Genomic DNA, 144,179 nt, shown 5'->3' with positions numbered 1-144,179 from the left:
CAGGTGAGTGCCCTAGCCACTGAGCTATGGGATATTATGATGTAGGGGTCCTTCAGTCTCTCCTGTTGAAGTTGGTCAGGACATTCACCTGAGAAGCAACAGATTCCTCTTCAAATCCCTTCTCCCCCTCAGGCAGAGTGGGACATGAGGGTCTCCCACATCCTGGATGAGTACCTTAACCACTAGGCTAAAGATCATAAGACAGGGTCTCTTCCCCAGTTTCATGTGAACTTGCCCAAGGAGCCTGATCTGGAAGGCAGCCTCTGTGCATGCCTGCCGGAGTAGGCCGCTGCATGTGAATTAGACAGCTGAATACCTATCTTTCCCAGTTTGTGAGTCACCGAGAGACTTAGGCAGGAGATAGGCACCTGGACGCCTATTGTGAGGCAGCAGTGCTCATGATCAGATGGGAAATAGCTGCCCAGGTACCTAGAGGTAGGTAGCAGTGTACTTGCCCAGAGACAAAAAACATAGGCGCCAAGTAAGTTTAGGCACCTACAGATTTAAACTACAGCCAGACAGGAGTTTTGTGGATTGTAGAGGTGCCTAAAAACAGAACTTTGGTACCTAAGTATCTCTGCGAATGATACCATGTGTTATTTTAAGTCCTGGTCTCACCACCCCATAATGCCTACACTGCAATTAAGACACCAGCGGCTGTCCCCTGATCGCTGACTCAGGCTCACGGAGTTCAGGTGGCAGGGCTGTTTAATTGCAGTGTAGACATCTGGGCTTGGGCTGGAGACTGTGCTCTAGGACCCTGGGAAGTGGGACGGTCCCAGAGCTCAGGCTGCAGCCTGAGCCAGCACATCTACACCACTTTACACCACTTTCGTACAGCGGACTGTTATGGTTAGGATTTTTTTTAAAAAAGATTTAAATAATAAAAAGACACTTATATGAAGCCCTCAGTGCTCTAACACTCAACACAACAAAAATCACAGCAGCATTACTAAAACTGAGATTTTTTTTTGAAAGCTGGAGACAATCCAAATTAGATTTAAGATCATGTTTTCAAAAGCCAATGAATGGGACTTAGGCTCCTAAATCATCTGGGCGTTTTTGAAATTTTTACCCTTAATCATAGTGATTAGGTGGATGATTCTGCAGGAGACCTCACTATGGGACTGGTTCTCCTCAGACACTGGTGTAACACCCGTGATTTCAGTGGAGTTGCTTCTGATTTAGACGGGTGTGAGTGAGAACAAAATCAAGGCCTTCATTATTATTATTGCACTGGTCATTCTCAGGGAGTTTTGCCTGTTGCAGCCTGTCAGGAAGCGGAGGGTGTGTACTTTAAAGCCTGCCCTATAAATAAGCTTGTTTTTGACTATACTCTATTGTTTTCAGTTCACAGATAAAAGCTATCAGTTATCTTGGAATCTGACTGGCATGGTACAATGTGGGAAATAAGAGCAATTATGAAGAAGCTTTACTGTTCCATGATCGAAAACTTTGCTTCATTATTTCTAGATGTTGAACTTGGACAGACTTGGGAGAGTGAATAGACTTTTCCAACAGGTAATTGACTTCATGAGAGTGCCTGGGATAATATTAGCTGGCTGCTATGCTGAGAATGACTTTACTTCCATTAATTAATCACTTAGGGAAGGGTTTTTCAGAGTGAACCAACCTATTAGTTTTAAACATATGACATTTAGCTCTGTAAATAAGCTGTAGAATTATTATTATTTAAAATGTGTGCTCCCTGCAAGCAGGACGTGCCAGGGGTAAAGCAGGCTCCTCTGCATTTCTCTGAGATACTTTATCGTTTGATCTCAAAGACATGGGGGTGGTGACATGAAACTTCTTGTGATTTCATCCATTCATTATGATTTATTATTTGTATTCCCATTGTACCCGAAGACCCCATTTAGGATCCCATTGTGCTAGGCACTGTATACACACACATGGGAAGACACAGTCCTTGCCCCAAAGAGCTTATGATCAAATATGCAAGAAGTGAGAGCTTGTCCCCACCAGTGCAACGGTGAATATAGGTAAGGCCAGAGTGTGACAAAAGAGAGGGGAGGATGAGAGTCAATGCTAGGAGCATGTGTGCACACAGGTTAATCATACACACAACTTCAGGATTCTGAATCATTTAAATACAATTACTTATGCGCAATTCCAATGGCTCCACTCCATTGTTAGTTGGTGATTCTCTTTAAATGTCATGGTAGAAGTGGGTTTGACAAGGAGTTTGAAGTCTGATATGATTAAAAACTCCACGTTCTATCTTCCCCTCTCGCCCAGGTGTCCACCCGCTCTTCCCTTTCACTTTTTTTGCTTCATTAATAATATTAAAAGACAAACGTTGGATGGTTATCTGTGATTTATACTTGAAGACGAGCAACTTCCACCTGAGAGAGAGCCAGCTACCCACCACTTTATGCAAGGGCCAGCCATAGCACTTTTCCCCACCAATCCCCCGCAATAATGTAAAGTGACTGAATGTTGTTCCCCGGGCTCACACCTCACTCTTCATTAATGTTCCTCTGCAGCACCCGCTTCTGCTGCAATGCCTACAAGAAATCAGGCTACTAATAAGAGTTTGGTTGAGAGTCAGTGTGGGCCAGTGCTAGATGTACGGGGGAAAACACACTATGCAATTTATCCCTCTCCCTCACCTCATATTTGTTGATTGTCTTCTTACATTGTAATTCTGGGGGGCAGGAATTGTGTCTTCCAGCTTGAGGGATAAAGCTTAGTGCATTGTAGGTGCTACTACAATAAAAATAATACATTCGTTTCTTATTTAAATTAGGGCAGTGCCTAGTGGCCTCAACTGAGATCAGGGCCTCATTGTGCTAGGCACTGTACAAAGACAAAGTAAGAGGCAGTCCCTGCACCCCAAAACGTACAGTCCAAAGGGCGGAAAAAGACCTACTGTTACCCCCATGTAACAGAGGGAGAACTGAGGCACAGAGGGGTTAAGGGGCTTGGCAATGTCACACAGAATCTCTTCGGTGGAGTTGGGTATAGAATCCATGTCTCCTGAGTCACAGTTCAGGGCCTTAGCCACAAGAGCACCCTTCCTCTCGAAAATCAGATGGCAGGTCACTGGGCTTTTATTTTTGTTTGTTTCTCTTTCTCTCACCCCCTCCCTCCCTTCCACCAGACAGGCTTCTGATACAAAGAGGAAACCTTATGTAGAAACACTCTCCCTTGTGCTAACTCCTGCGTGCCTGCACAGATGTCACAGATTACATTTATACTACACACCCCAAGACATTACAGACATTATTAAAATCAAAGACATGCTGCTCCAAACCCCAGTCCCTAACACTTGAGCTGAAGGAAAATTTCTATTACCTCTAGTAATATTAAGGCTTATATCTTATATATGGGCTGCAGCCATTAAAGAACAAGATAAGCACAAACACTTTCTGTGGCCTGCCATTCTAGCCAACAGAGGTTGGTAGTACATACATACACACAGGCCAGCACATGACACAGCACTGCATGTACTAGTAGATGTAGGGAGTCACTTGAATCACTGTCAGTGAGTGTGGGATATGCTGTCAGTAAAGGCCAAACCTGTCCTTGTCCTCCCAAACCCCATAAACATTTGATGCTTCAGAATGTCCCATCCTTACCAGCATTAATAGTATTTTTTAAAGCGGCATCTCAAAGCCGTGTTTTGCTGGCAACATTGCCTTGACATCTCTTTCACGTTCAGCTACACAAGTGGTATTACTCTGGAGCTCTGCAAAAAATAATAATCTAGCCAGCCAGACTGGGAGTCCTACCAGTCAGCCCCCATCAGTTCCTATAAGCCTGTAGAGAAAGGGGATTCTCAAACTTTTTCTTTCTGAGGCCCCCCAACATGCTATAAAAACTCCATGGCCCACATGCCACAACAACTGTTTTTCTCCATATAAAAGCCAGGGCTGGCATTAAGAAGTAACAAGCAGGGCAGATGCCCGGGGCACCATGCTACAGGGGGCACTGTGAAGCTAAGTTGCTCAGGCTTCAGCTTCAGCCCCAGGTTTTGGCTCCGGGCTGCATCCTAAGCCGTGGGGCTTCGGCTTTCTGCCCTAGGCCCTAGTGAGTTTAATGCTGGCCATGCTTGGCGGACTCCCTGAAACCTGCTTGCGGCCCCCCAGGGGGCCCTGGACCCCTGGCTGAGAACCACTGCTGTAGGGGAAGACAGGGGCAGCTGTAGCTTTGGCTGAACTTCACTCAGAACGTGTGCATTCATGATTCCAAAACATCAAGTGTTTCACTGGCCTTATTAATGCATTAACTGCAATTTTTCATTTAACTTTCTTCAGTCGCTAGGAAGGTCTGGCCTGCATGACGACTGCACAAGAAATACCTGTAACAAAACTAGCTAAGCGACTTAACTAGGCGGGTCTTTTCGTACAAGACTTCAGAACTTTCTTATGTGAGTTATCAATCAAACTGAAGCCAAAATTACAGCTTAATGATCAGGTGTGCTTGTTTTACCAAGCATACCTGCAGGCACTGCAGATTAGTTTTACTTACAGTGGTGAGGAAAGTAGAGTGAAAACTAGAATAAGGAAGGTAGGAAAAATTAAGCCCAAATTTGACTCATACTTCTGAAGTTTTAGCTGACATTGGCAATATTTTTGTATGGTGCTTGCATTCTTTTAATCCCATTCAAATGGTCCATCAGACAGGACTGTTAAGGGATATATAGTTCATAGAACAGATTTAAAAAAAATGAGGCAAAGTGAGCTAGTAAAGTGTAAAGAAAACCAGAGAAATCTCACAAATAACTGAGATGATTTCCAAATGCAGAACAATCTCAAGCAAGGTGAGCCCACTTGACCAGGTGTTCCTTAAACGTTATCCTCTCCTCAGCTGAGGCCTGATCCAAAGCCCATTGGATTCTATAGGAGCCTTTCTAATTGACTCCAACAGGCTTTAAATTAGGCCCATAGACTGCTGTCAATTTATTTATTACAAAACCTACATTAACCATAAATCATAGAATCATAGAAGATTAGGGTTGGAAGAGACCTCAGCAGGTCATCTAGTCCAACCCCCTGCTCAAAGCAGGACCAACCCCAATAAATCATCCCAGGCAGAGCTTTGCCAAGCCGGGTCTTAAAAACCTCTCAGGATGGAGATTCCACCACCTCTCTAGGTACCCCATTCCAGTGCTTCATAGAATCAATCATAGAATCATAGAATATCAGGGTTGGAAGGGACCTCAGGAGGTCATCTAGTCCAACGCCCTGCTCAAAGCAGGACCAATCACCAATTAAATCATCCCAGCCAGGGCTTTGTCAAGCCTGACCTTAAAAACTTCTAAGGAAGGAGATTCTACCACCTCCCTAGGTAACGCATTCCAGTGTTTCACCACCCTCCTAGTGAAAAAGTTTTTCCTAATATCCAACCTAAACCTCCCCCACTGCAACTTGAGACCATTACTCCTTGTCCTGTCCTCTTCTACCACTGAGAATAGTCTAGAACCATCCTCTCTGGAACCACCTCTCAGGTAGTTGAAAGCAGCTATCAAATCCCCCCTCACTCTTCTCTTCTGCAGACTAAACAATCCCAGTTCCCTCAGCCTCTCCTCATAAGTCATGTGTTCCAGACCCCTAATCATTTTTGTTGCCCTTCGCTGGACTCTCTCCAATTTATCCACATCCTTCTTGTAGTGTGGGGCCCAAAACTGGGCACAGTACTCCAGATGAGGCCTCACCAATGTCGAATAGAGGGGGACGATCACGTCCCTCGATCTGTTCGCTATGCCCCTACTTATACATCCCAAAATGCCATTGGCCTTCTTGGCAACAAGGGCACACTGCTGACTCATATCCAGCTTCTCGTCCACTGTCACCCCTAGGTCCTTTTCCGCAGAGCTGCTGCCTAGCCATTCAGTCCCTAGTCTGTAGCTGTGCATTGGGTTCTTCCGTCCTAAGTGCAGGACCCTGCACTTATCCTTATTGAACCTCATCAGATTTCTTTTGGCCCAATCCTCCAATTTGTCTAGGTCCCTCTGTATCCTATCCCTGCCCTCCAGCGTATCTACCACTCCTCCCAGTTTAGTATCATCCGCAAATTTTCTGAGTGCAATCCACACCATCCTCCAGATCATTTATGAAGATATTAAACAAAACTGGCCCCTGGACTGACCCCTGGGGTACTCCACTTGACACCGGCTGCCAACGAGACATGGAGCCATTGATCACTACCCGTTGAGCCCGACAATCTAGCCAACTTTCTACCCACCTTATAGTGCATTCATCCAGCCCATACTTCTTTAACTTGCTGACAAGAATACTGTGGGAGACCGTGTCAAAAGCTTTGCTAAAGTCAAAGTTCCTCCTAGTGAAATAGTTTCCCCTAACATCCAATCTAGACCACCCCCACTGCAACTTGAGACCATTGCTCCTTGTTCTGTCATCTGCCACCACTGAGAAAAGCCTAGCGTATCTACACCTACCCCGAGTTTAGTGTCATCCATGAACTTGCTGAGGGTGCAATCCATCCCATCATCCAGATCATTAATGAACATGTTGAACAAAACTGGCCCCAGGACCGACCCCTGAGACACTCCACTTGATACCGGCTGCCAATTAGACATCGAGACACTGATCACTAGCCATTGGGTCAGATGATCTAGCCAGCTTTCTATCCATATTATAGTCCATTTATCTAATCCATACTACTTTAACTTGCTGACAAGAAGAATGTGGGAGACCATATCGAAAGCTTTGCTAAAGTCAAGGTATATCATGTCCATCACTTTCCCGATATTCACAAAGCCAGTTATCTCATCATAGAACGGAATCAGGTTGGTCAGACATGACTTGCCCTTGGTGAATCTATGTTGATTGTTCCTGATCAACTTCCTCTCCTCAAGTGCTTCAAAATGGATTCCTTGAGGACCTGCTCCATGATTTTTCCAGGGACAAAGGAAAATGTTATTTTTGTGTTCTCACAAATCTCTGAGAATGTGGTTTTTCACTGGGTTTGCTGGAGATTCGATTTTTTTCTCCTCCTACTCCTTCTATAATTTGCATTATTTCTTCAAAAATTGTATCCAGTAGCCAACTGAAGAGGGAAAGGAAACCAGTCAGTGGTGAAGACTTGACTTTCCAGCACTGGAGAGGATTTTAAACAAACATCTTTTCTGTGTTACCTTCAGACACATCCAGGGTCTGACTCATTAGTGCCTTCATGCATCATCACGATGATTTGGTTAGTCTTTCAGTTTTAAAAAAAACAGTCTGATTTGTTTTTCTGCCTGTTTCAGGGAGTTTATAGCGTATTTTTCACACTGCCTCCAGTCCTGTGAAATAGTTGTTGGAAGCAGTGTTCATGGCTGGAAGATAGAAAGAGAACTTCATGCAAACATGTCCCTTACACATCCAGGGTCAAAAGGTCATTAAAGGAGATGGTTGAGAGTGTCAATAATAGCAATTTTGATGACATTTTTTCTTGAAATATCAAATTTCAAGGAAAAAAACGGTCAAAATTTTGTAAAAAATTAGGTCTGATTTTTCAAACCGCTCTAGTCTCTAAACATGGATGGATCATATCTGGCACTAGAATTCTGCTAAAGCTATTCTCCAGTAAGTGTGGGACATGACTGTCCACCAGTACCACAATGCAATGGAAAAAAGGACAGAAGGAACAGGGGATATGTTTTTAGGGATGGTGTGATGGTGCAAGACTCATCATTGCAGCATCTCCTGTTGGCTGTCCAGGGAATTAGTGCTGCTCCCTCTTCTGGTGGTGTCTCACCTGCTGTCACCTCTGTTCTTGGACCCACATCACTCCCAGGACTGTGGCATCCTCTTCAGTGACACTGACCTCTGGCAGTGCCACACTCTATGTTCCTCCCCTTCCGGGGGGACCTGCAGTCTACTGTCCAGCTACTCCCTTCAGTGGCAAACTGCAGTCCATTATTTAGCCACTTCCCACGTGGCTCCAGCACCCTCTTTGCCCTTATGTCAGGGCCTCAGTCTTCAGATCCCTGCAGCGTGCCAGGAGCTGCCTTTAGCTGCCCGCGTCTCTGCCTGCAGCACTGCTCTGCCCAGGGTGCTTGCTGCCTTCCACCTGCAAGGCATCCAGTCCTCCTTCCTTCTCAAGCTCCAGGGAGTGACTGACCCTGCTTTGTTCTGCAGCCCTTCTTATATGGGTCTGCCTGGCCCTGATGGGCTGCTCCTCATAACCCTCACCAATTGGCTGCTTGCTGCACAGCCTCCCTGGGTTCTATTAACTCTTTATGGGCTAGTGTGGGGCAGACACCCCATCACAAATGGACACACAGGAGATCCAACTTGTAGGCCAGCAAGGTATGAGAGTAATGCAAAGCAATGTGTTCAGACCCTCACAGAGGACTCAGGAGATTGATTAAGGGTGGACTTGGCCAGAAAGATAATTGTTGAGAGCCAAAGAGATTCTGGCCATAACTGGTCAGTGGAGACTTCCAGAGCCGAAGGGAATCTCACACCAATGGTGTATGTCAGAGCAGGCCCTCTTCCAGAGGCACCCAGTGGGGAAATAGCACAGGTGGAGGGAGAGTCAGAGATAGAGATTGGCAGGAAGACATGAAAGGGGAACCTGAGAGCTAAGCAAAGAGCATGGGTTGGAATTGAAGGTTGTAAACGTGCTCCACCTCTCCAGTCTACCCCAAACTCTGCCTGTAAAATCTTACAGTCCTTTGCTGAGCTTGTGACCTCAATAATATCACGTGGCAGTAAGTCCCACATGTTAATGAAGCATTGTTTACAACAGAAAACAATTCTTTTCTTTCACTGTTAGGTTGGTGCCTTTCACTGCCACTGAATGGGGACAAAGCTAGAGGGACACCCAGAGGGGTCAGAGGAAGGGACAAGAGGCCCAGGATTTGGAATGATGTCATAAGCAAAGAGGGGGATACAAAGAAAGAGGCAAAGGTTGGATGCAGACTTGTGACGGGTGGGAGAAGACTAAGGAGGAGGGTAGTGGGAGGAGACAGAGTTAATGGGAGTAGGTGAAAAGAGTGAGGAGGAAAGGAATAGGTGGGGACATCTTATAGAAGTTACAAGGTCAACCTATGGGAGGAGTGTTAGAGAGCTTATTCCTTCACTCTCCCACTTCCCTGGTTCTTCTCGCATGAACAGAGAGCAACAATACCCGAAGTCCGAAGGTGCAAACAATTCGATGTTTATTGGGGTGAACTTCCAGCAAGCTAAATACAAGTTCCTTTTTCCTTATTTTCGAATCCCAACTTACTTCCTGTTTGCCCCTAATTTATATAGTAATATTCTTAGCTATACCTTAACCAATCATTCTACTAAAATTTAACTAACCAATCCTAACATGGATTAGCTAACCAATTATATCCCACCACCTTAGTTAGTTTACACCCAGCAAAATTAATTATACAGCAGACAGAAGCAATCACGGAACCAGACAGAGACCATGCCAATAAACAATAGCAAAGTGGGAACTATAATGACAAAACAATACAGAAGTGAGGATTTCACAACTACATCTGTAAAGACATAAGAGTTTCCCAGCTGTGTCTATTGATAAGTGAGTTCTTACCAGACAGAAAACTATCAACCTCAATTTCCTTTTACAGCTTCTAGGCACTTCCCTTTCTCTGGAGGTGATAGGCACTATAAGGACAGGATTAAATTCCTAACAGCCCAATAGCACCTTATTTCAATGTGACTAGTTTGGGATGTGAGGAGGTGACCATTCACTTCCCAGCTTATGGCTGCCTCTGTCGCTTAGCCAAAGGCCTTAGCCTAAGAACAGGGCCTCAGACTGTCACAGTAAGAGAAGGCCCTTACACTGGCAGACAGTGATTTTGATTCTTTCTTTTATACCTCTAACTAGCCAAGTGATAGGAATACACCTAAATTCTTAGAGTATAGGCCTTTACAGACAGGCCTGAATATCTATATCCTAACAAGGAGCCCTTAGGATTCATGGACATGCCCACTGCTGGGGTGCCCAGCAGGGAGTTGCTGAGAGCTCTGCACTATGGAAGTGCCTTGAACCAGGATCTGCCCCAAAGTTTTGGAGCTGGGTTGGCTTGAGCACACAATGACCACGGAGAAAGAGAAACTCTCCAAAGTCTGGTTCCACTGGTGCAAAGCACAGGGAAGTTGAATTTGGATTTGTTTTCTGGATGAATTAAGCCCATAATGGTGGTTGTTGTAGGGAGCTCTGTAAGCTAAGCCACTCCAGCTGCAGAGTTTAGGATTAATTCCTTTCTACATCCGCATATTTATCAATTTTGGAAATTAAAAAAGATGAAGGAAACAACCAGTGCATTCCCTTCCCCACTGGGTCTTCTGGCTTAATGTGGAATATCACCACTGCCATCTGTAATGAAGGTGAAAGAGAAAAGCTGGACAGCTGCTGCTTCTTCTCCATCCACTCGAACTTGTGCCTACTAAGAAGATTTCCAGAACAGCACACTTGTAATAGCAGCACTGCTGTAAATGCACTTTTACAATAACAAACTCTGCCCTCGTAAGAGAAAGACACAAAGCTAGATTCAGACCTGTGGCAAACCCACTGATATCAAATTTTGTTACACTAGGTCCTTTGATTTATAGCGTCATGTAGTTATCAAAGGATCTCACAGCAGTGTAAATCAGGAGTAACTCCACTGAAGTCAGTAGAGTTTCACTGGTGTAAATCTAACCTCATCTACATCAGTATCGGGTTTCAGTATCTTATTGGAAATTAAATTGTCCCTCAGATACTAAACTACAACAAAGCAACATTCTTCTTTCTCTCTGTGCTCAACACAAGTAAACAAGAAAGGTTCCTGCTCAATGATGTATATTTATCTAGGATCTTACGATTAGAATTTATTCTGGAGGATGTTTAAGTATCCACAGTGCAATCTATTTCTTTCACATCATAGGCAAGACTAATAGCACTGCCTATTAATAAGGTTGCCCCAATGTTCCTTCTTTCTGTTGCTCATAATCTCGCCAAACATTAACTGTCTGGGCTGAAATTTTCCTTGCCAGTTCTCTGCCTCAGGTTGATTTATTTATTAATTTATTTTTAATGTTTCAGCCAAAACCGTTCAGCATTTCCAAGAATGATGGCAAGGGAAAAAATGCTGGTTTGTTGGGGTTTTCCATGTGGGAACAGGAAACCAATCAGAGCCTTCTGAGCGACCAGCTCAGGAACCTGCAATATCCAGGAAGCACAAACCTCAGCACCTTACCAGCAATGTGCAAACTCTACTTCTTTGACCCAGCTGCTCCTCAACACCACCACCCAAAGTGAACAAGCCGACATAAAAACCCCCACACGATTAACAGAGTCCAGTTCCTACTGATAGGAGTCAAGAAGAGGAAGAAATGTATCTGAATGTGTATGCATTAGAATTTTGGGAGTCACTCATATAGGACAGCAAAGAGGGCAATAGTTATCCCAAACATTGATGGTCTGTATACAAAGGCTGTAGAGACAGAAATTTCTCAGCAGGATATTGGTAAAAGCGTGCCCAGTTATGCTATGAAGAACAATTCTTTTTAAGTCTTGAAATGTAACCTCTCTCTCTCTCTCAGATGATTTCCTCCTTATTTAATTCTTTTTTTCTTAACATGGAGTATTTCAGTCTCCTGCAGTAAGCCATCTATATTCTATACTTACTCCCTCTAGTTAAGTACTTAAAGAAGAGATGGCAACCCACACAGACTGTACAGGGCAAGGGACAGTATCATGCAGTGTAAAATGAAGCTGAGTCTCTGAACATGTCATCATCCATCTGCAGAGTTGTAACTGTCTTGATGTTATACCTATGAAAGAAATGCATCAGATACACCATGGCTTTTATAAACAGACATGTGGCCAACATCAATCAATGAAAAATTAGCATTTAACTATCAGCAATTACCCAATGCACTTCTAATGATACAGCACTGAAATGGAATAGAATAATCTGAGTTGAGTGAAAACAGTGATCAATCACAGAGACACAAAACAATAATTTGGAAATAGTATTGGAGGAAAAAGAAAAGAACTTAGTAACAGAACTCAGCACTTCGGCAGCACCTCAGATTTTTCAAATTTACAGACATTAACTAACGACATTAACTTGAAGGCGAATTCTAGACTATGACAGTATCAGTAAAAAAAAAGTAAAAAAAAAAAAAAGGTATTGTTTCATATTCTCTGTGTGTATATAAAGTCTGCTGCAGTTTCCACGGTAAACATCTGATGAAGTGAGCTGTAGCTCACGAAAGCTCATGCTCAAATAAATTCGTTAGTCTCTAAGGTGCCACAAGTACTCCTTTTCTTTTTGCGAATACAGACTAACACGGCTGTTCCTCTGAAACCAGTAAAAAAATGAGTATTTGTAAAATTTGGGCCAGCAAAGGAAGAAAGGAATGTTCTCTGGAAAGAGACTCAATTAAGTCTGAAGGGTAACCGAACTTCGATGCTTTAAACAGACAGTTCTACATGTCTGCTCGGAAGAGTAATATAGAATAGGAGGAAGTAGTGGCAAGATGTCAAACTGCTCCACTGATTGTGGAGCTCTCTAATTTCACATTCTGCTATTAAAGTAAGTGAAAAGCCCTGGACAAGCAGATTTTGGGATACAGGAATTGCCATCCTGGGACAGAACAATGGCCAATCTAGTCTGCTACCCTGGCAATATCTGTTCTGAATTTATACCTCTGTGTTAAGGGACTTCGCCATCATTAATCCTGGATTGCCCTTTAAAAATAAAACATGTTTCTGCAACTGCATAAGTAGAGCTCTTGACCTGGGTGGTGCAAAAAGAGTGGAAAACCTCGCTTTCCTGGAATCTCCATTATGAGCAGAGACTCTGTATACAAATCCCCAACAACATTCCTTCTCTCAGTAAAAATAAACCCCCCAAAACAACCACCTCCTGCAGGCTAAATAACTGTTAGGCAATACGTCAGCAGGGACTGAAGCGTTGCTCTACAATATACAGCTTATCAAGGACTGCATTCACAGGGAGGAAGGACAAGGGGGGATGAATTGTACTGATGGACTGACAAACCCACCACAAGCTTCACAGCAGAGGAGGAAGGTGTGGTCTTTTAACAACAGGAAATGCAGTACACATGGAACTGGGTGCAGGGTTTCAGCTTTGCTGTAGGAGAGGATCTCCAGCTTTCCTCCTCAGACCTTGTTTCCACAGCCTCATGGCTGAAAGGCTACCGAGGTGCCTGCTTACCTTAAAAGGCACAATATCTTTATTTCGTGTCAGTTTTATTATGGACATAATCAGGGCCAGATTAACACTCTTGAGGGCCCAGGGCTACTAGATTTTTTGGGGCCCCTGGGGGTTTGGAGTGTGAGAGTGGGCTCAGGGCTGGGGCAGGGGACTGGGGTGCAGGAGGAGGTACTGCTCCAGCTGGGGTGGAGTGGGCTCTGGGGTGGGGCCAACGATGGGACAGGGAGTTGGGGTGAAGTAGGAGGTTCAGGGTGCAGGCTCTGGGTGAGATTTTACATGCAGGAGGAGGCTCAGGGCTGGGACAGGGGGTTGGGGTACAGGTGGGGGTGCAAGGTCTGGGAGGGAATTTGGGTGGAGGAGGAGGCTTGGGGCTGGGGTAGGGGTGCAGGAGGAGGTGTGGGGTGCAGGCTCCAGCCGGGAGGTGCTTACCTCAGGCAGCTCTGCGGGGCTAAGGAAAGGATCCCTGCCTGCTCTCACTCCATGTAGCTCTGCTCCCCAAGGTGGCCGGCATGTCCAGCCCCTAGGCGGAGGGGCCAGGCCACTCTGTGTGCGGCCCATGGTCGCAGACAATGCAGGCACTGCCCATACAGCTCCCATTGGCCGCGGTTCCTGGCCAATGGGAGATTTGGCAGTGGGGGCAGGGGGCCAAATCCACAAAAACTAAGCAGGAATTGGGCTTGTTTTAGGCTGAGTTGGCTCGTGCGTTGCATGTTGGGTAGCTTTTTGGCTTTCAGGGCTTTTACAGGAGCTTGTAGGTTTTACAGTGTCTTGTTTTTTGATTGGCTCCTGCCCCTGGCCTGCCTCTGGTCCCAGCCATTCAGAATGAAAGCTTGAAGCGGGTGATTTTGGCTCCAGTCCAGCTATAATGTGTGTGTGCCTCCCCCGGCATGCCTGACTGTGCGTGGCAACATGCTGAGCGCGTGTGTGCGTATCCTCGCCTAGGGGCCTGTCAAGGCTGAATCCCCACTCTGGCACTTCGAGTACAAAAGGGGGGAGCCCGCAAGCATTTTAAAAATTAATACTGGCCATTCGAGGCTTGTATTAAACTTCCAAGGTTACAGCTTCTCTCTGACCTTGGCTTGGTAAATGCTGCCACCACCCAAATGCAAAAAATAAAACAAAACAAAACAAACTTGAACCCAGGAAGGAGCTCTTGGGAATTCCTCCCTGTTGGGTACACTCAAGCCCTTTCACCCCCTTCTGGGGAAGAGCTGAGAAAGAAAACAAAGGAAATTAGCTGTTGCCACCACTTAATTAAACAGCATATGCACAAATCTCTTAGGACACCAAAAATCCAATCCTGTTCTTAAAATAGGTAAATTTTATTAAAGACAAAAAGGAAGAAAATACATCCGGAACTTAGACTTTTGCTAGATTTTAAAAGAGCAATTCCAAAAATTAAGCACTCAAAATAGCTTTCTTGGAGGTTCAGCTTAAAGGTTACAAGCAAACAAAAGCATCTGGGGTTAGCACAGAGGAGATCCACAAGCCAAAATAAAGAAATAAATCTGATTACATCTATCTAAACATTCTGATCTACTTACACATTTGGAGTTTCAGATAAGTAGGGTTGAGGTACATTTTGATGTTTTTTCATACCTGGTTTTAAAGCTGCTTACAGCATTGCTGCTCTGCGTCTCTGCTCTTTTCCAGAGAAGTGCAACACACAGACAAAGGGAAGTTTTTTTCCCCCTTTTTAAAAAGTTCTAGCCCTCCCATTGGCTCTTTTGGTCAGGTGCCCATTCCTTTTCCTTTACCTGGGGGACTTTTTTAAACCTTTACAGGTAAAGCAAGCAGAGAACAGCCACCAAGAGGGACTTTATAGCTAACTGACTGGCTGGATGTCTACAAAAGGGAGCTACCCTCCCCCCCCATTTATCACAGGGCCGAAGGGTCATGTCAGCAAGCCGGTGTTCACAGTTCCAGCCCCACGGGGGGCAGGGGGAGGTGGGAAGGCGCACCGTGGCTCAGGTACCTGCGGCGGTGAGACTTGCCATGGGCCAGATGAAAAGAAGCAGCAGGCCCCATCCAGCCCATGGGCCTGTGGGGCCCCTCTTAGCCCAAAGCCCTGGGCTGCAGCCCCTATAGCCCCTGCATTAATCAGGCCCTGGACATAATAGAGGGTGGGGAGGGAATGCAAAATCCACAGAACAGTCTGGTAGGAAAGGTGAAGTTTACATGAGGATTAATAGGCCTCTCTGCCCATCAGAGTGTCACAAAGAGCTTTTAAAGCATGAATTAAGCTTTACCGTATCTTTCTCAAGTAGGTGTTCTCCCCACTTAACAGATAGAAATACTGAGATGCATAGGTGGCATGTGAACCCCCCTTCAGGGAGGCTAGATCACTGGCCCCACCCCTTCCACTCAAGGCCCTGCCCCTACCCCACCCCTTCTGTCCCCACTTCGCACCTCGGAGTCCCTAGTCCCCATCCCTCCCCATTGCAGCCAGAGAAGCCCTAGCTGACCCACCCCGAGCATGAGCCTGCCTGCCCTCCTGAGCTGTCCCAAGCCCTGGGCTGCTTGCCAGCCTGCAGCAGCCACCCCAACCCCTGGACCGCCAGCCGGCCCAAGATCTGGCCTGACCCCCAGGTTGCCAGCTGGATGAGCCACCCCAGGCTGCCAGCCAGCCCAAGCCCCAGGATCCAGGCCACCAGACTGAGCTGAGCCCCCACTAGCTTCGGGGGAGCAAGGGTGGGGCCTTGTGGCAGAGTATGGCTGGGGCCACAGCCTGGCATAGGAGAGGCTTTGCCTCCTCTGGCCTATTATACCCACCGCCCATGCTGAGGCCCAGAGAGATTAAATGACTTGCCCAGGGTTATCCAGTGCCTCTGTGTGTGTCTACCCCAGGGATCGGCAAAGTTTGGCAAGCGGCCCTCCAGGGTAAGCCCCCTGGCAGGCCGGGCCAGTTTGTTTACCTGCTGCGTCCACAGGTTCGACTGATCGCGGCTCCCACTGGCCGCAGTTTGCCTCTCCAGGCCAATGGGGGCTGCGGGAAGCTGCAGCCAGCACATCCCTTGGCCCGCGTAGCTTCCCGCAGCCCCCATTGGCCTGGAGTGGCAAACCGCGGCCAGTGGGAGCCGCGATCGGCCGAACCTGTGGACGCAGCAGGTAAACAAACCAGCCCCGCCTTCCAGAGGGCTTACCCTGGTGGGCTGCGTGCCAAACATTGCCGATCCCTGGTCTACCCTGTAATCAGAGGTGTGATATGCAATTCATGTAGACATACCTGCACTAGCGTTCATCTAGCTAACTCACCAAAAATAGTATTGAGGATATGTAGGTGTTCATCAGGACTATGTTATAGCAACCAGGCAAGGTACTAACAACTTCAACAGGACTTTATTTTTAAAGTGGAAACCTCTTTACCAAGCTGCTGCTGCACCCTCGGTAGCTCTCACTCAGCTTCCTCAACTTCCCCCACCCCCTTCCTGTTTCCTGTCCTTTCGGACTCTCACCAGCCAGTGCTCCCAGTTCTAATAATTACAAGAAGCATCTAAACACCACATTCCCTCCTCTCTTAAGAAACTCTCCCAATTAAAATAAACATTGTTGTTCTAATCACAGGAACAAATATGAAACAAGGCACTATACTATTGTCAGAAATATTACACTGAAACACTGTAGATACTACATAACATAGTCTCTAGTCCAGACAGGTAGTCATCTGGGTCTGACAGGCCGTCTCCAAAGCCCTGGTTCCAGTGCAATATCTTGTTTTGTTGATACTACAGCAAAGTCATCCAATGCAGACTGGGTGTTGGCATAATCTCCTCTTGGTGCATAGGCAGGTGCAAGATAAGAAGCATTCCATACCCACCTGTCAGAAAGTCAATAGGTGTAAGGTCCCTTCTTCTCTATGATTTTAAGAGGAGCTGTGAATTTATGGTCCCCTTTGCATAAAATTCCACATTTTCATATTCTAACAAAGGAACCACACTCAAAATTTGGTTCCTTAGTACCCTGCCGCTTGTCTGTGAAAGCCTTATACTTTGCTTGGTTCTGTTCAACTGTTTTTCTCACATCATCCTCAGTTGGGGCCTCAGGTCGTGCCTTTAACAATCCAGCAATGTTCAGTTTAGTATTCATCTGTTTCCCATGCAGTAACTCTGCGGGTGATCTTTGAGTTGTGGCATGTCGTGTAGCCTGGTATGCTTGCAAGAAATCAGTAGTGCAGGTTATCCACAATAGCCCTTCCAGTTTAGCCATTTGCAAACTCTCTTTCAAACTTCTGTTAAACTGTTCGATTTCCCCATTGGTTTGAGGGTAATATAGGGATGACCTTCTGTGTAAAATGTTCCTCTCTGCTAGAAAAGTTTCAAACTCCAGGGAAGTAAATTGACTACCATTATCTGAAACCAGTTCTTTGGCGTTACCTTCCCTGCTAAACACTGAAGAGAGGAACTTAATTACTGTAGCACTTAATTGCGACATAAATGCTACCTCAGGCCATTTACTGAAATAGTCTATTAAAGTGATGGCATAATGGCAGTCACTTGGAGCAGTATCAAAGGGTCCTACAGTGTCAATTGCCACTTTTTCCCATGCAGATTCAGGAAGAGGAACTGGCGGTAATGGAGTGGTACATGTCACTGCTGTCTTATCATGCATTTGGCAAGTGACACAGGATTTTATGAGTGCTTCAGTTTGAGAGACCATCCCCGGCCACCAATACAGATCCTTTAGTCGTTGTTTGGTTCTGACAATTCCTTGATGAGTATCGTGTACCAGGTGTATGAGTTTTGACTGTAATTCTTCTGGCACAAGTAGCTGGTGTGTACCTTGTAGCACACAGCCATCAAGCAAAGAAAGTTCATCCCAAACTCTAAAGTAAGGAAGCAAAACTGGGTCAAGGTTTTTAGGGTTACTGGGCCATCTTTTTGTCAGAAATTCCCATAGTTTTTGTTGAATTGGACACGCTGAACAAGCAGCTTGAAATTGTTCTTTTGTAACTGCAGTAAGAGTGCTTGTAATAAGCGCAACTACTACATCCTCATCCTCCGGTGAAACATCTGGTGAAGGCAAAGGCAGGCGAGAAAGGCAATCAGCTACCACATTTTGGTTTCCAGGTTTATATTCCAGTTCACAATTGAAAGAGAGTAGTCTTGCAGACCATCTAGCAATACGATATCCTGCTCTTCCCAGTCCTTTCGTGGTAAGCAACATTGTCGAAGGGCTGTGGTCTGTGCACAACTTGAACATGCGGCCCCACAGGTAAGTTCTCCATTTTTCAGTATCCCAGACACAAGCAAATGCTTCTTTTTCAACTGTAGAATATTTCCTCTCAGCATTACTTAGTGTCCTTGAAGCAAATGCAACAGTCCTCTGTGTGTTGTCCTCATGAAGTTTTGTGAGGACAGCCCCAAGTCCATAATCAGAAGCATCAGTAGTTACAACTGTGGGCAATGCAGGAGTGAATAGTGCAAGTAGTGGACTATGTACAAGAAAGTCTTTCACCGGTTCGAAACTAGTTTGTGCATCCATTGTCCACACTAAGGTTGAACTTTTCCATAGTAATTCTCGTAATGGTTCAATGACAGAAGCATAATTGGGAATGAATTTCGCATACCAGGAGGTAAGACCCAAGAAGGAACATAAGATTTGCAAATCTGTTGGAGGAGGAGCATTTGAAATTGCCAGGATATGATCTGGATCAGGTTTTAGTCCAGCCTGTGAAATTGTATGCCCCAGAAAGGAGAGTTCAGTTTGTCTAAATTTGCATTTGGACCTACTGAGCTTGAGGCCTGCTTTGCTGATGCAGTTTAGTACAGACTGCAGGTTCTTGTCATGCTCCTCAGAAGTATTTCCAAACACAATAATATCATCCAGATAGCACTGAGCTCTATGTTGATTCTTCAGAATCAATGACATCATTTTTTGGAAGGCACTTGGGGCAGATGTGAGACCGTATGGAACACGTTTAAAACAAAAAAGTCTCTCATGTGTAATAAATGCTGTGAGGTCTCTGCTATCTTCATGCAACATAACCTGGTAGTATGCGCTCTGTAAATCAAGAGTAGAAAACATCTTTGCTACACGGAGTTCTGAAAATAGTTCTTCTATGTGAGGAAGAGGATGGCTGTCAATCACAATAGCTTTATTTGGCTCCCTTAAGTCCACACAAAGGCGAATGCCTCCACCCTTCTTCTGTGTCACTACTATAGGTGAACCCCATTCTGAGGAGTCAATCTCTTCAATAATGTCCTTTTGAACAAGTTTTCTAAGTTCCTCTGAAACAGCTTCCTTGACTGAAAAGGGTAAGCGCTGTAACTTCGGTCATACAGGCATCACATTATTCCACATTTTAACTTTATGCAGAAACCCATAAGCACAGCCGAGTTTCTCCTCAACCTGGTGTTGGGTCCCAGCTGAAACTGGTGTGTGTACTGCAAGAGTGCTTTGCTGTGGAAGATCAATTCGTCCATTAACTACCCTGAGATTTAAAGCAGCCAGTAAATCTCTGCCAAGGATAGGAGTGCCTTTGTGGACAATGTAGAACTCTGCAGTTACACAGCAATCACCAAAAGTAACTATTGCTGGCAGGCAGCCACATACTGGAATATGGTTTTTCAAATACCACACCAAGTGAAGTTTGGGTTCAGTAAGAGGCATATCTTTAAAGTAATGCAAATAGATGGAATCAGGTAGTTTAGATACTGCTGAGCCAGTGTCCAACATTAGCTGAATAGAGTGTGATTTACCTGAGGGTATGGCAGAAATGTTTACAGTGCACTTTTTTTTTTCTGGAATATGTGCAGTAGTGATTTTGTCCACGCTCAGCACAGTAACATCTGGTATTGTAACTGCATGCACCTGTTGATTGAACTGGCTGCTGCAACATACTTTAGCAAAATGCCCAACCTTTTTGCAATGATTGCACTGAGCTACTTTTGCTGGACATCCTGTGTAGCTTGCAAGGTGTTGTGGGGATCCACAGCAAAAGCATGCTTTTACTGTATTTTGAATTTGCTGATTCAGTGGTTTTTCATTAGTTTTTCTCTTGTAATTGTTTGTCTGCTGCGATTGTGAACTTTTCTGCAAAGGAGTCACAGCCTGGACTGTGCCTCCTGTATCCATGCTCAGCTGTAGCTGATTCAATCTGAGTAGCAATGGTTATTGCTTTTTCTAGTGTAAGTTGTGGTTCTAGAAGTAAGCATTCTCTTACATGAAGTATGGTTGTTTTCTCAATGAGCTGGTCTCTAATCATCTCATCTGTCATATTCCCAAAGTCACAAGTTACAATCAGACTCCTCAGGAAAGCAATATTCTGCATTATAGTCTCCCTGTTTTCTGCTCACGCTGGTGAAATCCATAGCGATTAGCTACTACATACTCTTTTGGCACAAAAAAGTTCTTTAATGCAGTGAATGCAGTCTCATATTTACCATCTGCAAGGGGAAAAGTGTAAAATATACGCTGCCCTTCTGCTCCAAGGCAGTGGATAGCAGAGCACACTTTCTTACTTCAGAAATCTCTGTAGCACTGATTGCAAGCAGATAAGTCTCAAACTTATGGATCCAGGCAGTAAAAGCAATTGGAGGCTCACCTGGTCTTTGCAGAAAGGGTGCAGGTGGGTTCAGAGGCAGAAGATCCATCCTCATCGCCAAAATGTTGTAGCAACCAGGCAAGGTACTAACAAACTTCAACAGGACTTTATTTTTAAAGTGGAAACCTCTTTACCAAGCTACTGCTGTACCCTCGGTAGCTCTCACTCAGCCGCCTCAACTTCCCCACATCCTTCCTGTTTCCTGTCCTTTCAGACTCCCAACAGCCAGTGCTCCCAGTTCTAATAATTACAAGCAGCATCTAAACACCACAGACTAGAACCCAGAAGTCTGGAATCCCAGCCTTTACTAGACCAAGCTGCCACTCAGTCAGTTTCCAGTCTAATAGATTTGCAAAGAATTCATTTGGGACCATAGTTAGGATTAAGATAAATACTATTTTAAACATTTATTCAGCAATTACATTTTGACTTGTCAAGAACTGACAACAGATTCAAGCTGTGTTCCAGCAATCTTTTGTCATGTGTTTTGTGAAAACTTCTAGCCTGGCAATCCTAATAACATCAGCATAAGGATGGTTTGTCCTGCCAAGAGTTACATTAAAAAGAAAACCTGGGCATGTCTACGACCCCTAAACATATGTAGACGATTTAGGCATGTATATGTTTTTGCAATGTTTTTAATTATGGTACTGTGGGAGATCTGTGCAAATATCACATTTAACATCATGAAATACTTAACTGCTTAGCAAGTCCACACAGCAATCATGATGACAAGTGCCTGTCATGTTCTAGCCACATAAAGAAGCCAAAAGGTAAATAGCCATTGCATTGTTAACTAGCCTGTTACCTTCTCCTTTGGAGCTTGATATTGGTACAAGCAAACAAGATGGAATCTTTTGTACTGTACAGAAAACAGCTGAAAGGAACAGTTTTGCTTTACTAATTGTAATAATTTGCACCTATATAGCACCTTTCATCTAAAGAGTCCAAACCACTTTGAAAGCATTAGTAAATTAAACTTCAGAACAACCCAGTGAGATAGGTACAGTAAGTATTATTCTCCTCAGTTTTAGAAATAAGCAAACTAGAAACAGAGAGGGCCAAACATCAGTTTCTGCCAGCTGAGGATCTGCCCTCGGAGAGGGCAAGTGACTTGCCTAAGTCATACAATGAAGCAGCGACAGAGCTGGGAATGCATTCCATGGTTCCTGGCTCACAGTCCCCAGTTCTCAGCACTTGAAAACACTGACACACTCTTGATATAATTTGGCTTTAGCTATTGGATATATGTTCTCAGAGAGGGGTTCTGTTCTGTTACATGTGTTGCCTCCATCAGAATGGGCATTTCTGTGAAAAGATTAGAGCTGGGAGGATGCCGTTAACATTTCTGTTAACATTTGCCTGCATGTTTAAATTAATTTGCTACAGCCATGTTCACACGCCTTTAAAATTTACTTTCCATGTACATTCACACAGTGGAGGTCTACGGCACAGGCATTCATAAAAAGTGAATTTCAAAGCCACTGTCACAGTTTCAGGGTTAACTGCACCTTTGATTCCCCCATTTAAGGTTTGAGGATCCCAGGTGTCACCTCTCTGGGATGGAAATTAGCGTCTCTCTCTCTCTCTCTCCAGACTGGGTGTAGGCTTGCAATCCATGCACACCTCACTATGATTTCCCCAGCAGGTCTGACCAGGTCCAGCCATGCAGTTAACCTGCTCCAGGAGCTGTAACAGTGTATACCTGTTACCAGCCAGCCCCCACAAAGCAAAATACATTTATTCTTAGGGTAAAAGCATTACCAAGAAAACATATAACAAACAATAAAAGTGCCTATACACCTGCTAAAAGCTTACCAGAGGTCACCTGTAAGTTTTATGTTACTCTAATAGGCCTAAGCCCTTCCACGCTTGAACAGAGGGTCCTGCCTATTTGCTGAATCAAAAGAAGACCCAGTTTAAACCCAAACTTTTATACCAAAAGCCCATTCTTTATTTCTTGGGGTATGTCTACACTACAAAATTAGGTTGAATTTATAGAAGTTGGTTTTTTAGAAATCGTTTTTATATAGTCGATTGTGTGTGTCCCCACACAAAATGCTCTAAGTGCATTAAGTGCATTAACTCGGCGGAGTGCTTCCACAGTACTGAGGCTAGTGCCGACTTCCGGAGTGTTGCACTGTGGGTAGCTATCCCACAGTTCCCTCAGTCTCTGCTGCCCATTGGAATTCTGGGTTGAGATCCCAATGCCTGATGGGGCAAAAAAAAAAGTCACTGGTGGTTCTGGGTACATGTCATGAGGCCCTCCCTCTCTCTGTGAAAGCAACGGCAGACAATCGTTTCACGCCTTTTTTACTGAGATACCTGTGCAGACGCCATACCACGGCAAGCATGGAGCCCGCTCAGCTCACTGTCACTGTATGTCTCCTGGGTGCTGGCAGACGCGGTACTGCATTGCTACACAGCAGCAGCAACCCATTGCCTTGTGGCAGCAGACTGTGCAATAGGCCAGAAAACCATCCTCATCGTGTCCGAGGTGCTCCTGGCCACCTAGGTAAGGTCATTCAGGAGCACCTGGGCAGACATGGGTGCAGGGACTAAATTAGGAGTGACTCAGCCAGGTCATTCTCTTTAGTCCTGCAGGCAGTCCTATTGCACCATCTTATGGTGAGCAGGCAGGAGATGAGGATGGCTAGCAGTCCTATTGCACCATCTTCTGCCGAGCAGCCAGGAGATGTTGGATGGCTTGCAGTACTACTTCACCGTCTGCTGCCAGCCAAAGATATAAAAGATAGATGGAGTGGATCAAAACAAGAAATAAACCAGATTTGTTTTGTATTCATTTGCCCCTCCCTCCGTGAAATCAATGGCCGACAATCGTTTGGTGAGGTCTGTCAGGGGCACCTTGAAAACTTTAATGGAGATTCAATCCAGTCTGAAATACCAGAGGGAGGGATAGCTTAGTGGGTTGAGTATTAGCTTGCCAAACCCAGGGTTTTGAGTTCAATCCTTGAAGGGGCCATTCTGTGTGACAGTTGTTTTTGTTTCTCCTTGATGTAAAGCCACCCCCTTCGTTGATTTTAATTCCCTGTAAGCCAACCCTGGAAGCCACGTTGTCAGTTGCCCCTCTCTCCATCAGAGCAATGGCAGACAATCGTTCTGCGACTTTTTTCTGTGCGGACGCCATACAACGGCAAACATGGAGCCCACTCAGATCACTTTGGCAATTAGGAGCACATTAAACACCACACGCATTATCCAGCAGTATATGCAGCACCAGAAACTGGGCCAGTAGGTGACGTCAGCACGGTGACGAGAGTGATGAGGACATGGACACAGACTTCTCTCAAAGTACGGGCCCTGGCAATGCGGGCATCATGGTGCTAATGGGGCAGGTTCATGCGGTGGAACGCTGATTCTGGGCCCAGGAAACAAGCACAGACTGGTGGGACCACATAGTGTTGCAGGTCTGGGATGATTCCCAGTGGCTGCGAAACTTTCTCATGTGTAAGGGCACTTTCATGGAACTTTTTGACTTCCTTTCCCCTGCCCTGAAGCACATGAATACCAAGATAAGAGCAGCCCTCACAGTTGAGAAGCGAGTGGCAATAGCCCTGTGGTCTGTTTCAAAAGCTGCAGGAAGGGACTTTATTCCCAGACCAGAAAATAACCATTGGGGATGTTGAAATGCCTATAGTTATCCTTGTGGACCCAGCCTACCCCTTAATGCCATGGCTCATGAGGCCGTACACAGGCAGCCTGGACAGTAGTCAGGAGCTGTTCAACTACAGGCTGAGCAAGTGCAGAATGGTGGTAGAATGTGCATTTGGACGTTTAAAAGCTCGCTGGTGCAGTTTACTGACTCAGACATCAGTGAAACCAATATTTCCACTGTTATTACTGCTTGCTGTGCGCTTCACAATATCTGTGAGAGTAAGGGGGAGACGTTTATGGCAGGGTGGGAGGTTGAGGCAAATCACCTGGCCGCTGGTTATGTGCAGGCAGACACCAGGGCGGTTAGAAGAGCACAGGAGGGCGCGGTGTGCATCAGAGAAGCTTTGAAAACCAGTTTCATGACTGGCCAGGCTACGGTGTGAAAGTTCTGTTTGTTTCTCCTTGATGAAACCCTCCACCCCTTGGTTCACTCTACTTCCCTGTAAGCTAACCACCCTCCCCTCCTCCCTTCGATCACCGCTTGCAGAGGCAATAAAGTCATTGTTGCTTCACATTCATGCATTCTTTATTAATTCATCACACAGATAGGGGGATAACTGCCAAGGTAGCCAGGGAGGGGTGGTGGAGGAGAGAAGCACCAGGAGGGGTGGTGGAGGAGGGAAGGACAAGGCCACACAGCACTTTAAAACTTTAAAACTTATTGAATGTCAGCCTTCTGTTGCTTGGGCAATCCTCTGGGGTGGAGTGGCTGGGTGGCCAGAGGTCCCCCCACCGCGTTCTTGGGCGTCTGGGTGAGGAGGCTATGGAACTTGGGGAGGAGGGCGATTGGTTACACAGGGGCTGTAGCGGCAGTCTGTGCTCCAGCTGCCTTTTCTGCAGCTCAACCATATGCTGGAGCATATTAGTTTGATCCTCCAGCAGCCTCAGCATTGAATCCTGCCTCCTCTCATCACGCTGCCGCCACCTTTCAGCTTCAGCCCTCTCTTCAGCCTGCCACTTACTCTCCTCAGCCTGCCATCTCTCTCCTGGTCATTTTGTGCTTTCCTGCACTCTGACATTGTCTGCCTCCATGCATTCGTCTGTGCTCTGTCAGTGTGGGAGGACAGCATGAGCTCAGAGACCATTTCATCGCAAGTGCGTTTTTTTCGCATTCTAATCTTCGCTAGCCTCTGGGAAGGAGAAAATCCTGTGATCCTTGAAACACATGTAGCTGGTGCGCTGGTGCAGACTGCTGCTCAGGGCATCACAACATGGGGAATAGATGACCAGCCCTCTGTGGAGAAAGAGGTGGTTAGGGACTATTTAGAAAAGCTGGATGTACACAAGTCCATGGGGCCGGACGAGTTGCATCCGAGAATGCTAAAGAAACTGGCGGCTGTGATTGCAGAGCCATTGGCCATTATCTTTGAAAACTCGTGGCGAACGGGGGAAGTCCCGGATTACTGGAAAAAGGCTAATGTAGTGCCAATCTTTAAAAAAGGGAAGAAGGAGGATCCTGGGAACTACAGGCCAGTCAGCCTCACTTCAGTCCCTGGAAAAATCATGGAGCAGGTCCTCAAAGAATCAATCCTGAAGCACTTACATGAGAGGAAAGTGATCAGGAACAGTCAGCATGGATTCACCAAGGGAAGGTCATGCCTGACTAATCTAATCCCCTTTTATGATGAGATTACTGGTTCTGTGGATGAAGGGAAAGCAGTGGATGTATTGTTTCTTGACTTTAGCAAAGCTTTTGACATGGTCTCCCACAGTATTCTTGTCAGCAAGTTAAAGAAATGTGGGCTGGATGAATGCACTATAAGGTGGGTAGAAAGTTGGCTAGATTGTCGGGCTCAACGGGTAGTGATCAATGACTCCATGTCTAGTTGGCAGCCAGTGTCAAGTGGAGTGCCCCAGGGGTTGGTCCTGGGGCTGGTTTTGTTCAATATCTTCATAAATGATCTGGAGAATGGTGTGGCAAATCTCAGCAAATTTGCGGATGATACTAAACTGGGAGGAGTGGTAGATACGCTGGAGGGCAGGGATAGGATACAGAGGGACCTAGACAAATTGGAGGATTGGGCCAAAAGAAATCTGATGAGGTTCAATAAGGATAAGTGCAGGGTCCTGCACTTAGGACGGAAGAACCCAATGCACAGCTACAGACTAGGGACTGAATGGCTAGGCAGCAGCTCTGCGGAAAAGGACCTCGGGGTGACAGTGGACGAGAAGCTGGATATGAGTCAGCAGTGTGCCCTTGTTGCCAAGAAGGCCAATGGCATTTTGGGATGTATAAGTAGGGGCATAGCGAACAGATCGAGGGATGTGATCGTCCCCCTCTATTCGACATTGGTGAGGCCTCATCTGGAGTACTGTGTCCAGTTTTGGGCCCCACACTACAAGAAGGATGTGGATAAATTGGAAAGAGTCCAGCGAAGGGCAACAAAAATGATTAGGGGTCTGGAACACATGACTTATGAGGAGAGGCTGAGGGAACTGGGATTGTTTAGTCTGCAGAAGAGAAGAATGAGGGGGGATTTGATAGCTGCTTTCAACTACCTGAGAGGTGGTTCCAGAGAGGATGGTTCTAGACTATTCTCAGTGGTAGAAGAGGACAGGACAAGGAGTAATGGTCTCAATCAAGTTGCAGTGGGGGAGGTTTAGGATATTAGGAAAAACTTTTTCACTAGGAGGGTGGTGAAACACTGGAATGAGTTGCCTAAGGAGGTGGTAGAATCTCCTTCCTTAGAAGTTTTTAAGGTCAGGCTTGACAAAACCCTGGCTGGGATGATTTAATTGGGGATTGGTCCTGCTTTTGAGCAGGGGGTTGGACTAGATGACCTCCTGAGGTCCCTTCCAACCCTGATATTCTATGATTCTATGGTGGAGGAAAAAAAAGAGACAAAGTGGTATTTAAAAAGACACATTTTATAGAACAATGGGTACACTCTTTCACGGTAAACCTTGCTGTTAACATTACATACATAGCACATGTGCTTTCGTTCCAAGGTTGCATTTTGCCTCCCCTCTCCCTGTGGCTAACAGCGGGGAACATTTCTGTTCAGCCACAGGCAAACAGCCCAGCAGGAACGGGCACCTCTGAATCTCCCCTTAAGAAAAGCACCCTATTTCAACCAGGTGACCATGGGGGAAGGGTTAGCTCAGTGGTTTGAGCATTGGCCTGCTAAACCCAGGGTTGTGAGTTCAATCCTTGAGGGGGCCATTTAGGGATCTGGGGCAAACATTGGGGACTGGTCCTGCTTTGAGCAGGGGGTTGGACTAGATGCCCTCCTGAGGTCCTTTCCAACTCTGATATTCTATGATTCTATGAATGATATCACTCTCCTGAGGATAACACAGAGAGATAAAGAACGGATGTTGTTTGAATGCCAGCAAACATTCACTGCAATGCTTTGTTCTGCAATGATTTCCAAGTACATGTTACTGGCCTAAAGTGGTAAAGTGTCCTACCATGGTGGACGGAATAAGGCTGCCCTCCCCAGAAACCTTTTGCAAAGGCTTTGGGAGTACATCCAGGAGAGCCGCAAATGCCAGGGCAAATTAATCATTAAACATGCTTGCTTTTAAACCATGTATACTATTTTAAAAGGTACACTCACCAGAGGTCCCTTCTCCACCTGGCAAGTCTGGGAGGCAGCCTTGGGTGGGTTCGGGGGATACTGGCTCCAGGTCCAGGGTGAGAAACAGTTTCTGGCTGTTGGGAAAACTGGTTTTTCCACTTGCTTACTGTGAGCTATCTACAATTTCATCATCATCATCTTCCTCGTCCCCAAAACCTGCTTCCGTGTTGCCTCCATCTCCATTGCAGGAGGCAAACAACATGGCTGGGATAGTGGTGGCTGAACCCCCTAAAATGGCATGCAGCTCATCATAGAAGCGGCATGTTTGGGGCTCCGACCCGGAGTGGCCGTTTGCCTCTCTGGTTTTCTGGTGGGCTTGCCTCAGCTCTTTAAGTTTCACGCGGCACTGCTTCAGGTCCCTGTCTTTCATGCCCTGGGAGATTTTGACAAATGTTTTGGCATTTCGAAAACTGGAATGGAGTTTTGATAGCACGGATTCCTCTCCCCATACAACAATCAGATCCCATACCTCCCGTTCGGTCCATGCTGGAGCTCTTTTGCGATTCTGGGACTCCATCATGGTCACCTCTGCTGATAAGCTCTGCATGGTCTCCTGCAGCTTGCCACGCTGGCCAAACAGGAAATTGAAATTCAAAAGTTCACGGGCCTTTTCCTGTCTACCTGGCCAGGGCATCTGAGTTGAGAGTGCTGTCCAGAGCGGTCACAATGGAGCACTCTGAGGTAGCTCCCAGAGGCCAATACCGTCTAATTGCATCCACAGTACCCCAAATTTGACCCGGCAAGGCCAATTTCAGCGCTAATCCCCTTGTTGGGGGTGGAGTAAGGAAATCGATTTTAAGAGCCCTTTAAGTCGGAAAAAAGGGCTTCGTTTGTGGACGGGTGCAGGGTTAAATCGATTTAATGCTGCTAAATTCGACCTCAACTCCTAGTGTAGACCAGGGCTTGGTCTCTGGAAACACAGTTTGAACCAGTATATACAAACCAGCCCGTGGGGGAAGGGGTACCTCTCTGGAGGTGTTTGCAGTATATGAAATCCTGGGTGATTCACCTGAATCCCCCGTTTTGTTTTTAGTTCCTGGAGGAGCTATGGTAACCCTTCCCCTTTCCCACAGTGATACATAAACCACACAAATGTAATACAATATGGTCCCAAAGCTATTGCATGCAGTTGCAGTATCAGTCACAGCCACACGCAGGAGTATTCACAGAACCAGATTACTGTGCAAGAGGGGTCATGCCAGAAGTGCATGTGCACCACCCAAGGAGGGCAAAGACACAATACCCTGTGACTTATTTGGGCCAATCATAGTTAACCAGTACAGCTTGACTACACTGACTGTCCAAAAGCATCAACTGGGCTAGGCTGCTCCCACCGGGGTCCAGCAATGCCTGACGAAAGGGCCTTCTCTGGGCAGAGACACCTTCTTCTCCCCATTTCTTACAAGGGGTAATAAAGCTGGATAACATAAATACTGAGACTGCACTAGTATGTAAAAGGTGGTGGAGTGAAACCCTGTAAATAAATGACATGGTGGTACCTATGAATGGGAAGGTCTCTGAGAGGACTGTGCAAAGCAAAGAGAATGGCAGGAAGGGACCCTATCACAGGCCCAGAGAGGCTGAAGAGTAAACCCACTCCCCAGTGCCCCGACTGTGTGGTAGGGCTGGGCTCTGTGGTTAGTGAATCCTATTCCCAGTTTGTGGACTAGCTGGTAATCTGTTTTGTGACTGCAACTCCAGCCTTGAGGCTGCAGTACCCACTGAAGGCTTATGAGGTAGGACATGAAAAATCATGATAGCACTGGATTTTTCAAATCCTTCCTCACCTCCTCCCAGCCCTACACTGTGAGCAGTCATAGAGCTGAACTCTACCTCAGGGATAACACATCTCTTGTGTAACCCTCTTTCCTCACTCATCCCCACACACCCTGCACAAACACAACCACATGGATACTGCTGCCAAAGATTCCTATGTGTTGGCCGGGGCACTGTTTGCTGCTGGCTGAGTGAATCAACCAAGCTCACACAATAAGATTTGATGGGGGAGTCAGGATTTGCTCATGCAGTCACACAGACAGTTGTGTGTGTAAATAAGATGTATGCAAACTGTGTGGGCCTAATTTTGTCAATCAGTCCCTTACCCTTTGTGAAGCTGAAACGCTTGATCACACTAGCTAAAGCCAGGAATAATGCAGTCATGTGTTATGCAAGCATCATTCAGAAAGCACTGTACAGCTGGAAGACTGTCAATGCTTTTCAGCTCCAGGCAGGAGATTTAAAATCCACAAACAAAGGAGAAGCAAAGGTACGCTTGCAGTTTGGCATTATAAAAACACTTCACCTTAGGAGAGTTAAGTAGTTGCCTGGGGTTGAATGGTCAAAAAAGATATGTTTTATAATGGATCAATCCTTCTAATCACATTCTGAGCACCGCCCTCACAAGCATTTGTTATACTTGATTCAAGGGTGGGAGATGCATTTATACATAAAGGCTATTTTGCAGAATGTGTGCAGTGAATTGCTGCGCATAAATATATGCAGATAAGAGCAGAGCAGCTGTTTGGCAAGACTGTAGCTTTCTATGCATATACCTTCTTTTACATATTAGGAAGAGGTGATGTAAGACTGATTTGCTCCTTGTTGGCAAACCAGCACAGCGCTGGAGTGCTAGTCTTGGAAATTTGTATACTGTACATTAGTTACAGTCCACTGGAGTTGTCCTGCACAATGACCCATTAAAGCATGAGTCTATTCTGACTGGGTAAAAATAGCCCCAGTCTTATTCAACAGAACTGCTCCCGCTTTACTCAGAGACGTATCATCTTGCTTTTGGTGATAAATAAGTTTCTATGGCTCTCTACTCCTGTTAGCCCTGCGGAGCTAATGCAGCACAAACTTAATGAGCTGTGTGCTATGTTCCATTTTGTGCATCATCAACAGACCTTTTACTAAGGTCCAATCAACTACATCTATGCAAACTCTGCTGTAGACAAGAGAGTTGCACAGGTGTCACTGAGGGGTTAATTTGGCCATCAGAAATGTTATTGATCGTGAGGATGCACATATAGAAAGAGTCCAGAGTTGACTCTCATCGCCCAGACTGAATTTCCAGGCTGCCATAGAGAAAGAAAGCACCTTTTATACTCATCAAAGGAGTGCATTGGATACAGACATCGCTGAAACCCAAACAACATGGGACCCTGTGATGCCATTTTTCAAAAGTCACTTTTCAGAACAACACTTTAAAACCTTCTCCACTTGGCTCAAAATGGAGCCCAAGACAGGAAAAGGGCAGGTGTGTTAGCTGGGGTTACAGAATTATTTTTAGGAAATAATTTCAAAACATTTTAACTACCTCATACAGCATGAGTTATCTCCTGCCCTATTATTTCAGTGTGGTAGCCTCTTGGAGCTCCAGTTATGGACCAGAGTCTCACTGTGCTAGGCACTGTACAAACACATAACAGATGCTCCCTGTCCCAAAGAGAGTACAGTACTAATATGTCCGTCTTTGGTATCACTGCACATTCTGGGCCTACTCCTGTAACGTACTGAGTGCCCTTGACTTTTAGTAACTTCAGAAGGGATTGAGTGCACTCTACTCACCACAGGATCAGGCCCTTTCAAAGTCTGTATATATTTATTTTAAAATGTCTGGGACTCTATTTTCCTGCAGCATGATATAGGTAACCCCCATTGGAGCACAGATGTTTCATCCATCAGGAGCTTCACATGGCCTTTGCCAGAAGAATAAGCCTCAAGTGTTGACACTGTATCTTGTTCAGGTAGCTCAGCTGATGAGCCTCCTTCACAATAGCCACAGGTCTTTTTTCAGCCAAACAGCTCCACGTTCCCTTTTACAACTCAACCACCTGGAAAAAAACAAAATCATGCAGTTTGTTTTGGATCTGGTGATAATATATCAAGGAGCGGATTGGCCACAGGGAGAGAAAATGGAGGAGGGGGTGAATTTATACTATTACTAAACCTCTGTTTTGCCAGACAGCTCAGGATCCAGGATTCCACTGTTGGGTATGGTTTTTCATGCCCACCAGACTGTGTATGCATTGAACTAATGTGAAGATGAGATTAACATTCCTTTAATTAATCCTGCTTCTTTCGACACAGACTTAATATGTCCTCATTCAGTTAATGTAGCTGTGAGTGAAATTCATGATGACCATCATTCTTTGTGCTGGAAAGCTTTGTGACACTTATCAGAAGGGTAGCCGTGTTAGTCTGTGCCCACAAAAACAACGTGGAGTCCGGTGGCACCTTTTTAAAGTGTCCAGAAACAAAAGGAAACAGTTAGTTTCAGGACATCAAATTAAACTTTTAATTTGACCCAATACTACATTTTTACCAACTTTTTCATTTTGCCAATATTTTTCAGAATTTTGGATACCATTTGACCCAAACCAATTTTTTCTCCAATTTTTTGGAACTGACAGCAAACCAAAAGAGCAGGTATTCACACAGCACTTCCAAAAGTGATAATGGTCAGGTCTGGTCAGTCTTTGGCCAGAGTCAAATAATAACTGAACTGATGTTGGGTGAGATGAGTGATATTTTTCAGAGGATCTCAAGGTGAATGGTATAGACAGGCTGCTACTCTGGATAACAGTGCCAGAGAGAGGAATGAAAAGCCAAATTAATCACAAGTTGTGGAAAAATATGACAAAGCAAACAAGGCATGATCAAAACTTTCTTGTGTTTGCCACCATATATGATGCCCATGACACACTTTCTGTTCACAAACGTGACAAGATTTACACCTCTTCTGAAAAGATGAAGGCTCTGAATTACCATCTTAAACTATTTCCAGAAGAATGTGCAGATGCCATAGGACATGACTTATTAAATAAATGATTTGTTGACTTTGGCTAATACAATCAGATACGTGGTGCAGCAAGTTGTTTGTTTACAATTAATGTGATATGACACCCTGTTTATATGATATCAGGCGATCACAATGTACAATTAAATTAGTTGAGTTTTAACATAGTGCCTTGGTCCATATTTTCAAAACCACGTGTCTAAGTTGCAAATGGAAAATATGCACAAGCAGGTGCACAGCTGAGTATGCAACGGTTACCCAACGGCATTTTGCACAGGAAACAGCAGATTTTTCCTAAGATGAATTACCTTTGTGTGGACACAAATGCACAAGTTGGAGGCCCATTTTGAAAATTAGGGATTGTTTTACAGCATCGATAAAAGTTACGGAGTGAAAAATGGAAATATAACAACTGCCCCTGTCCCTCATAAAGCAAATGGAAGTAATACATCCTCCCTGTGCAGAAATAGGAAAATGTGGCTAATTTAAACCCTTATTGTATCCCTATATAATGTCCATGAATCCAATGTCTACATGGTGCTCCTGTCTCACACTGTTATACCACCCCTGAATGGCCACATACCACTGTAGTGAGGCCCTATTGAAATTCTGAGGCATCTAAAGGCCCCTCTCCCAGCCATCTGGGAGGAGCCACTGGACACAGGACTCAACTAAATACGAGGGACAACTAAAAAATAACAGGGCAGGGAGTAGAGGTCCCAGGCTGAAAGCTAGGGATCCAGAGGGGGACACCGAGCAGAGAACCCTGGATAGAACCCACTGCTCCTCAAAGCTGTCTAGGGAGCCAGCGGACACCGCTCAGAGGAACTCTGCCTGGATGTGTGAGACAAGGGAGGAATGGAAAGTCACAAAGCACCTCCCCGTCCAGAATCCTCTTCCTCGTGTTGAAGATGGCCATTTTGGCCAGGGCCAGGAGGAGGTTGACGAGGAGGTCTCATAACTTAGTGGGGTCATGGACAGGTTGTGCAAATATAAACAGATGTTGGGAAAAAAGCAGCCAGAACCTCAACAGGAGGTTCCAGAGGAGCTGGAAGAGGGGCTGCAACCTGGCGCATTCAGGATAAGCATGCGCCAGGTTCTCCCACATGCCGCAAAAGGGGCAGGCATCGGGGACTGGGGTGAACTGCGCTAAGTACATGCCTGTGCTCACAGCTCCATGAAGGAGCTGCTAACCGATATCTCCAACGGACCATGGGACCGGGTGGAATAGAGGCTGGTCCACCGGGGTTCCTTACCCTCTACAGGTGGTAGTAGGTCCCGCCACTTGGTATTGGGGTGAGACACAAGGGTGAGGAAGTGAAACATATGGAACATGAGCATGAAGAGTTGTTCCCAAGGCGCAGCTCAAAAGTAAACCGGCTGCAAGGTACATAGTCAGCTCAGGTTGTGGAAGGGAGGGAACTGGGGTGGTGGCTCATGGGGCAGGGGCCCAATGTAAAAGTCCGGAGGGCCAGGGGGTGAGGGGAGGGCAGGGACCACCTTTCACAGGAGCCGCTCAAGGAAAACCCGAGAGGTGGGCAATCAGGCTGCATGCACCTCCTGGAGTACAAGTAGGGGAGTCTGAAGGGTGGAGAGCCCCATGCGCCGACCAAGTGCTTGGGGATCCACCCATGTCCCCCCATCATAGTCTAGGAGGTCTCAGATTCTGGTGGTTTCTGCCAGGACCAGCTCCAGTGCACTAAGAGAGACTCAGCCATCTGCACATGAAGGTAGGGGTTGTGTAGCAGGGGCTCCACGAGAAGGTCACCCCCTTGGTGGCCACTACAGACCTGGTCACCGAGAACAGCTTCCAGGTCAGGAGGAGGTCCTGGTACAAGACTGGCAGCTCGGAGAGGTCTCGCAGAAGGCCCCTTGGCTGGAGAAAAAAGAGCTGCTGGTTGTATCGGCACCCTTGGAGGTAGCAGAGGAAGGCATGCGCCAACATGCTCCATGCCGGACAACCTGCACCATAAAGGAGCCTCTGCAGGGCCTGGAGGTGGAAGACATGGACCTGGTTGTGGAGACAGACCAGGCCCTGTCCTCCCTCCTCCAGGGGAAGACTCAGAAGCCTGCAGAGACCCAGTGAAGTCCCAGCCAGAAGACTCCAGAGTTACCCTCTGGAGTGGGCCAGGATCCCCTGGGCTGGGCTTAGGGTGTTGAGCAGGTGCCAGAGCATGGACAGGACTAGTTGGTTCAGCACCAGTGCCCTCCCACAAAAGGGAAAGACACTGGAGCAGGCACCAAATGGTGGGAGGGAGCTCATCTGCCACCTGTCCCTGACCATCAAGCCAGAGCTCTTGACCCAGTTGACCCGGGTGGAGGAGGCCGGCAAGTAAATCACCTGGCAGGCCTCCAACCGCACCAGGTCACCTGGGTCCTGGACTACGAGGAGCATGTCATCAGCATACACCAACAAGACCAGCTGCAACTCCGGCTCTCAAAGGACCAACCCCTTCAAACTCCATCGGAGGAGACAGAGGAAGGGCTCAATCACTAGAGTATACAGCTGGTCTGACAGCAGACACCCCTGACATACCCCTCTCCCGAAGCTGACCACATCGGTCAGAGTCCAATTGAGCCTGACCAAACACTCCATGGAGCCATACAGCACCTGGAGAAAACCCACAAACTAGGGCCTGAAGTCAAACTCCCACAGAGTGCTCAGGAGGTCCATCCTGTTGAATGCCTTCTCCTGGTCCAGGGACAGGAGGGCAAATGACAGACCATCCCTACACTCAAGCTCCAGGAGGTCCAAGACCAAATACAGATTATCAAAGATGGAGTGCCCAGGGACTCCTTTCATCAGTAGCAAGGCAAGCACAGCTCGCCTGCACAACAGAGGGAGGACCCACTCCCCAAGCACTTGGCCCAGACGGTGACTAGGTCCAGGCCAAGGACATCCCAGAACATGCGGTAGAACTCCATAGTCAGCCCATCCATGCCCGGAGATTTATTAGTACGCATGAGATGGAAGGCTTCCGAGAACTTGGCCAGAGTGAGAGGTAGCTCCAGCCAGTCCTGTCACCCACGTTGACTGTCGGGAATTCATTCCAGAGCACTCTGCAAGCATCAGCGTTGTCCGGATCTGGGCAGAAGAGGCTGACATAGAAGGCCCTGGACCTTCCATACATCTCCTCTGGATATGTGAGAAGGGTGCCGTTCTCTGCCAAAAGGCAGGTGACATGTTTCTTGGCCCCTCTCTTTTTCTCTAGGGTGTAGAAGTGGGATCTGCAATCCATCTCCCAAAGGAGATGGATGTGGGATTGAATGAATGCGCCCCAGGCCTGATGATCCTCCAGGGCCTGGAGCTCCTCCCGCTTCTCCTGGCATGCTCTGCAAGGGATGGATCCCTGGGGCTGACAACCAGACACTTCCCCAGCTCCAAGATCTCCCGCTCCAACTGCTCTATCACTGCATCCCTCCGCTGGCTGGAACCTCGGTGTAGTCATGGGAGAAGAGCTGGGCGCGCACCTTCCTCACATCCCACCACTGCCGTGCCGAGGGAAAGACGTGCCACTGCTCCTACCAGCCCAGCCAGAACTCCTGAAAGGACGCCAAAAAGTCCATGTCCTTCAGCAGGCTGTTATTGAAATGCCAATAGGCCAGCCCTGGCCTCTCTGAGGTGAGAGAGGCAGTCACAGCCACCAAATGTTGGTCCGAGAACAGGGCTGGCTGGATTTTGGAGGAGTGGGCCTGTGCAAGATGGAAGTGTGATAGTTAACTGAAGTCCAACCTCCACCTGGACATAGGCAAAGGTGGAATTGTCATCTGGGTGGCGGTCATGGCAGACGTCCACCAGGGAGTGCTGATTGATAATCTCCCTCAGGGCGCCTGCAGTGGCCTGGCTGCTCTCGGTTCTGGAGTGGTCCCGCTCCTCAAGGCTGGTATTAAAATCCCTGCACAGGACCAGGCACTCACGAGGATCCAAGGTGCTGAGGAAGGTGGATGCCTGCTGGAAGAATCACACCTACTCCAGGCCTGGTGTTGGTGCATAGATGTTGACCAGATTCAACGTCAGCTCCTCCATGCAGGCCCAGACGTGCAACATGTGACCCAGCACAACCACAGCAATCCCCAGCACCTCAGGCCGTAGATTGGGGGAGACAGAGTGGTCACCCCAGCCAAATGAGTGCTGAGGTGGCTAAAGTACCCCCAGTACCCCCCCCTACAGCTGCCAACTAGTCTTGGCAGCTGGATCCATGTGGGCCTCCTGCAGGAAAACCACACAGTACCCCCCACCCCCATCCCAAAGGAAGGAGAAGCACCTGGCATCTGAGGAGACCCGCCCTGCAGCCCTGGATGTTCAATATCGCAAAGATGGTGGGCTTCATTGTGAGGACTGGGGAAGGTCCTTGCTGGCAGAAGTGATGGCAGCCCCCAGAAGGCCTCACAACTATCTGCAACTGACCCTGAAAGCCAGGAGGGAGTCACAGAAGTTGTGGGCCTGCCGGTAGGCCATGGCATCCTGCCTCCTGGACTCCCTACCCTCCTTCCATCTTGTCCTCCAGGCTGGGAGGGCCCTTTTGAAGTTCCCCCAGTGCTGGAGAATGAGCTGCACCTTGCCCTGGGAACCATGGATGTCCACTAGGAAGCGGTGCAGCTCATCCTGAAGCGCAGTGGGGAACGGGGCGTGGACCCGCAGTTGTCCTCCAGTGGGGCCCCTGTAATGGCTCTGTGGCCCAGGGAGATGGGCAAACGGGGGGCAGACCCGCAGTGGGGTACCTGTACCTTTGGTGCAGCGCAACCTGTCCCTATCCCTGGCAAGGGAGGGGCAGTGGAGGGAAGAGAGCAGCCCCTAATGGGTCAGGGAGGGGACACATGAAAACCACCGCCTGACGGTCTGCGGAAAGGAGAAACAAGACAACCTCAGGGGCAGTAGCAGTATGGGAGGTGGAAGGGAAAGAGATGGGCAGCGCAATGGGGACGGCAGCGGGACTGAGGCTAGAAATGGGGTCTGGAGCAGGGGCAGGGGAAGAAGTGGGATCGGAATCCCTGTCAGCTAAGCCACCAGGGTGCAGCACCTCTCGACTGAGTTCAGGGGCTGAGAGGACGGGGATAGGAGGGGGCCCTCAACGACACCGGGCCCAGGGCGCCACAAAGAGGTCAGCACCTGCAACCACAGCATCAGGCATGATGAGATCAGTGATAGGGCTCCTAACTGGGAGGGAAGGCAGCTGCCCCACCTCTGAAGGGGGCGCACCCAAGGGCTCGGGGCCCAGCCGCTTGGCACCGGTCATCACCACAAGCGGCTCAGAGGCCATGAGTGAGGTTCTGCAGCCAGGCAGATGGACGAACCCAGGGGTGCCGCAAGATCAAGAGCAGGGGTGGCAGCCTGGGAGAGAAAGGAGGAAGGGGTGGTGTGACCAAGCCGCCTCCCAGATCAAGGCCTTTTGGCAAGGGTCATCCTCCCACTGGGTGACCAGGGTCAGACCCAGGGCCTCGATCGCCTTGAAAATGGAGCTGAAGTCTCCCACGGCCACCCCCCCACCTTAGTGTGGACGGGGACACAGATGACAAGGGAGGGACTCCTAAAGGGTGTCAGTACCACCCCCCTCTGGCGCCATGGCATCCTTGGCCATCTCCACCTGCTGGGCTCTATCAGGGGACGAGACAGAAGGTTATGCAGCAGTGGCTCCCCCTCACAGAGTTGCGGGGGGCCTCCTCTCCTTCTGCATCGAGCAGGAGGTGCTGAGCCCTTTCCTTCCATTTGCCGTTCTTCCCCTCAATGAGCACCCAGTCCTCCGAGGTGGAGGTCGGGGGCTGGCCAGTGGGGAGGGGCCAGGGGGCAAGGGCGGTGGGATCAAGGGTCGGGGAGGCAATGGGGAGACAATGGAAGAAAGGGAATCCTGCCCCTGGGGCTGGCCCTCTCCCATGCCTGGCAACGGCCCTGCCACCATTTCCTCCGTGGGCCCCGCCAAACTGTACATGATGGAGGCGGGGCCCACTCGCTCATCTGGGTGCAAAGCGGGGGCTACCCTCCGGGGCCTGAGCAGGAGAGACTATAGGAGCCACATATAGCCACACCAGGGTCACCAGCAATGACAAGGCCGACACCCTCCTGCTTCTCAGGGGTCCGAGGCGCCCCTCTGCATCAGGCTCCCCTGAAGAGTAGTGCACCTGGCAGTGGGCCCCCTGATGGGGGCAACAGAAAGGACTCCTCTAATTCCTCTCTGTCATACACCGCTGCCAGCAGTTGGATCTGGACCTGCCAGCGGAAGGACAGAGGGGCTCCTTTCAGCCCAGGGGGAGAGAGCTGATGACAGATAGGGGTTTCTCCAGGGTGGAGAGGAAGGGCAGAAGGGCAGCATTGGGAGGGAAGGGTGGGAGGGAGGTAAAGACCACCCTTATGTCCAGGTCTGCCAAAGGCTCAAGGGGGAGGTACACGCCCCCCACCACCAGGCCCTTCTCCACAGCCTCCTGGGTGGCAGCCTCCAATGCCAGGAAGAAGACAATCTTCTGGTACATCTCGGACGCTGCCACCACAGCCGTGGGCACCACCAAACATGCCGACAGCCACACGTTGGTCTCCATGTGGGGGAGGGGGAAGGCCAATCACTCCTCCCCACTAGGCTGCGGGCAGGGGAAGAGGGTGCCAATGTGGGGGGAGGCAGTGTGCAGGGAGGCCAATAGAGGCAGGGAAGCAGGGGTTGTGCTCAGTGGCATGGAGTGGGGATACTGGCTCCTCCGGCTGTACTAGGAAGGGGAGGGACTACAATATCATTGGGGGGGGGGTGCAGTGAACAGGGGGCACAACAGAAAAGGGACACAAGTGCTTAGGGAGGGTGCATGGGTGCACGAAGCAAGGGGGCTGAGCGAGGAGGGGAGCAATGGAAGGTAAGAAAAAAAGGGGAGCCGACTGGGAATAGGCTGGGGGTGGGGCAGGAAAGGCACAGGGACAAGCTCTGCTGAAGGCTAGGGCGAGGCAGGCAAACAATCAAACATTCCAGGGCTGGGATGGGGGCAGGCAGTTTAAGGGCTTGTCTACACCGGCACTTTACAGCGCTGCAACTTTCTTGCTCAGGGGTGTGAACCCCCCCCCCCCGAGTGCTGCAAGTTTCAGCGCTGTAAAGCGCCAGTGTAAACAGTGTAAACAGGGAGCGACGCCCCTCGTGCGGGTGGGTTTTTTTTAGAGAGCTGGGAGAGCTCTCTCCTAGCGCTCTGCCACAACTACGCAAGCCACATGAAAGTGCTGCCATGGCAGCGCTTTAACGTTGCCAGTGTAGACTAGCCCTAACAAAAAGAACTTCCAGAGGGCCAAGGTGGCAGGGGCGGAGGGAAGCCAGGGGCGGGCAGGGCAGGCAGCAAGAGAAAAGGGGCAAACTGCTGCAGGGAGGCTGGTGGGCAAAACAGAGGGTGGAGGGAGTCCAACAGCCAAATGCAACTGGGGGAGGAGGGGGAAGTCCAAGGGAGAGGGAAGCACGTGCACCCACGTGCGCTTGCCTAATACAGTCTATGCTCACTGCTGCACCAGTCCCAGGTGTTAAAGAGATACTCCTGGGAGGATTCTGTGTCCCAAAATTAAAAATTCTGCAAAATTCTGCAAATTTTATTTGTAAAAATATTGCAATATAATCACACCAGTTTCAGTTGTTTTGGGAAGTTATTTAAACGACAGTACAGAAAAAAGTTGCAATAACTATTCAGCATTTCCTAAACACATGAAGATCCTTTTATATTTAGATTTGGTTTGTTAAATAGATGTAAGCAGTGTCAGGATGAGCTCCACCCTGACATCTGGTGGTGAGGTGTGGCAAGTTGTGGAAAAGAACTTTAGGGGCTGATCTCATTTGCATAGGCACACCCACCCCGCCTAGAGTGAGGCCATAGCTGCCCAAATGGTCACTTTGGCTGCTGTGGGATCCCCAGTGTCTCTGTTATTGGGGCAGAAAGAATAAACTTATTACCCTGATTATGGGAACTGTGCTTGGAACTGTACTTGGCCTTTTGTTATGATGGAGGGACTCACCATCAACTAAGTAGCACTCGCTAGGCAAGGGTCATGGGTTCCAAAACTCTGTGAATTAAGAGAGGCTGGGGATAAGTATTGATACTTGGTGGTATGGGCTCCTGAGTGAGGGTCTTACATGCTAATTGCACTTCCTTCTCTCTCCACTGTGGAGTATCAGAGCTAATTTTGATTTTATTAGAAGTCTAGTTACAGGCTGCTGAGCAGACTTTGGGCTAATGGTGCACCAGTACTGAGGCTCCCCTACTACAAGCTGAATTCACTAGAGAGCTGAACTGACTAAGAGCTGAAATCACTGAACATTGTGTTAAGTAGTGGGGGAGCCTGAAGATCTATTGCGGAGCAGTTTGTGGGACGGCTGGAGTGCTTTGTGGACAGGCTGGTGGAGCAGTTCATAGGACGGCAGGAGCTGCTTGTGGGACGTGGAGCGGAGCAGTTTGTGGACTGGCTGGTGGAGCAGTTTGTGGCATGGCGGGAGCTGCTTGTGGGCAGTGGAGCCGAGCTGAGCGAAGCAGTTCGTGGGGTGGCTGGCGGAGCAGAGCGAAGGCCTATGGAGCTGTGGGGCGGTCAGCTTCAGATCATGTAAGGTGCCCCTTACCTCTCTCCCCCCACCATCTCCACCCAGGTTGGGAGGTAAAGCTCCGCAGATAAACTTTCAAACTCAGGGCCTGCCCTGACCAGGGACAGAGACTCTTGGGTCATTGGACGTTTGGGACTTTGAGTGATTTGGGGTTGCTGGACTCAAGAACCAAAGGGAAAGAGCATGCCCCAATTTGCTTGGGGTGGTTTTTTTTTTTTGCTCATGGGTTGTGTTACGAATCCTGTTGGTGGTGTTTCCCTAACATAATGCCACATTGTTTCTCTCTGTTATTAAAAGGCTTTTTGCTACACTCAGACTATGTGCTTGCGAGAGGGGAAGTATTGCCTCTTGGAGGCGCCCAGCGGGGGTGGTATATAATTGTCCCAGGTCACCGGGTGGGGGCTTGATCCGGTTTGCATTGTGTTATTGAAATGAATCCCCTAGATATTGAACCCGGCCCTTGTTGCTGCCAACTCTGACAGGCAGAAGGGTTACATATATATTAAAATTACATATATACATATTTGTGTTTGGCTATTGTAATTTTAATATATATATAAAACAAACCAAATTAAAATAATTAAAGTGCGTGCAACCCTCCAGAAATATTGACTAGTGATTAGGATCATGTTGTCTTCACCCTCATCCTCTCAACATCTATTCTCCAGGTGTTGTCTCCTCCTCATATTGTTCTTGTCTTCATTTAGGGCCCAGCCCACAAACACTTTTACTGCTCAACATTCTGTTTACCACCATAAGGAGTCCCCTTCAATTGGCTTTACTGGGACTACTCACTGTAGGAAGCTTGAAGGCCCAGATCCTGCAAACACTTACCCATGAAGCAGGATCAGAGCCTAAACCTGAGAGGATGAGACCCTTAGATTAAAAACTATCTGTCTTGCACATTTGTGGTGCTTCATAAGTATAATCAGTAAAAACAATTTTAAAACCTATACAGAAACCCCCTTGGAAAACAGTGTTTATTATTTATATTAATAAATATTTTTGACACCTAAAATACTCTAGATGCCTTGCGAAAAAGTAAAGGCATAATGAATAAGGCACACATTTTTAATAGCAAAGGTGATAAACCATTTGAACAAACTACTAAGGAAGTCCATCTCTTAATGTCTTCAGATCAAGTCTGGATGCTTTATAGAATATATGCTTTAGCCAAACACAAATTATGTTGTAGTCAGACACAAGTTATTGGGCTCAGTGCAGGGGTAACTGACTAAATTTAACGATCTGTGATGTGCAGGTCAGACTAGATGATCTAATGTTCCCATCTAGCTTAAAGTCTATGAAGACTACAAAGTCTTTTTGTCCTGACAAGTGTACAATCTCTAAATTCAACATGACACAGCAAACAAAGCCCATAAAGAGGGGAATGGGAGAAGAGAAACAAGGGTGACGGTGAGATCATATAGTTACTTATTGAGGCCCCAATCACATAAATGTTTCCGTGTGAGTGGACCACTGTACCTACACAGAGCTCCACTGACATTTTAAATTCCAGCATGCAGTACATGTTAACTTTGATGAAGCTCTGCATGGTCCAACTTGCAGGATCAGGCCCTAAAGTATGTGCATTACACATCTTGATCCCTGTTAGATTTGGGGGTGTGGGGTGCTACCTTCCCATCGGCTCTCTCCACTTTTTACATCTGATATCATTACACATGCAAACAATGCCACTTAAGCCCCAATCCTGCAGTCATAACTACATGAGTTCAGTGGGGCTCTGCATTGGTCTGTCCACGTGGATCTGATTGCATGGTCAGGGCTAGAGCTGAGGGAAACTCTTTCCATTCTGTGAAGATTTGAGATTCCCAAAACTTTTTCCAACCCTAAGTGGGACAAAAAGCCAAAATTTTGAAAATTTCTGAAAACTGAAAAGAAAAGAAATAAAAAATCAGTTTGGGTCAATTGACACATTTATTTTAATAATTTTGAAATATTTGATTTCAATTTTGACCTTTAAAATTTTGTAAAATGCTAGTTAGCTTAAATTTGAAACCAAAAAGTAAATTCAAACCAGAATCTTTTGTTTCATTGAAATGGGACATTTTAACATTTCAGAACTTTTTTTTCAAAAAATTTTCAAGTTGCGAAATTTGTTGAAATGGATCTTTTCCCACCAAAAAAAAAAATGTTGTCAAAAAATTCCTGACCAGCTCTAAGGGTGGGGTCTCTATTTGTAACCTTGATTCTTTATTCTTATTGATAGCATTGAAATGTAAAAAGATGTACTTGTAAATTTATGTATGAAAGAAAAACAAAACCACAGTTACCCAGTTTGAGTCTTCATTGTAGCTAAAACATACGTTATAGAAAGCAAATATTTTTGCAGCAAGAGAACGTAAAAGGTCACAAATCTGCCAGTCTCTTGCAAAATAACCAAGCATGGGTGCATTCTGTATAAAGAATCTATCTCCCTTAGAGGCAAACAGGATTTAGTATCCAAGTGTTTTTTGGTTTTATTAAAGAAAAAAAGAGAATCTGGAAAGGAGTGAAGGATTAATTTTGTCTGCTTATTGCTGACTCTCCATTAGTAGTCACTAAAAAAAAAAAAGGCTTGTAATGGGATCTTGTGGTTTCTATGGCTCTAGTAAAGCCATTTTTATGAGATCACAGCTAAACTTAAAAAAAAAATGAATGTGGGTGAATTATGGTGACTACTGTATGAAAACCTTCACCAAGGTTTCCAGAAGCGACCAGGGATTTTGGATGCTCAACCTGAAACATGTAATAGGGTCCTTATTTTCAAAGGATGGGTGCTCAGCATTCTTTGAAAATCAGGTCCCTGTTAAGGTGTCTCAAATTTGGCACCCAAAAATTGAAGCAACTGATATCATAACTTTAAAAATAATGTCCCTTAACTTTGTGCTTCCTGACTTTTAAGTGTTGAAAATTTAAAACCTCATTGTTACATTAACATATGCTATTGCATTTTGTATATAAACTGATGGACTAGAGTTCCTTATGTTATGCCAACACTGGGACATCCATGTTGTTACACAGTAATTTTTAAAATCATTGCAACTGAGCAACAGTTAGAAGGAGAAAAGGGAAAAAAAACCCTATATGTAAATAGTTGGCAACCACTTAGACTTTCAGATTTGAGTTTCCAGGCCATGAGCCAACAAAGACTAAATGCACCATGGTGGTAACAAAGTCATGTATTCAGACAGGGGTAAAAGGGAGCTGGGTGCATTGTCGGCCAGGTGTTTTAGAGGCACAGTGGAAATGCTATCCTCTGGGCCCTGACCCAGCTGAAGTAACGGATGTGCATAGCAAACAGTGTAGGAGAAGAGATAAACGACCAACATAGAAAAATGAGGGAGGACAAACTTCATGAAGAAATTTTTAAAAAGTGATGCTTATCACCAGAGATGAGAGTAATAACATACAGGAAATATAGACCCAGGGTGTTTACTCCAGATTTTACATTAAAGAAGTCCACAAAAATGGAGACAGCTGGAAAATGTATTGCTCTTGCCCTTTAACTTTCCATATCTTGTTCAAAGATCAGCCAGAGTCCCAGTGTGTTTTCCCTGTATGCGGAGCATGTAGTAATTATTATGCATTTTAAAAAATACTTATGAGATGTGTTTTTAGGGCACATTGAAGTTAGTGGAAGAACTCTCACTGGTTTAGGGGGCTTTGCAACAGGCCCTCAATAAACTCTGCAGCTCTAGCTTTGAAAACAAAAAGAGAAAACAAAATGCCAGAGCATTTCTTAGTTTGAAATGTCTGAACTGAGTTACCACCCATATGACTTAAGAATGTTAATCCTCCAGCCATGTAAAAGCCCCCAGTTAAACAAAATTGATTTCCCTTTTCCTTAGTCATGGAAAACTTTTATGTCACCAAAGGAAGCAATAAAAGCACATCCATGATAACCATAAAAATCACCAGAGAGAAAATGAAGTTTTCAGTTTCATTACTTTTCTTTGGTGAGACAATTAATTGCAAAAGAAGAAAAGTGCAGATTCAATTAAGTAATGAAATAGAAGGGAGTTAAAAGCCACAGGGGATCACTAGTTTTCTGATGTTAAAGCAGAGTCCACCTCCAAGCTTCATTGACTTGTTTATACTGTATAATGGTGTTTCATTTCTTTGAACCAAGGATGTCAGCATTAGTTGATCATAATTAGGAAATCGGGTTTAGAGAAACCTCTCAACTCAAATGAGATTTTCCTAAATGTAGCATCCCCCAACCCCAGAAATATCCTGAACTACCTACAGACACTTCTGGCAAAGCAAAGATGAAAAATATTATTTTTAATAAAGGGCCAGATCTTTTGCTGATACAAATCTGTGTAGCTTCCTAGAAACTCAAGGCATGATCTTGTAAGGGACTGAACACTCTTCCCAGATCCAACAGAGCACTTAACTATGTGCTCGACTTTAAGCACCTGAGTAGTCCTCCCATTGACTTCAAGTAAAGTACCTGCTTGAGTGCTTTGCTAGATGAAGGACAGAGTACTCAGCAGCTTGTAAGATGGAGCCCGTAAAGTGCAGCACGATTCACTTTAAAAAGAGAATAAAACTTTTTCAGAGCTTAAAGAAATGTTCATTTTGGGATTGGACTGTGCAATAAGGTGATGGCTTGGGTCTGATTTTATGCAACAAAGCTTGCATTTCTGTTTTATACACTGCTAGGGTTATGGTTTCAGGCAGACATAAATACAGTAGCTGGGGATGCAAGTGGTCAGAGTTGTTCGCCTAACTGAATTGCAAATGTGAGAGAAAAACTGCACCTCAGCTCAGGGCCTCAGCCCAGCTGATGAAAATATAGCTCTGAGTGTGGGTGTGAGAGAGCGAGCTTGAGCCCCTACACATATATTACAGTATGTACTACAAAAATCATTGTGGGTGGAATCCTGGCCCCACTGAAGTCAACTGAAAAATTCCTATAGCCTTAAATGGAAGTTTTTCCACACACTTCAATGAAGCCAGGAGGTCACCCTTTATCGAGGAGATGTAGTTTCTACACTTAACCCTAGCCACTCAGATCCAGCCGTGCTGCATTTGATGCAGGACCTCAGGTGGCTGGAGAGGCAAAGATGTCTTTTAGCCACCTATGAACTTCTCCATGCCTGAGGTCAGCCAGGGGTCAGTTCAGCCTTCTGCATAAGTTACAGCAGCCTCAGGACTTCTCTAGCTTACACCTCCAGTAACACCTCCCAAGGGACTACAAAGCAGCTGAGGATCAGCAGAGCTCAGCAGTGTTCTGGCCATGCCTCGTTCTACCTTAATACACCATCCTAGGCAAGCGGATGGAGGCATAAGCAAGAGGAATCATTCCCTCAGGGCCGTCCTTACCCATACACAATGTACACAGCTGTGTAGGGCACCAGGAAATTTGGGGAACCCTGGTGTCCTATGCAACTGCATGCTGCTCCAGTCCCTGCTCCAGGGGCGCAGAGCGGAGCAGTCTGGGGCCGGGTCACTCCACTTCCCGCCACTCCGTGAGTGCAGGCTCGGGCCTGCCTTGCGCTCACCTGGCGGCAGGAAGTGGAGTGATCCGGCCCCAACCCGCTCCTCCGGCTCGTGCTGGGGGACGGTTTTCCCCCCTCTCCCCCAAGGCTGCTCCTGCCCCCCCACGGAGTCCTGGGCCACCCCCTGCTCCCCTGGGGGGGGGGGGCTGCGTAGGGCACCAAAATGGCTAGGGATGGCCCTGCATTCCCTAGCAGCCCTATGAGGGCAGCTTTACGTCCATTTTGTGCTGTAGAGCAGAGTAAAGGGGCAAAGGATCTGCCCCTCAGTCTTTAATAAGAATTAAGAATAAGCCATATGTTCATTTCATTAAAAGCTCCTGGCTCCAAAATGTGTGGGTTTGAAATAATTCTCAGAAGTCTGTTTGCAGAAAGATAATTCACTATTTCTCATAAATCAGGCAACTTTGTGTGGTTGCCAAGACATTCAACATATATATATATATATATATATATATATATATATATATATATATATATATTGGCTGCTCATTTTTATTCCTTCAGGCTACATTTAACCAAATAATTTTACCATGAATCTTGTCTGGCACTGTCAATCATTGTAAAGGAGGCCTTGTTTAGAAATGGTAAGAATCAGTGCATTCTTATTAGATGACAATTCTCAAATGTCCTTCATTTTCAAAGCAGTAAAATGGAAAACAGTTCTTCTCCAAGTTTATCAGAAGGGCAGCCAAATGCTAATGTTATACAGTAAGATCTTGAACTGGGAACTAGGATGCTATTTTAATCAGTGGACTTATTACAGGTCTGTTCAGAAAGGTATATTTAGAACTGGATGAGCAGTTTCTCCACTGCAGCCGTAATCTAAAAACCGATACACGCATAGCATTTCTCAGATATATTCTTCTGCACTTTGGCAAACACCGCAAAGGAAAATGTAGACTACAAACTATCTATCAACAAGGTCAGGATTAAAAGGTGTGAAAAGGCCTTCATATAATGTGGAGCTTGATCCATCACTGCTATTTAATCACGTCCTCTAGGCACCATTGGATTATTTTAGTGGATCACTTAGGTCGGTGCACAAACATAAGAAGTTCTTTCATCACCAGTTACCCTTGCAGGGTAAGGTGTATGTGGAATATATTTAAGTGATAATCTCAAAGAAATTGACTATGAACAGAGTAAAAAAGGTTCCTGAAGTACTGACACAGAGCTGGGTACGTGTTGAGAAGGAAAGCATTTCTGCAATGTAACATTTTCCCAGCCACACAACAGAGGAACAGATTTTCAGAAGTGTTCAACAATCGGGGCCTCATTTTTGGAAGAGCTCAGCTCTCATTTAAGTGCTGACATAAGTAGCCAGATTTTGAAAGATGCTCGACATCCCCCTCCGTGCTGAGCTCTTTTGGAAATCTGGCGCTAAGGGTCACAATGGAAGCTGCTGGCTGCTGAACGTTTTTGTTTTTTTTTTAAATCAGGCCATTATTAAAGTACCAAAATGGAAGCTGACCACTTTTGAAAATCTGACCCAGAGCAAGCAGCTTCCTCTAATTTGGTAATGGCTGTTTGTGCAATGAAAGAGAACACTTTCATTCTTGCTCACACGGAAGAATGGTGGCACAGCTGAACATCCAAGAAGATGCTGATGAATACATTTACATTAACACAGTAACGAACAAGAATTTAGCTCATACTCAGATAAGTTTGTGTTACCTTTATCACCAATCTGATAGAGAAATGAACTGCTTTTGTCACACCGTCATACCCAAGGACTGGCTTCATTCATCAGACAGGAGTCTGAATTCAATCTGAATCTGAACTTCTCATCTGAGCTAGAGTTCCTTGAAGACATTGTGCAAAACTTTACGACTGGACAATATATAACAGCGTGTGCATTCCGTGGGATACCAAGGATCTGCCAAGGATATCTGGCTCTACTTCATACTGATTAGATCACAACTGGAGTACTGTGTCCAATTCTGGGTGCCACATTTCAGAAAAGATGTGGACAAATTGGAGAAAGTCCAGAGACGAGAAACAAAAATGATTTAAGGTCTAGAAAACATGACCTATGAGGGAAGATTGAAAAAATTGGGTGTGTTTAGTCTGGAGAACACTGATGGAGGACATGATAACAGTTTTCAAGTAAATAAAAAGTTGTTACAAGGAGGAGGAAGAAAAATTGTTCTCTTTAACCTCTGAGGATAGGACATTGCAGCAAGGGGTGGTTTAGGTTAAACATTAGGAAAACTTCCAATTGTCAGGATGGTTAAGCACTGGAATAAATTGCCTTGGGAGATTGTGGAATCTCCATCATGGGAGATTTTTAAGAGCAGGTTAGATAAACACCTGTCAGAGATAGTCTAGATAATGTTTAATCCCAGAATGAGTGCAGGGGACTGCACTAGATGACCTCTCGAGTCCAGTCCTGTGATTCTGTGATAGCTTTACGAATGGCTGCTACCAGCCCATTGGTCTTGTTCTTGCATGGCTGCCACTCAGTTCAGGATTGCTCATCCACTTGTGTTTCTCCCTCAGAAAGCTAAGGAAACTGAATTCTGGACCACTGTGTCCACTAATCCTCTGCAATAAGTTCTAAGATACTGGAATTCTTCTTCTCTTACTCCATGTTCCCATCTCCTCCAACTTTGTGTGACTACCACCTTTTAGTACCCTCTTCACTGACTTTTAGAATTTTTTTTTTGTTGAAGTTTGGTAATAACTACCTTTGTTCAATGGTTTTCATTCTTCCCTGTGTTCAAGCTCCACTGAGCTCTGGGGAGAAAAGGTCCGTTAGGAAACTGAATATGGCTCCCTGTCTGGGCTACCCTGGCCCTGGTATTGGCTGAGGCAGCTCAAGGATCTTACACTAGTGGAGGATCAGTGTAGTGGAGGTCTTCTCCACTGCATATGCTGGGGTGGTTCATGGGAGGTGAGGAGGCAGCTAAAGCAAGAACCACCTCCAGTGTGTTATGCCAGTGGACAGCTCCTCTCCTTTGGGGGAATTCTCAACTGGCCATTTACAATGAGAATACGGCCCCTCTGAGCAGGGTAAAGAAGCAAGAATACAAGATAATTTGGCTCAATGTCTATTAAATGTGAAACCTGCGAATCCTTCAGTACTGTTTACAACGCTGCCTGATGTTTCGTCCATTATTTTTGTCCTTTTTAGTTTTTGTGTTTGTCTAATTTTGATTTTTTTTTAAAATGGTGAGAATGTGGTGCTCCTTTAAACTGCAGGAGCCACAGCACTGAAGCCTGGAATCCCACCATTTACTGACAGAATAGGCACAGCTTGAGCAGCTGCAGTTTAAGCTGCCTCCATCAATGTGCCTCAGTACTAACGTAGAGGGACAACCTGCTGTTTTTCCCAATTCCGAGGGACTTGCCTCCCCTCAGCTTTCTGGTAGTTCATGCACCTACTCCCTTCACTGCACAGGCTGCTCCACCCCTTCTCTGTCCACCCTGCATCAACCCTTCCCACGTGGGGAGGAAGGAGGGCATTCCGTTGTGCCAGACAGCTGCTGGGATTCACTCCTTCCCTCTGAGCAACTGAATCACGTCCACTCATTGTTTAATCCTGTTTTAAAAGCTTTCCCTTCAGCTGACAAAAGTAAAAGGAAGCTTGGTGGTTAAGCACTGCACTGAGACTCACTGGGCTTCACCCCCAGCTCTACCATGGACGTCCTGTGTGACCCAGGCAAGCCACGAAGGCCCACATCCTATTTAGGCATCCAACTCCCATTGATTTCAGTTCGAATTAGGTGCCTAAATACCTTTGAGATCTTGTCCTTAATCTCTCTGTCTCAGCTCCCCCTCTCAAAAGAGAGGTAGCAATACTTCCTCACTCCCTCTGTTTTGCCTGCATTTTGTCTAATTACATTGAAAGCTCTCTGAGGCAGGGACTGTCCTTCACTTCATGTTTGTACAGCGCTAACAACAATGGGACCTTGGCTATAGCCTCAAGGAACTACTGTAATACAAATAATTTCATAATTTTCTTTGGCCTTTAGTGCATTGTTCCATTCCCAACCATCTCACCACATGACAGCTAGAATTCCCTCTGGCATCTTTACCAGCTTGCAGTTCCATCTGCCTTTTCTTTTCCTCTAGCCCACCTTTGTATGCTTGCCTGGATGAGTGACTATGGCCAACTTGCTGCAAAGATCCTTTATTTATATACCTTATATAAAAGTGTGTGTTACACTGTGCAGCGTATCCTGCTCTGTACATTTGAATGTGATGCCTTACAACTGCTCTAGGGGATGCTGAGCTTTGGGTTCAACTTTGAACAGAATCTAAGAACTGGTGCCCAAAGCAGTAAGAAAACAGTCTATTGCCTGGCAGTGTAATTTTCCCCTGGATCAAAGTCTATTTATAACATGCACACAGGCTAACTAGAAAAAATAGTTTCCTTTATTAATGCATAGAGAGACATAAGACTCTCCTTGCATGCAGCCATAATCTAGGTAGTGAGGAAGGGATCAAAAAGTCATAGGAAACAGGAAATGGCCACTGTACTGGGTACAGAGTCAGCTTCTTTGTACAAACCATTTGGCTTAGTAAGAGAGACTTGTTCAGATATACACACCAGCCAGGCATTATGAGCTTGTGTAGGGTATGTCAGAAACACATTCATGCTACAAAAAATTATGTTTGCAAAAAGAGTAGTAGGTGAATAGATGATCCAAGTGGCATATGAATTGGGCACCTTATCTATCAGCCCAAAGCTGTTCACTACTACGATCACTTGGCTCTTCTACAGTAATTTAGATGCTCAAAGCTCTGTACAAACATTAAATAATTAACCGAGATCCAGGAGGTAAATGTTATTCCTATCTTACCTGTGGGGAAAATGGAACAGGACAGTTAAGTGTCTTGCTCAAGGCCATGCAGCAAATCAGTGACAGAGCTGACACTGGAACAGTGGTCTTATGCCTCCCAGGCATCTGCTTAAGACACAGTAAAGGCATTTTTTCCCAGGTGGCACCAGGCACCTGCAGCTCCCATTAACACTGGGTGGAATTGTGGAGCATCTTTGAAAAATCAGGCTCTAAGGTACACTGATTTTGATGCTGCACAGCACAGGTTTGAAGCGTTTCACCATAAAAAATGCTGAAGAGGACAGGGACCTCTGCTGAGTCCACCCCCACAGTCACAAGAGTCTGCTGCTCCAGGACTGAACTATCCCAGCTGCCAAGAAGCAGGAGCACATAGTTGCTGGAACTCGGGGTGCTACCACACCCCCGGGCTTCACGTAGTTTCCATGACATATAGGGTTTACAGTTTGGTTCAATGGCTCTCAACACCTCTACTATACAAATTGTTCCAGCACTCCTGGCTGTGCACTGCACTTAAGATGCTCCTTGTCTGTTTGTGTCCCATCCTTTATGACCCTTGTGAACAAGGGAGCCTGCTTGCACAGGGCTTGAGAATGACTGCCACCTAGTAGAGAGGACTAATGCTCCAGTGTACTTATGCCTACAGACAGGGCTACTGGCATCGGGGCACAGCAACCTTGCAGAGCCTGCTGTGCAGCAGACATTTGTTATCTTCTCAGCGTTAGTGTGAGGCTATGAAAGAATGAGGCCATGCTTTTAGGATGGACATTTATTCATGTAGACGATAGTGCTATTCATATTCTAGAAGCCTGATTACAACCATGTTATTACACTGAGGGCTTTGCTGAAAGGGAAAAACATCACCAGCTGGGGGAGCTATGTGTTGTTAGCAGCTGGTGGCAGGCCAGCAGAGCCTGTAGCGGGCCCATGAGTATGAGAGTGGCAAGGAGGGGGGTGATGACAGAGCAAAAGAGGGGGGAAAAAGGAGTGAGACATGAGGTTAGCGAGGGTGTGGGGTAGATGACTGGGCCCTGCAGCATGACTTTGGGATTTCTTCCCTTTATTGTGCTGGAGAGCCAGAAGAGCCCAATCCAAAGGAGGCTGAGGGCAAACCAAGGTTAGGAAGAGCTCTATACAGGAAGGAGAGCTCCATCTAAGGAAGGGGAGAGGGCACCAGGGCAAGTTACTGAGTCAGTCTGATTGCAGTAAAGGTCTGTTCAACTTCCCAAAGGAGAATACAGCTTGCTGCTGTAGGGTCTTCTGTGTAGTCGCTCAATGCCGGCGGGAGAGAGCTCTCCTCCCAGCATAATTAAACCACCCCCAACGAGCGGCGGTAGCTATTTCGTCAGGAGAGTGTCTCCCACCACGGTACATAGCGCTGTCCATGCCAGCGCTTTTGTCAAAAGTTTTACCGACAAAAGTGCTAGTGTAGACAAAGCCTTAGGCTGGATCTCCTCTTCAGTGCTTTTTAAAGTCCTGCTTCTTTGTCACTTTGCAAAGGATACTCTGAAATCAGGTGTTAATGTTCAGGGGTGATATCTTGGCCCTTGCCTTCAAAGGAACCAGGATTTCACCTGTGGAGTTCAGCTCATCAGTGAGGTTAATGTCAGCCCTACTGACAACATCAGGCCCTGAAACTGGATAAAGAAGTAAAGAGTGAAAGTGTCATAGTACCAGAAAAGCAATCAATGAGACATCACCATAAAAAGTAAGTATGGCATGGACTGATCTAAAGCCAAAGATTCCCCAGGCTGACGTGATCCCCAGCTATCCTTTTAAAGCAGCTTTAAGTTTACTTTATGTCACTCTGACATGGTGGGGGAGGATCTGGCCCTAAATCTACAAAATCTGTGTAATTCTAGCGACAATATTTCTTGATGTGCAAACCTTTTAGAGTGGCAAGTATTCTTGCTTTATTCTCCTCCTTGTAATGTAATAGAAGCAAATACTCATCGGACATTTGATTTTTACACAAAAAATGGTGCTTGACCTCCTGAGAGCATAGATTGGAGTGGTTTGGGTTCCAAGACAGGCTTTGTCCCCACCTCTCTCAGGCTTTCTAGATGTTACCTTGTTTCCAGTTCTGGTTGTTCAAGCTGTGGGATACCTGGAAATTTCAATGTTTATTAGTTTTCATTTTCCTGGTGAGTGTATTTTCAATGTTGATTTCACAGAAGAGATTCTTTAAAGGAATAATTGCTTCCAGATGTGCGTTCATATTCTACTCTCTGCACTGTTCATTAAGGTTACTGTACTGGAGGCTATATCTTTCCCCTTTGAGCTGCATCTTTAATAAGAATTGGGAGTACTGCATCCACCATGTGCATGCTCCCAAGGCGTATATGGCTTGGTCCTAAGAGCTACGAAAAATATCCTCTAGCACATGAAATCACTTTATCAAGCAGAACAATTAAACTCAGAGCAAAGCCATACACTTGGCTCTTTCAATGTCAAGATAAGGCTGGATATAAATGGACAGGATCCACAAACACAGCCCACTCAAAGATGAACATTTCAATAAAGTCTATGATCTTTGTTCTCACAGAGCACTCTTTGAATAGTCTCAAAAATGTTTCTTGAGAATCTAAATATCCTCTAACTCCCAACACAAAAAGAGGGGGGAGGAAGGGAGGAGAGACTGGTGTAGCCAAGGTGACAATGAACAAATAAGTCTGCCACCATAGAGCTAAGAACCATTTCATAGGCCCTGATCCAGCAAAACACCTAAGCACACACGTAAGTTTAAGCATGAGAATAGTCCCATTGAATCCAATAAGACTACTTTTGCACCTAGAGTTAGGCACATGCTTCAGTACTTTGCTGAATTGGGGCCTTAAAGAGGAGAGAGAATTCAATGAAATTAAAAGTGCCACTGTCCTAGCAACGAGGACAGTCACTTGATAAAGTTCTTTATGCCAGTATATCAGCATGTACCTGATAAACAAAGGGAACCATAAGCAAAGATAGAAGACCTGATTGAAATAGGTCTTTGGGGTAATATCTTACCCATCTCCCCATCTAGGTGCCTAGGGTTGCCAACTTTGGTGGGATGCATTCCCGGAGGTTTCATCACATGACAATCTTTAATTAAAGATTCATCTTTAATTCCTGGAAACTCCAGGACAATCCTGGTGGGTTGGCAACCTTAGTGCCTACTCAGACAGTCAGGACATGAGACAGCAATAAGAACTCAAACATACATGGACCTTTGGGACTCCCAGAGGAGAAGACAGACATATGTATGCTCACTTAACTGGGTTTAAGAGTTTACTTGGATGCTCTGCTCTCTCCTCACATTCCTACTCTAATAGGCATGTACAATGCCACATATTCTAAGGGTAAGTTTTTTATATGAAACAGGTTATAGACATAGGCACTGACTTTTGTTTTTGCCGGTGGGTGCTTTTGAAGAGGTGTGCGTGTTTGAGGGAGGGGGCACTCTGCCAGTTTTTGGGGGAGGCTATTTTCAGCATATTTATACACTTCTTTCATATTCTAGTTATTGAATGTGTCTATCATTGGTATCTTTACTAATTTTAATAATGATTAAATTGTTATGAACTACATAATTATATTATCATGAATTACAGTATATTAAAATCATTGTAATCACCTACAAGCCGTTTTCACTAACATCCCAGTTTAAAGACACTACGTCTCACTGTAGCTTTCTGGATGAAATGGTCAGCAATCTTATTTACATCTAGTTCCCTGGTATTGTCTTGATGCACATTAAGATCAGTTACATTATTCAGTTGCATCTGTCCCACTGATGAGTGGAGATAATTTTTAAGTCTTCTGAAGCTGGATAATGAGTTCAGGATGATACAAGCACTATGAGAAGGATTTAGAATTTTGCAGTACTCTGGAAACATAGATACCACTTTATCAGAGAAATATGGTATATTCATGGTCGGTGCTGGCAACAAATTCTTGATTTCCCCTGTCTGGTTTCTCTTGAATGGGTAATAAATTATACCCCATTCTGGTTTTATTATGTCCCATAAGAATTGGGCTGTGCAATACTACATATAGCATGGATTACTAATTGAGGGGTCCCAAATCTGTTACTCCGTGCTTTCCTTCCATACAAAAATGCATCCAAATGCAAAGAACAAACTTTCATTTTAAAATGAGATACTCTTTTCCGCAATATTCATTTTATCCATTGTGCATAATTACTTGACTGAAAAGTAAATTTATCACAAATCTTTACAAGATTTCATAGAGGGCCCACAAAATGGAGAGAGGGATGAGAAGAGGTCAACTGATCAAGGATAGTTCAGTGTGTCCCTGAAAGCACATGCAATAAATAGACATAAATGACCTGAAAGGCTTGTATGAGGCTGGCCTATTCTAATGCTTGTGAGCATCACATTGTGCAACAATGAAGACTAATTAACTATGACTAATGCTTTACGCTCTGCAGATTCAGAATTCCTACAATTTTCTATGTAGGGCAAATAAATAAGAGCTGGCTAGAAAATGCTGATTTGTCAAAAGTGAAACATTTCATGGAACCATGTCACCTTTGAAAATTCATTGAGAAACGGAAAGTGAAAAAAGAGTTTGACAATGTTGAAAAATTCCTCTTCAATCTTTTTGGAGTGGAACTTTTTTCAGTTTTCTGCTTCAAGACAACCTTTTTTGTTTCAACTTTTTTGTTTTATACTATAAAAGGGACTAGACAATGAAAAAAGGCAAAATTATAACAAAATGATTAGATTTTGTCAAAACAAAACAATTCAATTGACCCAACACACAATTTTTTTTAATATTGGTTCATGGTGAAATTAAGAAATTGAAATATGTGCTTAAATTCTTTCTTGAATAGAGATGCTTTCCTGAATCAGCATTCCTGTGGCGGAGTGTACCAACCTCACACTGAGCCAATAGGGGCAGACCAATCACTGTGGGCCCAGGAGGCCACACCCAATTTCCCCTGCTGTGCATGCTCCAGGTGGAAGAGCCGGATAAAAGGAGGCAGCCTAGCTCAGTTGGGACTGGCTGTGGAGGAGGAAGGATGTGTACTGCAGGCCCCTCCAGAAGGGCTGGTGATGCTCCAAGCGGCAAAGCACGTGGACCTGGACTACACTGTGGGCAACTCACCAACTGTAGAGACTGATGGGGATGCCAAGCTGCTGACAGCTGAGGAGATGCCTGGGATGCAATTTGTGGTAGGAAATGACCCAGGAGCTGTAGTAGAAGCCAATGCCTAAACTCTTAGCAGGGAAGTCCCCAGCTTCATAGGGCCCTGGGTTGGAACCTGATGGAGCGGGAGGAGTCAGGTTCCCCTACCACAGACCACTAAGCATGGTTGCTGTTTGTTCTTGTTCCCAGCCCAGAGACTCGGGGACCAAAGACTGGTTGGTTGTTCTGCCCCACCCAGGGGCTATTGGCTGATTGCTGTTCTGTCCAAGGGGCCGATATCCCAACTGCTACTGCCTGCCCCAGTCAGGAGGTTTAGGGGCTATCGACTGTTTGTTTGTTCTGGCCCAACCAGATGGCCAGAACCCCAATTGCTATTGCCTGCCCTGGCCAAGAGGCTTGGGGGCCATAGACTATTTGTTTGCCCAGCCCCGAGCAGGGGCTACAGACTGACCATTGTTCCATCCTACTCAGAGGGCTAGAACTCCAACTGTTCTTGTCGGCCCCAGCCCAGAGACTCGGATGTTACTGACTGTTTGGCCCTGCCCGGGGTCTGGAGCCCACCATTCTGCAGTTTACCTGATCTAACAGGGATTCCCAACAACTGGGTGATGGCATGTACCAATCCTACACTGGGGCAACAGAGGCGGCCCGGCTTGACAAACAGGGCCCCCCATCACAGTCTCAATAAACAAGAGGTTTCAGAGTAGCAGCCATGTTAGTCTGTATCTGCAAAAAAACCAGGAGTACTTGTGGCACCTTAGTTTCTTAAATGTAGTCAAAGGCAAAAACAAATATGAAGCTTAAGCTGCATAAAACTGAAGAAAATTTATGCAATTCTGAAAATAACTGACTAGACCCAAGACTTAACGCCTCTGGGTGCATTTAGTTGTTATACATTTAATTAAAATATTTATTACTAGATGGCAAGATGACACCCAGAGCTCTGCCAGTGAGCTGTACAGGACTGCTATCAGCAGAGTTAGCAATGCAGCCTATTATTAAGGTTGCCATACAGTTCCCATTAGAATCTCCTACCTTCTGCTGTTTCTAATTTTATCAAACTTTAGCCATTTGGGCTAAAAATTTTCACCCTGGGTGTCTGCCTCAGGCTAATAATAACTAAATCAATCGATAAAATTAAGTTTCAACTGAAATAACTCAGCCATTTCTGAGAATGAGATTATAGAAAAATACACTGATTTGCCCACATTTAAAAAAAAATACAACCATTTTATTGAGACGCTCAAGTGCCCATGCTTTGGAGCAAGGACTTGAAATTTTGGCAGGTGTTGCCCTAATGTCGGGGCTGTGCCTTTTGCCATCCTCATGAAAATTTACCCAAATTTGGCTAAGTTACAAACTTTTAAATAATAAAAATCACAGTTCACAAATGCTCAGTAGAGTCTTGTTGGATTCTAGTGGCTACATTCCTGAATATTCAATCTGAACTGAGCCTGTTTTGAACCCTAACCGCTCCTATGTGTGTCATGTAACTAAAGACTATCTCATAATGAGGGCCCTACCAAATTCATGGCCATGAAAAATGTGGCATGGGCCAGGAAATCTGATCTCCCCTGTGAAATCTCTATAGTATAAAGTATGCAAAATATCAGATTTCCTATGGGGGAGACCAGCATTTCTCAAATTGGGGGTCCTGACCCAAAAGCCAATACCATGCCATGCCACCCTTACTTCTGCACTGCTGCCTACAATTACAACACTGAAATTTCAGATTTAAATATCTGAAATCATGAAATTGGATTTTTTTAAAAAATCCCATGACCATGAAATTGACTAAAATGGACCATGAATTTGGTAGGCCCCTACTCATAATGTATAAGCACAAGGAGGCTGAATTAAGGTTGCACAGTCATCAATATATGTAATAAAGGGACAGTGAAAGGCAAACATTAAATATAAGTAGATGTCTTTCAGACGTTTACCAAGCAGTTCAATTGAGAATTAAATGCAAAGTAACTTTACTTACTAATTATCTATCTTTGCTCTTCCATGTTTCAGTTTGGAAAAGAGGCATTCCAATTCATACTCTCCATTTTGATCAATAGCAGCAAGCAATCCGTAAGCAGGACTTTTTGGTGCCCTGTACTGGTTTCTCCCTGGGACTTCATTTTCTCCAATTGAGGCTCCCAGAGCTTTGCTCTCTCGAAAATAAAGTTTCCAAAAAATGCTTTTTCACTTGGAACTTGCTAAATAAGATGTAGAGGTCTGAGTGCTTCAAGAGCCTTGATAAAGCCACGTAAAACAGCTACATTTAGATACTCCTCAGGGTTGACTATACTGAATGGAAGATACAGAAAGACAATTAACAGGCAAAAATTCTCTATCTGCATGCTCCGGATGTCAGTTCAGAGCAGACAGGAGCTGCAATGCCATCCCTTAGCTACAAACCATTGACAAAGTGAGAGGCTATAATGCTAGTTTGCTTAAACTACAAGTTCTTTGGGGGCAGGGACCAGATTTTCATTGTATATATGTACAGTACCTAACACAATGGGGGCCTTGATTGAGTCCTCCAAGCACTCCTGCAATACTACAATAATAATAAAAAATAAACTACAACGAAGGTAGAAGGAAGTCCTATCTGAGCACAACAGACCCTAGATCAAACCTGGGACGTGTATGTGATCAGTGTGTTGTTTTGATAAGGCTGTACCATGTGTGCCCTACACACTGCTCTGCAACTACTAGTTTCATTCACTGAAGGAAGCTACCATGGCCCTGACAAAATTAGTTTCATTTTCCTGAGGCCATGGCAGGTTTTATCTTAGATCGTGAACTCTTCAAGGCAGGGACTATGTCTTCATATTTATCTGTACACCACTTAGTACAATGAGGTTCTGATCCTGGCGGGGGCCTCTGGGCTATTCTGTAGTATAAACAATAGGTGAGAGTGGTAGCACCACCTACTAGTAAGGTTGCTCAACGCTGCCCATTATAAGTCTCTAGTTTTAGTTACTTATAACTTTGCCAAACTTTAATAGTTCGGGCTTAAATTTTCCATGCCAGGTGCCTGCCTCAGGCTTTTTTTGTTGGGGACTGGGAGAAAGGGAATTTCAGACAAAATGGTTCAGCTGTTACTAAGAGCAAGGCTGGGAAAATTACATATATTTGTGCATGTTAAAAAATTCCAGCCACCATTCATTTGAGAAGCTCCAGTGGCCCCATGTTTTGGAGCATGGACCTGAAAGTTGGCAAGGGGATTGCCACTGTGTCAGGGATGTGCTTTTTGCCATCCCAGTGAAAATCCTCCCAAATTTCACCAAGTGACGAGCCTTCGAAAAAATCCACAGTTCACTTATTCTCAACAGAGACTTCTTAAATATTAGCAGCTACATTCCCTGAAGATTCTGTCCACACTGAGCATGCTTGTCATAAATATAAAGGGAAGGGTAAACCCCTTTAAAATCCCTCCTGGCCAGAGGAAAAATCCTCTCACCTGTAAAGGGTTAAGAAGCTAAAGGTAACCTCGCTGGCACCTGACAAAATGACCAATGAGGAGACAAGATACTTTCAAAAGCTGGGAGGAGGGAGAGAAACAAAGGGTCTGTGTGTCTGTCTATATGCTGCTTTTGCCGGGGATAGACCAGGAATGGAGTCTTAGAACTTTAGTAAGTAATCTAGCTAGGTATGTGTTAGATTATGATTTCTTTAAATGGCTGAGAAAAGAATTGTGCTGAATAGAATGACTATTTCTGTCTGTGTGTCTTTTATGTAACTTAAGGTTTTGCCTAGAGGGATTCTCTATGTTTTGAATCTAATTACCCTGTAAGGTATCTACCATCCTGATTTTACAGAGGTGATTTCTTTACTTCTATTTCTATTAAAAGTCTTCTTGTAAGAAAACTGAATGCTTTTTCATTGTTCTCAGATCCAAGGGTTTGGGTCTGTGGTCACCTATGCTAATTGGTGAGGATTTTTACCAAACCTTTCCCAGGAAGTGGGGTGCAAGGGTTGGGAGGATTTTGGGGGGAAAGACGTGTCCAAACTACGTTTCCCAGTAAACCCAGTTAGAGTTTGGTGGTGGCAGTGGATGTTCCAAGGACAAAGGATAAAATTAATTTGTACCTTGGAAGTTTTAACCTAAGCTGGTGAAAGTAAGCTTAGGAGGTTTTCATGCAGGTCCCCACATCTGTACCCTAGAGTTCAGAGTGTGGGAGGAACCTTGACTATGCTCCAGTCTGGGGATGAGAAATTGTAGTTGGGCTTCTGTGGGCTAAGTCCAGTTGCAGCATGTGAACTGAGTGCAGGGAGCCTGTCTCTCCTGCATTCAGGGACCTCCTGCTCAGCCCACACAGCATGAAGGAAGCAGTTGCATGCACAGGGGACAAGAGATGACCTGTGAGGGGGTTGGGGAAGTAGATTGGGACAAGGAGCCTGGGGAGGAGGAGGAAACTAGGACTGCAGACTGGCGGGAGGGAGGGAGAGAGAAACTGACTGGTGGTTGGTGGGGGAGACTGGGCCTGGTGGGGCAAAGAGACAGACCAGGAGCTTGCTGAGGAGACTGGGAGATGGGTGGCAAGGACAATGGGAATAGAATGAGGTGAGTCGGGAGGGGAGACAGATCTTACACGCAGCTGTTGTGAGGGGAGCGGGAACTGGGCTGGCTGGGCAAAGAGACTGGGACTAGAAGCTGAAACTGGGCTGAGGGGGAGGACAAAGATTGGAAGAGGAGCCTGGGGAAGGAGATTGGGACTAGGAGCCAGTGGGAACTGGGAATGTGGACAGGGAGGGGAAGGTGACTAGAAGCCAGGGTGTGTGTATGCGGGAGTTGGGGGGGGGGGGGGGGGGGAAGAGAGACTGGATGAAGAGCTGGGAAACTGGGACCAGCTGGGCATGGAGACTGGGACAAAGAACAAGGGTATGGGGTGAGACTTGCCTTACATCACATAGGACTTCTGTGGCAGAGGCAGGAACAGAATCCAGTTCTCCAGGGCAGCATTCAAGTGCCTTAACCATGAGACCCTCCTTTCTCATTGTCGCATTCACTACACACCTTCCAACTTCTGCAACAAATGAAGCCGGGTCCTACAGCAACAGCCTCCTTCACCACAAAACCTTGATTCATCCCCACAGCAGGTCCATCCTGTGCAACTAATGAGGTAGGGGTCCTAAGAAAAAACTGTGCTCATGTAACTAAAGTTTGTAGCCTACACATACACACAACGGGGCCAAATTAAGGTTGCCTGTGCAACCTTAATTTGGGCATTTCCTAACTTCTGAGTGCTTGACTCTACTAGCTAATAATGTTCTTTTAGTGTAGTTTTGTGTGTGGAATTTCCTGTGTTTTGGTTTTTTTTTAAAAACAGTAAAACAAATTCCATCATATGGCATAATATTGACACCCACTGAGGCAAACAGCCTAATGGGCCATAGAGGGAGGATCTTGGTAGGCTGCAGTCCCACACAGCTGGAGCTGGGGAGGATGAAAATCCTCAGAGGGAACTGGTGCCCCTACTGTCAGGGGCACTGGAGTCCAGTAGGCCTGCTCCTATCTATGCTGCTATCTCCTGTCCTGTGTGCCTCTAACATGGTCAACACCCTTAGCTGCACCTCTCCCGATTCTACTTTGTAATTTCTTTCCAGACTCATTCAATCACCATGGTCTGCCCTAAACTGAAGCAGCTGAGTAAAACAGCAGCAAAAGTGAACCATACGAGAAATAGTTATTGCTATAGAGCAAACCAGCATTGACAGGCTGATGTTTGGCTAAATGACAACCCACAACAAAAGAAAATGTACAGCAATGGGCCACACATACATAGTTGATGTAGCTGGAAGAGACGTGGGCCTTCCATCTGGCTGAAAACGCACTCAGACTCCACCATGCCACCAGTTGTAGTGCAGCTGTCAAACAGAACGGCTTATTCTCCCAGGCAGCAGCAGTGCACAGTCAGGTCACATATTTTAAAAAAAAAAAAAAAAGAGTAAAGAAGAAAACAACCCCACTCCAGCAGGATAGATTAAGTTAAGCCAGTAGCAATGACAGGTTTCAGAGTAACAGCCGTGTTAGTCTGTATTTGCAAAAAGAAAAGGGGTACTTGTGGCACCTTAGAGACTAACCAATTTATTTGAGCATGAGCTTTCGTGAGCTACAGCTCACTTCATCGGATGCATACCGTGGAAACTGCAGCAGACTTTACATATACACAGAGAATATGAAACAATACCTCCTCCCACCCCACTGTCCTGCTGGTAATAGCTTATCTAAAGTGATCATCAGGTGGGCCATTTCCAGCACAAATCCAGGTTTTCTCACCCTCCACCCCCCCCACACAAATTCACTCTCCTGCTGGTGCTAGCCCATCCAAAGTGACAACTCTTTACATAATCAAGTCGGGCTATTTCCTGCACAAATCCAGGTTTTCTCACATCCCCCCCCACCCCCATATACACACAAACTCACTCTCCTGCTGGTAATAGCTCATCTAAACTGACCACTCTCCAAGTTTAAATCCAAGATAAACCAGAACATCTGGGGAGGGGGGGGTAGGAAAAAACAAGAGGAAACAGGCTACCTTGCATAATGACTTAGCCACTCCCAGTCTCTATTTAAGCCTAAATTAATAGTATCCAATTTGCAAATGAATTCCAATTCAGCAGTTTCTCGCTGGAGTCTGGATTTGAAGTTTTTTTGTTTTAAGATAGCAACCTTCATGTCTGTGATTGCGTGACCAGAGAACACTTCAATCTCTCAGCATGGCCCCCTTGAAGTCAGTGCTACTATCACAATTAACACCAGCTGAGGATCTGGTCCTATACATCCCTCTAATAGTTGTCTAACTTAATATATTCTCTTCCCCCGGCCTTCCCTTGCAATGGTTTGCTGAGGAGTCAAAATCCCCCTTGGTGAAAAGACTTTTGCTCACCACCTAGTCTTAAAACCAGGCATTTAAACTCTATTTGGTTTGTTTTGTATTGGACCACGTGGTGCTAAGTGCTGTTCATAGATGCTCCAGTCATGGACTAGGTGCCGCTGCCATACAAATAAATAAAACAACAACAAAAGTTTGCAGTTTCGTCATCATCACACAAACACACTGAAGCAATGTGCACAGGCTAAAATGTTGGGTAAGAATTTAATAAACAATACCCCAGACGAAAGTGCTCACAGAATTTTTTTTTTAGTCCTTTCAGTATCATCTAGTTTTAACTATGCTTGATTGATTTCAGTTTTACAAAATTAAAACAAACGAGAGCCATTGCTTTGACTAATGGCATGGTCACGAGTAGGGGATAGCTGATGTACGACATTTTAGTTCTGCCACAAAGTAATCTTGATGGAAGTTCTACTGTTGCCACATCAGCACTAGTTATCAAAAATGTAAATGAAAGAGCGCTGAACTAGACCCCAGAACTGTGACTATAACTGTCCTTGGAAAGCAAACACATGTGAGCATATTGTAATCTGTGGGGCGATTTCTAGTTTCACTCTACTTTTTAATTGCTTGTGAAAAATGCTGGCCTATTTGGTTCCGATATGCTGCAGAGCTCTCAAGGGGGGTTCTGCCTGCAAAAACAATATATCTGCCCCCACAAAGGAGAAGGGCCAAAAGAAAATACAAACCCCAGCTAATTACAGGGGACAATGAAATGTGTGGGGGGGAAACAAAGGCATAGGAGGGAAAGTTACAGGGCAGAAATAAGAGATCCGGACGAGGTAAAAGATGCCTTACTGACAGAAGTCCACTCTTTAGCCACATAACAGCTAGAGCACAGAAAGCTGCAATTAAAAGCTTTCTTGCTGAAATGACTCTACTTGGACTTGAAGCAACCACCCCTTGAGGTTTCTGTGACTTTAATTTCTGCCAGTTTGTCAGCAACAACAAGGGCCAGTTTGAGGTATCTGGGGTTTCCCCTTGAAATTAACCAATGTCACTGGTTCAAACCCCAAAACCTGGGAAAACTGAATACCTTCCCAGGTTACCATTAGCCAGCAATAATTCCTCCGGCAAAGCACTGAGTCTGCATTTAGAACAAGGAAATACTTTATCAGGCGGCAAGGGTACACAGCAACAATAAATCAACAATGTCTCTATCAGTAATAAGTAAAACCTTCTTCTCCATGGTATCTTTGGCAGTACCTTTAACTCAGTTCACTACCATCACAGGCTGGTTAGCTCTTCAATGCAAGCTGACCTGAGTCTGTCCTATGGCCTGGCAGCTAGCCCTCAGTTTTGCCCGTGATCTAGCAACTTAGTAGTCATAATTAGTGATCCCAGCTGGGTGGGATGGGAGCTGAATTGGAATCACTGACTCCTGCTGCAGAGGATCAGAGAGAGGACTACTTAAACAGAGCTGACCACAGTGAGTGGAAAGAAACTTCGGAAGTCAGGCTGGAAGAGATTACACCATGGTGTACCTGAGTGAGGCGGTGGGGGAAAACCTGCTGAAATGAAGTAGCATATGAGAAAGCTCTGCAGGGCCTGGGAGTAGGGGCCAAGAAGCAGAGAACTTCAATGTAGCCTAAGAGGAGCTGAAGAATGATCAGTTTAGATATTTATTTGGACTTAGGGTTGGACCCTTTTGTTACTCTGAAAGGTGACTGAATTTTTAAGTGACCTAGCTGGAGGGCCAGGCTACAGAAGACTCAGACAGGACATTATGGCTAAAGAGGTGCCTATCCGGGGGTACAAGAGGTGAGGCCTCCTGTAATGCTGTGACTTGATGCTACATTGGTACTCCTCAGCCAATTAGTGCTGGGAGGATGGCCCTTGCTGGCATTCACTCAGCTCTGCAGCTCCACTGAAGAGCTGGTGGGTTGATCTCTTACTATAAAGTTGCCTCTGTCTCTCTCATCACAAAGTCACCTCTGCCTTGTGTCTTGGCAAAATCTTCAGTGGAGGGGGATCAATGGCATATAGGACCTTGGAGCAGAGCCCTTGCCACTAGGGATGAACTCTGTGCCACAAGGCAGAGCCCCTTTTCACTTTCTTCCCACTTCACTCCCATGACCCCACCCCTGTGGAGTCTGGGTACAGTCTCCCCACAGTATCACTGGAGGGTTTCTGAGACGAAATTTATGCAAATAAACTTCTCTAGCTGCACTTCCCCCTGTTCCGCACCCTGCTTCTATCCCCTGTTTACCAAATAGTAGTGAGATCCCTACCCTTTACCGTGTCAGGCCACAGGGCTTACACTTGGATTACAAGCTCCTGGAGACTGATACTATCTTTATGTTTCAGAGTAGCAGCCGTGTTAGTCTGTATTCACCAAAAGAAAAGGAGTACTTGTGGCACCTTCGAGACTAACAAATTTATTTGAGCATAAGCTTTCATGAGCTACATCTGAATGCATCCGATGAAGTGAGCTGTAGCTCACGAAAGCTTATGCTCAGATAAATTTGTTAGTCTCTAAGGTGCCACAAGTCCTCCTTTTCTTTGTTATGTATATTTTTACAGTGCCCAGCACAATGGGACTAGGGGCCTCCCAGCTGCTACCGTAATACTACAAAAAATGTCATGCAGTCTTGGGCCTCTCTAAGTCCCCTAACAAAGACACTACATAGTGTTAACTTTGGTGGTGGTTTTTATGGCTTGCCCACTAGGATCCAGATTAAGGCCACAGATTAATTTTACGTAGGCTACAGAACATCCATTAGCTGTAGGAACTGAACGTTTTATTAGTCTGAGGTGGAACTGAACTAGTTGTTTAGTGTTGATGTTAATATATGATCACCAATTCACTGTTTGTAGGGGTGAGGCACCCCATTACAGAGAACATAAGAGTACAATAGCTTTCTTTTGGGGGCAGGGACAGTCTTTTTGTTCTGTTTGCTTAGCACAGTGATATCCCGGTCCATGACCAGGGCTCCTAGGTGCTCTACATGGCAAATAATAACCAGGCAAGTGACAAGGCACATTTAGCTTTAATTTATTAAATAAAACCCTAAATTTTAATAATTAACCCACAAGAGCAATTGTAGTTGTGTGTTGAGAGCAGAGAACAACATAGGAGCAAGGCTCAAGGTAGAGATTCTAGCCTAGTTAGGAAATGAGAATTGCCAAGGGATTTAACTGGAGGAATCTAGGTCATCACGCTGACAAGGTTAACTACTAGTACTTGTGTTATTGGACAGCACTTTCGCCACCATCCAGTGCAATGACTCATTCTATTAGGAGTGCTGGAGATGCAGAGAAAAGGATTTTTCCTTTTCCTTCAACTGATTCTTCATTCACCCTCTCATCTACTTTTGAATTAGCAAACAGTAAACCTCACAGCATTTGAGGAATGTTGATCTTAGTGTGAACTGGAAAACACACACCTTGGGCCGGATCCTCAACAAGTTTAAGTTGGCATAGCACCAAGACAGTGAAGCTGCAGTAATTCATTCCAGCCGAAGACTGGGCCCTTTAATTTTAAATTCTGCAACTGATATGTGATTGTAATTTGTAGTGCTCAGACAAATAATGTGGGATCCTTCCAGGAGTTGTTTTAACACTGCAAATCTCAGGAGCTACTGTTGACCAGAGAGTGGGTGAACAGCTAGATAAAGTACTGTACTGTGTGTCTCTAGTTTAAAATAAGATTTGCACTCCTAGTCTTCTAATCATTTGTTTAGCATGCTAGTCATGCTGGCTGCTTTACCAATTAAAAAAAAGGTCTCTGCCTTGAAAAGCTAAGTCTTATGCTGACCAAAAAAAAAGAGAGGGGAGAAAGGGATGTCACAAGCAATCAGTGATCCAGGTGATGGTAGGCATTCATCTCTTTGTTTCTAAAACGTTTATAGCTTAGTTAGTGTGGAGCACCTCTTCAGTTGATTGCAGCTAGATCAAATTGACTTCATCTGAAGTTGTGGGTGCTCATCACTGAAAGTCAGGCTTTAGGCATCTCAAATTGAGCACCCTTAAATGCTTGAGCAAACTTAAACGCTCAATCAGTGGATGCTTGGAAATTTTGACCTTTATTTTAGAGGGCTCCCATTCTGCTAGGCTACTTGGACAGTTAACAGCTAGGGTGGTGCTTATTTATTAAAGGTCCTCTACACAGAATTTGACCTTCTTGGGTGTGTGAGGGCTCTGGCTGGGAGTGCAGACTCTGGTGTGGGGCTGGGAATGAGGGGTTTGGGGTGCAAGATGGTGCGCCAAGTTGGGACTCAGGAGTTCAGAGGGCAGGAAGGGGATCAGGGTTCGGGCAGGGGATTGGGGCATGCGGGTCTGTGAGGGCTTCGGCTGGGGGGGGGCAGGCTCTGGGGTGCAGCTGGTGATGAGCGGTTTGGGGTGCAAGAGGGGGCTCTGGAGGCTGGGGATGAGGGGTTCGGAGGGCATGAGGGGGATCAGGGCTGGGGCAGGGGGTTGGGGGTACGGGAGGGGGTCAGGGTGCAGGCTCTGGGCGGCGCTTATCTCAAGCAGCTCCCAGAAACAGTGGCATGTCCGCCCTCCAGTTCCTATGTGAAGGTGCAGCCAGGTGGCTCTGCATGCTGCCCCGTTGGCAGGTGCCATTGACCATGGTTCCTGGACAATGGGAGCTGTAGAGGCTTGTGGTGGGGGCAGTGGGCAGAGCCCCCTGGCTGCCCCTATGCCTAGGAGCTGGAGATTGGACTTACCATAGCTTCCAGGAGCTGTGCGGAGCCAGGGCAGGCAGGGAGCCTGCATTAGCCCCTCTACGCTGCCGACCGGACTTTTAATGGCCTGACCGGAGCCACCAGGGTCTCTTTTCGACCAGGCATTCCAGTCGACAGCTGGACACCTGGCAACCCTATAACACGGCTTTGGAACCCAGCTACTAGTGGGGTTAAGCTGCCATTGAAAGTGCATTAGTATTACTTTTACTGTACACTTTATATGAAAGGATTTTCAATTTGTTTTAAAATAAAACTCATTGGTAACTGACCATTAATATTTAACATGTTCAAAAAGAGCCATGGTAGGAAAAGAAAGCTGTCCTTTTTAAGGTGAAAAAAATTATAAAGAGAGCTATGTTCCAAAAGAAGATTCCCTGCTATTTAAATGGTTGCTTCTGATTTGAGGGGTGGATACAGTGGGGCAGTGGAGTGTGACCTGAACAGGCAAGTTAGCCCTATTTGTCTTGTTTTGTTTTGCCATGTAAGTGGCTGTATCATCTGTAACTTGCTAGCACTATCTTTATGGAACCAAGCTCCTCTTTTTAGAAACTGATTTTGTACATTACATGTTTCTGATGCAATCTCCTCTATCATAAATGCTGTAATATAATAGCATAATGTGGTGAGTTACGTTTGGAATGTCTCCAACCCACAAAAGCAAGAGAACTCTGTTATCGTCACCCTTAAAGTAATTTCCCTCTCCACTATTTGACATATTTAGTTAGTGGCTATTTACGTTAAGTGTTTGGGGAGAGGGGGGAGAGTGGCAAAAACTTTGTAGTATATTGGGCTAGCAGAGTATTCATATATCGTACAATGATAATAAAGCCCTTGATTGATATGTAATGGGAATCACTGTCAAGCTGTTGTGTAATCTTATTTTACACTGACAAACTAGTTCACTGGACAGGGATTTGCACATGATGACATGTTGACATGATGCCCCTATTATCAGTAAGGAGATGAGTGGTATCGTTACAATGTGAATATTAACACAAAGTTCCACTGAAAAATGAATTTTGCATGATATGTATGCTGCACAGATAAATCCTGGTATAGGAAAAGAAGTGTTATCTAGTAGCTAGACCACAGAACTGGGAGCTAGGACTGTTGGGTTCTCTCATTTGCTCTGCCACTGACTCTGTGACCTTTGACAAGTAACTTTTAGTTATTCTGCAGTTCAGTTTATATATCTGTAGAATTGGTTTAATAAATAAGCAATTAATCTGGTTTGTAATTCTTGCACTAATTAGTTATTTGTATTGCAGTAGTGCTTAGTTCCCTTCGGGGATCGGAGGTCCATTGTGATAGGCATTGTATACACACATAGACAGTCCCTGCCACAACAAGCTTAGTCTTGTAAAGTGCTTTAATATCCTCCAGTGAAATTACTACAACATATATTTATAAGCTGTCCATCACCCCAGTGGCTGCATGCCTTTCACCTTATTTAAGTTAAGCTCAGATATTATTCCACATTAAAGAAGCATGTACACTACAATTGCCTGCAGCACGACACTCGCTAATCTTAAAGAACATAGAGAAGCTGGATAGCAAGCAGGCTAAGCAGAGCAGCACGGAAGTAGAATGCCTGAACAAAGATGCATCTCATGTTATTTACAAAACGTAGTTGGGTTCTGGGTTAGATGCATGTCCAGGAGCACCAGATTCCAAGGAAACGAACTACTCCCCAGAGGAATGTAAGTGGATTCTCAAATTACCATCATTTATTACTGGTATTGCAGAAAAGCCTAGAGGCCTCAGCAAGACCCCAGCGGGCTACCACTGTACAATTAAACAGGAACATTTACACTTTTGTAGATAGTAAAAGTGCTTATGTAAGTGCCATGGTGTTCCTATTGTTCTAGAAAACTGATAGGGAGTGATCTGTAAAGCAGCTATATGGCACAAGCTTTAAAACTTAAATAGCATAGCCACTTAAAATAAAACCGATACACACAGCAGTCCAAACTATAAGCATTCCAGCCTTTATATACATACCAAAGTGCTGAAATGCACCCACAGCAGGGATAGAGGCCAGTCCTCATATGTGACATGTCCAAGGTTCTGAAATGAGTGCATGGGGTTGGGGGCGGGGTAAAGACTTGGGTCTTGTCTATTCTAGAAAGCTGTCCTGATTTAACTAGACCTGTTAACTAAAACAGTACAACCCCCAGTGTGGACATGGTTATATTGGTATAAGGATGCTTTATAGTGGTATAGCTATTCCTGTACAGAAAGTGGAATAAGCAACTCCATCCTTAGGAGAGCTGGTACAAGTATAACTATTTTTGGAGGGAAGAGATCACACGTGTAACTGACATACCAGTACAACTTTAATGTGAACACTAGGCCTTAATCCCAAAAGACTAAGGGGGAGATTTTAAAGGCACAAAGGGCAATTAGGCATCCCAAGATACTGTACTTCACAATTCTATACTTCCTGCAGGACTGACTCTGCCATGGTTCTCACTATTGGCTCAGAGAGGGGTTAAGGCTATCATCTGAACAGTGTGTGAGAACTATAACTGCAAAGAACCTATAAAAACCTATATAGAATGGAGAGTTTTCTAATCATCCTCAAGTTGATAGATTCCAAACGTTGACTCATGTAAAAAGATGTCCTGAAAGAAATATGAATATAGGTTCTGACCCTGCAAACAGCTCCATGCAGTCAGACCCTCTGACTTCACTGCAGAATCAGGGCCATCATTTTGAAATCACCGAAAAACATGTCCATTTGAACTAATGTAGTTGGTTTTACTTTCTTATTCAGTAATTCAAACAGCCATTCTTATATCAGTTACATCACCAAGGACATACTGCTTATACAAAAACAAGGAGTCCTTGTGGCACCTTAGAGACTAACAAATTAATTTGGGCATAAGCTTTTGTGGGCTATGACTCACTTCATCAGATGCATGGAGTGAAAAATACAGTAGGTAGGTATAAATATACAGCACATGAAAAGATGGGAGTTGGGGGGTCAGTGCTAAGAAGGCCAATTCAATCAGGGTGGATGTGGCCAATTCCCAACATGCTGGCATATATCACATTGGTAGATGTGTTATACAGTAGAAGTACTCATACTTTAGAGAGTGGTGCAGAGTATCAGTAATTCTTCATCCTCAAGTACAAAGACAGGTCATGAAAATCAGTCAGTCTCCAGTTGGATAAGTATGTATATCAGAGGCTTATACAAATAATGGTGTATATCCTCTGGAAGGAATTACAGCCCATCATACCAAGGCAATGGCATCAATACAGGCCAAATGAGTTTGATCATATGTGCAGGAAATATGTAAAGCAGTCAATTTCTTCTTCTTCAATTCCAATCCAATAGCTGGAAGCTGATGCGAGACAAATTCAGACTGGAAATAAGGCATAAATGTATAACAGTTAGGATAACTGACCTTTGGAACAATTGACCAAGGTGATATATTCTCCTTCACTGGCAATTTTAAAATCAAGATAGGCTGTTTACCTAAAATATGCTGTAGGTATTATTTTGGGGGAAGTTCTATGACCTATGATGTACAGGAGGTCAGACTAGATCAAAATAGGCCATTCTGGCCTTGGAATCTATGAATAGACTGAGGGGTGATACCTCTGGCAAAATGTCTATTTTCTGCAGTTTCCTGGAGATACAGTGTTTGGGCACAGAGTCTATCCCAGCTGGATCTCCTATTAGAAATAGATCATCAGTGCACATAGCTGAAATATTTTATCACTTTGGAAGGATAGTTATCTAATCTCACTCCATCCCTTTATTAGAGGGTCACTGCTGGCACTTACATATAGGGTGACCAGATAGCAAGTGTGAAAAATCGGAACGGGGTGGGTGCTAATAGGAGCCCATATAAAAAAGTGCCCAAATTTCAGGACTGTCCCTATAAAATCGGGACATCTGGTCACCCTACTTGCATACAGTAGGATGGGTAGCCATGACATAAGGCAGGAAAGGAAAATAAATTTTCTTACCTGTTTATTTTTCTCAAAAGTATGTCCACCAAACCATTTGCACCCTAGAGTGTGAGGACAGCAACAGATCTTAAATCTGTTAGCATGTAAAATATTACATTGGCTATACTCCCTTGTGAGAAGGGCAGTTCCTACCAGAGAAAGTGAGGGCTGTTGGGTAAGTCTGTGAGGAAACAAAGTGATCAGATAACACCTTCATTTGGTGATCTCTGTGGGCTAGGTCATGCTTCAGCCCTCCTCACACATTCAGGGGAATAAGGCCACCCTGTTCACCCATGTTTGTGCCCCTTGCACTGCAGCTCAGATAAGCAGGGGAAGGAGGAGCAGGGGTTGTATACCTGTGACCAGGTGGGCAGGGAATCAGTGGCACCAATGAGAATAGAGTGAAAAGAAAGTGAACGGCTTCAGTAAGTTATTTCCTCCCAGGAACAAATGCCTCTGTCACAATTTCTTCCTCCAGTCTCCCCTGGGGCTGGCGAAGCCCTTAAACAGCTGAGCCTAAAGGCTGCCTAGTAACGACTAGCTCTTGTACAGCACTTTTCATCGGTAGATCTCAAAGTGCTTTAGCAAGGAAGCCAGTATTGTTTTACAGATGAGGAAACTGAAGAACAGAGAAGTGAAGTGTTTTGTCCAAGCAGGCACATGTCAGAAGTGGGAGTAGAATCCAGGTCTCCTGAACCTCCTTTTATAGGTCTATAAAACTGACTAGTTGAACAAGCATTGACCGCTGATTTTTATAGGAGATCTCTAGTCAACGTTATTCTTTTTGATTTACATGTGCTCCACTACTGAACGTGACAACGCTGAGATCTCTCACAGAACCGTGTACTTGGGCTGAAATGTGAGGAAGAAAATCACATAGCTGAGAGTTTGATTAAAACCTCCCTTCTTTGGGAGCAGTTATCTTTATAACAAGATGTTTTTAATAGTACAATCATTGATAGATATTTTAAAATCTTAATCATTGGCAGCCCATTTTTGTCCTGGGTGGATCTTGTCATACCATTTGCTATACAATTTCTAATCAGACAGAAAAATAACACCCGAGACAGAGTAGGCTGCACTAGCATGCATCATTAAAGTACTAGGATGTACAATTGGAAAGTCAGGGGCACAAGCTCAGGCCCAGATTCTGACTTTCTATAAATTCTACCCTGCACTTAATTCTTGCTGCTAACATGAAGCTCATTAGTTAACCAGGTAACTGAAGGATAGCTCAAGTTGACTGGTCTCAGCTAAAAGGATTGTGGAGAACCTGCAAGCTCTCATATGCTTTTGAATGGAGTCGTACACAAGCACATAAATAACCCATGGTCAATAACTAAAAAGACACTCTCTCTGCCCACGTTTCCTAGAAGAGTGTCTCTGTTCTGTCTGAGAAACCACATCCTGTTCTGGATCACTTTCAGATGAAAAGTTTTTTGTTTTTTTTTAATAAAAAGAGAGAAAGGCAAGCCCTCCAATATTGCCTGCTTGCTGATCTTTTGGAAATTGCAGAAGATTTCTAGAACTGCATATAGACCTGCATAATCTTGCATGTGCAACCACAGTTATTGCTTGTCAAAATACATGCACATCTTCTGCATCTGCACAAACCTGAGAATTGGGTCCAATATGGTTATGATTTATGAAATTTCATTGTCCAGAAAGACTTACTGACCCATGTTTTCAGCCACGGGTAGAGTGTGTGATGCAGAGGTGTGCATGAAGAAACCTATATTTTCATATGCAAATAAGTAATTGCAAAAGACATACATTTTGAAGAGTAACTAGTGATTTTTGGGTTCCTCAATTATTAGGTGTCAAATTTGTGGTACCTTAAAGGGACCTGATATTCAGAAATTGCTGATCACTCCCCTGCCTTTTGAAAAAGCAGGCCCCTTTACAAAGTTGAACCCAAAATTTAAGGCATCTGACATAAGCTAGTCATTTTGGAAAATTTAGGCTAAAGCACAGAACTGAGTGCTTAGCCTGCTGTTTGCAGACAGTTATCACATTTTCATAGTCAAATAAGGTGCTGGGACTGCAGTAGTCTTCCTATTAAAGATGGAGCAGAGGGCATTTGAAGATACTTTGCAACAGTCTTTTCTGACAGAAGAAGGGCTGTCTTTGTCACAGATTTCACTATTTTATGACTCCTAGTGTCTACTGTACAAAGATAGAACTATGCATAAAATTTGTCATTGATAGTCAGTGTTTAGTAACGGTTTCCAATCTGGATCTGGGGTATAATTATTTAATATTCTAGTTATAGAATGGGGAAATGTGTTATTTCTGATACCACTGCATAGCAAAGGTTGGCAAATATTGACTTTTTAGTTACAACAGCTGTACAAGTTTGTATAAAATGTAAGTGATGTATTATGGCCAACACTTGCTTTGTTAAAACTCCAGTAAGTACTAAAAGACCCATAGACAAATCATGTGTATTTATGACTAGCTGGGTCTTAAAATCAAGCAGGAAACTGGAACAGGACACTCAACCCGGAGGCCATCATGGATGTAATTTGATAACTTTCAGTCTTTAGCAGCTTGGATTAGATTTAGACCAGCAACACATTTACCAATACCTTAAATCAGCCAGTTCCCTCTCTTTCTAATGTACAATAACAACAAAACTCCATGCTGGAATTGTAACCTTGTATTGGAAGGTTTACTAGTTTGTTTGTTTTTTAAATCTGGTCTGCACAACTGCTTCTGATGATGCTTCTATTGTGAAAAATGTCCTTGAAACTGAGAGAACCTTGGACCCGAACTGTGATTTCAAATTCAAATATGTATTTTAAAAAATAGAGTTTCTTAGTTGACTCACCCACCTCTCATGTGTCAGGAAAACCAATGGAGGGGCATGGCTTCAGGAATGGCACCACAGCCAATACAGGAAAATGTAGTTAGGGAGTACTCTTGCCAGGCACGCAGGATGCCTTCCAACAGGCATGCCATTGTTCACTACTTAATGTGCCTGTCTGCCTCCTGCTCTCCAGCCCATGAAAACTTCCCCTTCACTGTGCTCAATACCCCAGGCCCTGGGAGCCTTAGTAGGTTCTTTAATCCACATCAGCTACTCTGCAAACCTTACTAGGCTTGACAGGAAGCTGAAGCAGCCAGTAAGCCCCTTCAGAGCGCAGGGAGGAGCAGTACCGACAGAGGAGAACAGGCAGAGCTGAGAGGGGGTTTTCAATCCCTGGGAGCCCTCTGGAGGCTTGGGCAGCAGAAAAGAGAGTTTAATTCCCAGCATTCCCACAAAGGAGGCCAGAAGGCACTGCTGTGCAGGGTTTGTTTCTTCACACCCATAATCCCTTCAACTGGGGGCAAATGGGGAGCAAAAAGGAGGTGCTGGGTGGATAGAGAAGATTCTTCCACTCCATTCTGATGCTGGCCTCCGGTTGAGAGTCTGTTCAAGTTTCCTACTTGATTTTAAGACCCAGATAGCCATAACTGTACATGATTGGCATGTGCCATTAATACAATAGCATATGCAGTTATGGATACTACATATGCAAATAACCAGTCAGATAAGATGTCTATTGGGCCATGCCCAAATGTAGTATTTGCACAAATTATGTATGCACATTGTGCTCATGGGGCTATGAAGATTGAGCCAACGTGTTCCCTAACCCCCTATCTATATTTAATTCCAGGGACACCTTGTTTCCCATGTTAATGAGGAGAGTGTGTACTTCAAGGAAGCTGGAAGGGAGTTAATGTTTTCACCAATGAGCTAGCTCTATACCACCAACTCTCTAATGCCAGACCATTCAAGTAAGGAGGTATGGGAGCAGCCGGTAAGCACTGTCTCCATATCCCAGCAGCAGAGGAATCTAGCCCCATGAAGGAAGAAGTCTTCATGGACTCCTTTCCCTGGGAACAATAGGACAGGCACTAAGCTAAAGGACAGTTGAGGAGTTCCTGGAGGTAGCAGAGGACCAACCTAATGGCTCCTATATTACTACCATTTCCGGCTCCAAGAGAGTTAAGTCCCAGACAGTATTTCTTCACACAATGCAGAGTCAACCTGTAGAACTCCTTCCCAGAGGATGTTGTGAAGGCCAAGAGTATAACAGGGTTCAAAAAAACTAGATAAATTCATAGAGGATAGGTCCATCAATGGTTATTAGCCAGGACGGGCAGGGATAGTGTCCCTAGTCTCTGTCTGCCAGAAGCTGGGAATGAGCAGCAGGGAATGGATCACTTGATGATTACCTGTTCTATTCATTCCCCGGGGGGTGGGGAGGAGAATGTGGCATTGGCCACTGTCGGAAGACAGGATACTGGGCTAGAGGGACCTTTGACCTGATCCCAGAGGGCAGGTCTTATGTTAACATAGGGGATAGGGAGAATGGGGCTATTCTCAAGCCCACACCACTAAGGCACATGCAAAGGAACATAAAAGGTGACTAGGTCATTCTAGATTTCTGCTGATACAGTCAGCTGCCTCGTAGGAGGAAGGTAATCCATCCTGGCTAACTGCCTTCTTGAGAGATACCAGTTGCTTTAGTTTATTTGTCCTGAGAAAGCAAATTATATGCTTCACTAGCAGAGTAATGAGTACATTGTCAGCAATGCTCTAGGCCAGTGGGTCTCAAACTTTTTTTTTTTTTTTTTTTACTAGTGACCCCTTTCACACAGCAAGCCTATGAGTGTGACCCCCCAAATATACTTTTTAATATATTTTACATTATAAATGCTGGAGGCAAGCAGGGTTTGGGGTGGAGGTTGACAGCTCCTGACCCCCCTGCATTGTAATAACCTCATGACCCCCTGAGGGGTCCTAACCACCAGTTTAAGAACCCCTGCTCTAGCCTGTTAGTACTAGAATGTTTTCCTTTCTGCTCTGCTTGCAGCTGGGTCAGATCATCCTGGACTCCCTCTCCTCACCTGGACTGACTGTTTTTTGAGGAGGGAAGTTTTATTAGATGCATACACAGGCAAAAGTAGTGAATGTATTTTACCAAAATACATCAGTTTAACTTAACTATGCCTTAAGAAAAAGCCCGTGGGTGACCATCTTACTTAACACACCTGTGTTTGTATGTTAAAGCACTTCCCAAAAGTTGCTGTAGAATGACAGATATCTGAAGTAGGTATTCCAGAATGCCTGTCCTGGTTGTAAGCGAGTTGCTCCATGGACTTTTGGTAAATCTGTGTTAGCTCCCTTCCCTGTAAGCTTTTACTGAGCAGTGTTTGATGGTAGATCTCAAAGTGCTTCACCAAGGTGGTCAGTATGACTACCCCCATTTAACAGGCAGAGAAACTGAGGCACAAAAAGGGAAGTGACTTGCCTAAGGTCACCCTAAAGGCACAGAGCAGAGCTAGCAACAGAACCTGAACACCCGTTCAGTGCTCTATGCAGTAGATCATGCATCCATCCTCTTACTCCTCACAACACCCTTAGGCTTACATTGTTAAAGCACACTGAAGACCAGAAGCACCCTATAATCACTACTATACAGCTAGGGTATCAGCATTGCAAGCATCAGCAGTTGGCCAGTAGAGATTTTTACTAAGACAGCTCCCCAACTCACATTGGCTAGTGACAGTTAAGATACACAGAACCCGTACTTCATTCCCACTAGCACAGCTTCTGTAGGTCAAATTATGCCCTCACAGCCCCCTGTGTACTTACCTTAGCTTTTAAGGAGTTTGCCTGAATCATTAACTGTGAAGAGAAATATGTACAGAGGTAGCTAAAGGTATAATTTGGTCCACAGAGTCTTCTACTGGTGATGGTGCATTTGACAGAAACTGAGTATCAGAACCTGGACTGAATAGTATTAAAGCGAATTTCCATTTGCCAAGTAAAAACTTGATATGGAAATTGGTGAAAAATGAAAAACAATCACACATTGCCTTTTTGGAACACTTCATTGCAATGAAAAAGGCAGTCATGTCAATTTGGGCTTGTATCAACTTTTTCTAGGCAACAGGAAACTGAGGACAGGTGGAAAACAACTGATTCAGATCGTCAGCAAGACACATGCCTCCCGGATCCAGTAACTCATCTCTAGGCTTTTTAAAAGACACGAATCATGCTAAAAATAGGTACTATCAGCAGAATTTTTTTTAAAATGATTCAGAGGAAGATAAAAAACATTAAAATAAGGTAGGCAAAGCTATTTAAATGCTGTATTCTAAAGCATCAGGGGGCAAAGCCTATACGAAAGATGGTATAGCACATAAAGTTGTGTATTCAGTCCATAATCCTGATTTGGACACAATACCAGCCTTCTATTTCAGTTTAAATCCCAAGGGCAAAAGATGCCCAATAATTTCAGAATATGATAAGCATCTAAATAGGATACATCAGATTACTGGAAATTGGCTCTCAACATATTTTTAAATATAGTTGTAAAAAAATCTGCAGTAAATTAGATAATCTCTGCTTAAAAAGCCAAGTAGTTATCTACTTCAAATAAAAGTTTGTCAGCTGAATGTCAATTATATTTTCAAACTGATTTGGGGCAAACTCTTTAAAATACACGATTTGTTCAAATATTAGGATATATAAAAATGTAAAAAAAATAGGGCATAATCCACTACTATTTCTTAAAATGGGATAGCTGTGTCTGACATGTATATCACATTGATTATGGCTATACAACAGTCATTATTTTCCTTACTCTAAGATGCAAAATATAGTTTGGCAGCCAGTTACAAATACAAAAGGTAGTCAGGGTAGAGAAACATTTAAGCTGCAGTTGGCTCAAACAATGAATGCCAGTGACATCTTAGACTAACAAGGCATGAAGTTACGGGATTCTGGCATTAAGCAAGTTCCATTATTGGCTTACAGCAGTGCATTCGAGGACTCTGGCTCACTCCAGCCAACTATTACTACATGCTTTTTAGACAAATCCTGGAGCACCACATGAGGTTTCCAGTGGTAGGAGCCTTCAGATGGAATGTTGGGATTATGTCCAAAAAGACCATATGGGTGCCACTTTTTTGGACATGTGCCAAATACTGCATCATCACAGCAGTAGTGGTTTTTATACATTATTCCTACAACACTATTAAATCAAAGACTTTTGGCAAGGATATTGATGGTGGATTTTAAATTAATCTTAACATCTATCTGCATGCATCTGGACAGCACCAATATTTGCTTCCTGAAACCCGTTAAGAATTTACTATCTCTGTAAAATTTTTACAAAGCAATGCTTAAATAGTTTGACACCATATGATGAGTACTAATAAATATGCACCACTTCTGTAACAGAAACCATAAAAGCAAGAGTTCAGAGAGGTAACTATTTATATACCATTCTTGTCTTTCAAAGGAATGATTCTTGAACAGTGACAGAACTGGGGGCATTAGAAAAACTATATAACTTACCACATGGGAAAATGTAATATTTGTACCTGGGAACTTCTCACAAAAGAACAGATGCAATGAAATATTTTTCCTCCCTTCCCTGCCCCCTATGTGATAACTCTGGCAATGCAAAGTTATAGGTTCCTCTATTTTTAGACACGCTAGTCAGGTAAATTTGTTTGTAGCACTAAACGTATGCATAAGAAATATACATTTGTAAGATGAACACAGGTGTACAATTATATATTTATTGTATTTAAGACAAATTATGAAGCACCAAAAGTTTCAGCTTATAGCAGAAGTTGTGTTGACCCTAAGAAGCTAGTTTTATGACTACCGTGATTTGTTATATAAACTTACAAAGAGAACATTTATTTAGCCTGAAAATTAGAGAAAAGTATACATACAAATAATTTGTTAGATACCAATAACCTTAAAGATACATTGTCAGGTTAATTCAGAACTAAAATTTAAGTTTTGTAAAATAAATGATTTCCATAACTAAGAACAATGGAAAAGATTTCAGTGTAATTATTTAAATCCAAATACTCTTCCTATCTGCAACCAAAGCAGTACAGCAACGTGCGAGCAGATGAATTAAGCGTGAAAGTGACTGGTCTATTTTCAGTGCCCAATCTATGTTAATTATAGAAGTAATAGCATAAATGCTGAGCGTGTTTTTTGTTTTTGTTTTTTTAAAAAAGGTTCTGTTATATCCTCAGATCTTAAAATAGGTGAGGAAATTTGTTTTTAACATGATTTTTTTTTAAACAAGAAAATAACCCTTTAATAGTTCAAACATTTAATAAATTTTAGATATTTACACAATATAACATTGGCTTAGTTTCTTTTTTAAAGTTCTCACAGAAATATATTATATTAGAAGTGAGAAACTGCACCAAACTGAGCAAGGCATTTGAAGTTAATCTTTGATGGACACCAACTGATGGCAATAAATTTAACAATTTAAAAGTGTTATAATTGTTAATCTCTGCTTCATAAGGTTTGAAACGTCAAGTGATGTTTGCTGAGCTGATGTCAACTGTAGTGAAATTATTCATTTTATAACACATTCAGATTTCTCTGATAATCATTGACAGAAAACAGACTAGTTAAGATACAATTTGGCCATAGCAAAAGAACGAACGACTACCTGTAGAACATAACTGTAGCTTACAATAAAATAAAATGGTCTCCTCTCTCCATTTTGTCAATGTGGGAAATCAAGGTTAAGAGATGAGACTGTTACATACTGGAATCTTTTGCTAGCTCTACAAGGGCCTGGCTTAGAGTTGGCTTTTTTTGAAACTTACTCTATGTACTAGCTTGTTTGTAGATACCATCTGATTGGTTTATATATGGTCCATTTTGAGTTTCACAGTCAGCTGTGCCAAACATTGTGGTTTACTTAAAAAGAATGAGAGAAACGAGAAACCCAAGCCAAAATGAAAGCACATACTTTCAAAACTTATATTTGAGTAGTCTAAAATTTTGGGTTATAAAAAGGGCCACAAAGTATTGTGGTGGACTTAAAGCACATGCAGTCATGTCCTTTATTCATGAAATTATAAATAATTTGCTGTTATCTACTAATAATGGAACCTATTATTTCTTTCCTGGGCTAAGCATGCTCACTAGGGGTTCAACCTTGTAAAGTGCTCAGTACATCTAGGACTTACTCAGCACCTTGCAGGATTGAGCCCTATGTGCAGGTTTAATATCAGATAAAGGCTCCCAAACTTTCTGCAAATCCTCAGTAAGAATCAAGTTCACATGAAGGAGCATAAAGCACCCCAGAACTTGATTCAAGAAGCTACATTCAGAATCTTTGCTTGTTCCCAAAGGGTGCAGCATCAGACAGTTAAAATATTGATTTAATAATACATGTAAATGCAGATGATGATGTTTAGTGCTATCTTGAACAACAATTCCTACCAGATGGTAAGATTAAACAAGTAGGCCTTTTAAAAGATGAACTGCTTCTGAAATCAAAGATTACTACTTGGCAAGCTCTTTGACACTATTCATCCATTATATAGTCTAAATCACTATTAGAGCTCTCCGTCTGGATCTTTCATTTGCCTCTACTACAGCAACTAGCAATACAGCCCCTATCTATGTGGAACCAAATAATGGACTTTACAGTACTTAAAATTTTCTTGAAGTTATTAAATACTGGCAATTACTATTTAAAACAGTGGTCACCAACCAGTTTATCACAATCCCAGCAGCACAATGGGGCTGCTGCTAAGACAGGCTCTTTCTGCCCTGACCCCACGCCACTCCCGGAAGTGGCCAGCATGGCCCCAGGGGTGGAGGGGCAGGGGTCTCCCTCCATTGGCTGGGTATGGGGAGCTGTGGCCAATGGGAGCTATGGGGCAGTGCTTGCAGAGAGGGGCAGTGTGTGGAGCCACGTGCTGCCCCCCACCCCAGGGACTGCATTGGCCTCTTCCGGGAGCAGCATGGGGCAGGCAGCCTGCCTTAGCAGCAGAGCCAGCATCTTAACACTCTGCTCCAGCCCAGAGCCAGCACCCCCTCCTGAACCCCAATCCCCTACCCCAACCTGGTGAAAGTGAGTGAGGGATGGAGTGATGGGGTGGTGGTGGGGTGGGAGGGAGAATGGAGTGAGTGGGGCGGGGCCTCGGGGAAGGATAGATCCTGGGATGCCCTTAAATTCAAAAAGTGACCTTGGGCATAAACAGGTTGGAGACCATTGATTTAAATTAAAAAGGTGACATGATGGCAAGTAAACACATTAGTTATTTGCTAAAAATGGGAGGAAACATTGAAATGTTTAATTCAAAACTTAATGCAGCAAACAATAAAAATATGCAACATTACCTGTTATCGTGAAACATGTAATAGGAACACTTCAAATATACATGACAGGAGTTTAAAGCACATTAATGCAAAACATGACTTGATCTTTTTTTTTTTTTTTTTTTTAAATCAAGTTCTAAAAGGAGTTTCTACTTGCTAGAAGCAGTTTGTCCCATATTTTCTACAATAAGAGTATTTTCAGGAGATCTTCATGGAAAGAAATTGTTTAAATACTACTTTTGCCATGGAAGTTCTGATTGCAGTGATATTTGGCAAGCAATTATCCGTTCTGGGTAGGTCTACACAGCAACTAAAACACCCACATCTGGCCAATCCCAGCTGACTCAGGCATGGGCTGCAGGGCTATTTCACTGCTGTGTAGACTTCCCAGCTTGGGCTGGAGCCTGTGCTCTAGGACCCTGCAAGGTGGGAGCGTGCTAGAGACCTGGCTCCAACCTGAACCCGGAAGTCTATGCAGAAGTGAAATAGCCCTGCAGCCTGAGCTGGCTGGTACAGGCCAGCTGTGGGTGTCTAGTTGTGGTGTAGACATACCCGTTGACATTGTGTAACATTAAGGCCAGCTAATATATTTCTGTTTAACAGACACTGTTGCTAAACATACAGGGAACAATCTTTCATAAGAAACATTATATATTCTATATACGTAACCATTGTGGTGTTCACTATAAAATTTCCATCTCTCAAATTTTAGATGTTAATCTCATTAAAAGTATTCCAATGTACATAATTGAAAAAGTGTGACAAATATATTGTACAAACACTATGAATTCTTCTTAAATGTTCAAAGATTTTCACTAATGCTTCATCATCATGGTTTTTTTTTCAACTATGGCCAAGATCTTAAGAAGCAAACCCCATGGATGAATCCTTCCATAAATGTCAGAGGTGAGGATTTTTTTATAGGATTGAAGCCCAAATACATATCTGCCCAATAGGACTGAAATTATGCCAGGGTATGTTACCAACCTAAAGAAAGAGATGTTACAGAAGTCGGTTGTGCACATCTTTAAAGAGGGAAATTTTGAAAAGTTATAAAAACAAAATCCAGAAAGTTAAAGATCAAGCAGGCACTTTTATCCTTACATTTTAATTTGTCAGCTACAAAGTCAGTCTAATTTTGTAGCATTCAACGCATCAAATGTTTTGCCCCTTTATAATGAAAATAAAGGAACTCAATGTTATTGAAAAATCTGAAACATTAGTACCTTTCAGCACATAGTCAATAGTTAAATCTACTGTAACACTTAAAATCAAATTTAATTTTGAAGATTGTTTTAGAAACTTCAAGTTTGGAAACAACTCTGCCAATAAAATAAACCGTTCTGTACTTTAAAAAAAACCTCACTCTAATATGATTTATTGGGGGGAGAGGAGAGGAGAGGCGCAATAAATTGTCTCTACACAGGTAGCACTAATGACTGTTTACACAAATGTAAGAACAAGTTTTCCAATGTTAGTTTTTAAAATTCACAGCATGTAGAGATGGCAGTAGATATAAAGCAAAGAGCAGGTTCCTATTTTGGAACAAAACTTGGATGGGACTTAACATTAGAACTCTATTATTACAAGAGCTATAAAGAAAGCTCATTGGAATCTAAATCCAAATGAGGGAATACAGAGACACACAGTGAAGGTACACTTAGGTGCAATTTCATGCTGGTGATTTTTTGTTTAATGTAAGTAGCTAGTCTCAGAGCAGATTTTAAACCAAAAGTTGCATATTCATCAATACACACGATCAGAACGTAAGTGACTTAGCACATTTGTACACATGCTTACATAACCTTAGTGAGAAGTATTTACATGTTCAAAAAGTTTCATTTTAACAGTTGAAGTTTAACACATGAAAGCATATCAGCTACTACAAAAAATGCATAATGGGATCAGTTTTCCACAAGCATAAACACATTTTAAAGTACTTTCTGGGTATTTCTAATTAACTCCTTTCAATATGACCTTATGTAGCATTCTTTCAGTCATTACAAAATTGTTTTAATCATTTACTTATCTCTTTGCACGTGCATTGTCAATTCACAAAAACTATGATGAACTTTTACTCATACACAATTTTTATGCTCCAACGTAATTGCATACAATACTTAAACAAGTTCAGATGAAGTTCTCAAATACTTTGGTTTAAATCTTAGTTGGGGATAAATATTTGATGCAACAGAAATCACATCCTCCACCTTAACTTTGCTGAAGAAATGAAGACATTGACAGCATTCTTTGGTAAAAATACATTTGGGGCATTTTGTATGTATGTGCGTTTATCAACAAGTGGTCTCAGTGATGACTGCTGTAAATTGATAGTACAACAGTCAGTTATTCCTGATTTAGCGAGGAATATCAAAATTAACTTAATTTAGTAATCAACTATAATTGGCTGAGACAGCATCTGCAACAATAGTACTGTTGAAAAGAATTGTTTTTTATCACTTATCTTTTGTTATAAATACTTGTAGCCAGTCTATTATTTAGCAGTGACTATAGAAACATTGTTAGGATTCTGAAAAGTCACCTAACAGAGTCAAAGATGAACCAATATTTAACTGCACAGTATTTGTGCATCAATTACAATATGTACTAGGTAAAGGATATTAAAAAAAATTCAGTTAACTGCTACAAGAGAAGCTAGGCAAATATAAAACAGATCAGATATACAAGCATAACACTGAACATACTGTACTTTATTAGCACAAAAAAGCCATAACAAGGCACAGCAAGCAGAAAAATACACTGATAGAAGGGTTAGTGTTGCATACAAGAATAAACTTTCTTGTATTTGCAGCCAAAAGGTTCCCTAACTCACACAGTCACTGCCATGGAGAAGTAACAACATACCGTAGCAGCTGGTAAAGAAACTAGGGAGCACTTATTAAGTGGTACAAAACACTTTTAAAAAGGTGGTTGGAGATTCCAACACAAGTTTAGTGCAAAAACGTCAAGGACAGAACAGTTGGAAACTGTTAAGTGAATCAAACTTATTTAATCAATTTAATACTGGAAACTTCTGTCCAATATTAAAAATAAATGGAGTCAAACTTAGAATTTCAATTCCAAGTAGATTAGAATGGTATGTGCTGATACCATGTGAACAAATATCACAAAAAGGTGCTAAATGGAAAAATGTTATTTACAAATAAAAATAATAGTACCTTTGAAATCTGCTATTTAGTGCAGGTTAGTCTTTTTTTTGTTTAGAAACTGTATTTAAGTTATAATTCAGCTATGAACACTTTCAGCATAAACAATGTTAAATAGTGTTTTAAATTAAACATTTCTCCTCAACGTCATTTGCAACCGTGACAGATAGTTGTCAGGTCACTAATTCTTATATTTAGTTTTTAGCAAAGTTTACAGACTGGTTAACTAATGGCAATAATCAAATTTAAGCAGATTTTCATTTTTTTAAAATTTCAAGTAGCAGGTATTTAACTGCCTGTCCAAGATTGTATTAATCTTACTAATAATGTCACTTAAATCCATGAATGTTTTAAAGAGAAGTCCACTTCTGATCAGACATATTCAAGCCCTCATCTTTAGGAAACCTGGTGCACTAACTGTGATTAATTTTTAGTATAAAAAAATTCTTAATGGAACACAGGCTTCTCATGCTGCTAAACTGCACTTTGAAATGTTTTATTTATTAACATTTGGAAACTTGTTTGAAGGGAACAATTAAACTTTTCAAAGGAGGAAAGATTCTGTTGAAAAAATTTAAACACTACTCAAATCATTAAAATGTTCAACCAATAAAAAATTAACGTTTGTTCTTTAGCATTAGATGGAATGCCCCATAGTTGCTTCACCCAATTACTACAGCTACAAAAAAAGGAAAACATTTAGAAGTTAGCAAATTATTTTTATGTCGGTCTTAATGAAAAACATGTCGTTTTGTCTCTTATTGTTTCAAGAGGCATCACAACTTGATTTGTGTAACAGCAGACAGCATCTGACATGATACTAAACATCAAGCTTAAATACGGTATTGCAAAAAAGCTGATGTGCTTGCTGAGTTAAACTAATGCACACAAAAAAATGCATATTCAAGCAAGCCTGCTGGGGACTTTAGATTCTGTTTACTTTGTCTTAATAGGTTCCCGTTCCAACCATCGCACCCTAACTTTTTGTTTATAGTGATATTCCTTTAGAAAGTCTTGCAACATTGATGGTAAAGGAAGGCCATCAATTCCATCATACGTAGTGCACCTGCAGATTACTGCCCGGCAGATATACTGCAGACTAAAAGGAAAAGTCCTGTTCAGAGATACAGTAAGTAATGGTTCAAAAAACATGCAAGAGCTAGGGTCTTTATAATGTTCTAGAAGTCCTGTAACAGTGGAGGAGTGAAATACACAGGGATCATGAGCGTCAAAACTAAAATTGTGATTCCATTGCTCAATACGTGCATGGAGGGATCTGTTGTAACGACGGAAGCTCACAGAGAAGAGGTAGTCCTCTTGTGCAGAATCCCTGAGCAAAAAAGTGCCTTCAGGTTTGCCTTCCAGAAGTGCCTCCGCCTCATAGCGGTCCATCACACCCCAATAACATGGGTTACCTGTTATTTGAAGTAAGTCTGGCACAAGGCAGTGTATGTAATCAATCTGAGTATGTACTTTCCAAGCCCCTTGTCTGCTGCTATGGCCATGGCTCTCTCCAGACACCTGACGTTGCTTTTGCCTGCGTGACTGCAAGCAGAGGGTTGTTGTGTCCTCTTCAGAATCACAGTTTCCCTGTAGTGCTGCACTATTGTCCCCTGTAAGCTCAGTCATACCCGGGGCTAACTTTGGTCCCAGTTTATATAATGGATTAACCTGTGCTGTAGCTTCAAATGTATGTATTTGGGCATTAGGAGGGGGGTCAACCCCTTCTTCAATACTAAGCCTACGTCTTTCTCTAAGTCTATCTTCTTCATCTTCTGCAGAAATCAAGGAAGGATCAAATGTATCAAAAAAAGTTGAATGAGGGCTCACAGGAGCTGTATGTTGCTTAATCAGATGCCACTTTTGGGCAAGATCAGATCCAGCAGGGAAAGGACATTTCTCAAGCATTAATTCAGAGAGATGAATCTTTCTTTTATTAGAAAAGAGAGGTTTGGACTGTTTGCTATAAGTTCTCATGGGAAAACATAGCCCAACGGTATCCTGAAGCCGCTGTCGCAGAGTACGGCTACCTACAGTCCTGTTTGATACGCTGTCTGTATCATGAACGGAGCTCACACCGTATCTTCGCTCCCGCCTTTGCAAGCCGCTTCGTGTTCGACCAAATCTTTTATCATTATCCAAGGAGCTCTGGGTTTTCGTAGAACAGGAATGTTTCTTTTTCCCACCCCAAGGAGCATGCCGAGAGTAGGAATCCCTTCGTGCAAGTCTCGTTCCTGTGGCAACACACGAGTCATTATCTTTCTCAATGCTTATTTCGACAATTTGAGGGATGTCAGTGACACAATTCTGATTTCTCCTCACTGAATTCTTTGAAGGACTTAAACCTAGTTGTAAGGCAATGTTCTCTCTTAAAGGGCTGCTTGGTTGCTGTGGAGCCAAATCGGGTACATGGATCCTTCTCTCTTTAACAGATGAGCATCGAGTGGAGTCTACATCTATGTTTTCATTTCGGTTTCCACCTTCATGATTGAAGAGATTCTGGCATCTGTATTTGAAGTTGTTCCACATCTTTCCCACTTGATCCATGGATTATGTTACCTAAATTCAAAGAGGGGATGAAGAGATTTTAAATCAAAAAGTTAAAAAAAATTAAAAATAAAAAGACACCTATTCAATTAATAAAACAAAAACCTTAAATGAGTCAGTCAGAGGTATGGAGAAGATATAGTCAGCTGAAAGCTAGAACAGTTACAGCGCCTACACAGTTCTGTAGTGCTGTCTGCATTGCAGAAACAAAGCACAGAAAAGAAAAGAATGCAGTCAAGCACAAGTGACTAGTTTCCAAAAATAAATGTATAATAAAGAACATCTCACCTTACAAAAAGGCCCCCCACCTCACCAATATAGCCAAAAGCCCACAAAAGCATTCATGGAGGAAACAAGCATAATGGTAAGTTTTCCATTTTGGTATTTATATTTGATGGGCACTTAAACATCCATATAGAAAACCATGAAAGAACTATATAAAGCCACTATTGCAGAGGTTAATTGTGTATTCAAACCTAAAGTTTGTTATTTACATTTTTTAATTACAATATATTTAGAAGTTTCCAAGTCTTTATTTTGAGTGTCATATATTAGGTAACTGACTCCCTAGAGAGAGTTTCCAAGAAACTGTAGTAAAACAAATAATGAAAAATTAAGGATAAAGCCAGTGAGTAGACTCCAGTAGAGCAGTTATGAAATCAGGCACAAACACACTTTCCATCCCTGAAAGAGCAGTGGCCCTCTCTGCAAAAACAGTTAGATTCACAAACTAAACTGAAAAGTAAGGCCATGGTACAGAAAGTTTCAAGCTGTATTTGACAGACATGAGAACTCCAACTTCAAAATTCAAAGTTTTGATAGTAAGACTACAAAGCAGACAAGAGTCAATTCCCATGAGAAGCAGCAAGATACTCACAAAAGCTTATAGTTAGAAGTTGACTCCTAGGCATTTCATAGTTGAGGCTTTGCTTAACAAAAACCAGCATTTCTCAGTGATTATTTTAAAAAAACAAAAAAGTGGGAAAACCATGGAACTTCTGTTTTTACCTGTAGCATTATACAGAACTAGCTCTGCAGAGAGAGCAAGAGGTCATAGCGAGCCATTCTCCAAAACATTGTCAAAAACTAATACAAATATTAGCAGCATCCACACTGCAGTTGCTGCTTTAAAAGTCAAATTTGATAACCTAGAATCAAGGCATGAAGAACATGGGAGCTGTCTGGAATATTTTTATGAATCATATGTTCATTTAGTTTGATTGCTATTGTATTGTTTGCTACCAAAGAGTTAATTTCTGCTACACTGGGCAGAAAGACAATGGCTTTATTCAAAAGATAATACAAGTATCAAGTCTCTCTGGTGACTCCAAGGAAAGGAGGAATCAAGGTGGAAGAAAATGGGAACAAAGGACATGAGAAGCGGACTCAGGAGGTCCAACTCTCCAAGGGAGCAGGGGGCAGCTGGGCTCTGGCTGCCCTGCTTGCTTTCTTGTCAATTTCATGGCTCCACTGGAACTGTGAAATTGACAAGAGATCTAACAGCCAAAGTAAGTAACACTGTGTCCACACAGACACTGTGTAGCCCTAACTACACGAACGTAAGCCTCTTGTGGAGGAGAAGTTATTATGTCAATGTAGTATGGCACTTAGGCCTGGTCTACACTGGGGGGTGGGGGAAAGAGAATCGATCTAAGTTATGCAACTTCAGCTACCTGAATAATGTAGTGAACACATTGTGGTGAACACATTGTGAACACATTGAACACATTGTGGTGAGTCAACGGCTGACGCTCCCCTGTCAACTCCACCTGCGCCTCTCACTCCGGTGGAGTACCAGAGTCGACGGGAGAGCGCTCGGGGGGCGGAAGGGGGGGGGTTTCAATTTATTGCGTCTAGACTAGACATGACAAATCGACCCCCGCTGGATCCATCACTGCCTGCCGATCCAGCAGGTAATATAGACAAGCCCTTACATTGGTGGGACAAGACTGTAGTGTACACTCTGATGTAATTAGGTCGATGTAAGCTGCCTTACGGTGACCTAACTGTGCAGTGTAGACCGAGTCCTAGAAATAGCAGCCTTGAGAAACAGACACAGGGTCTACAGAGAAAGACTAACTTGGTCCACAAAAGAATTGGAAGTTTGGGGAGCAAGGAGGGGAGGTTGTTATATGAAGGCTAAGCTGGGCCTACCTAAATTTGGAGGAAAATGCTTTTAAATTTAGCTAAGACAATGGGTAGTTAGGCTTGTTGTTTTAACCTCTCCCTGATTTAAAAAAAATTATAGGAACTTAGCAAATAAGCTACTCTCTGCAACTGCATTTTGATACTGTTCACAGCTCCCTGAGGGAAGTCTTTAGCAGGAGCCAAATCCAATTGGACCCACTAGGTAACAAGATTGGTAAACAGGGGTGTTTGTAGCCTGGAGACCCAGCCTAAGAATGGGATGAGTCAAGGGATTCTCCTCAGGGAAGTACAGGCATGGGCCTGTATCTTGAAAGAGCTGCTCACAGAGACATTGAGTCAGGGGTCAAATGTATAGTTTAACCTTGTGTCACAGTTCCAGAGTAACAAACTTGGAGCACCCTACTGGCTGCTGTGGGAGTCCCAAGCAACAGGAACAGAAGCTTCTGCTAAAACATCTTGAGAAGGAATAAAAAGAGCAAATCAGTAGTCTTCATACAACTTCATAAAAAGAAAAATATAAGCATTGAGTGGAGATTCTGGAAAAATAAAATTAGAGCTAAAATGTTAATACTTATTAGGCTCCCTGAAATTTCTGGAACAAACTATCTAAAACACTGAGTCCCCAGTGTTTGGCAACTACATAGTGCTAAAGATCCAACCTAGTAAAAGAGCATAAAAGGAGAGAAAACAAAGATCACTGAGAAAGGAGAGACATCACTGTTTATCATTATGGACATAGATGACAATGTTAGCGGCTGCTATGAAAGCGAAGAGATAGTTTAAGAATCATAGAAGATTAGGGTTGGAAGAGACCTCAGGAGGTCATCTAGTCCAACCCCAACTAAATCATCCCAGCCAGGGCTTTGTCAAGCCAGGCCTTAAAAACCTTTAAGGATGGAGAGTCTATCACCTCCATAGGTGACCCATTCCAATGCTTCACCACCCTCCTAGTGAAATAGTTTTCACTAACATCCAACCTAGACCACCCCCACTGCAACTTGAGACCATTGCTTCTTGTTCTGTCATCTGCCACCACTGAGAACAGCCTAGCTTCATCCTCTTTGGAACCTAACCTAAAGAAGATCCTATAAACTTCTCCCCTTATTTAAGCCTGACAGAATAAGCCCTGGTCTACACTAGGACTTTAAGTCGAATTTAGCAGCGTTAAATCGATGTAAACCTGCACCCGTCCACACAATGAAGCCCTTTATTTCGACTTAAAGGGCTCTCAAAATCTATTTCCTTACTCCACCCCTGACAAGTGGATTAGCGCTTAAATCGACGTTGCTGGCTCGAATTTGGGGTACTGTGGACACAATTCGATGGTATTGGCCTCCGGGAGCTAACCCAGAGTGCTCCATTATGACCGCTCTGGACAGCACTCTCAACTCAGATGCACTGGCCAGGTAGACAGGAAAAGAACCGCGAACTTTTGAATCTCATTTCCTGTTTGGCCAGCGTGGCAAGCTGCAGGCGACCATGCAGAGCTCATCAGCACAGGTGACCATGATGGAGTCCCAGAATCGCAAAAGAGCTCCAGCATGGACCGAACGGGAGGTACGGGATCTGATCGCTGTTTGGGGAGAGGAATCCGTGCTATCAGAACTCCGTTCCAGTTTTCGAAATGCCAAAACCTTTGTCAAAATCTCCCAGGGCATGAAGGACAGAGGCCATAACAGGGACCCGAAGCAGTGCCGCGTGAAACTGAAGGAGCTGAGGCAAGCCTACCAGAAAACCAGAGAGGCGAACAGCCGCTCTGGGTCAGAGCCCCAAACATGCCGCTTCTATGATGAGCTGCATGCCATTTTAGGGGGTTCAGCCACCACTACCCCAGCCATGTTGTTTGACTCCTTCAATGGAGATGGAGGCAATACGGAAGCAGGTTTTGGGGACGAAGAAGATGATGATGATGAGGTTGTAGATAGCTCACAGCAAGCAAGCGGAGAAACTGGTTTTCCCGACAGCCAGGAACTGTTTCTCACCCTAGACCTGGAGCCAGTACCCCCTGAACCCACCCAAGGCTGCCTCCTGGACCCAGCAGGCGGAGAAGGGACCTCTGGTGAGTGTACCTTTTAAAATACTATACATGGTTTAAAAGCAAGCATGTGAAAGGATTACTTTGCCCTGGCATTTGCGGTTCTCCTAGATGTAGTCCTAAAGCCTTTGCAAAAGGTTTCTGGGGAGGGCAGCCTTATTGCGTCCTTCATGGTAGGACACTTTACCACTCCAGGCCAGTAACACGTACTCGGGAAACATTGTAGAAACACAGCATTGCAGTGTATGTTTGCTGGCATTCAAACAACATCCGTTCTTTATCTCTGTGTTATCCTCAGGAGAGTGAGATCTAATTCATGGTCACCTGGTTGAAATAGAGTGCTTTTCTTCATGGGACACTCAGAGGAGCCCATTCCTGCTGGGCTGTTTGCCTGTGGCTAAACAGAAATGTTCCCCGCTGTTAGCCACAGGGAGGGGGGAAGGTTGAGGGGGTAGTCACACGGTGGGAGGAGGCAAAATGCGACCTTGTAACGAAAGCACATGTGCTATGTATGTAATGTTAACAGCAAGGTTTACACTCTTTCAGGGTAGCCACTGTTTTATAAAATGTGTCTTTTTAAATACCGTTGTCCCTTTTTTTTTCTCCACCAGCTGCATGTGTTTCAATGATCACAGGATCTTCTCCTTCCCAGAGGCTAGTGAAGCTTAGAAAGAAAAAAAAAACGCACTCGCGATGAAATGTTCTCCGAGCTCATGCTGTCCTCCCACACTGACAGAGCACAGACGAATGCGTGGAGGCAAATAATGTCAGAGTGCAGGAAAGCACAAAATGACCGGGAGGAGAGGTGGCGGGCTGAAGAGAGTAAGTGGCGGGCTGAAGACAGGGCTGAAGCTCAAATGTGGCGGCAGCGTGATGAGAGGAGGCAGGATTCAATGCTGAGGCTGCTGCAGGAACAAACCAGTATGCTCCAGTGTATGGTTGAGCTGCAGCAAAGGCAGCTGGAGCACAGACTGCCACTGCTGCCCCTCTGTAACCAACCGCCCTCCTCCCCAAGTTCCATAGCCTCCACAGCCAGACACCCAAGAACGCGGTGGGGGGGCCTCCGGCCAACCAGCCACTCCACCACAGAGGATTGCCCAAAAAAAAGAAGGCTGGCATTCAATAAATTTTAAAGTTGTAAACTTTTAAAGTGCTGTGCTTAAAGTGCTGTGTGGCATTTTCCTTCCCTCCTCCACCACCCCTCCTGGGCTACCTTGGTAGTCATCCCCCTATTTGTGTGATGAATGAATAAAGAATGCATGAATGTGAAGCAACAATGACTTTATTGCCTCTGCAAGCGGTGATTGAAGGGAGGAGGGGCGGGTGGTTAGCTTACAGGGAAGTAGAGTGAACCACGGGGCGGGGGGTTTCATCAAGGAGAAACAAACAGAACTTTCACACCGTAGCCTGGCCAGTCATGAAACTGGTTTTCAAAGCTTCTCTGATGCGTACCGCGCCCTCCTGTGCTCTTCTAACCGCCCTGGTGTCTGGCTGCGCGCAACCAGCAGCCAGGCGATTTGCCTCAACCTCCCACCCCGCCATAAACGTCTCCCCCTTACTCTCACAGATATTGTGGAGCACACAGCAAGCAGTAATAACAGTGGGAATATTGGTTTCGCTGAGGTCTAAGCGAGTCAGTAAACTGCGCCAGCGCGCCTTTAAATGTCCAAATGCACATTCTACCACCATTCTGCACTTGCTCAGCCTGTAGTTGAACAGCTCCTGACTACTGTCCAGGGTGTCTGTGTACGGCTTCATGAGCCATGGCATTAAGGGGTAGGCTGGGTCCCCAAGGATAACTGTAGGCATTTCAACATCCCCAACAGTTATTTTCTGGTCTGGGAATAAAGTCCCTTCCTGCAGCTTTTGAAACAGACCAGAGTTCCTGAAGATGCGAGCATCATGCACCTTTCCCGGCCATCCCACGTTGATGTTGGTGAAACGTCCCTTGTGATCCACCAGAGCTTGCAGCACTATCGAAAAGTACCCCTTGCGGTTTATGTACTCGCCGGCTTGGTGCTCCGGTGCCAAGATAGGGATATGGGTTCCGTCTATAGCCCCACCACAGTTAGGGAATCCCACTGCAGCAAAGCCATCCACTATGACCTGCACATTTCCCAGGGTCACTACCCTTGATATCAGCAGATCTTTGATTGCGTGGGCTACTTGCATCACAGCAGCCCCCACAGTAGATTTGCCCACTCCAAATTGATTCCCAACTGACCGGTAGCTGTCTGGCGTTGCAAGCTTCCACAGGGCTATCGCCACTCGCTTCTCAACTGTGAGGGCTGCTCTCATCTTGGTATTCATGCGCCTCAGGGCAGGGGAAAGCAAGTCACAAAGTTCCATGAAAGTGCCCTTACACATGCGAAAGTTTTGCAGCCACTGGGAATCGTCCCAGACCTGCAACACTATGCGGTCCCACCAGTCTGTGCTTGTTTCCCGAGCCCAGAATCGGCGTTCCACAGCATGAACCTGCCCCATTAGCACCATGATGCATGCATTGGCAGGGCCCATGCTTTCAGAGAAATCTGTGTCCATGTCCTGATCACTCACGTGACCGCGCTGACGTCGCCTCCTTGCCCGGTATTGCTTTGCCAGGTTCTGGTGCTGCATTTACTACTGGATAATGCGTGTGGTGTTTAATGTGCTCCTAATTGCCAAAGTGAGCTGAGCGGCCTCCATGCTTGCCTTGGTATGGCGTCCGCACAGAAAAAAGGCGCGGAACGATTGTCTGCCGTTGCTCTGATGGAGGGAGGGGTGACTGACGACACGGCTTACAGGGTTGGCTTCAGGGAGCTAAAATCAACAAAGGGGGTGCATGTACATCAAGGAGTATTTCAGGCAGGACTGCACGGAGGGTTCCAATAAGAAATGGTGCACCTAAGTTATCGTTCTTATTGGAACAAGGAGGTTAGCCTGGCCTCTGATTGATACATAGCTAGATTTACCTCGCTGCACCTTCTCTGTGAGTGACTGCAGTGTGATCTAGAAGAATGAGTCCCCTAGACAGGGGAGGAGGCAAATGAGTACAAAACAAATCTGGTCTATTTCTTGTTCTGAGCCACTCCATCTATCTTTTACATCTTTGGCTGGCAGCAGACGGTGCAGAAGGACCGCATGCCATCCACATCTCATGGCTGCTCGGCAGAAGATGGTACAGTACGACTGCTAGCCATCTTCATCTCTTGCCTGCCTGGCAGAAGATGGTACAGTACAACTGCTAGCAGTCCGTATCGCCTGCCCGCTCACCATAAGACGGTTCAATAGGACTGGCTGCAGGACTAAAGAGAATGACCTGGTCAAGTCACTCCAAATTTAGTCCCTGCGCCCATGTCTGCCCAGGTGCTCCCAGCCGACGTGGCCAGGAGCACCTCGGACACGACGAGGACGACTACCAGTCGTATTGCACCGTCTGCTGCCAGAAGGCAATGGGTTGCTGCTACTGTGCAGCAAAGCCGTACCGCGTCTGCCAGCACCCAGGAGACATAGGGTGACGGTTACCTGAGCGGGCTCCATGCTTGCCGTGGTATGGCGTCTGCACAGGTAACTCAGGAAAAAAGGTGCGAAATGATTGTCTGCCCTTGCTTTCACGGAGGGAGGGAGGGAACGGGGGCCTGACGATATGTACCCAGAACCACCCGCGACAATGTTTTAGCCCCATCAGGCATTGGGATCTCAACCCAGAATTCCAATGGGCAGCGGAGACTGCGGGAACTGTGGGATAGCTACCCACAGTGCAACGCTCCGGAAGTCGACTCTAGCCTCGGTACTGTGGAAGCGCTCCGCCGAGTTAATGCACTTTATGCACTTAGAGCATTTTCTGTGGGGACACACACACTCGAATATATAAAACCGATTTCTAAAAAAACGACTTCTATAAATTCGACCTTATTCCGTAATGTAGACATACCCTAAGGCACAAAGAAGGGAACAGGTCCCTTTTCAGAAAGTCTTTAAAACAGGAAGACTTTTTACCTTAACTTCAGGCCAAGCATACAGAAGAAATGTTTATGAGGGTGCAATGAATTCAGAATTGCATTTTCTAAGCAAGCTGATTTACGAAGATACCACATGGGAAGTTGTCCAGGATTCAAAACGATACAGAGCTAGAGAGAGTGGCATCTTTTACTTCCTGTAAGGCTATTAGTCAAGTCATATAAACTAAAATGGATAAGTCTGATGTGTTTGAAATTTCTTGTAACTACTATGTGAGCTGCAAGTTCCTCCCTATAGCTATCTCTGAAGTGATTGCAGGTATGCAGAAAGTGTACTCTTTTGAATTGGTGCTCTGAGAATTAGGTCCAGAGATTATTTGCTTCTAAGTGGTGTTAAATATAATGGATACCCTTCTTACTCAGAAAAGACATATAAACCACTATGTCCTGTCTTGAGACTGTATCTCACCACGTATGTTCTGGACTCCTTCCAAGCTGCGGATAACATGATTACTATAAAAAGAAAGACAGTTAAATGATATTTTGAGTAGGTTAAAATATATATTTTTACCTAGAAATTTAAGATTTGTCACCAGACTATCAAGAGACTTTACAATAAAGTATATTTAAACTTATGTATGCAACGGCTTATGTTCAGACAGTTTATCATACCAAACAAAAACCTTGAAGGCTTTTCCTTTTTTAAGTCTGTTAATACTTGTAGTGAGACAGGACTTTGCAGAAGATCCCAAAATGAATCTTTTTAAACAGATCAAGGCTAGAAGCATCTGGATCCTTGAGGCTTCTAAAGCTGTGGACATACTTGTATAGACCTTGTGGGAAATGTTGCTATACATTTGGTCTCACATCTAAAAGCAGTGATTCCCAAGCTCTAGTCTACAGAAGCACTTGGTGGCTTGAAGAGCTAGCTGATCACTTGATGCTGGCTCTCCTTATTTCCAGCTGTTACATCACATCAAAAGGCAGCTAAAAATATATACTTTCCTACTATTACTCTTCCAGGTAAGCAACTGCTGTAGTTGCCACATGGATGTTATTCATTGTAAAGCAAAGGGGATGGTGACCCATGCACTTAAAATATGGCAAGGAAGGTTAGCCACAAGAAAAATCTATTTAAGATGAGGTCACAGTATACTATGAAAGTTTAGGGGTGGGTTTTCCAAAATGATGCTATATGTTTCATTTCTGGTCTCCAAGAATCGGTAAGAGGATTTCAGGAGGAGAACAGTACTCAATACTCTCAGCTGCTAGATAGAATTTTAATGGCAACAGGCAGGACTAACAACTGAATGATTTAATCTACTGATTCCTCACCCCAAACCCCCAGCCTGTAGTAATAAGAGTGAACTTAAAATATTACTGAATTACAAGGGAATTATTTGAATAAAAGGCAGATTTACCAGAATTAGGAATGTGGCATAGCAATTAAAGAATCAAAAAGATATGAATATTCACAGATGGGGCTATGGACCAGAGTGATTAAAAAGACCAGATTTTCAAAAGCTCTAAGCATCTTCACTTCCCATTTACTTGAGTGGGAGCTGAGGTTGCTCAGCACATCTGAAAGGCAGGCCACCAGTGAAAATCTTAAAGTTTTTCCAACACATCCTTCCCCCAAAACAACCCCTCCAAAGAACCACAAATATAAAATAGTGGTAAAACCTGGATTAAACTGCGGGACAGAAAACCTGTTTAAATATAAAACTATCAAAAAAGTGCGAGACAGACAGGTTTTTATGAATTTTAAAGAGAATGCATATCTGCCTTACACAAATGAAAGTCCTATGTTACTTAAAACATTTGCTCTACTGAATACATTTGGCAGAGAGGCTGATTACACACTGTTTTAATTCATTAAAATCTAAAAAATGCATGGCATCTTATCTTGAAGCTTTGGATTTAACAATATTTTTATTTAAACCTTACCTGTCTCCCCTTCATTCTTCAAACCTGCTCCAAAAGGTGAAGGAGCAACTCACTTCCTATAAGTTATCAACACTATTAGCTGCTTTGACATAGGCCTGCTCTACAAGCCTTTCTGAGACCACCATGCAGAATGGCTACTTTGGGAACCCATCTTAGCTAATTGAAGAGAGTTTTTGGAACTTGAGCACTTATCAGAGTTAAAGTTTTGTGTCCCATACTGGAACAAGGCTCAAGTCTTTCTTCAAATAGTATTTAAAGCCAGATTCAAATAATTTCAGATGCTCAATTTTAAAGTTCAACAGATTTTCTGTTTCCAGGGTTTCCTGGGCTGCCACTACATTGACAAAACATGGATTACTTCTTCAGCAGCTCAAAAGCCATCTCCATAAAAAGTTAACATTGCCAGTAGTTTGTTTTTTTTGCTGGGGTGTAAAACACCACTCTACAATTTGCCAGAACTTGCTAATCTTTTGGAATGTACTTGCTATCGGTGATCTTCACTGCAGTGCAGTACAGTTTTTAAACAACCCTCAAATACCTTTTATAAAATAGATAAGCAAGAGGATTATTTCTACTACACTTCCTTGAGTTTTCACTACCTGTTATGTGTAGTCATTTACACCTGTGTAAAATGAGCACACAGTGAGTATAAAATGCTAGCATCATAATGTTTCACTGTAATGTCATGTTTTACTCCCACTTTGCACAAGTGCATACAGATGTAAGTGTGACATTCTATACCTTGGGGGACCGCCCTGTAATCTCCATATTCCTCATTTATATATAATTGTGATCTTGCAGATAAAGCAGGTCGTGTCAGGTATCAGGGGAAAGATTATGATCTGCTGAAAGTTATTTTTCTGTCCATACAGGTACAGCATTAATGGACATGAAATTATGAGAATTGTGTTGTATGGTTGTCACTAAAACATGCTGCAAGTTGGAGAATCAGCCAGATATTAGCTCCCCAGAGGCAACAGCAAAGTAACCAATGCCCAGGCAGGGTGTCAAAACAACCCACCACCAGCCATTGTCCAGCAAGGGAGCTACAACTCAGTGACTCACCTGCATGAGACCACACAAGGGAAATTGCTCAACCTTGCCTGGGGACTCAGCACTGCCCGCCAGACATGCCTCAACTTGTATTCTCCAAGCACATGGACGAAGGGTATAAAACAGAACACAGCAGACCCATGCTTTGCCTTTCTCCTGCCCCTAACTATGCTGCAAGCAACCAAGACTGTTAGGAGTCCTGCCAGATCATGTCCTAATTCTTATGGATTGTTCTCTCAATCCTTTTCTGTAATTAGTTGCTACACCAGCTGTAACTACTATGAAAATTCTGTGCTAAGTTTGTTTATCCCGTTGTCTGTCAAAAAGGTGCAAGTTTACCTGACTCCAATTAGTTGAGATGGGAAATAAAATTTGAACTGAAAGTACAAAGATTGTATACTGTATCATGTCCACAAAAGCCAAAATAACTTACCTCAATGTAATCCCAATATAGAGAACTGTGCATATTGAAAAAAGGCAGAGTTTTAGTTCTTGTATTTCTCAGTCACATGATAACTATTTCAAACTCTGGGAAAGCAACTTCTCATAAGTCAATTCTAAAAACATATCTATATTTACACTAAACATGGATCAGGTTACAAGTGACAGATTGTTATGGCTTTGTTGCATCAGAAAAATTAATCTTCTAAAAAAAATTGTACAAGGGTTCAATACAAAAGTATGCCAAGTGGAATAAAATGCTTAACGGCACTGTAGCAAATCATTTTAGGGTTGGCAAGGCAGGGATGAAATAGTATGGCTCAACTGCTTCACCTATGCCCCCCAATGAGTGCGTTGACAAGTAATAGGTGAAAAGCATAATGATACCAAAACAAAGCAAAGTGTTTGATATGGAGGCTCTCAAAAACCTAGTACCAAGAACCACATACAGTAAGATCTGAGATATGAAAAATGGGCTAACCTCTTCTTAGATTGGTGGTGCACAATTACTTCCCAAGGGTATGCCTGAACTGGGAACACTACAAAGAATGACAATGCTCGGTATTCAAGACAAAATAAAAATTCCCTATTTACCTACTTTCATCTTTAGTTTTTCCACAGCAGACAACACAGGTGACCACAGATTTCCTTCCCCCCCCCATACAAATTAAAAAATTTGTCCTTGCAGAATTACACTACATTTTTAATTTAGTTTGCTAATTCCCAGTAAGGAATGAGGAAAGGAATCAGCATGCTCCCTACTTTATCTAGCATGATTTTTTTAAAAAATAAAGCACTATATGGGAGTTATTTGACTGTCCTCTGCAGTATCCAGATTGTATAAAACTTAAAACTGCAGCTAAAATCTTTATTACAGTCACATGGCAGAAACCCGATAGGAACAGTCCAGGGACTCAGGTCTTTTTTCCTTTTTTTGGGGGTGGGAGGGGAGGGAGAGGAATCAGCCCACTTTTATTAAGGTGCTTTACTTAGAAAACTTTGGCCTGTATGGCTAAGCTGCTTGAAAAAGCCTTCACATGATTTGCCTCAAACACCCCTCCAATCTTGGGTAACAAGGAGAGTGGAAAGGTAAATGAAGGAAGAAACAGACAGGTTACCTAAAGTGTGACTGAAGAAAGGAGGAAGAGGCTGAAATTGAAACTTATGAAACAGCAAGTTCCTTCCCCACTCTCAAATTCCAAAAATAATGAATCACTGTTGCAATATTGGTGATACAATGACAAAACATATATGCAAGTTCATATCCTTCCAAAACAAATAATTGGTTGTTTTAAGAGCAGTGGTCGTCAACCTTTTTAAGCACAAGATCACTTTTTGAATTTAAGTGCAACCCAGGATCTACCTCAAAGAAAATGTACAAATAACAGTAATCACACAAACCTAAATACCCTTGCCCCGCCCCTTCCCCAAGGCCCCATGCCACTCACTCCATTCCCTCCCCCACCCTCACTCACTTTGACCAGGCTGGGACAGGGGGTTGGGGTGTGGGCTCTGGGCTGGGGCTGAGGGGTTCAGAGTGTGGGAGGGGCTCTTGGCTGAGCCTGGTGCAGGAGGTGGTTCAGGGTGCAGGCTCTGGGAGGGGGCTGAGACAGGAGGTTGGGGTGCAAGAGGGGATGCGGGCCCTAAGAGGGAGTTTGCATGCAGTGGGGAGTTCGGGCTGGGGTATGGGAGGGATTTGGGGTGCAGGCTCCAGCGAGGTGCCGCTTAGCTCAGGTGGCGCCCAGGCAGCAGCACAGTGGGGCTAAGGCAGGCTCCCTGCCTGCCCTGGCCCTGCTCCCAGAAGCAGCTGGCATGTCCAGCAGCAGCTCCTGGATGGGGGAAGGGGGCACACGCTGCCCGTCTGCAGGCACTGCCCCCGTAGCTCCCATTGGCCGCAGATCCCCATTCCTGGTCAATGGGAGCTGCGAGGGTGGTGCCTGCAGGTGAGGGCAGCACGCAGAGACCTCCTGCCTCCCCTGCCAGGGGCCCACAAGAATGTGCCAGCTGCTTCTGGAACTGGCATGGGGCCAGAGCAGGCAGGGAGCTTGCCTTAGCCCTGCTGCGCTGCAGGACTGTTAGCAGCCAATCTCCCAGTTCAGCTACCGGAAGGTTGGCAACCCTAGACTGAGATCGTCTACCAGAAGCTCCAAGATCGACCAGTTGATTGTGATCTACTGGTTGGTGACCTCTGTTTTAAGAGGAACTCTCTGCTTTACTTGAAAGTGATACTTTGTATCAAAAACAGTCTCTGAAGATAGGGTTATTTAAACTGACAAATTTCCGAACTTACATAGTCTCCTAGCCAACCATAGCTGCTATAAAACAAACAGAGGGAAGATGTCTCTTACAGAGGTTTCATGAGGGTCTTGTAGGACCAGTTTGAGACACCACTGATTTTTTTTTAAGTGTAAGCAGGGTCTGAGTGAGCTCTCCCCTAACAGCTAGCTGGGAGGTGGAGAGACTTCAGGAGCAAACTGTATTTCTATGAACACACCTACTCTGCCTCGATATCCAGCAGATAGAACTGTGTTGCTCAAAATGATCAACTTTGGCTGGTGTTGGGTTACAAATCACTTTAGTACTAAATGCAGGGGTAGTGAAAGGTTATCAATGTAGTTGTCTTTGTTGTATGACTAAAGCGGAGCAGAACAGTGCTTAACCTGTCCTGATTGAGGAGGTCACCTTCAGCTGAAAGGACCTCGCTAAGCCAGGGGCTCAAATGCCAGACCGCTGTGAAAGTAAGAGGGGTGGGGACAGGTGTCTCAGCCAGAAAGTTTGGACTCTGCCTAAGGGTCCCCGGTCTGGTTTAACCTGTTCCTCCCCTCTGTTCTATGGAGCCTATTTAGCTCTAACTTTTGAGCCTTTTGTTATGTTAAGTGCTTACTAGAGCTGAAATCACTTGTGGTGGGACAGCATTTCTGCCCACCCTGCTTCAGGTTCCCCCAAGAGCTGACAATCACTAAGAGCTGGGTGAAACCTTAAGAGACTGACTTTCAGAGGTCATAGCAGAAGGCAGCCAGCAGGAGCAGCAAGCAAGCAGCCAGCCGGCGGAGCGGCTGGCTAGAGAAAGTGCAGAGAGTGGAGCAAGCAAGGTGTCTTCTTCCCTGGGAGGGAGGTGAACTCACACAGATGCACCTCTGAACCCTTGGTCCTCACTGACCAAGGACATCTACAGTGAGAGGGGTGTGGTGAAGGACAGCTCCACCTGCTGCTGCTGTAGCGACTCTGCTGCCAGCCACTCAGGCGGCCCCAGAGCCAGCCACACCGGCTGCTGCTGGAGCGTCCCCAGGGCCATTCGCACTGGCCGCTGTTTGGGCGGCCCCCAGCAGGAGCACCCACTGCTCAACGGTGGCCCCTTGCGCTGCGCCCCTCCCCCCCAAGATTTAGTCAGGGGTATTTATACTATAAATCCTGGACAGGACACTTTTATTAAAAATATCCATGACTAAATCGTAGCCTTAATCATGGTTCAGGGGATGGTCTCTGTCCACTACAGACTTTCCTAAGAAATTCTTGTGTTTTAATCTAGGTCCTTCTGTACTACTGCATCTCAGTCTACTCAAAACAGTTACTTAAGTCTGTACTAATGTAACCCTTCTGCCAGGTGGAGTAGGCCAGTCAAACAAACACCATAGCAAAAAAGTTTCACATCCTGTGATTGTGTTAATGCACCAGTTTTTGCAGCTAGTTATGAATTTTTATTGGATCATGCAGTAGAGCATAGTAAGGTACTTAATATGGAAGAGAGCGGTACAGGACTCAAATAATGTTTTGTGTACTGCAATGTTAAAGTTTCTTAGCATTTAAACTGCTAAAATTAAAAAAAAATGAGGGGGAAGGAGGGAAACACAGTGCAAGTCAACTATAGACACCCTTTTGATGACCTTTACAAAAGTCACAACTATACTGAGGATAACTATCTACTGGAGTTTTCTCATAGCATGGTAGAATTTATTTCTACTTCCATTAAGGTCACCAAGAAAGTTTATTCTTTTACCAAGAAGATAAAAATACAAATATGCTTCATAACCTGAGGCAAAAAAAAGTTACCTGCAACAATGGTTTGTTCATACTTATTAATTCCAAGAACTTGCTTACCGCCACCACTCCCACCAACAACAAAAGAGGATGGATACCTTAATGCCTGTGCCTTAACAGCCCAGAGTTGGGGGTGGGAGGGAAAATGGAAGAAGTAGGTCAGCTTCCTATTGCATTTCATGGACTAGATTGGTAGAATTATCTGGAATCTTCTATTCAATGTCAGAATGGTCCAATAGCTAACATATGTCAGTAACCTGATGGAGGTATAACAAACATGTTTTGACAAGGCAACAGAAAGCTAATTTCAAATCAGATATTTGATCTAGTCCCTCTTCTGTAATACTGGTTTCAGAATTATGGGGAAATACTTCTGCTGGCACAATTTAAAAGATTGTGAGCAAGCATTGTACAGGGCACAGCTTTGGGAAAACTCTTAAATGAGAAGTTTGGTAAGCAAAAATCTTTAAAAATATGAAAAATTAAATTAAATTTTCCAGTCAAAAAACAGTAAGATTTCAGCTGTTCTGATGGATGCAGAGAAGTGGAGCAGAGTTTCATTTTTAATAATGCTGTTATTTTTTCACTTTTCAATATGATCACAGCACACAAACAAGATAATAAAAATTTAACAGTGTCACCATCTGTAACACACAGCATAACATTAACATACATCTGCAAAAACCATTACACAGTTCCAATGTACGTCTCTGAACAGCAATGGTGTTAAAGTTCTTCAGCTCAGAAACTTCTGCTTATGTATTGTGAGCAGTCTAGAGATGCAATGGTGTCTTACAGATAGTATCTATTCTGTTCACTGTTAGCAGTGAAGACTGTAAATTTCTTCACATTGGAAGATAGCAAGCCTTCCTACACCACAGGTATGAAAGTTTGTAAAAAACCTTAGTGATGGGGGGTGGGGGGAGACAGATGTATTATGCAACACAGCAGAAGTTACTCAATTTCTTTCACTTTACTGAACACTTCAAGGTCTGTGCACTTTACAATATTACAAAAATATAAAGACAAACAGCTCACTGGATGTATTTACCCTTAATAATCTCAGGTATGCCTTCCTCAGTGCTCAGAATTAAATGCTTCAGTGTGCCTGGAAAGGTAATAAATCCAGGCTCAGATGGACCAGACCTCCTGGGTATGTGTGTGCGCCCATATGCAAACTCCAAAATTGGGAATGTTTCTCAGAATTTCCCCTCCAATAACCCCTGCACTTTTAAGGTAGGGAGCATTAGCCTGAGCACCAATTCTTATACAACTGCAATGGTCCTGAACGGGGGGGCGGGGGAAGAGATCTCAACTGGACAGATCCCAAACCATCATCAGTTCTCTCCTACTGAATGCCATTTCTAACATCATACGTTAGTTCGATTTCCGTATCATACACTTCACATGTCTAATGATGCTATCAAACAGCAGGATGTTTGAATGGTTTTAGAATGAGACTGGAAATTTAATGAGACTGGAATTTTAACATTACACAGCAAACTGGGGGTTAAAACCCTGTCTGAGACAGAAGCCCTATAGCTACAAGCAGTCATGCTGGTCAGAAGCAGCTCTGGCTGCCTTACTAATTGGCAAACAAACCCCTCATTCCCCAGAGTGGCTTGGTAGGTAAAAGACTATAAATCCTGCAGGGAAGAAAATGCTGGGAGGCGCAACCAGGTCTAACTTGTTTCATGCCTTCACTCGGACCTGCAGGCAGCTCTGTCCTAGCCTGCAGAAAGCTGAAGATACAAGAGACGCTCTTCGCTACGTTTGAACACTGGGCGAAAGGAAGCTGCACTCTACTGTTTTGTACACAGACTGACCTGCCTCAGTGCCCAATTGAAATCCTGTTGTGGCAGGTTCGTTTTACACTGTGGCACCAACCACCCCACCCCACTATTACAAGAGTAAGCTAACATCAATGCCACAGCTGAATGCTTGATTTTAAAGCCTTAAAGATGGGAAATTCCAGAAGCTGAAATTGCTCTGGAAATGGTAATTCACAATATAAAAGATACAGAATGTGCAGTGTGCTAGAATGAATAGCCCAGAGTAAGTTATATTTCACATTTAACAAGACAACGACAAAAAGAAAACACATGGAAAACATGGTTAATTAACATTACGGAATGACTATTCAGAAGACTCAAGAGGGTTAAAAGTTCCATTGACTTTGTACTCCTAAATCATTTAGGTGTTTTTGAAAATACCACCCTTCTGTATTTGGTGGCAAACCAAGCATTCAAGTGAGGAAGTTTCTATGTATTAATGCAAGGTGCATTTCTTTAAGCTTTTGTTTGGGAGGGAAGGTGTTAGATCTTAAGAGAAGACGACTCTGGGTATGTCTACACAGGGCTAAAAGACCCATGCCACAGCCGTGGCTGGCCCAAGTCAGCTGGCTTGGGCTTGCATGGCTTTAAAAATCGCTGTGTAGACATTTGGGCTTGGGCTGGAGCCAGAGATCTGGGACTCCTAAGCCTGAAGGTCTACACACTAATTTTTGTTAAACCCAGGCAAGCTGAGGGTTTTTTTTAATCCCTGTGTAGACATAAGAGTCCAGAGATAATCAGCTTGTTAGTTTTGCTCGCAGAACTTGTACATCATTTGAAGCAACAAACGTGCACCTAACATGCAACTAACTGCATATTAGTACATTTCAGGATTTATTTATTTTTAATTGTGTTTGCTTCCACTTTTCAAATGCTCAAGGCTAGTAAGTCAAAACAAGCGTTCTTAAAACCAAACTAGCGCTAAACTAAAGGACTAGTGCTCAAAGACTATGTTCATGCCAACTTTCAAAGTTAAGCAGTTTTGTTTAAGCCTATATTCATATAATTTTAAATTGTACGAAGTATAAGTATTCTCATAACATGAGGAGTGACTAGGTATATTGCTCAGTTTTCTATTAGTCTGTACCTGAAAGGAAATGTTTTAAGTACAAGACATTTCAGTCAAAAAGGTGACTGCTTCAGAATTGAGTGTGTGAGAAAACAGAGGTTTTATAGGGAAACTGTTTTGTAGGATGGATAAAATTCAATAACAAAAAAAAACCCACTTTATTTAAATCAGATTTTTTTTGTTTTTTAAAAAGATAGTTTTTAAAAATAAACCTACTTAAATTTGAAATGGACAGCCTACATTAAGGCCTAAATTATTCTAATATGTTAACTGTTTAATTTAAATATAAATACAATAAGCAATACAAGTTTACTGCTAAGTTTTAAAGGAAGTTTAACTACTGAATTGGTGGAAGGCACTGCCTGAGCACCTGGAATTGGTCTGTGGATGTTCTAAATCATCTTCTCATGGCAGTAGCCTCTTCTGCAGGTGCAGACAGAATATTTTCTTTATTACAGTTTATTCAGCTGTTACAATTCAATGACTGCTCAAAGTTAAGAAACCTACTGGAAGTTGAAAAAACAGGAAAATTTGTTTTCCTCTTCCAAGCTATGAAAAAAACTAGGTGCAAGAGGATGACATGTCTACTTCTAAAATCTTGAAGAACATGGCAATCAGAAACAATTAATTAAATTGTTTTAAATGCAAAAGTCCTCTCATGTATCCAGACCTAAAGTGGCTTTATTTACTAATTAAAGAGAGATTTCAAATTCCATTTGTACAATTTAAACTGAATTCCAATTTCCATCCAAACAGTTCTTGTTGCAAATCAGGAGTAAAGAAGTTAATCTACTAATCTACTAAATAAGAAAAGCATCATTCACCATTTTTTAATATATTAAATGTAAAAACCAGGAAATTGAATTAACTGTAATTTAAGCTATATAGTTGTTTAAATAAATCTGTATATAGCATAGTTAGGCTTGGCAAGATTTAATTTAAATCCATAGATGTCAGTAAATGTCTATTTCAGCAGACACTAAAATAGACAAAAAATATTCACCACTATGGGCTTGTCTTCAACTACTGGAGTAAATTGACCCAAGTTACGCTACTCCAGCTACATGAATAACGTAACTGGAGTGGACATAGCTTAGGTCGACTTACCCCAGTGTCTTCACTGCAACGGAAGACGCTCTCTGGTGGACTTACCTTACTCTTCTCGGGGAGCTGGAGCACCGAGCCAACCGGACAGTGCTCTGCCATCCATTTAGCGGGTCTTCACTAGACCCGCTAAATCGACAACTGCTGCATCAATTGTAGCAGTGTCAATCTCCTAATAACGAAGACAAGCTCTAACAGTCAGCAGGAGTGCAGCCTCCCTTTGCACTTTGTGCCTGGAGAGATCAGGTGTTAGCTGCCCCGTGGCCATACAGGGAACCTTTTGCAACTCCACTGTCAAGGCTCTGCTCACTCCCTCATCAACGAGGAGCATGGGAGTGGTGTCCAGGCAAGAACTGTTTGGCAGTGCAGTGGCCTCCCCTGCAACCACTTGCTTGTCCTCCACCTTGAAGTCTTGGCCTGCTGTCTCTGCCCACCAGGCCAGGACCCTAGCCTTCCCCACACCTTTCGCCTAGATATCTTGGGCCTCATGGCTATGGAGGGAGTCCCCAGAAGCCACTGACAGCACTAGGGACTCCCTGCAGCCCACCTGTAAATGCTACCCTGACCCCAACACCCTCTTAATTTCCCCCAACTGTAAAAGTTAAAATAGTTAAATTAAAAAATAAAAATGAATAGCCAAAATCACACACACAAAAATTGAAATCTGCCAAGCTAAGCCATAGTAAGGATTAGGTTTTTAAATGGTAAATGTCAATAAATGTCAGTTTCACCACACACACAAAAAACCAAAAAATTCCATTTATGATTAATCAAACTGAGTTCCTAAACTTCGATTTAAGAAATTTACTTTGTGTATTTTGACATATGATGTTGACAATGTTTTAACTATGATAAAACTTTTACATTTTGAATCTCAGGGTCCTTTGTCTAATAATTATTGTCTGCACCCCACCAAAATTGTGTGTAAATTTTGTGAAAATTTAAGTTGATAAAAATAGGGAACATGCTTAAAAATAAACATTGATATTATTGGTCAAAGTTATATATATGTAAAAAAATAGGAATTAAATTCTGCCAAGCCCAACTATAGCATATCCTCCTGGTTAGCAAGAAGTAATACAGTGACTCCTCACTTAAAGTAGTCTCGGTTAACTTGTTTTGTTGCTGATCAATTAGGGAACATGCTCGTTTAAAGTTGTGCAATGCTCCCTTATAATGTCGTTTGGCAGCCGCCTGCTTTGTCCACTGCTTGCAGGAAGAGCAGCCCGTTGGAGCTAGCTGATGGGGGCTTGGAACCAGGGTGGACCAGCAGCCCCCCCCCCATATCAGCTCCCCGCTCAGCAGCTGTCCCTCCCCCCCACCCCCCGACCTTGGAGCTGCTCCCGCCCCCTGCCTTTGTGCTGCTCCTGGGAGCCTCCTGCTTGCTGTGCGGGGGAGAGAAGAAGGAGGCTAATGTCAGGGTATCCCCCTCCCCCCTACTCCTGCCCCCCACTTACCGCTTCTCCATATAGGGCAGGGTGGGGACAGAACAGGGCTCAGGACAGAGAGAGCTTGCTGGCTGCAGCTGCTGTCTCGAACAAATATGCATTAGCAGAGATGAAGTAAGAAAAGGAGTACTTTTAGCACCTTAGAGACTAACCAATTTATTTGAGCATAAGCTTTCGTGAGCTACAGCTCACTTCATCGGATGAAGTAGGTGGTGATTTAATTAAACTTTTGCTATCACTTCTCACTATGGATTCTAAATTCAGAGGGGATACTAAATTAAGTTTGAAACATGTAGTGTTGTGCCTTTAAAGATAACTCATTGGTGACCTGAGATATTGAGGCAGTGTACATTTTCTAGCTGTAATTCAACATTACTTGTACTCTCTATATATTAGTAAGTTTTTAAGTAAGTAAGTTTCAAATTGCTGCTGCCAAACTGTGCCAGTGCTTAGCTGGCAAAAGAACTAAATGATATAATTTAAAAACCAAAACCAAACAAACAGTAGTTCCCATGAGTTTACTTATTGTTCTAGGTAATATTTAGGGAAAACATTACCATCACATATGTCTACATTTGATTTTGGCAGAAAATAATTTTCTCTGAAGGATGCAATTTAATATCACAGATCCATAGAACAAGATCTGTGATGAGAAAAGACTGCTGGAAATCTCAACCTTGCTGGAAACAAGAACTGGAATTGAATTATCGACCCTGATCAAATCAGCCAAACTAAAATTGCAGCAGCAAGCTATAATTGTGCAAATTGAGGGGATTCAGAGAGCAACAGAACAAAAGAGACAGGCATTCATCAGAACAACAACAACAAAAAAAATCTAGCTTTAAGCTCACAACAACTAAACTTGAAAAACAAAGTGAAAAGTTTACCACTAACACAAGTAACCCACCCAAAGACATTAAATGACACCTTTCTAGAATTGTACTGCATATAACAAAAAAGCAAAAACGTGTTTGTGCACATCTTGGCTGTGCCAAATAAAATAAGACTTAACAGCGAGAGCAATATTCACAAGAAGGTTCAATACAGTTTGAACTGATTTTGTAATATTGCTGCTGAACAGATTGAACTGTATTTTACAACAGGTTTATTTCTTTGTGTACTGACAGTTTTGTCAACCATTTATCTGTATATTACAGATGCTCATTGGTTATCCAGGGCAGATGTAAAATAAAAAGATAGAGGAGCCAAAAGTATATTGTGAAAATACAGAAAGCATCAGAGATTCTCCATCAGGAAATTTCAGGATGTAGTTCAAAGTTTGCCAATTATATAACTAGGTGAGGCCAGAACTTTTTTCCCCTGTTATAGGCAAGAGAGAAACAGAATCTGAATGACAGCAAGCTAGCTGCTAGATGCCTGGATTATGTATATGGAGTATGATTTATTAGTACAACATATTAGAAACTAACCATAACATTCAAAGTAAGTACAAAGTCTTAAAACCACAATGAGATAAAAGTCAATCGTTCTCGTAAACTCAATTTATACTTTAAAAGTGTGAAAAAAATGAAGTTACAGACATTAAAAAATGCATCAACTTAAGTCAAAGAAAATTAATTTCATATAGCTCTTTTCTTATTTTTGCCCCTGCAAACAGGGTAACAGCCTATATAACCAAAACATTGTGGCTATATAACAATTCTAATTTTTAAGTCAATGAGGCAAAAGACTTCTAAGATTGGAGACATCCACTACTTCTTAAAAAAAGTTACAAGACAGTACATAGTGTGGCAAGTATTCAACATGGCCAAAACTTCATGTACATAAACAGTTACTCCTCTCAGTGCCAATATACCTCCCCACTAAACACACTGACTGTACTGTCAGAAGACGGAGAGCCATAAAGAACCTCCTTTGTTAAATAATTCAGGATAAAAGTTCTGGTAGGATAGTGTTCACCAGAAGCTTTGAAGTTTTTGATTTATTAAAGTTTTAACCTCCAAAATGGCAACAGCACAACAGCTAAAGTCTATTGGAATACTCCATACCAGTGCCCTCGTGGTTATAATATTATAAAAAGAGCAGAAAAATCTCTCGCCCAGGAGTATTTGGGATAAGAGCTTCAATATCTACATTAATCTTACCGTTGCCCATTACCACCAACTTCCAAAATAAGAGGTTCTCCCCACCCCAAAAGCAGCACTAAGTTCAAATTCCTTCCCAAGGGAGTTCTGATGATCAAACTTTCTTATTTAACAATTTGTTTGATCATCTTTCCAAAAATAACTAGTTTCCTAGCGAAATATGGTGAACCCCTATATTTAACAGCCTTTGCCATAATCCAAAACTGTTAGTTATAACCAAAACAATCGACATCATACCAGATTTTTTTGGGGGGGGTGGGTGGGGGGAATGAAAATATTCCCCTATCAGTAGCCAAGTCATCCTGTAATTAAAAAAATATATATCTCTATCAGTAAATACTATATGGACCTGTAATGCATCCTTAAGGTCCAGTAGTGGTTCTTCACGACTAAACTAGTCGTTAGTTGCAAGTTTCTCTTTAATTTTAAGCTTGACTAAGGATTCCACTAATTTGCCTTGAAATTACAGCTTCAAGTTCAGGGACGGAACACTGTCTGTCTGAGCCTATATTCCACACTAGAGACAGCAGGCAGCCAACATGAAGTTCAGCTGAAGGGGTTGATCATCGCTAGCTGATTTGAGAGAGAATCAAATTTAAATTAGTATATATATTTCAATTTAAAAAAAATTAAAGTTAGGTGGTCATAATTTCAAATGTATATTGGATTATATATTCAAATTGGTGAATAAATTATATGGCCATACGATTTGGATTACTTAATCTTGAAACCGTAATACTTTCAATTAAACAAAGTTGGAAAAACTTGTGGGGAAACAGGAGGCTGCTCTCTTACCTCACAAGCAGAAGAGGTTTGAGTATTGATTACTCTTCTGGAACATACCAGTGGTGGACAACCTGTGGCCCATGGGTGCATGCGGCCCGTCAGGGTTATCCGCTGGCGGGCTGCGAGACAGTTTGTTTACATTGACCGTCTGCAGCTCCCAATGGCAGCAGTTCGCCGTTCCCAGCCAATGGGAGCTACGTGAACAAACTGTCTCCCAGCCCTCCACTCTACCAGAGTCTGCATTAGGTGTGGAGCCATAACAGAAAATAGTCCAGCTCTTCTGAATCAAAAAGAATACCAAATACTCTATTTGAGTTAGTAGATAGAAAGGGGGTAATACGTCTTAAGATTTTGGGAAAAGCTACACCTCTACCCCGATATAATGCTGTCCTCGGGAGCCAAAAACTTACCACGTTATATCGAACTTGCTTTGATCCACCAAGTGCGCAGCGCGTCTCCCCCCACAGAGCACTGCTTTACCACGTTATAGCCGAATTCGTGTTATATGGGGTCGCGTTATATCGGGGTAGAGGTGTTTTGACTGACCAACCACCTCTACATAACCTCAAAGTGATAAAAAGTTTCCATGATTTCTAAAGGGTCTTTGAACACCATTTCCATTAACTTCCCTAGAGTCAAACACTGACGGCAACAAAGTACGTGCTCTGATGATAAACTTAGAGGAGGGGTGTGACATACTAGGATGCAATCCAGATGCAAGCCTTACAATACCTTGCTGGTACTAGCTCCCTCCTGGGATGCTTACAGACAGCCTTCCAGCATGTAAGTCTGAGTAACTGCAGCCTGCCAGCCAGACTTGGGTTACTCTCTGGCTCTTACCAGCCCTGGTTATACTGCAGGGTGAGCCCAAAACACTCCCAGCCCCAGGTTTCCCCTTAAAAATGTATGAGGGGAGAGTTCAAATATATCAAGTCAGTTATTCCTTTAAGGGAATGATATACTTTAGCTCAGATGTGGCTAAACTTACTGACCCTCTGAGCTGCATACAACAAATCTTCCGAACTTCAAGAGCTGGGGCATGACTGCCAGACTTCAGCCCTCCAGGAGGCACCTGCCTGGGCTCAGGGTTCAGCCCTGCAGGGAGGGGGTCTCGGGGGGGTTCAGCCCTGCAGGGAGGTGCCTGTCCCACTCCTGCTGAAGCCCTGAGCCCTGGCGTACACACCCTACGGGGCTGCAGCCCTGTCAGGCACTTCCCACAGGGCTGAAGCTCTGAGACCTACCTCCCCACAGAGGGAATGAGTGAAGGAGACACATGGGGTCTCATTCTCTGCCAGATTTTTTCCAAGGTTTGCTGGTGACGCGTGGTGCCACCGGGCCTCCTCTCTGCATGAAAGCTGTTGAAGCCAGAGAGCTGGAGCTGCCTCTTGGATGGAGGTGGCAGCAAAAGCTGGGAGCTGCAGGGAGAGCCACTGCTTTTGCCGCTGCCTCTCCCCAAGGAGCTAAAGCAGAAGCCCCTCCCTGCAGCTCCCAGCTGTTTGCCACTGCCTCTCCACGCAGAGCTAATACCTGGGAGCTGAAGGGAGGGGTCGTTGAGGGAAAGGCGGGGGGAGTGTGTCTGGATGTGTGTGACTCAAACTGTTGGGGGGGGGGGCAGGGGAGGTGGACCATTAAATTGTGCACCCCCCACTCTCAGCAGGCACCTGCCAAAGACGACTGAAGCCCCTAGCCCCACCACCCCGCTGCAGGGCAGGAGCTCCGAGCTCCCCAATTTTTAGCCTACCAGACTGTCGGGGGGAAGGGGCTTTTGGAGCCGCACTTTAACTGTAAAAGAGCTGCATGTGACTCACGAGTCACGGTTTGGACACCCCTGCTCCAACTTGTTACCCCAAATAGAGTTAACCAGACATTAACTTAAACACACTGGATTAGATCAAACAAGTTTATTAACTACAAAGATTGAGATTTCAAGTGACTATAAGCAATTAGGCATAAAAGTCAGAAATGGTTACAAGAAAATACAGATAAAAATGCTTTCTGGTGCCTGTCTTAACAAACTATATTGGATTCAAAGCTAAGTTTCTCACCACATGCTTCCAACAGCATTACTAACTAAACTTTCAGTCAGGACCCACCCACTAGAGTCCAATGGCTGTTTCCTTTGTCTTCTCAGGTGTGGAGAATGAGATGGGCAGGGAGATAGGGGGTCTCTTGGGGTGTTTGTCTCCCTGGTTTATAGTTGCAGTTCCTCTTTGAAAAACATTTCCAACCGAAAACCAAGAGATACAGGGTATGGTGGAGGAAGGAGACCTCATGCTGTTTATTTGCTAAGATGCATATTTTTGTCCTTGCTCCCTTTATTGCTAAAGAATGGCTACTTGAGAGGCAATGGCCCATCAGCTTTGTTGACACCTGGCTGGGACATCAACTTGTCCTTTGTCTTTGAGAAATTGGTTTAAGCCACTCCCCAGGTTTATTGGGAAACACACTTCAGTCATGATTTCAGCTTCTGTTAATAACTTTACACAATGTTGCTACATGCATTTTACCATGATAGTACTGATCAGCAAGTTATGAGTTTTCAAATTATACCACACAAGGTGTGCTTTGTACAAAATTTATTACAATAGTGTACAGGGTGTGAATTCAGGGGTGCACTCCATCACAAGGGACAATACAGAATACATTCTAGGCGCACATACAAATGTGAGGTCAGGCTACCTATTAGTCACATCATCATGAAGAGACTGTACCTATTGTTGTTTGTTACTGGAGCCACACATTCATCCAAGGAGCTCAAATGGGGGGAGGGCAAGTGCCTTACAGTAGTCCTCGTGACTCAAAGTCCATCAGATAAGTCATCCTCCATAAGCCCCTCTCCCAAAAGTGAAGGAGTAGAAACTGGTGTACAAGGTCCTATAAATTATTCCATAGGAGATACTGTCTGTACCTCTACAGGACCCCCTCACCAATTTTATGAGAGATTATGAAACCTGTAGTCTTAGTCTGGCCAGCAACAGAATAACATGCACCTGACTCCTGAGGAATATCCAAGGGGGCTGCCTGGTCAGATCTTTTGGCTCGACACTGATTAACCACTATCTCTGTCAATCTTGCTGAATACAAGTCCCTGTCTACCAGGGACAGAACCCCCTCAGACTCAGTTTCACTGAAAATAGATCCCTACTGGGGGTCTGTCCATACTTGTCCACCCATTAAGGCCACACAGTCTCATGCTTGCCATTCGCGTCTTCACTTGCTCAGCTGTGAACTGAAAAATACATACAAATTTTTTTTTAAATATAATCTGCCCTGTGTACTTAACCTCAAAGTATTTGAGAATTTATAAATATGCACATATTGCAGTCTCTGGGTGCATTTCCAAAGATAAAACAAATAATTAAAACTATCAGTTATAAGACGACATGCCTGCAATAGTAGGTAGTATTGCTGTTCTATCTGACCGCTCTTCTCCATTCAACTTCAAAAAGGGTAAGCAGCTCTCTTAAAAAAAAAAAAAAACAAAAAAAAAAACAAACAGTGATGAGCTTCAAGGCATGGTGAAAGATCGAAGTTCTTACTCTAGCAGCCCAACAAGAAAAGCAAATTCCAGAATTGGTGATCCTTCACCAGCTATCATGCAATCCCAAAAATTCAAATCAAGGGAATATCAACTGGCAAAGTAGTACAGACTGAGGTAACAGACTGAAGAAAAGCCAGGACCAGACTATACATGGCTGTATTGATTAAGAATAACTTGAACAACATACATATTGGTACATAAGAACGACCATACTGGGTCAGACTAAAGCTCCATTTAGCCCAGTATCCTGTCTTCTGACAGTCGTCAATGCCAGGTGTCCCAGAGGGAATGAACAGGTAATCATCAAATGATCCATTCCCTGTCACTCATTCTCAGCTTCCGACACCATCTCTAGCTAGAGTATCATACATATTGTGTGTGTGTTTATATATATAGATGTTTCATGTGGCCTCTAAAGCTAAGTTTACAGCTCCCCTATTCTTAGCTAGCAGAAGCCTCAGAGTGGACTTTTAAAAGTCGACCCAAAAATAAAATACTTTGCAGTTATTCAAGCTATGGGCTGGACCAGTTTATTGACAACAGCTAGGTAAAAGTACTGGCAGGAAAGCAGAGATTACCATTACTTAGGAATTCTGGAGCAGCTGGGGATCCAGAGGAGTCCCTTGACTGCATATAAACCAAATGATTCAGTCTTTTTGAAAAAAAGATAATATTTTGAGAACTCTTTAGTAGAGTTTCAACTGTATACACTAAACAGGGTGGATTGTTTTAAAAGTCAAGATGATTTAAATCAGTGAACAGCCTAGATCTAAATCCATTTTAATCCACTTGTCCATTTGCATTTTAGTTATTTTCTAAAGAAAGCTGCATTCTCAATGGCTAATATAAAGCAGAAAACAGGTTGAGTTACAACTAAACAGAGCCCTTCCACTAGATTGGTATATCTTTTTGCTACTTAAGGGGGTATGCTATAACTATATACATTTATTGAAGCAATTATACAGGTTAATATTTTCAGATTCTTAGTTGTACATTTTCAGTATGTTAGAAAATGGTCAAGAATATATTGCTTATTTACTAAATAATTAACTTTTTAGCCATGACTTGTGTCAAGCTGCATTATGATAACTGGAATTTAAACAAAACAAAACAGCATATAAAATATATTTTTATTAAAAACAAAAAAATGTTTTGGACACTTATCAAAACATGTTTCACATTTAAAATTAAAAGACTTATTAAACAGAGGGATTAACAGTAGTCAGTGAATTAAACTGATTATTTATGATCAGCGAGGGAAAGTTTTCAAATATGCCTAAGCAAAAGCTGGAACTTGAGTTCCTATTTGCCTAAGGCCATGTGTAAACTACAAACTTTGGCAGGCACATTTAGAATATTGCTCGTGCACACTTTGCTCCTTGCATCGGCAGGGTGCACACTCACCAGGAGTGCTTGTATTGATTCACAGTGTGATAGAATTATCCGTGCAGCTAGGGTTATCCCTGCAAGCAACTCACCACTGTCCAGTGCACTGTCTTTTGGGAACTTGTGGCAATACATGGTGGGGCAGAAACAAATCATGCAGGAGTGACAGATCAAGGTGTCAAATTCCCAGTATGCAACTTTCTCCATCCCGTGTCATCTGTATCCGATAATTTCGGCATCTTTTTAAAAAAATCCCACAAACCCATGCAGCCCCTCCACCCCACGGTCCATTATCTCTAGCAGAAGCGTGGAACCAGCACATTTCTGCACTACTGTCATAAGCATTGCAAGCACGCGGCATTCGAGCCTCTGGTATCTGCAGAACTGCATTAGCAGAGAACACAATGATTGTGTAGGACCTATTGCTGTGGGACATAGCACAAGCCAATTCAAGGTAGTTGGTGGAGCTCACAGAGCACCTGCAGATGGTGGAGCACCATGTCTGGGCCTGAGATACGAGCACTGACTGGTGGGATCACATTGTAAAGCAAGTTTGGGATGAGAAGTGGCTATAGAACTTTCAGATGTGTACGGTCACATTCCTATGTGCCGAGTTCACCCCAGACCTCCTGTACAGGCACACCAGAATGAAAGATGCCTGCAGAAGAATATGGCCCACCAGAGGCAAGGGAAATGAGAAGGGAATTGCTTGGTTGTTGTAAAGCTATGTAGGGCAATGGCACTGAATACTGGCACCATTTTCCACAGGCAGTGATGATTAGAGCCAATATCTCACTTCTGACGGTAAAAAAGGCCCAGAGAGCATAGCTGCTGCTGGTGTTCTGAATCTGCCTGGGTCCATATGCCACTCGCCTGTTTTCTGCAATGGTGCCTGCCAAAGTTATCACAGACGGACATGGGAAATTGTCCTACTGTGAAGGAAAAAAAAATAAGGCTGCCAGCCCCAATGTCCTTTAAGAAAGAATTGCAGAGTACCTCCATGAATGTTTCATCAAGCTCTCAGAAGGGGATTCAAGGGACATCCCTAGGTACATAAACTGCTCCACATGTCCATCCCTGCCTAACTCTACAGGTGAATGAAAAGCAGATATACACAAAGAGGTAGTTTCTCCACCTCTTCTAATCTAGAGAGTAAATTAAATGAAAAGACAATAACTGCATCCTGCTATGTTGGGGGTAAAATCAGTACATCATTGTAATGGGAAATATATTTACACTTACCCGGGGTTCCTTCCCCTGCACTGGGCTTGCTTGTGCTTGACTGACTGGACTGCAGTGGAGTCTCAAACAGATTCTGGCTCGCAGCATAGCTGAACCCATGGGCACATGTCCCCCATCCTCCTCGACCTTACTGTTCACACTAGTGGTCTGTCTCTTGGGCTCCTCAGAGGTCTTCTTAGTGGTCTGAGGGTGGTGGTGCAGTCCCTAAGTATGGCATGCTGCTATTCATAAAAGCAGCAGGTCTGTGGCTTGACACAGGATTGACTGTCGGCCTCCCTAGTCTGCTACTATGCCTGCCACAGTTCCTTCGCTTTCATGTGACGCTGCTGCTCATCACTGTCATACCTCTTCTCCGGCAGCCCCCATGCAATCTGCTCACAGATGTCTGTACTTCTACAGCTGGTCCATAGCTGTGTTTGCACAGCCTCTTCTACCCTCAGGCCCAGGAGATCCAACATCTTGTCTTTACTCTGAGCCAGAGCACATCTGGAACATATGCCCAGCTGACCATGCTGGCTAGTTGCACATAACAATGGAAAGCTGCTAGGTGTGCTTGTCAAGCTGAACAATCGGGAAATGGCATTTCAAAAATTTGCAGGGCTCTAAAAGGCACACTTCTGGTCTTCGTGACCCCTGGGCAGCCAAGTTCACAATTTAATGACCAGAGCAGTCAGGGTCAGGCATTGTGGGACATCTGCTGAAGTACTGTTAGGGTCAACATAGGTAACGTCTCATGCATCCGATGAAGTGGGTATTCACCCACGAAAGCTTATGCTCCAATAAGTCTGTTAGTCTACAAGGTGCCACAGGACTCTTTGCCGCTTTTATAGGAAACAGTGTCTACCCTTGCACTACATCAAGCATGGTTCAATGCCATTCGGGAAGATGGTGTTACTGCATCACCGTAACAGGGCACTTACATTGGTGGGGGACAAATTTTAAGCCTAGACACATGCACAACTAGCTCAATGCCAGGCAGCTTATATGAACCTTACTTTGTAGTGAAGACCTGGCCTAAGTCTCTTGAAAATGAGACAGTCTTTTAAGGGCTGATCTACACTATACAAAGTTAGGTTGGCTGAACTACACAGCCCAGGACTGAAAAATTTTACACTTCGTGCAACCTAATTAAGTGCTCCTGAGGGCATTCTGCACCAAAAAATAAAAATTCTGCACACATTTTAAAATTCAGCAAATTTTATTTGTCAAATAAACGTGGAGGCTCCAGCATGGCATTGGGGAGCACAGGCCATTGGCTGCACAGCGGTGGGAGATCACTGTGCAGCTCCCACCCACGACACAGACTCAGCTACAAGGCTGCACCCAACCCTGATACAGTGCAAGGACCAGGCCTGCCCCAGAAAACACCCCAGGGCCCTGCCCCTCCATGCCAGGTACACCAGCAAGGCAGGATCCAAGTGTGGAGGGGCTTAGTGTGTGTGTGGGGGATCCAGGTGTGGTGTGAGAGGGTTCCAGGTGGGGCAATCTGGGTGCAGGCAGCTCAGTGGCGGATCTGGGTGCGGGGGGGGGGGGGGGGAAGGGGAAATCAGGACGCACAGGGACTTGAGTTTTTTTGGGTGCAACAGTCATGGGACTCTGCGGGAGGGTCCAGGTGAAGGTGGCTGGGCTCAGTGGGGGGGGTCTGGGTGTCGGGAGCTCAGTGGGGGGTCCAGATGCTAGAAGCATGGGGCTCAGTGGGGTGAGGATCCAGGTGCAGCTGGCTGGGGCTCAGTGGGGTGAGGATCTGGGTGCAGCTGGCTCATTGGGGTGGTGCAGGGGGAGTGGGACTCGGGGTGGGGTATGGGTGCAGGGGTGGTGAGGCTCAGCAGGAGGGTCTGGGTATGAGAGGGTCTGGATGCAAGGGGGTTGGGCAGATGGGGGAACAGCTGCCTTTACAGTGATCCCTCCACCTGCACCTGAGAACGATGGGTGCAGGAAGCATGGGGCGGGGGGGGGGGAGGGGAGTTTGCAGAGCTTCCTACAGCTGGGGGAGAAATCTGGGGGTGGGTCTGACCCGGCCCCGGATGCCATGCAGAGGAAGAAGTCATCCTATATTCCCGAGCCCAGCCCAGGGTAGGAGCCACCAACCGGGTCTTCCCCAGTCCCCTGCCCCACAGTGATTTACCTCTCTGCCGGCTGCCCTGTGCACCCGAAACATACTGCTGGGGAGGGTCACATGACCGCTCTTGTGGCTTCCCTTTACTTCCCCCTCAGAAAGTCATTCTTCTGCAGGGAAGCAAAGAAATCCGCATGTGCAGTGGCACATAATTCCCCCAGACGTAAATTAAGCCAACCTAAGCCCAGGTGTAGACACTACTAGGTCAATGGAAGAATTTGTCCATCAATCTAGCCACTACCTCGAGGAGAGGTGGATTTATTACAGCAGTGGAAGAAAGCTGCAGCATTTCTAGATTATACATACCCAAAAGATACTTAGGCTGAACTATTGTGCCACATTTATAAAACTTGATCTCAAAAATTAGACTTGGAGTGGGCTGGGGGGGGGGGGGGGGGAATCTTTCTTTATTCAGAAAAGCAACGTTTAATGTTAACTTAAAGAGTTTGCTAGAGGCTTATGGATTTAGCACATTGTTTATTTAAAGGTTTTAAGAGATTACAATAAGTTTAGGCCTTAATGTATTTTATATTAAATTCAGATTTTATAAAGGTTTATTTTTTTAAAAGAAGTTATGATTTAAAACAAAAAAAATCTGATTTTTAAAATGTTATCCATTTTTATCCACCCTGAAACTAACAGGAATATGTAAAGCTACACAGAGTTTTAGACAGCTATTAAAGACACTACATACATTTTCTCACCAAGGTTTTCAAAAGTCTACATCATCTTATAACCATGAAGTTAGTGTGCCATTTCACATTTCCTGAAACTAAACTGCATGTTAAATGAGTTACCCGTTAGCATAGTCACTAAGCTTTAAAACCCAAATGTTAAAATTTCAGTATTGTAAAAAATTTACTAGTGTCCAGCTTTATACACCAGTGTACATAATTTCTTTCTCCATTTCACTCAGGTACCACCTACACTAGTTGATGAAAGATATGTGCAGTTGTCGCTATTAATTTATACAGCTGTCAAGTATTAAGAGTAAATTCCAGAAGGGACAGTGTACATTTACCAAACTTCAAAAAGGTAACATTTTAACAAGATATATCTCAAAACCTAAAGCGACCTGCCCAATAACCCAAGCCACAGAATTAGATAGCTTTAGGACAGTATTCAATTATTTATACTTTAAATCTCACCAGAAGATTGGCTGCTTTAAAATGCAGTTCTACATAAAGTAGCCATTTTAACTATTCATATTTTTAATTTTTCAGATTAACAGGAGAATGACATGTTAGTTTGAAAGTTAATACTGCAGCATGGTACTGTTAGAGAAGTTACCATTATGCCTTTTCAGATAAGGTATACAAGTCAAAATGCTGCTTCTATTAAAATAGATATCCTTAAAAATTTATCCATTTGTTTTTATTTGAAAAGCTTATAGTCAATATACTTCAGTGATCTGCCAGCAGAAAGTTATAAAAACTCCCATCAACGTCTAACACCATAACTTAACCCCACTCAAATTACACACACGTTCACCCACTGTGTCACACTTCAGTTTCCTGTACTAAGCAAGCTTTTTCCCCTCACATCTACCACCACCACAGGAACATACCTCCAAACCGAATGGGAGTTATGCATCCCAGTTAATAGAATCCTAGAAAAATGTAGGGCAGGGAGGAACCTCAGGAGGTCATCTTCTAGTCTATATGCTAAGATAGGATTAAGTATATCAGCACCATTTCTGATAGATATTTATATAACCTGTTCTTAAAAGCCTCCCAGGAGGAGGCTTCCACAGCCTCCCTAAGTAATCTGTTCTAGTGCTTAACTATTACTATAGTTAGAAAACTTTTTTTTAAAATATACAACCGAGATCTCCCTTGCTGCAAACTGAGACGATTAACTCTTATCTTACCTTCAATGGACATGAAGAACAATTGATCACTGTCCTCTTTATAACAATTTTCACATATTTGAAGAAATATGTCCAACCTGAGCCCTCTCTTGATTAAATAAGCCATATTCTTTCAGCCTCTCCTCAAAGGCCATGTTTTCCAAACCTCTTGCTGCTCTTCTATGGAGTTTTCCAATTCTTCACATCCTTCTCAAAGTGTGGTGCCCAAATCTGGATAAAGTACTCCAATTGAGGCCTCCTCAGTGCCAAATAGAGAGGGATAATTACCTCCCATGTCTTACATAAAATGTGCATACAATCGCAGATGGACTCCTTTGTGTGTAACAGCATCAAACTGTTGACTCCTTCAATTTGTGAGCCACTACAACCTCCAGCCTTTTCCGCCTAGCCAGTTATTTCCCTCTTTTGTATTTGTGGATTTGATTTTTCCCTCCTAAGTAAAGAGCTTTGCACACATTTTTATTGAATTTCATTTTACTGATTTCAGACAAATTCTCCAATTTATCCAGAGCACCTGGAATTCTAATCCTGTCCCCCAGAATGCTTGCAACCCCTCCCAGCTTGGTGTCACCTGCAAGTTGTTTTTGTTTATTTGATTGTTTTGTTTTAAGTATGCAGTCCACTCCACCATCCTAATCATTAATGAAAACATGGAATAGTACCAGACATAGGACAGACCTGTGCAGGATCCTACTTGATACAGACTCACTTTGACAGTGAACCACTGATGATTAGTCTTTGAGAACAATCAGTGCATGCCAATATCACTTAAAATATTTAGAAAGGATGTACTTCACACTATACAACAAACAGGACACATGGCCTAGTTGAGGCCTCTAGGCAATAGTGCAATAGTAATTCTAAGTAATAAAAAAAATAAGAAAAAGTCATCTTTCCTTTAGAGACTGACCTTTGTGGAGAGAGACACCAAGCATAGCACTGGGGAGGAGGGAGGGTGAAGCAGAAGCACGTATTATTCATAACACTATGACAATTTGGATATGAAGTCGTTAATCCTAGTACAATTAATGAAGGTTTTTATGAGTTTATGACCAAGCTGTGTGTCAAGAATTGTTTTGATCATTCTCCAAAATTACTTATCAGACATACGAACTTAAATGATTCTAAGCTTTCCAGTGGAAAAAAATAGAACTTCTAGATTTGATACTTCTCTCTGCTACCTGGAAAATATATATATATAAACAAACAAACAGTAAACATCACCAGTTTAATAATTAAATGGAAGAACAAAACTTAAATACATTTGCGTATGGCCTGGTCTACACTAGAAGATTAGGTTGAGCCAGTTACATTGCTCAGGGGAGTAAAACAATCTACACCCAAGTGACATAGTTAAGCTGACCTAAATCCTCGTGTAGGCAGCACAAGGTTGACAGAAGAATTCTTCAGTCAACTAGCTAATGCCTTTCAGGGAGGTAAATTACCAATGGCAAAGACAGCATCTACTCTGAAGCGCTATAGTGGTGCAGCAGCACCACTGTAGCATTTTAAGGGCAGAAAAGCCCTCTGTTTTATGTGAAAGCTACATGACATCAACTAAGCCCTGGTCTACATTAGGACTTTAGGTCGAATTTAGCAGCGTTAAATCGATGTAAACCTGCACCCGTCCACACGATGAAGCCCTTTATTTTGACTTAAAGGGCTCTTAAAATCGATTTCCTTACTCCACCCCTGACAAGTGGATTAGCACTTAAATCGGCCTTGCCGGGTCGAATTTGGGGTACTGTGGACACAATTTGACGGTATTGGCCTCCGGGAGCTATCCCAGAGTACTCCATTGTGACTGCTCTGGACAGCACTCTCAACTCAGATGCACTGGCCAGGTAGACAGGAAGAGAACCGCGAACTTTTGAATCTCATTTCCTGTTTGGCCAGCGTGGCAAGCTGCAGGTGACCATGCAGAGCTCATCAGCAGAGGTGACCATGATGGAGTCCCAGAATCGCAAAAGAGCTCCAGCATGGACTGAACAGGAGATACAGGATCTGATCGCTGTATGGGGAGAGGAATCCGTGCTATCAGAACTCCGTTCCAGTTTTCGAAATGCCAAAACCTTTGTCAAAATCTCCCAGGGCATGAAGGACAGAGGCCATAACAGGGACCCGAAGCAGTGCCGTGTGAAACTGAAGGAGCTGAGGCAAGCCTACCAGAAAACCAGAGAGGCGAACGGCCGCTCCAGGTCAGAGCCCCAAACATGCCACTTCTATGATGAGCTGCATGCCATTTTAGGGGGTTCAGCCACCACTACCCCAGCCGTGTTGTTTGACTCCTGCAATGGAGATGGAGGCAACACGGAAGCAGGTTTTGGGGACGAAGAAGAGGATGATGATGAGGAGGTTGTAGATAGCTCACAGCAAGCAAGTGAAGAAACTGGTTTTCCCGACAGCCAGGAACTGTTTCTCACCCTGGACCTGGAGCCAGTACCCCCCAAACCCACCCAAGGCTGCCTCCTGGACCCCGGTAGGCAGAGAAGGGACCTCCGGTGAGTGTACCTTTTAAAATACTATACATGGTTTAAAAGCAAGCATGTGAAAGGATTAATTTGCCCTGGCATTCGCGGCTCTCCTGGATGTACTCCCAAAGCCTTTGCAAAAGGTTTCTAGGGAGGGCAGCCTTATTGCGTCCTTCATGGTAGGACACTTTACCACTCCAGGCCAGTAACACGTACTCGGGAATCATTGTACAACAAAGCATTGCAGTGTATGTTTGCTGGCGTTCAAACAACATCCCTTCTTCATCTCTCTGTGTTATCCTCAGGAAAGTGAGATATCATTCAGGGTCACCTGGAGTTGAAATAGGGTGCTTTTCTTCAGGGGACACTCAGAGGAGCCCGTTCCTGCAGGGCTGTTTGCCTGTGGCTGAACAGAAATGTTCCCCGCTGTTAGCCACAGGGAGGGGGGAGGCAAAATGTGACCTTGTAATGAAAGCACATGTGCTATGTACGTAATGTTAACAGCAAAATGTGTCTTTTTAAATACCACTGTCCCTTTTTTTTCCCCTCTACCAGCTGCATGTGTTTCAATGATCACAGGATCTTCTCCTTCCCAGAGGCTAGTGAAGATTAGAAAAAAAAAACGCACTCATGATGAAATGTTCTCTGAGCTCATGCTGTCCTCCCACACTGACAGAGCACAGACGAATGCATGGAGGCAAATAATGTCAGAGTGCAGGAAAACACAAAATAACCGGGAGGAGAGGTGGCGGGCTGAAGAGAGTAAGTGGCAGGCTGAAGAGAGGGCTGAAGCTCAAATGTGGCGGCAGCATGATGAGAGGAGGCAGGATTCAATGCTGAGGCTTCTGGAGGATCAAACCAGTATGCTCCAGTGTATGGTTGAGCTGCAGAAAAGGCAGCTGGAGCACAGACTGCCACTACAGCCCCTGTGTAACCAACTGCCCTCCTCCCCAAGTTCCTTAGCCTCCACACCCAGACGCCCAAGAACGCAGTGGGGGGGCCTCCAGCCAACCAGCCACTCCACCACAGAGGATTGCCCCAAAAAAAAAAAAGAAGGCTGGCATTCAATAAATTTTAAAGTTGTAAACTTTTAAAGTGCTGTGCGGCATTTTCCTTCCCTCTTCCACCACCCCTCCTGGGCTACCTTGGTAGTCATCCCCTTATTTGTGTGATGAACGAATAAAGAATGCATGAATGTGAAGCAACAATGACTTTATTGCCTCTGCAAGCGGTGATCGAAGGGAGAAGGGGAGGGTGGTTAGCTTACAGGGAAGTAGAGTGAATCAAGGGGCGGGGGGTTTCATCAAGGAGAAACAAAGAGAACTTTTATACCGTAGCCTGGCCAGTCATGAAACTGGTTTTCAAAGCTTCTCTGATGCGCACCGCGCCCTCCTGTGCTCTTCTAAACGCCCTGGTGTCTGGCTGTGCGTAACCAGCAGCCAGGTGATTTGCCTCAACCTCCCACCCCGCCATAAACGTCTCCCCCTTACTGCTTGCTGTGTGCTCCACAATATCTGTGAGAGTAATAACAGTGGGAATATTGGTTTCGCTGAGGTCTAAGCGAGTCAGTAAACTGCACCAGTGCGCCTTTAAACATCCAAATGCACATTCTACCACCATTCTGCACTTGCTCAGCCTGTAGTTGAACAGCTCCTGACCACTGTCCAGGCTGCCTGTGTATGGCTTCATGAGGCATGGCATTAAGGGGTAGGCTGGGTCCCCAAGGATACATATAGGCATTTCAACATCCCCAACAGTTATTTTCTGGTCTGGGAATAAAGTCCCTTCCTGCAGCTTTTGAAACAGACCAGAGTTCCTGAAGATGCGAGCGTCATGTACCTTTCCCGGCCATCCCACGTTGGTTGATCCTTGTGATCCACCAGAGCTTGCAGCACTATTGAAAAGTACCCCTTGCGGTTTATGTACTCGCCGGCTTGGTGCTCCGGTGCCAAGATAGGGATATGGGTTCCGTCTATAGCCCCACCACAGTTAGGGAATCCCATTGCAGCAAAGCCATCCACTATGACCTGCACATTTCCCAGGGTCACTACCCTTGATATCAGCAGATATTTGATTGCGTGGGCTACTTGCATCACGGCAGCCCCCACAGTAGATTTGCCCACTCCAAATTGATTCCCAACTGACCGGTAACTGTCTGGCGTTGCAAACTTCCACAGGGCTATTGCCACTCGCTTCTCAACTGTGAGGGCTGCTCTCATCTTGGTATTCATGCGCTTCAGGACAGGGGAAAGCAAGTCACAGTTCCATGAAAGCGCCCTTATGCATGCGAAAGTTTTGCAGCCACTGGGAATTGTCCCAGACCTGCAACACTATGCGGTCCCACCAGTCTGTGCTTGTTTCCCGAGCCCAGAATTGGCGTTCCACAGCATGAACCTGCCCCATTAGCACCATGATGCATGCATTGGCAGGGCCCATGCTTTCAGAGAAATCTGTGTCCATGTCCTGATCACTCACGTGACCGCGCTGACGTCGTCTCCTCGCCCGGTATCGCTCTGCCAGGTTCTGGTGCTGCATATACTGCTGGATAATGCGTGTAGTGTTTAATTGCCAAAGTGAGCTGAGCAGCCTCCATGCTTGCCTTGGTATGGCGTCCGCACAGAAAAAAGGTGCGGAACGATTGTCTGCTGTTGCTCTGACGGAGGGAGGGGCGACTGATGACATGGCTTACAGGGTTGGCTTACAGGAAATTAAAATCAACAAAGGGGGTGGCTTTACATCAAGGAGTATTTCAGGCAGGACTTCACGGAGGGTTCCAATAAGAAATGGTGCACCTAAGTAATTGTTCTTATTGGAACAAGCAGGTTGGTCTGGCCTCTGATTGATACATGGCTAGATTTACCTTGCTGCACCTTCTCTGTGAGTGACTACAGAGTGACCTAGAGGAATGAGTTCCCTAGACGGGGGAGGGGGGGAAGCAAATGAGTACAAAACAAATCTGGTCTATTTCTTGTTTTGATCCACTCCATCTATCTTTTACATCTTTGGCTGGCAGCAGACGGTGCAGAAGGACTGCAAGCCATCCACATCTCATGGCTGCTCGGCAGAAGACGGTGCAGTAGGACTGCTAGCCATCCTCATCTCTTGCCTGCCTGGCAGAAGATGATACAGTAGGACTGCTAGCAATCCGTATCGCCTGCCTGCTCACCATAAGATGGTTCAATAGGACTGACTGCAGGACTAAAGAGAATGACCTGGTCCAGTCACTCCAAATTTAGTTCCTGTGCACGTCTGCCCAGGCGCTCCTGACCGATGTAGCCAGGAGCACCTCGGACATGACGATGACGGCTACCAGTCGTACTGTACTGTCTGCTGCCACAAGGCAATGGGTTGATGCTGCTGTGTAGCAATGCAGTACCACGTCTGCCAGCACCCAGGAGACATACGGTGACGGTTACCTGAGCGGGCTCCATGCTTGCCGTGGTATGGCGTCTGCACAGGTAACTCAGGAAAAAAGGTGCGAAACGATTGTCTGCCCTTGCTTTCATGGAGGGAGGGAACGGGGGCCTGATCATATGCACCCAGAACCACCCGCAACCATGTTTTAGCCCCATCAGGCATTGGGATCTCAACCCAGAATTCCAATGGGCAGCGGAGACTGTGGGATAGCTACCCACAGTGCAACACTCCGGAAGTCGACTCTAGCCTCGGTACTGTGGAAGCACTCCGCCGAGTTAATGCACTTAGAGCATTTTCTGTGGGGACACACACACTCGAATATATAAAACCGATTTCTAAAAAACCGACTTCTATAAATTTGACCTAATTTCTTAGTGTAGACATACCCTAAGACACAGACAAAAGCTTCAGAGACTTCAACTAGTTAAGTAGCTAAGTACCAGGGCATGATGGACAGAGGTAGCAAGATTTATGGCTTTTTCTTTTAATAGGATTGCATCATTCACAGTAAACTACCCTCATACTCAATTTCCTAGTCTTTTGACTAGGGATATATAAAATATGAATCTTACATAAAATCTAAATAGAATGTATGAGTTCAGAAAAATGAACTATAACACTGTGGACTATTCACAGGTTAAAGCAGGGGTAGTCATTTTTTGTCAAGGTCCAAATTTCTTGGTCAAGATACAGTCAAGGTCCAGAATCTGGAGAAGCATTTTTCACACCGCAATAATGATAAGTAAATAAAAGACTTTGCAGTCTGTTCAAAAGCATCTGGCAGTCTGGATTTGGCCCACAGTCCACCTATTGACTACTCCTGAGTTAAAGGAACATAGCAACAACTATACCTCGCCAGATTAATGGTCATCTACATCCTGATTCCAAAAGTGAGACGCAGCAGCGTTTCAGAGGAAGGTGAAAATACCCATAATGAATAGTTATGCAGGAACTTGTAAATAGGGAATGGTTTCTTCCTAATCCCGTCCCCCACCCCAATCAGCTCTTCTTAGCTGTGCTTGTAGCCATTTGATGGCTGTAACAGTGAAACCCTAGGTAACCCTCCAGGGACTGGAACAGTCACGTATCCAATGTCATCAGGTGTACGAAGCTACGGCAAGCAGTTGTACACTACAAGATATGCCAAGAGGCTAAACTACTACTGCAATTCTGAAAACAAACAAATACAAAAACAGATTTAAGACATTTAGACCAGTTAGAAAATACTGAGAACTTGTTTATGTACACTTAATGAATATTCTAGCACACAATTTTAAGTGTCAACAAGCAAAAGATCATTTCTAACCTGTTTACATCAATATTTTATACAACAGTGCTCACGAAAGAATTCCAAAATAGTGTGTGCGTGTATATTTATATACATCTCTTAGCCCTACTGTCATTAGTGTTGGCAATACTTAAGTTGGGGGCTATGCAAATGAAGCATCAACTATCCATCCAAGTTTATGATTTCAGAATCCACAAAGTTTTTTCCCAATTTTAAATTCATTTTGTTTTCAAGGCAGGTTAATAGTGTTTGTCTGTCTCAGACAGAGATAGACACACCCTCTACTAAGAAGAGAGGCGGGAGAACTCAAACCTAGTTCCGACATTTAAGGAAAAACAAAAACAAATGCCTAGTATTTATGTTTAAACGTGCTTGATTAGGGCCTGTTTGTGCCAGCCTTATGTTGAGTAGTGCCTTGCCACCACAAGAAGTCTCACTGATTTCAATACACTGCATTTCAATGGTACTATTTGTGGTGTTAAAATCTTCCTCAGTGTAAGAGTGGCAAAATCTGACCCTTAAAGTGTTAGTCACTTCTGACAGTTAATCAAAATTCCATATTTCAGTTAATCAAAGCTTCATCAGCCAGAGGCTACTAAAAGTAAGTTCTTCACAGAACTAAGCTTATTTCTGGTAATTTTTGCAAACTGTACTCTCTTTAAATTTCTTACTCCTGGGGGGCATTCTGCACCAAAAAATTAAAAATTCAGCACACAATATTTTAAAAAGTCTGCAAATTGTATTTGTCAAAACAACACTACATAATCACACCAGTTTCAATTACTTTGGTAATTTATTTCAAAATACCTGTCGGCAAGTATGTCTGTAACAATACAGACAAACAAGAATTCCCCCAGAAGTAGAGAGTTAAAGAAACCCCTATGACAACCCAGTTCCTGTTCCTCTGCCTCCATGCCCCCCGCAGAGCCCAACCTGGGGGCTAGACACCCAGAACCTAGCCATGCCACCGCCCCCAGCTAACACACCCAAATCCCCTCCCGCCCAGAGCCCAGCTGCAGGGTCCCCCCAAGCCCAGATGACCACACCTCTTCACCCCCCCCCCGGACCCCCCTACTTGCCCAGATAACAGCACCCACTCCCCCTCCCCCCTGAGCCCAGCCCACTTGTCCAGACACCTGTACCCCTGCCCCCAGAGCCCAGCTGTGGGGTGAGCCCAGCCCAGACACCCATCCCTCCCCGACAGAGCCCAGCTTTGCCCCCCACAGCTCAGACACCTGCCCCTCCCCCCCAGAGCCCAGCCACAGGCTCCCCCTTGCCCAGATACCCACTCCACTACCCCTCAGAGCCCAGGGATCCTGAGGGAGAAACAGTCTGATGCTGGATCTCAGGCTTGTATAGTTTCCTGCGCGTTGCTGTCTCCTTCCCTTAGGGCATGCGGGGAACTGCAGCTGCCAGGAATCCTCTAGTTCTATCCCATTCCCAGGGCAATGTCTTCTGTGTGTGAGCTGGGCTCTGCAGGGTCCAGAGGCCCCTAGTGGCAGCCAGCAGCCAATTGGGGGTGTGTGGAAATTCTACATGCACATTAATTTCTGCAAAATTCTGCATTGCACAGTGGTGCAGAATTCCCCCAGGAGTAACTTCTACTCAGCATTACTGACTATATGAAGTGATATTACAGCAACTTCTAGAAAGTTAAGTCATTTCATCCAGAGAGGCTATTGTTACTGTATATGTGTTGCAATACCAAAGCATAATGGAGCAAGCTGAGGATAATTTTATAGATTTGTTTAGAAACTTTGGCCAAAGATATATGGCTGAAACTTTGAGCCACATTCTGATAAATGAACAATGGTATGCAACTCCCATTACCCTTCATTTCAAAGAACCTAAATGTTGTTGCTCATGTCACTTTGTTTCCTAAACTGTAAGCTCTGTGGGGCAGGAGCCAGGCCTTCTAGGTGTCTGAACAGTGCCTAGTATGAGTGGGGCCTCTGGGCATTACTGTAACATTTAGTGATATAAATACTTCTATTCATGGTAACATTGCATCCATTAAGTTTCCGTCCCCAAATCAACATTTCTTTGGCACCTATGATGAGCAAGAATTTAGAATACCTAGTAACTAAAGTCTCCAAAGGTTGTGATCACAGATGTCATATCTCATGTTTTCAATATATTTGTCCAATGAAACTCAGAGGTACTGGGTAGTTTTCAGGGAAATCCTCTTTTTTTAAATTCAGTTTTTCAGCTGGAATAGAACATTGTGAGTATAATTTTCCAAAAGTCACAGAATTTCAGCAGCTCAGTCTGTTAGACCCCAGAATCTGTTCTTTGCACTGACACAGAAGGCATCCAGAAACTACAGAGAGATTGACATGCAACACTCTACCTTCCAGCCTTTGATGATATCAGAAAGCACATAACACCATTGCATCAAGACCCACCTAGGTTACCACTGAAATTCTGGGTTCATTTCAATGTCCTGATGTTTATCTATAAACTCCTGAATGGGCCTTAGGGCCTGGTTAACCTGGAGGCTGTTACTCTTTACTCAGGCTATATCTTACTTCTGTGGGAATTCTGCATCATTGCATGTACACAGAATTCATGGCCCATGCAGATTTCTGTGCTTCCCCGCAGAAAAAATTACTTCTAAAGGGAAAGCAAAGTGAAGTCGCAAGAGCGGTCACGTACCCCCTTCCTGGCAGTGCAGCAGGTCAGTTTGGGCACCCAGAGCAGCTGGTAGAAATGTAAATCACCATGGGGAAGGGGGAGGAGCTGGGCAGTCATGCATATGAGAAGAGAGAGACACTCTGTCCCTCTTGCTCACTATTGCAGCATGCTTGGCATGGAGGAGGCAGGGCTCTGGGGTGTTTCTGAAGAGGTAGGCACAGGGCAGGCTCTGTTCCCTCAGGTGGAGGAGACCGTAGCCACCTGCCTGCTCAGTGAATTGTTCCCATTGTTTTTAGTGAATTCCCCCAGGAGTATAAAAGAGGTGTAAAAATGTTAAGGCTCCTTTACATTGCCAGAGCGGCGTAAAGGACAGTATGGTCTTAGTAATGCTTATGGTGCTTTAGTGATTAGAACAGGTCTAAATTTTTGGATTGAAAAAATTTCCTATCAAAATGTGCTCCATGAACTATTTGCTATTGACCTTTCTGGAGACGGTCAGTAGCCAGTATAAATTTGAGAGTTTGAGTCCCCAGCCCTCAGTTGCTCCTCACTTGCCTATGATGTAACACTGAGCATATGGCTGCATATATTTGTTGACTAATAACTAGAAATAAAGGGTCAAACCTAGCTCCCATTCACTATTAGGCAGAAGGGGTTTGGTGCTTTCCCCCAATGCTCCCCACTCCAATTCACCATCCATTGTATTGTAGTTTAAGTAAATTACCAAAATAATTGAAATCAGCTTGATTATACTGCATTATTTTCACATTAAAAATATGCAGAATTTTGCAGAATTTTTAAATTTGAGGGGCAGAATTCCACTAGGAGTAACATCTACCCTTAAAACACTACAGCGGTACAGCTGCAGCACCACAGTGTAACAGCTCTCTGCAGCCAAAGCCACCTCCCCAAGAAGCATTAATTAGGTTGACAGAAGAATTCTTCCACTGACATTAGCACAGTCTACACCAGGGGTTAGGTCTGCTTAAGTATGTCACTCAGCAGTGTGCATTTTTCACACAGCTAAGTAATGTAACTGGATCAACTTAACTTTTTAGTGTAAACCTGGCTTGAACATGGATGCTACAGCTGGAAGAGCTCAGGCTCAAAATGAGGGGAATAGGACATTTCTCAGTGGAAAGTCCTCATCTGCACAATTCACTGTCACAGGAGATCAGATGAGCCACACTTTAAGAACTCACTCTTTCTATGGGGCCTTTAAACAATTTTAATCAGGGAAACTTTAAGACAGTTATCTTGGTGGACTGTAGAATATGCCAGAAGTCAAATTCAGGAGAGAACTTGGGAGTCTCTCCTACTGGAGAAGACCGATTGCATTTTGTAGATATGATCTACTATATGGCTATTGTATGGCAACACATCCCCAACATCCCTCCCCACTGCTGACTTATGAAAGGACATTCCCTTCTCCTTCCACTCCTGGGGGATTTCTGCAGCACTGTGCAAGGCAGAATTTCCGCCCCTCCTCCCCCCACCCCAAAATGGGCTACAGTGCTGCTGGCCGCCACTAGGGGCCACTGGACCAGGCAGAGGCCAGTGCACAAATAGCAGACTAGGGTCGGGGGAGGTGGAGGAAACTGGAGGGTTCCCAGCAGCTGCATTTCCCAGCATGCCCTGAAGAAAGGAAGGAGGCAGCTGCGCAAAGGAAACTCCATGCAAGCTTGGGACTCATCATGAGGCTGTTTCTCCCTCTAGATCCCTGGGCTCTGGGGGGTAGAGAATGTGAGTGTCTGGGCTGGGGAGAGGGGCCCACAGCTGGCCTATAGGGAGTGAGAGAGTCTGGCCTGGGAAGACCCCACAGACGGGCTCTGGGGGGGAGGGGAGAGACGTGTCTTTGTCTGTCCCCCTACCCCCGCTGGGCTCAGTGTGAGAGGAGGCAGAGAAACAGGAACTGAGTTGTCATAGGGGTTTCTTTAACTCTCTACTCCGGTGTGTGTGTGTGTGTGTGTGTGTGTGTGGGGGGGGGTTACAAACATACTTGCTGATTGGTATTTTGAAATAAATTACTAAGATAATTGACAGATTTCAGAGTAGTAGCCGTGTTAGTCTGTATTTGCAAAAAGAAAAGGAGTACTTGTGGCACCTTAGAGACTAACAAATTTATTTGAGCTTAAGCTTTCGTGAGCTACAGATCACTTCATCGGATGCATCCTTTCCTTTTTGCAAGAGAATTGAAACTAGTATGATTATATAGTGTTATTTTGACAATAAAATTTGCAGAATTTTGCAGAATTTTTAGGCGCAGAATGCCCCCAGGAGTATCCTTCTAACAAGAAGTTGTTCAACTCAGAAATTTTGATGGCTGTAAGTTACTAGAGCAAGGTTGTGTGAAAACATATTGTAGGGACAGAAAAAAAAAAAAAAAAAAAAAAGGCCAGAAGGCTCTTTTTGCTTGATCAAGTACTATATCTTGATGCAAGGTCCTTATACTTCACTGTAACTAATTTTATATGAAAGGAAAGTGTTAACCATAGTATTGATTATGAAACCTCTTGATATATTTAAAAAAAAAAAACCCACACCACACACACAAGTTCTGAGGTTATTTTAAGAGATGGTTTAAAAACCTCATCCTGCAAGGAGTTTCATGCTAGTGTATTCCTGTGCCCAGGCAGATTTCATTCCAGGTTCGGGTCCCAAGTATATTTTTGAGCATTTAAATAAACAATGAAATAGTGACATCTGAATCACTCCTTTCCTAAAAGCTGAAGACAAATTGGAAAAATGTTTCTCAATACATAAAAAGAAGAGAATTCCAACCTTAACATGTATCTGATTAGTGAAGTTAAAAAAACAAAAACAAAACACCACACAAACTGTTAGCATTTGAAATGTACGATTTACAATAATCTAGTGAAATACTGTATTATATGTAACTGTGGGTTTTATAGGAAGAATGTCAGAAATACACAGAAGTGCCTTGAAATGTAGTTAACTTGTCTTGTAGAGTTTAAATTAAAAATGCCAACTTTAAAGAAGAAATTAACAAAGGCTGTCTTTAACTATGATTAAATATCAATTCAAGAACAGTAGAGAATATTAACATAAATTTTATGGGCTTTGCAGTACTCTGATAAACCTTAAAAGTAGAAAATGGCACTTTGTTCTTAGCCTTATGTATTACATTCAAAAGTCATGAAAAAGCTCAAAGGATTTTCACTTTTCTTTTCACTATTCAGAGCACATCCCTAGCTCACCATTCTTCTGGCTTCCATGGATCAACTTAAAACAAGACCAAGCCATCTGTGCAATTTTTCAGGGTCTTATTTATTAATATTTAAAATGAAGTTACATAAATACAAGATTACTATTAAATAAGTTACTTTCCATTAAAATCATCTACCATTAAAACAGTTTACAATTTCCTTCAAAGGCTACATATCATATTAAAAAATGCAATGAGCAGATGAAAAGAGCAGCCTTCTGCAGTTAAGTGAATGATGGGATGAAACTGCCCACACCTTGACTGTTATATGGTATGAATATATATAAATGATCAGATGAAACACAAAACCCTGAAATAAACATGGACATCGCAGATACAAATGTACACCATAGGAGCAAGCTATTGTGGGTCAGTGCAAGTATTAAATTACAAAAGCTTGTGACAGCACAAACAGAGCTATGCATTACCTCTTTAATTCCAAGGAAGTATTCATAATAATGCACACATAAATCAGCTTTTCAAAATTTCTCTCATCCACATGCCTGGGGCAAGTAAACCATCTTTTTTCCCATTATAACCATTCACACAAGTAGATAGTAAACATCTGAGACACAATTTTGCAAAGCTAATATATGAGTATATATTACATACAGACATGTATATAAAATTTCTAAAATACCATCAATAACTTGTATTAGCTTCTGAATTATGCTAAATCTAACTATATGGTATTAGCAAGTCAATTTTCCCTTTCTACCTAGACATTTAAAATTTGACATACTGTATATGATTCTTGTCTGACTTAGTTTGTGGGTTAATTTGAAAGTTAAAGACAGGAGAAGATCTGCTCTGACTTTTCGGTGGAAGTGTCAATTCCGAGTTTCCCCACCTCTGCAAAAGTGGCCACTCTCTAAACTATAAAATTTTCCAGCAGGCCCCTCTTCCTCCAGCAGACGCTGCAAGCCAGGTACCCTTCCCATCAGCGCCGGGCTCTAAGGGCACCCCCAGATCTGCTCGCCCTGCAGCAACCCCTCCGCGCACGGACGGGGCTGGGCACTGTACCTGGCAGTGGAGCTTGACCCCACGCTCCCCTCCAGCCCCTTTGCCCCCATCCTTCCCCCACCCCGCTCCCCTCGGCTTTCGCTGATCGCGGGCGGAAGGGAGACGGCAGCCGCGGGTGCTCCCCGCCTCCCCTTGGGGGAGCGGGCCTCCGACAGGCCGAGGCGAGCGAGCCCGCGGGGCGCGGGTCGCCTCTCGGCGGCCGGGAGCGGAGCAGGCCCCCCCAGTGACCCGCTCCTCAGGCGGGGGAGCCCGAGCCCGAGCCCCAGCCGGGAGACTCCTACCGTTCAGCTGCGGCGGGGCCGGCGCATCTCAGCCCCGTGCCGGCTCCTCCCGGGGCCCCAGCATCATCTGCTCCCGGGCCCACCCGGCTCCCGCTGCCTCGCAAGGACGGCGCACCCCAGCCAGAACCCCCACCGAATGGAAAATAGCTCCCCGGGCCCAGGGGCGGAGAAGGATGGGGGAGTGACAAGGACACAACCAATCACAGGGGACCTGTACCTTCATAGGACCAATAGGAACAGTACAGGCATCGAGGTGGGGCCACATCCAGCCTATAGGAGCTCTGCTTTCGTACTGGCCCCGCTAGAACCGCTCTAGCGACCCTCCGTTGACTGCCATCTTGGATTCAGGCAGATTGCCCAGTCCTGGAGTGGTCTTGTCAGCGGCCATTTTGGATTCGGGCAATAAACCCAGCCAAAGGGATTGATCACGTGGGAGTAAAATTAAATGAGGAAACCGTTAGCTGGAATGTTCTATGGCCTGGTTCTGGGTCTGGTAGGAAGTAATCTTTAGTAAAGGGCATCAAGGGCCTTCCCTGGCCTCCAGCTGACAGGAGAGGCCTGGCCAACCTTATGCCTTGGGAAACCACCGGCAGTGCCCAGCACAGCCTGGAGACTAAAATAACCATTGCATCTGGCACAGGTGCCCTGATCGGGTTGCCAACTTTCTGATGGCAGAAACTGAACACCCTTGCCCCACCCCCTGTCCTGGGGCTCCGCCTCTTCTCTGAGCTGCTCCTCCCACTCATTCCATCCCCCCTTCCTTTGCTCGCTCTCCCCCACCCTCACTCCCTTGCTCATTTTCACGGGGCTGGGACAGGCGGCTGGGGTACGGGAGGGGATGCAGGCTCTGGAGTGTGGCTGGGGATGAGGGATTTGAGTGCAGGAGGGGGATGGGGCAAGGGGTTCAAAGTGTGGGAAGGGGCTCCGGGCTGGGGCAGCGGGTTGAGGTGCGGGAGGGGATGGGGGCTCCGGCTGGGTGGGAGTGTGGGAGGGAACTCCGGGATGGGATAGGGGGTTGGGGTACAGGAGGAGCTGCGGTCTCTGGCAGGGGGTGTGGGCTTCAAGGTGGGGCCAGAAATTAGGGGTTCAGGGTGTGGAAGGGGGGTCCAGGATGGGGGAGGGGGTTGAGGTGCAGGAGGGGGTGCGGGCTCTGGGAGGGAGTTTGGGTGCAGGAAGGGGGAGGGCTCCTGCTGGGAGTGCCGGCTCTGGGCTGGGGCCAGGGATGAGGGGTTCAGGGAGCAGGAGGGCGCTCTGGTAGGGTGACCAGGTGTCCGGTTTTTGACTGGAACTCCCAGTAGAAAAGGGACCCTGGTGGCTCCAGCCAACACCGGGTCATGGGGGTGGCTTAGCACGGGAATCATACAGACTCTGGCCGCTAGGCCACACTACCCCACCAGTGAGGGGTGATTATATGAACTCCGGCTGCTAGGCCACAGTACCTTGCCTGTGAGGGGGATTATATGGACTTTGACCATTGGACCACACTGCCCTGACACTTGAGATGAGCCACATGGACTCCAGCTGCCAGGCCACACAACCCGGCTTGCAAGGGGGATTATATGGACTCTGGCCATTGAGACGCACTGCTGCAACGCTGGGAGTGATTTACATGGACCCTGACCAGTGGGCCACACTGCCCTGATGTTTGGGGCGAGTTACATGGACTCCGGCTGCTATGCTGCACTACCCCGCCTGCAAGGGATGATTAAATTGGGGATTTAATTGGGGATCGGTGCTGCTTTGAGCAGGGGGTTGGACGAGATGACCTCCTGAGGTCCCTTCCAACCCTGATATTCTATGATTCTATGGACTCTGGCCATGGGGCCGCACCCCTCCGATGCTGGGAGCAAGTTATTTGGACTCCGGCTGCTAGGGCCCACTACCCTGACCAAGGTGTGATTGCAGGGAGGGAGGCCATCGAGCCACCCACAGAGAGGCGAGCCCGCGAACTTGGGAGTGGCGAGGTCCCGACACCCCGTTCCCCCGCTCCCTGCCCCAAAGGAGCGGTAAGGTGCCAGGCCTGCCACAACAGGTGGAGACTGTGGGCAACGATCAGGGCCTGAAGGAAGGACCCAGACACCCAAGATGGAGCCAGAGAAGCTGCTGAAATGGCTGCTGGACAACCGACAGCAGCAGGCAGCGCAAGAGCAGCAGCAGCAGCAAGCACAGTTGCTCCAACAGCTCACAGAACAACAGCACCTGCAGGTGGCACAGCAGCAAGGACAGCAGCAGCTGCTGATTCGGGAACTGACTGCCCAACAACAGCAAACCAGGAGCGACTCTTTCAACAGATGGCAACTTTGCTAAGAAACGCACCAAGTCCTCCCTCAGGCTCGGCCGGGGGCGGGGCCAGGGATGACCTCGGAGGACTACCAGCGTGCCTAACAATGATGGAGTCTGGGGACGACCCCGAGGCCTTTCTCGTGACTTTCGAGCAGGTTGCAACCACCGTCCAATGGCCCACCACATATTGGGCCACTATCTTAGCCCCTTACTTAACTGGCCCCGCTCAATCCTCATATCACAACCTCAATCCACAGGAGGCACTGGAGTTCTCTAAGGTCAAGGCAACCATATGGGACCAAACGGGCGTCAATTCTGAAACTTACCGCCAGCGACTCCATCGAGAGCAGTACCCGCTGGGGGCCAGGCCACAAGCCATGGCTCAGCAAATCCGTGACCTCTCTTGAAGATGGCTAGAACCAGAATGCCGGATGAGCATTCAAGTAGTCGAGACCGCGGCCCTAGAGCAGTTCCTCCAGACCCTACCTACCAGGGGGAAGGAGTGGGTGCAGCGGTACCACCGAGGACCCTCACCGACACGACCTCCCTAATGGAGGATTACATGGCAGTGGAGGGAGGGGAGAAGATCAGCTCCAAATTGGGGAACTCGGGTGAACGGAACCCAACCCCGGCATGGGGGGCGTGCAAAGTAGTAGAAGGGGGGAGCCCCCGTTTGTATACCCTGTCATCGGGGACCCTACCAGCTCTCAGTGCAAGGGACCCAACAGGGCGAACCTCATTTTGGGCCAAGATGACTCATCGGGAAGGCAGAAGGCAGATTACCTTCCAAAACACCTCACTTGGAGAAGCAAAGCAAGACCGGTGTTACAAGTGCAAACAGATAAGGCATATCCGGAGGGACTGCCCGTACCTGGTTTGTAATTATGAACAGATTTGGGCCGCCGATCAATGTGACCAGAAGTGGGAGCAGGATAAGATTGTTGTACCAGTGAAAGTGAATGGGACGTCTACCGTGGTCTTGGTGGACTCAGGGTGTAGCCAGACCGTCATCCGGGCTGGGCTGGTAGAACCCACCGGCCTCACCATGGCCCCCATAGGCCTGCAGTGTATTAATGGGGACATGAAACCCTACCGCACTGTCTGGCTGCAGCTTAAGACTACTCAGCAAGGCGGGCGGTGCCTAGTAGGGGTGGCCCCAAAGTTAGCATACCCAGTGATTCTGGGATGCGATTGGCTGGGCTTCGCTGAGCTCCTGCAGGAGTGGGGTACCCGGCCTGCGAGGAAAAGACGGGTGCGGGCCGAGAGGCGTGGATTACTGGGCCAACCAGCATTGGACGGCCCCCTGGAGGAGCCCTCAGAGAATCCCAAGATAGCCAAAGGAGGCCGAACTCCTGCCGAGGCACCGACAAGGGAGGGCCAGGGATGACTGGATGCAGATGCTGATTTTCTAGAAGAGCAAAGGGGGGACACCACCCTCAGCTGGGCCTGGGAGCAGGTGACGGACTCCCCAGAGGAGGAAGACCCACCCTGACACCGACAGCACGGCCCCCATTTTGAGATCCATAACAACTTTATCAGGTGGTCCAGGAACCACAAATGACCTGCGCCAACTGTTGGTCCCGTGGTGGTTCCAGAGGAGCTTACTCCACTTGGCTCACTCAGTGCCTTGGACCAGGCATCTGAGGAGGGAGAAAATGCTGCAATGGGTGGCCCAGAGGTTCTTCTGGCTGGGCATCCATCAAGAGGTGCAGGATTACTGCGCCTCTTGCCCCAAATGCCAGACGGCCAGGCCAAATGGGGTACCAAAAGCCCTCCTTGTGCTCTTGCTGGTGATTGGGACACCCTTCAAGTGGATTGGCCTGGACTGTGTGGGGCCCGTGTAAAAGAGCAGTTTGGGCCACAAGTACATCCTCATCGTGGTCAACTATGCCACGCAGTACCCAGAGGCGGTATAGTCCCGGTCATCGCCAATAAGCTCCTGCAAATCTTTGCTCATGTCGGTCTGCCATGGGAGATACTGGTGGACCAAGGAACTAACAGGTTTCAGAGTAACAGCCGTGTTAGTCTGTATTCGCAAAAAGAAAAGGAGTACTTGTGGCACCTTAGAGACTAACCAATTTATTTGAGCATAAGCTTTTGTGAGCTACAGCTCACTGCATCCGATGAAGTGAGCTGTAGCTCACGAAAGCTTATGCTCAAATAAATTGGTTAGTCTGTAAGGTGCCACAAGTACTCCTTTTCTTTTTGCAAGGTACTAACGTAACTTCTAGGTTGATGGCGGAGCTATGCCAGCTGTTAAATATCCATGCCCTTAAGATCTCAGTCTACCACCCTCAGACAGATGGATTGGTAGAGAGATTTAACGGCACCCTGAAAGCCATGCTGAGAAAGTTCGTGGAAGACTACCCTTGGCACTGGGATAAGTTGCTCCCAGCACTCCTCTTTGCCATGCAAGAGGTGCCACAGGCTTCCACAGGGATTTCCCCCTTCGAACTCATCTATGGGAGGAAACCCCAGGGAATCTTAGATCTCCTAAAAGAAACATGGGAAGAACAGGAGACCGGGTCAGAGGATCCATTCAATATATCCTCCACCTACGAGAGCAGCTCTGGGAGTTGGGAGCCTTGGCATGAGAGAACCTGGTGCAGGCCCTACGTCATCAAGAGGCTCAGTATAATAAGGGGGCAAAGATAAGGAGTTTTGAGCTTGGGGATCATGTCCTCTTGTTGGTACCGTCCTCCGAATCTAAGCTGTTAGCAAAGTGGCAAGGTCCCTTCAAGGTGACCAGATGAATAGGGCCTGTCGACTACGAAGTTCGGGTGTCAGGGCGAAGGAAAGACACTCAGGTATACCATGTGAACCTCCTCAAGGCCTGGAGAGACCAGGAAGGCCTGATGATCACCCCGTAGCTTCCAGAACCCGAATTGGGGCCATTGGCTGATGAACCGGCAGAGCCAGAGGCGGCAGCCAGAGGCCAGTAGCTCAACCCGGTACAGCAGGAACAGTTACGACAGTTGATATCAGCTTTCCCCACTGTCTTGTCAGCCCAGCCAGGGAAAACCATCATATCGCCACCGTCCCCGGCCTCAAAGTGAGGGAGAACCACCGCCTGCTCCCCAAGAAGATGTGGGAGACTGTGCAGAAAGAGCTTGAGGTGATGTTGGCCCTGGGAGTGGTTGAAGAATCAAGGAGCGAATGGCTGAGCCCAATAGTGCTACTTCCCAAGCTGGACAGAACAGTCAGGTTCTGCATTGATTTCTGTAAGGTGCATGCAGTCTCTCTCTTTGACACCTATCCCATGCCGTGGGTGGACAAGCTGCTGGAGTGACTAGGCAAGGCAGCATTCATCTCCACCCTAGACCTGACCAAGGGATATTGGCAAATACCTTTGACACCCACCTCCAGAGAAAAGACAGCTTTTCCAACACCATTTGGCCTCTACCAATTCATGATGATGCCTTTTGGGTTGCATGGAGCCGCGGCTACCTTCCAGCGGCTCATGAATCAAGTGCTGAGCCCCGACAATTCATATGCCATAGCATACATCGATGACATCGTCATTTACAGTGCCAACTGGGAGGAACATCTCTGGCACCTCGCCAATGTGCTACGAGCTCTGGGTGAGGCAGGGCTCACCGCAAACCCAGACAAATGTCACTTGGGCCAGCAAGGAGTGACTTACCTGGGCTATACTGTGAGCTGGGGGAAACTACGCCTTTTGGTAAATAAGGTGGAAGCCTTGAAGAACTACCCTACCCTCACGACAAAAAGGCAAGTATGGCAGTTCTTAGGGCTGGCCGGATACTACTGACAATTTGTACCTCCATTTTGCCACACTTGTCGCCCCCTAGACAGACTTGATGAGAAGCTCCCAGCCACGGAAGGTCCAGTGGTTGAAAGACTGTGAGAATGCCTTATGCACCCCGTGGGAACGGTTGACCCGGGAGCCAATACTTCACACAGCCCGACTTCACAAAGCCCTTTATCCTGCAGACCAATGCCTCAGAGGTAGGGCTGGGAGCTGTGCTGTTGCAAGAAATGGGGGGAGAAGAGCACCCCATTTTGTACCTAAGGCCTTTGCAGTTAAATGGGTGGTTGACGCCCTGAGGTACTACCTATTAGGGAACCCCTTCTCCTTGGTGACTGACCATGCACCCCTCAGATGGATTAATAGCATGAAGAAAATGAATGCACGGATCATGCAGTGGTACTTGTCCCTTCAACCTTATTCCTTCCACGTGGTACATCAGCCAGGAAAGCCCATGGAAATGCAGACTTCTTTTCCCGGGTGGGGGAAAAAGAGGGGGAGGGAACGGTCAACAATCAGCTGGCCCCAGTGGTCGTTTTAAGGGGGATGGTGTGTGACGGGGCGGAGCGGCACCGCAGGTGTTAACCCTTCCTTCTAGCAGAGGAAGCCCCACTCCTGAGGTTCTGCTGGGCATGCTTCAACTGGAGAACAGGTATAAAATTCTGAGGAGCTGCTCAGTCAGGGCTGACCACTGGAGGGGAAGGAGGCACGCCGCCAGCTCCCAAGGAGGGACAGCCTGAGCTCCAGGATCCGGAAGCCAGCCAAGCTGGGGTGTGCCCTGATGCCCAGATGGAGCACGTCACCACAGGGGAACAGACCGGAGGACCTCTTGACATGGCGGGTCCGGAGGTTCTGGTAGGAAGTGACCCAAGGGAACTTTAGAGGAAAATGGTGTTAGAGCTGCGCAGGGGCTCGGCGTGTTTCAGGAAGATCCCCGCCGAGCCAGTGTCAAGGGGAACTTGCCAAGACAGTAACTCCTCACTTAATGTCCTCCCGCTTAATGTTGTTTCGAAGTTACATCGCTCGAGGGAACATGCTTGTTTAAAGTTGTGCAATGCTCCCTTATAATGTCATTTGGCTGCCTGCTCTGTCCACTGCTTGTAAGATTCTGTGGAAGAGCAGCAACTTTACAAGGGAGCATTGCACAAGTTCCTCTTCTCCGCCTCCTCCCCCTCCCTCCCAGTGCTTTCCCCGCCGCCAAACAGCTGTTTGGCGGTGCTTAGGACTTTCTGGGAGGGATGGGGAGGAGCAGGGAAGTGCTGGGACGGAGTGGGAGGAGCGGGGATGCAGAGTGCTCCGGAGAGGAGGTGGAGTGGGGGTGGGAAGAGGTGGGACTGGAGTGGAGTGAGGACAGGAAGAGGCAGGCCTGGAGCATCCCCCAGCAAAGTTGGCACCTGTTCTTCTGGGGGAAGCTGCCGCTGCTGCTACGCAAGGTGCTTCCTAGCGTCCTTGCCTGCAGCGGGCTGTGCATGTGTGGGGTAAGCCAGGGGCACCTCTCAACCACAGAACCGTACTGTA

General features: G+C 44.8%; 1 protein-coding gene across 1 annotated transcript; it reads right to left on the bottom strand.

Annotated features, from left to right (window-relative positions):
- Nucleotides 1–84,121: 84,121 nt before the first annotated feature.
- SOCS5 (suppressor of cytokine signaling 5) lies at nucleotides 84,122–136,773 on the bottom strand. The gene is made up of 2 exons (XM_048842841.2): nucleotides 136,610–136,773; nucleotides 84,122–88,182 (listed from the first exon to the last, which is right to left on the bottom strand). The coding sequence occupies exon 2, from the start codon at nucleotides 88,168–88,170 to the stop codon at nucleotides 86,560–86,562; it is 1,611 nt and encodes a 536-aa protein (XP_048698798.1). The 5' UTR covers nucleotides 88,171–88,182; nucleotides 136,610–136,773; the 3' UTR covers nucleotides 84,122–86,559.
- Nucleotides 136,774–144,179: the final 7,406 nt, after the last annotated feature.

Source organism: Caretta caretta, chromosome 3 (genome assembly GCF_965140235.1).
Source record: "Caretta caretta isolate rCarCar2 chromosome 3, rCarCar1.hap1, whole genome shotgun sequence".
NCBI classification, from domain to species: domain Eukaryota; kingdom Metazoa; phylum Chordata; order Testudines; family Cheloniidae; genus Caretta; species Caretta caretta.
This window is presented reverse-complemented; position numbering and strand designations above follow the sequence as displayed.

Excerpts from the sequence above, each read along its gene's own strand:
- SOCS5 (XM_048842841.2), bottom strand. The coding sequence starts at position 88,170 with ATGGATCAAGTGGGAAAGATGTGGAACAACTTCAAATACAGATGCCAG.